We start from the raw sequence: 144,179 nt of genomic DNA, 5'->3' as shown, positions 1-144,179 counted from the left end.
CTAGAAGTGATAGAATAATGGCAAGAACTTCCATGATGGTTCAGAAGAACCATAAAATCATAAAGGAAAAACTGAAGAAGAAAAATAGAGTTTATAAAGAAAAGCAATATATATCTTACACCAAGTCATAGAATAATCTCTGCAAAATATTGAATTCTTTGAAAAAATAGAAGTTTTGGCACTGTAAAATGACAAAATGCCAAAAACTAATTTGGAGCAAATCCATAAGCTCAGGCAATTAAGCTTGAAAATAAAATATACAGAAAAAACTTCGGAATTATAAATCTTCCAGAAAAAGAAACACTGAAATAAAAAGCCTAAATGCCACATTTTAGTAAATAACTTGATAAATTGCCCATAAGAATTGAAAAGAAAGAAGACTTTGGAAATAACATGTAATTTGGGGTCAAAAAATTCTAAGTTCAAATATGTCCTCAGATACTGTGTATCCCTAAGCAAGTTATTTTTATTTCCCTCAATTTTCTTATCTGTGAAATGGGGGTAATAATAGGAAATACCTCACAGGGTTTTTGTAAGGACCGAACAAATTAATACATTTAAAGCACATTGCAGACCTCAAAGTGCTATATAATTGCTATCATTATTAATCGTGGTGATGGTTGCAGTGATATGTAGAACAACAGAAAATCTACCTTTAAAACTCTCACATAAATATTGTTGCTATGTTCAATAAATTAAAATTAAAAAAATAAAATCTTTCAAACAGCTAGAAAGAAATCCTTCATATATAAACCAAAACAATCATGCAAGACTACTCTTCATTCATGAGAAATGAAAGAAAACTTAGAATATTAAGTCTCCAAAGCATTTAAAATGGATTTCTTCCTGAGAATAAGATTCTTTAAAATTGAGTTTAACCACAACTGAAAAAATATGGGCTTTCAGCAAAAGGGACCAATTTGTGTCATTTACTGTGAAAAATTGCAGCAGTCATTCAAAATATAATTCCACAAAGAAAAGAAACTTAAGAAAGGTGAAAAGGTCCACATAACAAAAACAGACTTAGTAGACAAACTGATATTTATACACTTTTAAAACTACAAAAATATATTTTTTAAAAACTCTTACCTCCTTTGATGGGTGTTGAGAGATAAGGAGAAATTATTTAAAATTGAACTTCAAAAGAGGATAACTAGGGGAAAGTTAATTTTAACCTATGATGCAATCTTCCATCATTACTTAAAATTTCTAAGAATTATATTTCATAGATGAAGTCATTCTAAATATACAGGTAGGGAATTGAAGAGTAGGGTGGAAAGATATGGAAATGTACTATTGGTGCATCTATAAAAGGTAGGTAAATGGAGCTGTTGCATTTTCAATTTTTTATCTTGACTAAAGGTCATTGGAAGAGGGAGAGGAGAGGCAGAAGAGAGAGGGAGGAGAGAAAGCAGAGGGAGTGGTATTTCAGAGTAGAAGAGGAATCATAGATTGCTCCAGAAAAGAAGATATCTGATGCTTGATTCTTCTTACTAGCAATAGGAAGCAACTTCCATTGTACCCCATTATTTTCCTAATCAATTAATATTTTCAAGAATGGAGTTCAACCTACAAAGGGAGAAGAAGGGGACAAGTGATTTGAAAGGAGAGTAGAGTAATGAATATCATTGAACTAGTTATGTATGGAGTCAAGATTAAAAAGGGATAAAAGTGAGACCAGAACTGGGGTGATAAACTGGGAAGCCATGGATGGGTAGGGTGAACTAGAAGCCATACTGAGGACAAAGAATTTAGGAGTGGGATAAAGTGAGAAGGAAGAATAAAAGCTTATTGTGTGAGAAGTTAATTTCAGGGTTCTACATCTTGATGTTTGAACTGTGACTGATGGCAGAATGAGGAGTATACATTTCAGACTAAGGCAAAGATTGTGGGAGTTAAGGGGGTTAAAAAACTAGAGTTGAAATATAGCAACATAAATGAGTCCTTCTTAGTGTACAGAAAGCAGGTGGAAAGATCATGAAAGAAGAGGTCTAATAAGAAATGAAGCTTGTTCACAGAAGAATTAACAGAGGAGGTGAAGAGACAGGAGGAATAATTGAAAAGGAGGGGAGAACTTGGAATATATCAGGACTGTTAAGAACTATTTGGAAACACACATCTTTTTTCCATTAAGAATCTGTTATCTTGAACATTGTCATAATAGCTAATGAATAAACTATTCTCTAATGACTCAGAAGGATACAGCTGAGAAGGACAGGTGTGATTTAACTTGGGATGAGTGAGTTGGGAGTGCTAGGTACAGAGGAAGGTAGGGGAGCTCTCACCTAGGCAGTTTTCCAAAATGAATCATAAGAATGCCAATGAGAACAGATACTCACATTTAATTCATGCAGTTCTCAGAGGAAAACTCATGTTCCAAAAACATTCTAACAAAATAGAAAAATGGAAGTTTACCAACTTGAAAATGAAGTTAAAAGTTGGCAAGAAATTCAACAAATTAACCATTCCTAAATTAACACAAAAGAAATTATTTGGAAAATTAAAGGATGAAACCAAAAATGACTATTAAACTGAAACAAAGACCTATTTTTTGGAAAGCCTAGAAAAATTGTTAAACCACTCCTTTATTTGATAAAAAAAGAGAAAAAATGTAAATAATCAAAATATAAAACATAAAAGAAACACACCCTAAACTTTTGTTTAGAAAATAATCAAAAATGATATTTAATTATGTGCCAAAAACTGAAAATTTCAAGAAAATTTATATATACACATACATACACATAATTTTGCCAAAAGATAAAGTCACAAAATTAATAAAGCAATAACAAAATCCAGGAAGAGAAAATAGTGACAGTAATCCCATTTAAAATAACTGGAAAATACTTAAAATATTGAGGAATTATTATTTTTTTATTAAAGTATTTTATTTACAAAACATATGCATGGGTAATTTTTCAACATTGACCCTTGCAAAACTTTCTGTTCCAAATTTTTCCCTCCTTCTCCCCACCTCTCCCCTAGATGGTAGGTAGTCCAATACATATTAAAAATATTAAAAAATTTATCTATAAATATTTATACAGTCATCTTCCTAGACCTAGATGGTAATAGTGGGCAACCTAGTTTCATTCCTGATCTTATTGGAAATGATTCTAGTTTATCCCCATTATATATGATGCTTGTGAATGGTTTTAAATATATACTATTGTCTCTTTTAAGGAAAAGCCCATTTATTTCTATACTCTCAAATGTTTTTAATAGGAATGGATTTGGATTTTATCAAATGCTTTTTGATGGCCACCTCCTTCAGTCTATCCCTTTCCTCTAATTCTTCTGTTTTTCCTTCTAATAGTCTTTCCCTATCTTTTCCATCTTTCCGTCCTACTTCCCTATAATGTGAGATGAGTTTCTTTATGATATTAATTATGTCTGATATTTTTTCTTAGAGCCAAATCTGATGAGAGTAAGATTCACACAATGCTCATCCCCCTCCCTTTTCCATCAGTTATAATACATCTTCTTTGCCACTTTGTGAGATGCAATTTCCTCTATTTTACCTCCTTTTCCCTTTACTTCCAGTATAAATTCTCTAGTTTCTTTTTCATATTATCATCATAAATCAAATTATACCTACATTCTCTAAGTATACCCATAACAGATATATAGTTCTCAAGAGTTTTTTTCCTTTTTACCTTGTTATGCTTCTCTTGAGTTCTGTGTTTGGAGCTTAAATTGTTTGTTCAATTCTGGTCTTTCCATTAGAAATAGATGAAATTCACCTATATCATTGAATGTCCATCTTCTTCTCTGAAAAATAATGCTCATTTTAGCTGAATAGCTTATTCTTGGCTAAAATCCTAGTTCCTTTGCTTTTCGGAAGGAATATCAGATTCCAGGCCCTTCAATCCTTTAGAGTGGAATCTGCTAGGTCCTGGCTAATCCTAATTGTGGCTCCTTGGTATTTAAATTGTTTCTTTCTGGCTGCTTGTGATATCTTTTCCTTGGTTCTGAAATTCAGTGATGATATTCCATGGGGATTTAATTTTGGGATCTTTTTCAGGAGGTGATTGGTGGATTCTTTTAATGTGTATTTTACCTTCTAATTCTAAAATGTCAGGGACATTTTCCTTTATGATTTCCTTCAAGATAATATCTAGGTTCTTTTTTTTTCCATCATGTCTTTCAGGAAGCCCAATAATCCTTAAATTGTCTCTCCTAGATCTCTCTTCCAAATCAGTTATTTTCCGTAGGAGATATTTCACAAATTTCCTCTATTTTTTCATTTTTTTTTTGTTTTTGTTTGACTGATTATTGAAGTCTTATTGAGTCATTCACTTTCATTTGTTCAATTCTAATTTTTAATGTATTATTTTCTTCAGTTACCTTTTTAAGCTCCTTTTGTAATTGGCCAATTCATTTCTTTTTGTTCATTGCATTCTTTTTCCATTCCTTCTTGCAATAATCTCATTTCATTTCCCTATTTTTCTTCTAACAATCTTTTAAGATCCTTTATGCAATCTTTGAAAAAATTCTTGTGAAATGGGGACCAGCTTATGTCTTTCTTTGGGGCTTCTTCTGGAGTTCTTTTGCCTTTAGGAACCTCAGGATTTGAGATTTATTCTTCTCTCTCTCCATAAAAGCTGTCTATGATGAGAGTTCTTTTTTGTTTTTATTCACTTTTAAAGCTTGAGGCCTGTTCTATGCAAAGGAGCAACAGCTGCTTTAATGTGCCTTGGGGCAATTCTGCTGATTGATTTCCAGTGCTGGGTAATTGTGGCTAGGTTCAGCATTCTTCTGGGGCTAAGTAGTTTACAATTTTACAAAAGGCAAATCTGCCAAACCACCTGCTTGCAACCAGGATAGAGTGGCCTAAGAGGCTCAGAGAAGATTTCCAGGTGCAAGTATACTACAATGCTTTGGCTCTCTGCTCCAGCTTCTTGCCCAGGTCTCCCTATGCTGTGGTCTAGGTCTGGCTGACTGGACCCCTGCCAGATTGAAACAGAACTGTTCTGAAATTCTTCCAAGGTATCTTTTTCTAGAAATGAGTTGTACTCCAAGTATTTGTGGATTTTTTGACTTTAAAATCAGTTTAGAGGCTTAATCTGCAGTTGGTTTGAGAGAAGGTTAAAGAAGGTTACAGAAAGTCTCTCTCTGCGCCATCTTGGCTCTGGCCTGGAAGTCTGAGGAATTATTTCATGAAGAAAGCTAGGAATAAATATGAATGAAATAGACTTGGCAAAAATAAGGAGAGGGGCCCTAAAATTGAAGATGTATTCAGTGTTCTTGGTTAGGTCATGTCAATATAATGATAACTAACATTTATGTAGTACTCTAAAGTTTGCAAAATGTTTTACCAATATTATCTCATTTGATCCTTTTTACAATCCTGATAGATAGGTCTTATTATAACCTGATTTTACAAATTAAGATACTGACCTAGATATAGATTAAGCAATTGATTATGTGGGGTCAAAGCTAGTAAGTATTTAAAACCACATTTGAACTTAAGGTTTCCTGTCTCCAGAATAAAAGTTTTATTCACTGTACTAAAAAGCTGCTATTATTTAATATACATTAAAATACTACACACATTAATCTAGTGTTAAACTAATCAAATGACTAAGATGTTAACTTTACAGAACTAAAAGAATGTAATAAAATTAATTCAAAACAATAAAAGATTAAGGATTTTAAAGACATTTATTAGAGAAGAAAAGAAGGAAGGAAACCAAGCATTATCAGATCTCAAAATAAATTATAAATGAGTAATTTTCCAAATAATTTATCTGACTTTAATTTTTTTCATATTTAAAAGTTAATGATTTGACTGAAAATTCCTAGCACTAAAATTCTATAAATTCAGAAGACTTAATTTAGTCTTTTTGTCCCTTCAGATCTTCAGCATAGCATAAATCTGAATGGTGTGATAGAGCCAACATTCCATTTTGGGAATCTGCTTCTCTCTGAGGACATCTGAGATGGTGTAATATTTATGTGCAGAATTGTACCTTAATGGAGATGAAATTTGGTCTAACAGACTGTCTTGTGTATACACACACACACACACACACACACACTCAGGGCTCTTAAATAAACAATATTGGATCTTGATCTCTATCTGTAAAGCAGTCAACTTCTTTCTGTGGAATCAACATTTCTCTATAAGCAGGTACATTCTTCATGGAGATGCCTGGAGTCCCAGCTTGATCCTCAGCAAATATTTTAAATGTTTTCTCCCTTATTGTGATACCTTCTTTCATAAAAGCCACAATCTAATGGAGAAAAGAGGAAAATGGGATTCAATGAGACAAAAACTTGAAATTAAGTCATAATTGACAATATTAACCACTTCTTTTTCACTCAGTTATTACAGTGATCTTCTTAAAGTCCAGTGGTTCTCTAACACCTCCTGAATGGAATAGAAAATACTTTGAAGGGCATTCATCCTCTACTCACATCCTAGCATTCCTATCTGCTTAAGCTTTATTTCCCTCTACAAACTTTGTGATCTAGTAACACTAGCTTCCTTATCTTCCCTTGCTCAAGGCTCCACATCCTGTCTATCAGCATTTAGCCTAGCTGCTCCCCATGCCTAGATTGCTCTCATTTCTTGTCTCTACTTCTTGGTTCCCTAGACTTCTTCCAAATCCTAGATCAAATCCCACCTAATATTTCCAAATATTCCTTGATGATATTGCCTGTTCTCTCTTGATTATCCAAAATAAATTTTATCTCATTTACACATAGCTGTTTGTATGTTGTTTCCTCTATTCACTCTAACTTTCTTGGAAGCAGACAATTTTTTTAAAAAATTATTTTATTTTTAATTTACAAAATGAACCAATCACTTCCATAACATAGTGCAATAAAAATGATTGTACATGAAATTGCAATTTCTACTATGAACATCATGCCATTTCTTTCTATAATGCCACAAAATTATCATATAAATGTCTTTTTTCTTCCCCCCTTTCATTTTAGAAATAGCTTCCATTTGACTCAAGTAGGAATATATATATATTAAGATATGTAATATTATAACATATTATTCTATGAATATTTATATTTTTCAGTTCTTTCTCAAGATGCAGGTAGCAGCTTTCTTAATACATCCTTTGTAGTTAATTTGAAATTTAAAATAGTCAACTTAACTTATTCATTCAAAAGCATTTTTAAAACAATATTGCTATTACTATATACAGTCTTCTCTTCCCCTTATTTCACTCTTCATTATTCTGAGCAAATGTTTCTGTGTTTTTCTAAGATCATTGCACTCATCATTTCTTATAGCCCAGGAATATTTCATTGCAATCACATAACACAAAATGTTCAACCATTCCCAAATTCATGGGCATCTCTGCAATTTCCTGTTCTTTGTCATCACAAAAAGAGCTGCTATAAACATTTTAGAACACATAGATCTATTCATCTTTGGAAACAGACCTAGTAATAGTAGTACTGATCAACGGGTATAGGTACAATAGGTATAACTCTTTAAGCATAATTCCAGATTGTTTTCTGAAATTACTGGATCCTTTTACAATTCTACCAATAATGAATCAATATTCCAGATTTTCCACATTTGCATGTGATATATAGGAATGCTGATGATTTATATGGATTTACTTTATATCCTGTTATTTTGTTCAACTAACTTTTTAGTTAAGTCTTTGGGAATTTCTGAGTATATCATTATGTCATCTGCAAAAGAGATTGTTTTATTACTTCATTCCCTATTCTGATTCCTTCTGTTTTATTCTTATCTTATTATTATTGCTAGGGTTTCCAATACAATAGTCAATAACATTGGTGACCATGAGTATCCTTGTTTCCTGCCTGATCTTATTGGGAAAGCTTCTAGTTTATCCACATTACAAATAATGCTTATTGATTAATAAAAATGGATAAGCCCTTTAGGAGCCGAGTTTTGCCCTAAGTGAAGGGTAGAAATGTCCAGTGTGACTCTACTTAGTTAACAGCAGGCTCCAGACTAGCTCTGGCAGAAAGCAGGATTGCCTCAAGAAATTTTTCCTCAACATTTATCTCACTTACAGCCTCAAGAAACTGTCATCTCACTGAGTGAGTAGAAACAAGGGAACATGATACATGGCAACAACAAGATTATATTTTGATCAATTCTGATGGCCGTGGCTCTTTTCAACAGCAGGGTGATTCAGGCCAGTTCCAATGGTCTTATGATGGAGAGAAACATCTGCACCCAAAGAGAGGACCATGGGAACTGAGTGTGGATCACAATATAGTATTTTTACTTTTTTTGTTGTTGTTTACTTTCTCATTTTTTCCTTTTTGATCTGATTCTTCTTGTGCAGCAAGATAATTGTGGAAATGTGTATAGAAGAATTTCACATGTTTAACATATATTGGATTACTTGCCATCTAGGGGAAGGGGTGGAAAGAAGGGAGGGGAAATTTTTGGAACACAAGGTTTTTCAAGAGTGAATGTTGAAAATTATCTCTGCATATGTTTTGAAAATTAAAAAAATAACATTAAAATATAAAACAAAATTTATTTAATGTTAAAAACAAACTTTTTTCATGACATTATATCTCACATCTCAGGAATGTTCACCTCATGAACTTTAAAAGTTTTTATCTAAGGAAAAACAAATGGCTAAGTGGGAGAGTATAAAGGACAGGAACTTTGGAGAAATATACTTAAGGATCAGTATGAGTGATTTAAATAAGGTGTTAACTCAGTGGAATTGATAAGACAGTGGTTATCTAGTTTAGCATGTGAGTTCTCTAGTTTAGTATGATTGCCCTAGTGACATAATGATTGATTTATACTCAGTATACAGTAATGATGTAAGTGTAATAGAGCATATGAACTGAGACAAAATCAGCCAGAGATGGACTCAGAGAAGACAGAGAACTGGAGGCTGGAGCTCAAGCTATCGGACAGAGAGAGATATTTCGTATTCATCAGCCTTATGGTGGCTCTCCTGCTTCCTGCACTTTAACAAAGAAGACTTGACCAGCCTGTATTTCTCCACGAAGGCCAAGGTCCATTCGAAGGCCTCCAGAAAGGTAGCCCGGGCCCCAGGCAAGGAGACAGGCTGTGAAGGAGACAATAAAGACTTTTGGATTTTATCCCTGGCTATTCTTGTGGTGATTACTCAGCTGAAATGATGGCTGTTTCCAAGACCTCCAGAAAGCTAATCAGAACATTACAGGGGAGGACTGAAGAACCTTCACAATAATTTTTCTAGGAACCAGACCCTAGCAGTGCTGACCAGCCACAATTTTTTGCCTTTCTAAGTATCTTTAGTGCTTACCACCATCCCTGGTTCATAGCAGGTGCTTAAATTATTTCGAGTAATTAATTGTCTGAAGAGGAAACTCAGGGGAACAAATGGAAAGTTGGCCTTGAAATCCAAAAAAAAAAATACTGTTTTCAAATCTGACTTCTGACACAACTGGTTGTGTAATGGTGAGCAAGTCATTTAACCATTTAGTGCCCTAGGTCCTTCTCAAGATTTTAAGATACAAAATAGATGTGAATACGCAATGGTATGGGGAATTTTCAAAGTAGAACTTCACTATCCTGATAAAATTTTAAGTCTAGTTTAAAAAAAATTCTTTCTTTTTGGTCCATGCTCTATATTTAATTTCTGTTTCTTGGTAAAAACTCATCATGTAATACTGAAAAAAAACATGCTTTTACAACCAGACTTACTCCTGAAACTTTGAAATCCATTTCCCTATTTAGACAAGCTGAGTCTTCAAACTCCTCTCCCTTACAAAACTTCTCTTCATTTTGTCCTGGTAATTAATCTCAAACACGAAATATTTTATGTTTTGGGCTAAAATTTTAATATGGAAGTTTTATCCTAAACAAAGGCAACTGAAGTAAGCTCTTTCTTTTCAGGCTTGAAAAATGAGCTGTACCTTTTTCTGGCATTGGATGATTCTGCATGTGGTCTGGGCGGTAGGTGCCTCTGACTGTCTTGATTTATAATTGCCATGATAACATTGATTTGGCTGTCATTTCAGTTGTGGGAAACTTGGCTAGCATGTTAAAAGGTTCTTTCTGACTCATGATTAAGAAAACATTTTAAAATTAAAGAATCTAGATAAAAACAGGAGATAGAAATCTCACCAACACTTTAAATCATTCTTTTCTGCACTTTGAAGCAAGCTTACAGCAATTCAATATCACTTTCTTTCTCCCTTACCCCTATCACCACCCACATCCATAGTCATAAATCCTATGTGATATTTAGATCTACCAAAAGATAAGTATGACTCCATCAGAAACTGTCATTGACAGAGCAAGGAAAGAAAAGAATTAAGCCCCTGGCTAGGATACTGAGGACAGCAAGTTGTGGGGAGAAAAGACATAGGAGATAACTCAGCAGCTCTTCTGGATTTTACTGGATTATTTATGGATATCATATGACTAAATTTTGGCATCTTTTATTATATTAGAATGCATATAATTATGTTCATGTATAGGTAAAGTCTTGATCTAAATGATTTCTAAGTTCTCTTGCAGTTCTTCAGTTCTACTTTTATAGTATTCCCCCTCTCCCAACTGCTTAGCCTTTATTAACAGTTATTTCTATTAAGCCATTGTTTGGACAGCTCCTGTGATTCTTCTCACAATTTTTTCCACAGTTTTTTCACCTTTTCTTTTTGGTACCTTGATGGTAATTGATCTTTTTTTGGAGATCAAGGTAATTTCTGATCGACACTATTTGTATAATTAGTGATTTTCATTTTGGATATGGCAAAACTTAGGCACCCCCAAATGCCTACCAAATGAATGAATAATATTTCAACTAAGTGTTTTTCCAAGTACAACTTTTTATAATTCATTTTACAAGTACTTGTAATAATAATTATTAACATTAGGGTTTTTTTTTTTTATTTTGAGTTCCAAGTCCTCACCTGCTTCTCCTTGAGAGGGCAAGAAAATTGGTATTGATTACATATGTACAGTTATGGAAAATATATTTCCAAATGACCACGTTCCAAAAGAAAACACAGATGAAAAAGAGAAAAAGAATAATTTCACAAAGTATGTTTTAATTTTCCATCTTCCTCCATCAGTTCTTTCTCTGTAAGTGGATGGGATTTTTCATCACGGATCCTTCAGAATTGTCTTGGATCATTGTATTACAGAGAATAGCAAAGTCATTAACAGTTGATCATTGACTAATATTTCTGTTTCTGTGTGATCAATGTTCTCCTAGTTCTTCATACTTCACTTTGCATCAGTTCATGTATGATATTTTGGTTTTTCTAAAATCAAACTGCTTATCATTTTTTCTTTATGAATTTTTAAAGTTTGGTGTTTTCCTCATAGTTTCATGTGTAATGGGCTGAAACTGAGCAGATGCTTTGAGGTCCAAGCACTTAAGGCTAATTATCAATTGGACAATACTCTATTTGCATTTGCTTGGAAAATGGCCTGCCCCACCATTCTGTGCAGGCTTGATCTGTTGGTGTATAGGAAGATGAGGAGGTGGGATCAAAGGAGTGGAGTAAGAAAGTCAGAGTGACTCCAGGCAGGATTCGTGTTGCCATCGCTCTCACTTCATATCACCATTCTGTTCATGTCCACAAAAAATAAAGATCAAGGATTTTTGCGAATCCTGATTCCAGCTGATTCTAAAGTATCCACGGTGCTAACACGGTCATCACATACATGTAAACACAATTTTTAAAATTTGTTTTTAAACTTTGAGTTTTATATTATTTTTCTTTCTTGCTCCTCACTGTATCCCTCATTGTGAAGATAAGCAGTTTGATAAAGGTTATGCTTGTGTAGTCATGTAATATTTCCATATCAGTCATGTTGTGAAAGAAAATAGACCAAAGAACCCTAAAGAAAAATTAAGAAAATAAAAAGTATACTTCAATCTTCATTCAGACAATATCACTACTTCCTCTGGGTATGAATGGCATTTTTTCATCATAAATCCCTCATTATATTTTCCTTGGTTTTTCAGCTGGTACTTTTGGAGATGTTGGAAATGTTTTATGAACATGAACACAGGAAATTTATAAAATAGCATATCCTGCCTACAAACCTAGCTACCACGTCTGTTATTTTCATAGGACAGGAACTGGATCTACGACTCTTTTGGCAGAAGGAAGTCCTGGGTGAGGAAATCTGCTCTACAATAAATATTGTCATCCTCTTTGCAATTTACACTGTTAGCAAATTATTTAGAAAACTGAGGGATTAAATTATGAATCCAGGGCCACAAGCCAGTATAAATCAGAAGTGGGTCTCAAGTCAGCAAAAGCTTCTTGATTTTAAGGTTAGCTTTCCATTCCCTATGACACTATTTAGGGGCTTTTCAAACCAAAGTGTGCCTCTAGCTTCCTGTAATCAAGGAGAAACATCTCAGTCTCAGAAGCATGTCAGATGAATTAAATTCAAATAAACTTTTTTAAAAGGAAAGAAATATTTTTTTACAAAGCAAATCAGTATACTAAGCTCAGGAGCAAGGGATAATAATAGCTGTTATCATCGAATCGTTAGTCTATCATAATTCTCTGCTTTCAGATGAATGGAAGCTGTTTACCACATTTTGTCCTTCAGAAACAATTTCTTCCCTTCAAGCATGCCCAATAAGGGCAAAGATTATAAGAATCAGGAAAATATCGGGCATATGAAAGGGGCATTGATTTTCCTTTTCAGTTTTTATACTTTAACCTTGACTTCTAAAAAGTAACCCATGGTTCACATCTGAATTTCTGGGTTTACATGGATTGGGTCCAAATGAGACTTCCTTACTAAAATCTCTCTCATGAAACTATCAAAGAGATCCCATAGGAAAGTCAGATTTTGGTTCATGCATAGATGTTCATAAAAGAGATTCCAGACCTTACTTCTTAAGCAATCATGAGGCAAACAAAGTATTGATTATAGAATAGATTTGTTTTTATTTCCATCACTATCACCCCCAACAGAAAAAAAGAAAAGCAACATTAAAATGACTGACACTAAAACTCATAACTAGCACAGCTTTTTTTTTTTTCTCTCTAAGAGATCCTTTAACTCTTTTGGGAATCTAGATAGTCCTGCCAATTTATCCATTTAACGCCATGACCCAGAAACCACTCTTCTCCACATTCAAGTAGAAAAATACTTACTCTTGTTTGAGGAGGAAGAAATTATTCATTCTGCTAGACTATACATTCCTTGTAGCCTTTTAGGACTGTGTTGAAGTCCCCAATCAAGGACCTCAATTTTAACAGGGTTCCTAAAAAGTCAGGCAACCATTTTCCTGGTAGAAACTTATCAATATATTAAAAAAGAAAATTATGTTAAGCATATATACACACATAAACCCTTCATACTTCAACTGTGTAAAAGTAGTCCTGGGGGGAAAATATGCACAGGAATATTCTGTGTGGAGAAGGACATTGAAGAATCAAACAAACATATCTGGTGTGACATGTTCCACTGAGTTATCATTTAGTTGTATGTGTGTATATGGGTGGGTGTTTATAGAATGGTTTTATTACTAGTTTTCAAAGTTACAAATTGATAAAAAATTACAAATTTACTTTTTAATTCCCCTTAAAATTCAAGGCCTGTGGATTCCTGTGGATTTAGGTAGGGATTAAGGGAGATTATAGAGATTGAGGATTTAGGGGTGAAAGTGACCAAGTTCTCTTTTAGAAGATATGAGTTTCATTGAAAATTTACCTGATGGGGCAGCTTGTTGGTATAGTAGATAGAACCCCAGTCTTGGAGGCAGGAGGACTTGAATTCAAATCCAGTATCAGATGCTTTTTTTTTTAGCAGAGTGACGCTGAACAATTTACTTAACCATAATTGCCTCCTAAATTTGTAATTGAGGTGAATACAAAAGGATCAGGAAAACCCAAAGTTATAGCTTTCTTTCAATGATATTTCAACTCAGAGTTACCAAGACCCAATTTTAGTCTAAAAAGAAATCTTTTTTCTTCAAAGAAAAATTCAGGAGAAGATATTGATTTTCTGTAATAATTCTAATTAATCATTTCTGAGCTATATATCTATTCACTAGATATAGATACATTTTTCAATAAGTCATAAATCACAAAAAATAAGAAACTAGGAAATTTAATATCCTGCACCCCCATCTCCTGACCTATAAAATAAATAAAAAAAAACATAGCTAGACCGCAGAAACTAATAATCTAAAGTCCTGCTTCACTTCCTCTTTTTCTTAGCTTTCTTTCCAAACTATGAACCTCCTTCCTTTTCAATTAATGCTGCATTGCAGCCAAGTTTCTCCTTTGGTTGGCTTTTATCTTTATGAAAGATTTTCCAGTTATCAAATCATTGTCATTTCTAAGGAAGACAATAAGCAATTTCTGAGCAATCTGATTTGCTTAAAGAAAAAATAAATCTATTTAACATCTACTGGTCATCCTGCCATTTAGGGGAGGGGGTGGGGGGGGTAAGAGGTGAAAAATTAGAACAAGAGGTTTGGCAATTGTTAATGCTGTAAAGTTACCCATGTATATATCCTGTAAATAAAAGGCTATTAAATAAAAAAAAAAAAAAAGAAAAAATAAATCTGCCTCAATGTAATGGGATATTGGACTGGGTGGTAATGTTCCCCCAAATGGCATAGTTGGAAATTATGGATCTCAGAGGCAAATTTATCTTCAGTTGATCCTCTGAAGGAACTGAATTCAAGGTCTACTGAAGTTTTAAGAGTATAGAAAAAGGGGAACATTTTATAAAATCACAGAATTTCAGAATTATGAAAGCCTTCAGACCATCTTATCTAACCTGTAGGAAACCAAGAATTCTTTCTGTCACATCTCTGAAAAGTGTCCAATTGACTTCTGTGTGTGGACCATCTCCAGAAAATGGAAATATCACTTTGGAGTGGCTTATTGTCACGGAGAATTTCTTTCCTTGAACCTTAAATTGGTTTCCTTGTAACCTCTACTAATTGAACTTGCTCTTGCTCTCATCAGCCAAGCAAAATAAGGCTAAAACCTTTCTTATATGAGTCTTTCTAATATTTAGAGATAGCAGTCAAGTCTCCTAGGTTCTAGGGTTTTTTTTTTCTCTAGGTTTAATTTTTTCTCCAGAAAACTCTTCAGATTTCCTTCAACTATCTGACCAAGTTGGACTTTTCTCTGTTCCCTATATACACTGATTCATTTCCCATTTATGTTCCTTTTCACCATCTGCTCCCCATGCTTGAAATAATACTCCTTCTGTCCTCACCTTTTAATCATACTTTCTATTTCTTCCTTTAAGATGCAGCTTAAGCACCATTTTGCATGTGATAGAAGGATTCCTGATATTCCCAATTAATAAAACTCTTCCTCTCTAACTATTTGTATTACCATCTATTTATTTTGTTCTTACTTTATTATGTTTCACATTTGTTCTTTTTTCAGTGTCTCTGTCTTTATATCCCTATTTCTATTTCTCTGTTTCTCCATAGTACATAGATATAAATATATAAATATTTGCAGTAATTATTTGTGGCATTAGAATGGGCATTTTTTGCCTTTTTGATATTAGAATAGTGTCTTAAATGGGTGCTTAAAATGCTTGTTGATCGATGATTGATTTTTATGCAATATGACCTCTAGGACCATTTCCATCCTGGTTGGATGACGAATGCTCTTCATCTTATTGATTTCCTTCTTAGATAATGGTATTTAGAACCAAACACATTGTTTCCGTGGGTCTGGGCGGGACAAGAATATGATGGGGCTACCCCATCTTCTTGGCCATCATACTTGACTTTTCTTGATACAGTATTTGCTTTTCTTTGGCTCTCCTATCTTACTGCTGATTCTGCCTATTGACCTTCTGGTTTATGAAAGGTTATCTATTCATTTTTCAGAGAAATTGCTGTTTCTATGTTTGTACCATTTTGTATTTGCAAAGTTGTTTTTTTAATCTTTTCTTTATTATTATTATTATTTTTAATTATAACTTTTTATTGACAGAACCCATGCCTTGGTTATTTTTTACAACATTATCCCTTGCACTCACTTCTGTTCCGACTTTTCCCCTCTCTCCCTCCACCTCCTCCCCCAGATGGCAAGCAGTCCTATACATGTTAAATAGGTCACAGTATATCCTAGATACAATATATGTGTGCAGAACCTAACAGTTCTCTTGTTGCACAGGAAGAATTGGATTCAGAAGGTAAAAATAACCCGGGAAGAAAAACAAAAATGCAAACAGTTTACACTCATTTCCCAGTGTTCTTTCTTTGGGTGTAGCTGCTTTTGTCCATCCTTGATCAATTGAAACTGAATTAGATCTCTTGTTGAAGAAATCCACTTCCATCAGAATACAGTATCTTTGTTGAAGTATATAATGATCTCCTGGTTCTGCTCATTTCACCCAGCAACAGTTCATGTAAGTCTCTCCAAGCCTCTCTGCATTCATCCTGCTGGTCGTTTCTTACATAGCAATAATATTCCAAAACATTCATATACCACAATTTACCCAACCATTCTCCAATTGATGGGCATCCATTCATTTTCCAGTTTCTAGCCACTACAAATAGGGCTGCTACAAACATTTTGGCACATACAGATCCCTTTCCTTTCTTTAGTATCTCTTTGGGGTATAAGCCCAAGTAGTAGCACTGCTGGATCAAAGGGCATGCAAGGCAAAGTTGATTTTTTAACCCAAATGTAGTACTTCATATTTAACCTTATTAAGTTTGTTTTTAATTATTTCATGCAAACTAGAGACACACTTGTGATTTATCTTCAGTAAGATTAGTCACTGATAATTAGCTGGTTTAATGGGCTCAAGTTCTCTAGGTCAATAAATGATATTCTGGTAATCTTGAATGATGTTTTATAAATATTGCTTATGGCGTTTAAGGATTTTGTATTATGACAGCTCTATTTAGATGGCTCTTTATTATTTCCAAACACTTTATTCACCATAGTCCTGTGAGAAAGGTCATAGAGTACACATATCATTGTCTCTATCTTATTGATAAAGAAACCGAGTCTTAAGGAAGTTAATTCCTCAGTGTGACACTGAGTAAATGACAGAAGGGGAATTTAAGCCCATTTTTTTTCTGATCCCAAATGTCCAGTATTTTCATACTCCTTGAGGCAATGGTTACTTCACTTTTCTCCTTGTATCCTTATTTCCCAGTACACAAACATACTTTAAAAGTGCTTATTTATCAATTAACTTATTGAGAAGATTGTATTAATACTGAAGTGCCCATATAATGAAACCCAGAATCCAATGTTAGAGTTAGGTGGGAATTTGGCAGAGTGAGTTCAGCTCAGAGAGAGGAGAACCAGACTTCAAGTCCTTCAAGTTCAAGCCATTTAACTGCTTGCTGTTACCCACAAGCAACTCTAAGTGTTGAAGATACTTATCTAAATTGGTAGAGGTTTCTTACTGGAACCTCTTCCCGCCACTAATGAAAACACAGCATCATTAATTTTTTAACATAGAGCTAAGAGTGACATTAGTTATTGTCTAGTCCAACTTTCTTATTTTTATGAGATAACCAAGGCCCAGAGAAATCAAGCCATTTGTCTAAGTTGTATAGCAAGTTAATGACAGAGCTAGAACTATCTAGCCCCAAGTACTTCTGCCTTCAGATTCCTAAACTTGGGCCCCAGTAGACTGACTTGATGTGAGGCAGCTCATCCCCTGCTATGGAAGCAACAGTAGAAAGTCACTTTTCTTCCTACTGGGGTCCTAAAGCTTAATGACTCTTCAGTGTAGTGTAATAACTAATGCCTTGTGCTCTTCAAAATAAAAGTACCATACAAATTTATAGGAATTTCCTTGGCTGTAACTCTCCATATAGACACAAATAAAACAAAATGGGATATTTCTAATTCTAGAGAAGTAAGGTAGTGCAGTGAATAAAGAAGTCAGGAATATCTGAATTTAAATCAGGCATATATATATATATATATATATATATATATATATATATATATACACACACACACACACACACTAGCTGTGTGACCCTGGGCAAGTCACTTAACCCTGTGTGCTTCAGTTTTCTCATGTTTAAAATGATTTGGAGAAGGATAAGACAAATCATTCCAATGTCTTTGCAAAGAAAACCCTGAATGGTGGTCATAAGGAACTGGACATGACTGAGAACAACTGGACAAAAACAATAAATTTTTAAGTCTAACAGTTTGGCATGGGGTAGAAAGATCTGAGGCTTAATGACCAAGATTTGAAGCACGGCTCTGCTTTTTATTGCCACAGGGTACCATGGAAATGAGTGTGGAATTGTAGCTAGAAAACTTTCTTGGAATCTCAGGTCTGCAATTTGATCCCTGGGTGATCTGGGCAAATCATTTACTTTTGGGGCACTAGGTTCCTTGTCTGTACAAGGAGATGGTTGTACTAGTTGACATTATAGAGACATTTCTCCCTCCTTTCCTCATTCCTTCTTTTCCTCCTTCTCTTCCCTCCATCCCTCTTTTCCTCCCTTCCTTCCCTTTCTTTCTCTCTTCTTTCCTCCCTTCCTCCCACCCTCTTTTCCTTCTCTTCTTCCCTCCCTTCCTTTCTTCATTTCTTTCCCTCTCTTCTTTCTTCCCTCCCTCCCCTTCCCTCTCTCTGTCCTTCCCTCCTTCCCTCTCTCTTCTTCTTTTCTCTCTCTCTCTCTCTCTCTCTCTCTCTCTCTCTCTCTCTCTCTCTCTCCCTCCCCCCAGTTACATATCTCAGAATATGAGTTTATCTACAAAATGAGGATAATAATAATGCTTGTGCTGTCCACTTCCACCCACAAAATTATTATCTTATCTATGAAAATCATGCATTGCTGCCCTACAAGTGAATATTCCAAACCTTTTAAAATAGTTGAGTCAGTGGCTCCCTGTTGACATGGCCCCATTGACCGTTTGCCTGCTCTAGTCTTTACTGAGCAGTGGAATGATTCCTCCTGACACCTGAAGCCAAAGGCAGAATCATCCTGTTCTCAGTGACTATAGGCAATTTTCTGCACCCTGTCAGTCAAGTCTGTGCTCCAACCTCTGTTGACCTCATTCACCATCACCCAGAAATCATGCATCCTAAATGACTGCAGCTCTCAGCCTGAGCTGAAATCCTTGAAAGGCAATATAGTAAATAGCTGACAAAGCTAGGTAAGTCACCTTCCCTGTATTTCTATCAACCTGCCATTCGTAGTCTGAATTCAGGACCCTCCAAGAATCTGTTCTCATTGAGAAGATTGATGTCGGGTATGAGAGCCTTTAGCCATTGGAGTAATGCAAGTGATGGGATAGCAATCACAAAATAGGCTGGATGATCTGAAAAGTTGTAGGAATGACTTGGGTGACTTGGAGGAGGAGCCCTCCCATTGAGGAGAAGCCATGGGATTACTTTTGTCTTGAATTATCTATTTCATTTTTTTTATTAAGGATCTAAATTTAGTTAAAGGAGCTTTTATGTTTTCAAATACATGTTCATAGGTCCTTAGAGCTAGAAGGAGATTTAGAAACAATCTAGTGCAAACCTTGCAGTTAAGTAATAATGAACCCAAAGTCTAGAGAAATGGCATGGCTCCCACAGTTCCTCATTCAGTTTTAGTAATAGAAATCCCAATTTTTCTTGCTCTAACCCAATATTCTTTCCATAGGTTGGGTTTCTTGGAAACTTGAGCAAGTGGGGAATTTGAACTGATCTGCTTTAAACTGCTATTCCTCACAGATTTCACCCCATTTCTTCTCCCTGTATGTTTGTATTAATTGTACCCCCTGCTTTCAATGCATCTTTTAAAAAAAAATTACTACTAATTTTATTCAAGATTCATCCTAAGTGTCACTTTTTGAATGAAACATCTCTTGGTTCTATTCCCTCAGTTGTAAGTGCCCCCCAAAATGTTACTTTTGTATGGAATGTAACCCTCTTTGAAGGCAGAGACTATGTCACTTTTTTCTCTATCCCCACTCAAGTATATAGTAGGTTTTTAATAAATTATTTTCAACTGATTAATTGATAAAAGTCCTAAGACCATAGATCAGAGAATCACTTATGAAGTGATAGAAGGGACCTTAGAGCCCAATGAGTTCAACACCCTCATTTCACAGATGAGGAAACTGAGGCAAAGGTGTTGCTCAGGATCATACAACTTTTAAATGACTAAGGCAGGATTTGAACATTTCTTCTGGACTCCAAGTCCAGCATCCTTTGCCTTATGTTATACTGCCTCTTAAAAATGAATAAATCCAAGTCTAAATATTATACTGACAACTCATATTAAAAGGTTAATAACTAAAAGACATAACAATAATAATGAAATCTGATTGTAGGTTAAGGTGGATGCTCTAGGGATTGCAAGACAGCATCTATCTTTGCATTTTTGTTGTTTTTGTCCAATTCATGGTCAAAGAAGTATAACGAGTGATTCTGGACTCCAGGTTTTCAGGGACAATGAACATTCCTTTAAAAACTAAAAGGAGGCCTTCACTATTGAAACCAAAAATAAAATAAAATTTGAGAAGGATTTCAATTAGTATCAGGAGGTTAGAGTTTGAAAAATCATCACACAGAGGAAAAAGGGGAAAAGGAGCACTACTTGGAGCTAAGAAACAAATAGCTTTTTTCTATAGGGAGAAACTAGCTGTGTTAAATAGGAAACTGGAGCATTTCTCTCTAAGGAATAATAAAGTATTCTCACATAAGCCATCAGGTAATGAATATAATACCAGCTCATGAAGAGGAGAATAAGGGTGACACCCTCTTCAGGAGAAGAGAGCATGCATTTGTTAACCTGGTGACAACAGAGAGGGCCATTGTCTTCTGAGACAATGTGTGTCACACATTAATGTGATAATAATTAGAATATATATGGGGTTTTGAGGTTTTATTTTTTTTTTATTTTTTTTTGGTTTTGAGGTTTTCAAAACACTTGACCTACATTATCTTGCTTTATTCTCACATCATCCTTGCCAGGTAGATGCTATTATTATCACCACTTTACATAGAAGGAAATTGAGGCAGAAGTTGTGATTTTCCCAGGGCCATACAACTTAATAAGTGTCTGAGGCAGAGTTTGGACTAAAGTCCTCTTGATTTCTAATCCAGTACTCTATTCATTATTTATTGTATCACCTAGATATTACTATCCTCCCCAAATGAGTCAAAATATAACCACTACCATAGCTGGTTAGTCACATATGCCATTGCCATAAGGAGTGTAGAAAGCATAGCCAAATATTGCAAAAGCTTAGGCAGGAAACTAATTACCGTAGGGACAAAGGTGATTTTTTTTTTTTATCGTTGCTACTAATGTAAGAGCGAACAGTTAGCTAAAAAGATAAAGTCTAAGAACTGGGTTCGGATGTTCGGACTACAGCTTAAGATAAAGGAATGATGGGCTCCTGGCCAGGGATGAAGCCTGCCTATGAAAGAGCTAGTGAGAATAGATTTTCCTTGTGACAAAGAAGCTTTAAACTGAAAAAGATGAAAGGCTGGCAGAAAGGTACCTATATATGCACCAAAACTGTTATCACAGAAAGAAGCTACAATGTAAGAAAAATAATGAGACATTCAGAACTAGATAATGGAGCAGATAGAATGCTGGACCTTGACTTGGACTTTTATTTTCTGTGTGACTCTGGCCAAGTCACTTAACAACTGTCTCAGTTTCCCCAACTGTAAAATGGGATTTTGAAAGCACCTATCACCCCAGGATTGTTGTGAAGACCAAATGAAATAATATTTGAAAAGCAGTTCACATAGTGCCTAGCACATAGTAGATTCTTAATAAAAGCTCATTTCCCTCCTTCATTTATGGGAGGTAAAATCCAAGAAATAGACCAGTAGTCAAAACCATGAGCTCAGGTGTCTAAATTGATTACAGCTCACACACAGACTGCCTCAAAACTTGTAAAACATCTCATATATTGATTTTTGTAACAATTCAGTGAAAAGGTGCTATTATTAACTCCTGAGAAAACTGAGGCTTAAAAGAATTAAATGATTTGGTTAGGGACACACAGTATCAAAAGCAAGATTCCAGCCCAGATCTTTCTGACTTGAGTTCAATTCTCTATTCTCGAACCCATTCTACTACATGTAAATACCCCCATTTTTAACTATAAAGAAGGTAAAATAGTAGTCCTAACTTAAGGAGGTAAATATGTCCTCATAGATACCATTAGGATTTGATGAGATGAGAACCAAGACTGAAAGATGGCTTTGAATGGAAGCAAAGTGGTGCAGACACATACTAACTATGTGATCCTGGGCGAGACACTTAACCTTGTTTGCCTCAGTTTCTTCCTGTGTAAAATGAGCTGAGGAAGGAAAAGGTAAAATACCCCAAGATCTTTGCCAAGAAAACTGAAAATGGAGTCCTGGAGTTTCTATCCAAAAATTACATGATGGAGGAACAGCAACTTAACTATATTTAAAATAATAGAATAGATAAAGGGGTAGTGGGGCTCTTTATTGCTCCTCCTCATTGGAGCCTTGTGATGGAGATTGGCTCACAATTTGTCAGGTTAAGATACCATTCAGTGTTCAGGGAGGGCATTAGATTGGATGGCCTCTGAACAGTTTTTCTCTATCTGAATTTTAACAGTTCTATTTCTATTTAACATAAAATTTATAGAAAAGAGATCTTGATAGTATTTGAAGGGAAATTTGTGGTCATTTCATCCACCCCTTTCATTTTCCAGATAAGGAAATAAAGGCCTTAGATTTTCATACATTTTTACAAATCTTACTACTTAAGAAGTAAGTGACAGGGCCAGGGTTTGAATCTGGGCCTGATTACCCAGGATTATTGATTTAATTGCTGATCATTGTGTTCTGCTGAATAGCAGAGTCCCTCAAAACAACATTCTCTTTAAGTGGTTGCCTTTAATCTCTACATTCATAGCTTCTAGACCTAGAGCTAGAGACACAAGAATTTCAAAGTTCACCTAACCCAACTCCCGGATTTTGGAATTAAGAAAGTTGAGGTTCAGGAAAGCCGTGATTGGCCCAAGGTCATACATGAGTGGCAAATATTAAAAGTGGTATTTGAATGCAAATTATTAGACTTCACAAACAATATTTGCTCTGCTATACCATGTTGCCTTATTAGGGTAGAATGGAAATCACTGGTGTTTATTAATTTTTGGAATAAACTGAGGTTATACAGTAGCTTTATATTATTTCTCATTATTGGTGGGAAGAGGAATGTGTTAAGATGGGATTTCTCATTTGACTGTCTGGGATGGATAGGGAAATGCCCCTCTCACTTCATTCAGGCAGTCCCTGGATTTTGAGAGAGAAATCTAAATCTCAGTTAGCTGTAGTGTGGTGAGGAAGAAGATGAGAAAAGACTCTGATAATTATATAAAATACCTTTAAGAGTCTAAAAGAGAACTAGGGGAAATCCAGAGTGTCATGTGGGCTGTTGATCCCAACAAAGGTGCCCTAAAAACATTCTGGGCCAACCAAGACCTGCATAGGGAGAAAAAGGTCCCGTAATCACCTCGATTCTGAATTCAGCAAAGCAAAAACCTTTTATAGCTGGCTGGTAAGACTTCTGAAGGAGTGAAAGAACAAGTAAACTACTCACATAAAGAGTTTCTAGGGGCATTGAGTTAAAAGGTAAATCAAGAGGCATAATTTTGAGAGTAGTAACTCTATAGGGGAATCTAAAGCCTATTACTTGGTCAAAGCAGCAAAAGAGCTGTCAAGATGTTTTAAATACCACACAAGAAAAAGAGAAGTGAAAAATAGTTATAGCTGTACTGTGTGGTAGCAAAGAACTAGAAACAAAGTAGATGCCTAGGGATTGTGGAATGGCTAAGCAAACTATGGAATATCAATCCAATGCAATAATAGACAGCTATAAGCAAAGATGCATGGGAGGACATCTGAACTGAAGCAAAGTGAAATCAGAACAACCAGGAAAAGAATATACAATAGCAATGGAAAGAACAAAAACAAGGAAATCGAATGTGGTTTAAATATAATGACTAGGGAAATATAGCATTGGAAAGAAACTCTGATTTTGGAAGAGAAAGGGGAGAGGATAAGATGAATAAATAGTATTTTGGAAACTGTGAATATGAACTTTGATAAACTTCAAGAGATAGGGGAGGAGAGAAGGATGTGGTGTGAAATGGTTCAATGGAGTTGTGAAGATCAGACCACAATTAAGCAACAACAGCAAAAGTTTGACTCAGAAGAAGGTACTGGAAAGTATACAACCCTCCATATTTTTCTTTTTTAAATTGTTTTCTTTATTTTTCTGGTTACACATGTACATTGATTTTTTTTTACAATACACATTTCTTTATGAATTGTGTTGGGAGAGAAAATAAGAAAAAGAAAAAAAACACAAGAGGAAAAAGAAAAAAGTGAACCAGTATTTGTTGATTTATATTCATTCATCATAGTTCTCTCTCTGGATGCATATGATGTTTTCTATCCAAAGTTTTTTGAGATGGCCTTGGATCACTGAACCCCTAAGATGAACTAAGTCATTAGTTGATCATTGCACAATCTTACTATTACTGTATACACTGTATTTACTGGTTCTGCTTGTTTCATTCAGCATCAGTTCATGTAAATCTTTCCAGGTCTTTCTAAAATCAGTTTGTTCATTATTTTTATAGAACAATAATATCCAATTACTTTTATATACTATAATGTATTCAGCCATTCCCCAATTGATGGGCATTTATTCGCTTTCCAATTCTTTGCCTCCACAAAAAGTGCCACTACAAACATTTGTGCACATGTGGGTTCTTTTCCCTTCTTTATGATTTCCTTAGGATACAGACTCAGTGTAGCACGATTGGGTCAAAGAATATGCAGTTTTATAGCCCTTTGGATATAGTTCGAAACTGCTTTTCAAAATGGCTGAATCATTTCACAACTCCACTAACAATGCACTAGTGTCCCAGTTTTCCCACATACCCTCTAATATTTATCATTAACTTTTCCTGCTATCTTAGCCAATCTTAAAGGTATGAGATGGTATTTCAGGGTTGTTTTAGTTTGGATTTTGCTAATGAATAATGATTTAGAGCATCTTTTCATATGACTACAGATGGTTTTAATTTCATCATCTGAAAATTGTCTGTTTATATTCTTTGACCATTTAACAATTGAGGAATGACTTGTATTTTTATACATTTGACAATGTTTTGTATATATTTTAAAAGAAAAAGTTTTATCAGAAACACTTCCTGTAAAAATTTCACCCTCCATATTTTTAAGATATAGGGGATAGTGGGTGTGGACTCTGTTGATGTGCTTGTTAGTTTTGCTAACATTTTTGGGGTTTCTTTCTGTTTTATTTTCTCTCTGTGTCTCATCTTTCTGTGTGTGTCTCTCTGAATCTGTCCTTCTCTGTGTGTCTCTATCTCTCTGTGTGCCTCTGTCTCTGTTTCTCTTTATCGCTATTTCTGACAAATATTATCTGGGTGACAAATTATTTAAATTCTCAGTGATCCCTGAATTATAACTAATTCTCTTTTCAACTAATATTTATAAGGTAATTAATGACAAATGATTTGCCCATTTTCATCAGTTGAGAAAGTTTCTACATTGAGAATTTTCTGTACTAATAAATTTGCCTATTTAATGCTTCACATTAAACATATATAAATACATTGTATTATCATAAAAAGAGAACCTTTAATAAGATAAAACGAAAGCAATCTGTAAACTAGGATAGCTATTAAATGTAAGTGGCTCTTCATTTTGGCTTTATTCAATAAAGATTTTGAAGCACCTTCTATGTATGATACAGTGTACTAGTCTATGGAGACACAAGGTCAAAAAGCAAACCGTCCCTCTTCTTAAAGGACTTATTTGGAAAAATGTCAATAGTTAATAATTTATTCCTTGTTGTTATTCAGTTGTGACTACATTTGGGATTTTTTTTGGCAAGAATATGCTAATGGTTTTCCATTTTCTTCTCCAGTTTATTTTATAGATGAGAAATTCAGTAAAACCAGATTAAGTAACTTGCCCAGAGTCACACAGCTATAAGTATATGAGGACAGATTTGAACCTAAGAAGAGGTCTTCCTTATTTCTAGACCAGTGTTATATCTCCTACATAACTTACTTGACCTAGTTTATTACTAGATGAATAAAAATGAAAAAAAGGAAAATCAACCTAGAATTCTCTTCCTTACACAACTTAGTAACAAGTGATTCAAGTAGTTGTTGAAGTGATTCAGTGCATTCAAGAAAACTATTGCATGCAATTATATATTTATACCTCTAGCTCTATATCTATGTATCTTTCTGAATGGATCAAATGGATAGATATTCTATTCCCCTGCTTAAAACTCATCTTCTTCTATGGTCCTGATGCCCTGTTTTTTGCATTTCCCTTGCCTGCTGTCTTTCTTGGTAGCAATTCTTCTGTTACTGACATAGGACTCAAGAGAAAATGCAGAGGTGACCTTCTAGCTGATTGTGATTCTGGCATGAAGTATAGAGAACATGGGCTTTGGACTGCAAAGGTCTAGGTTCCAAATCTGATATCAATATTTATTATTTATAAATACAATTTATTATTATATAATAGTTATTATATGAATATTTATTATTATTATATGGTTATGATGATTATCATAATCATACTATTATATGATATTTATTATCTTGGGTAAGCTGTCTAACTTTTGTAAGTCTTCTTTTCCTTATCAATAAAAGGAGGACTTTTGATTTGATGATTGTTGTGGCACTGAACAGGGACCTAGCTCCTACATACAATCTTTTCTAATCCTGGCAATTATGAATATTTTCTCTCTACTGAAATGATTCTGTGTTTGTTGTATTTCCCTAGTAAAATATAAGTTTTTCAAATGTAGGGATGTGGGTTTTTGTAAAGTGGTGTTTGATATAGAACAAGTACCTGAATAATTCTTGTAAACTGACTGAAGTGAATTCACTCTCTACTTCTGTACATCTAGAAATCCTAGTATAAACTCTTTTATATAAATCTCTGGCCAGAGAACTACCTTACTTTTGTTGCCAATATTTCAGCATCATAAAATGTTAGAGATGGAAATTTCTAGTTTCAAGATCACCTAAAACTCATTATCTCAAGGGCCATCCTTCTTGCACAATGCTGCTCTGAATTTAGACTTGGATAAAAGATACTATATTTCATGGAAAAAAAAAAGAGAGAGATCCTGGTAGGGTAAGTGACCCACTGATTTTCACACAGGAAATTATTGTCATCTCTGATCACAGCCCTATTCCTGCCTTTCTCTGGATTTTAACATCACGCCTCTACTACTCACTCTACTGCTGTCTTGTCCTGGAACTTCCTACAGCATATGGGCCTTCCTCTCCCTGAAACATCCTACCGCCCAGACTACTCACTCTGGAATATCACTCTGCAAAGCCTGCCTAAATTCTCCTGTGGGTGAATTCTTCCCAGAGTCGCCATTTTATGAAGTGGTTAAAGTCCTCTTGCCTTCATTTCTCTCCTAGTCCCATTCCCGACTTTCCTATGTCACCCTGCCTCACCTTTTAGCTCCCTTTTGTACATTGTCTTCCAACAGGAAACATAAGGTCCTTGATGTCAGGGACTCTTTGTATTTGCATCCCTAGGACTTTCAGTGAAGTCTTGAATAGTGTGTTGGACAGAGAGAAGATCGTTGGAAGATCGTATTGGACAGAGAGAAACTAAATAATTGATTCCTGAGGCAAGCAGGGAGAAGGCACTGATAGAGATCAGTTTCAGTCGATAGTCCCAGCCTCTGGGGAGGTCATCCAGTCTAAAATTCAAGTTATGTCACACCCCTGAGATCTCCAGCAGTCTCACCTTACCATATCCATGCTCTGTTAGAAATCCCAATCGTTTCTCTGATGCTAAATTTTCCCAATAAAAATAAAATAAATAAATAAAATCTATTTGTGGCCCATCTCATGGCTTCTGCCTTTCTTTGGGTCACTCTGCCTCGTGGTGTTTTTCCCCTTCCCCTTCCTCCATGCCATGTGGTATTTCTCCTAATTCCATTATGCTTCTCAACCTCATTTCTCCTCCTTTCAGCTAACTTACTCTTTAAGGTGCTAATCCCTTTCAAAATCTACCCTGCCAGCTAAGGAGATGCCCTAACTTCATGGGGTGCATCCTTTCTACTGCATAACTGTGAGGTCCACTGAGGAGCTTGCCTTTTATATGCTCTCCCAAATCTATTTCGTATTCACCATTCTCAGGGTCTATTGTATCCCTTCATTTTATCTTTAATGAATTCCCTAAATAAATCTACCTTTTGCCAAAGAGAATGTCCATTGTAAAATCTTTTGGTGCCTACCATCTGGTGTCTACCTGATGTTGGGCTCGAACCACATCAGTTAGCTAGGAGTACAAGTAATACCTGATATGGAGCAAGTGCTAATTAATGCATGTTTTCTCCCTCCCTTTTTCTTAATCCTGAACCTTTCAACTCTATCTCTACTCCCCAGAGGTTCTTTCTCTTTGAACCAAATTATCTCTCATCTGAGATCTTCTTTCCATAGGTTTATAGCTATCATGAAATGTGTTCAAAAAGCCCTTCTTCCCTTTGACTATTGTCTAAAGCCATTTCTTTTACTGTTGACACAACAGTAAGCTGTCAAGATTTTATCAATTCTATCACTATCAAACATTCAGTCCCAAGGGAGATCTGTCAAATTGTGTTAACACTCACAGAGTAACAGAGACAGACAGAAAGATAGAGAGACAGATACAGAGAGAAGGCTCTGTTTGGCTATTTGGGTGAACTATTTTTATTTTATTCTCATTCCTCTTAGTTTACATTTAATGGAGTCCAAGTAGAAACTGCCCTAGGAAAAGTTGTTATTCTAATGTAACTATTTTATGTCTTAATGCTCAGCAGATTATTGGAAAAGACATAAAATGAATATTTTAGTGACTGAATCAATGTTTTAGGTGTAAGCACAACCTCTGAAAGGATCACTTAAAGCTTCTTTGGGACCATTCCAGATAGGGTGATAGAGAGAACACATACCCCATCTTGTCCTCATATGGTTTGGGTTTCTTCAGCTGGACTTGTATATTTTAGCAGGTTTTTTTCATTCCATGCACATGGAGAATATGGGTATTCTCTATAGCAACATCTATTAAAATATTCTTCTAAAATCACTGTGGGTCAGTGTTTTGTCCTGGTAAACATAGGCAACAGTGTTGTCAGTTCCAGTATAACTTATTGTTGAATTTTAAGAATATTTTGCAATCGGTGCTTACAGCACAGGGATTAGACATCATTTCATTTATGAAGGACAGCATGCTTCTGGTGTATACTTATGACCTCCCCTTATTAAATTTCATATTAACACAGCTCCTGGTGAGCAAACACACAAAGGTTACTTCTGGACAAAATAAAAAAAAAGCATCAAACAAAATAACATAAAGTTATGCTCCCAAGTATAGAGTATGAAACTATATATATATTTTTTCAATTGCCATTTGTAAAGATTGTGTGCTTAAATTTTTAATAAAGTAGTGCCAGTGTCATCCATTCCCTGCAACCTGAATTTTGTTACTGGTCAAAGTTGCCTTCAGTTTCAGTCAAGCCATCAGTATGCACAATGTTCTTTCCTAGCCTTTCTTCGTTGTTCATCATTTAATTCTAGTCTTCTCACATTTCTTTGAATTCTTCATATTTATCTTTCACATTTCTCAAGGTACATATTCATGTATTATATTAATTAATGATATTAATAAGCTATAATTTTTCAGGCATTCTTTAATTGATGGACAAGTGGTTTGTTTCTAGTCTTTTCCAATTAAAACAGTAGTTGTGTATATTTTTGTACAGCTAGATTTTCCTTCCCCCACATATAGCTTTGTAAAGAATAAAAATCTAGTAGTGAAAATGATGGATCAAAGGGTATATGCAATTATATAATTTTCATTATATAATTCTATATTGCTTTCCAAACATTTGAATCAATTCCCAGCTCTACTGGCACTGAATTAATATGTTTTTCCTCTGCTATTTCAAGACACCATTTTAATAACTTGTTGATTTTGCAATTAGTCAACAGATTTGCAAATTTTGTGTTCAGCCTACATGACAACAATTAAACTAATGGATTCCTCAGTAAGGCTGTATATGCAATCATTTTGATAGGTGAGCTTTCACCTCATCTTGGTTAGAAGTAGGCCACTTCCCAGACATCTCCAAACCATGACACTTACACTCTGGATCGCTTTGCCCTCCTGTCAGAAAAATAACTTTAGTAGCTACCATGAGTAGGGACTGGGAAGGGGAATGACTGGAGGAAATGAAACTAATCAGGAGGTGACAGAAATAGTCTAGGAGAGAGCATGGAGGGCTGAACTAAATTTTGTGACTTTGTGAATGGAAATATACAGAGGTGGGGAATGCTTTGGAATTAGAATTCATATGACTGGACAATATGATAGAAGGCAAAGTAATTTGGGAACAGAATTTGGGAATCAGTGGTACCTTTTCTTTCCTTCATCCACAGAATTGGCTTCCTCTTTTCTAAGTCTTTGGTGATGATCAAAGCATTCAGGCTTGACCCGCAGCATTAATGACAAAAAGAAGGAAGGTTTTATGGAGGCCATTGTTTTCTCAGATCCCCTTTGGTTCAATTTTTATGGGAGCCTCTGGACCCTATTGACTTGGAGAGGAGATTAGAAGACAGATAACTTTTTAAATTAAGGCCTTAATGACCTCTCCTGTTGGCTACATATAGGACAAATATCAGTTTTTTACTTCATTTTCACTCTTCCAATCTCCTCTCCATTCCTCTTCCTGTTCTCTACTATCAAGACTTCTGCAAAGCTCTCATCAGACCACTTGGTGGCTGGTGATATGTTCTGATGTGGCACTCCAGTTACTGTTCCGGGACCCAGGACTCCTGGATTCTTGATTGGTGAGAACTTTTTGCATCCATCTCAGAACCAGGCTCATCATGCTCCTCTATAACCATGTTCATGTCATGCTGCTGGCACTCCTCCTCTACCCACAATTTCCACCTTTATCTCTGAAAACAGTACTCAAATTAACAGTACAATTTCCGGAAAGAACAAATTGTTCTGCGATTCCACTCACCAACCCTGTGACTCCCAAGACAAAAATTCCCTTCCAGGATATCTGCTCCCTATGAAATTGTCTGTATTGTGTTCTCCCATTAGAACCATAAACTTCTTGAGGTATAGAATATTTCGAGGTATTTTTGTATTTGTATCCCTGGAATTTATCAAAGTCTGATCCATAATAAGCACTTAATAAATGATTATTTTTATTCCCTTAGTAAGGAACAATTTCTAAAAGGAGCATATTGGAAATAGAATATATGGGAGGGATGCAAGAATGCCAAATCCCAAGGAACATAATTAAGAATGGAGGCTAAACACAGTCTATTAAGAAGAAACATGAGAAAGGTAACACAATCAAGACAAGGCAAACAATGGGGGACCCAAATAGTTAGTTGTTGGAGACTAGACTCATGCAGTACCATGAGTCACAGTGATTACGAATTAGGACCAAGATGATTATCCACAAAAGTCCATTGAATAAAGGACTCATGAGGTGGTCTTGTAACATAGAGAAGAGGTCATATACCAGTAAAGACTAAAATTGTCTTTATTAAAAACCTTCACTGGCTCCTATTTATCTGGCTGAAGGAGGCCAACTTTTGAAAATGATTTCCCAGGCTGATGTGATTCTATCCTAACTTTTTAATGAGTTGCTCATGACAAATGTCAGTCAGGTCTGAGCCCTATGACTTTATAATTTCAGAAAATGAAATGGAATTGGATAAATGGATTGATTCTCACATTTTGCATGTACCAGTTCATTTGGAGCACTCCTATTAAGCATAGAGAACTAGAGAACAAATATCAGCTTAACATAAAGATCTTTATGTAACCAAGTCATGTCAGAAACTTCAACAATGACAAAATAGGCTAGGCTTGCAGCGGTTCCATGGAGACTCAGGAAAAAAGCTACTTAGGATCAAATTGTTTTGGTTTAATGTATTTATGCAGGAAGAAAAAGATGCTAATAATGTGAGTTAAAAATAAAAGGCAGCCAAGAAATGGAAAATAATCTATTAAATTTAAAAGTAAGGTAAAGAAGAAATTAGAAAAAAATAAAAGAATATTTAAAATTTGATAACCTTAGTTCCTTATTGTAAAAACCATGGGATAAAGAAAAGGTAGTTCTTGAAATCAAATTTATAGCACTGAGTGACAATTGTATTAATAAGAAAGAAAAGGAGAAATAAGAGAATAAAATCAGCTACAGTACCAAAGGAACAAAAGAAGAGAGAGAGAGATTCTTAAGGAAAACAGATCCAGAGACAAAATAAAGTCAAAAGGCATGAGAAGATAGAATCAAATTAACACTAGAATATTTTTCATGTGTATATCAATGATTTATGCTTCTTTTGTTGTTTAAAATATATCTATTTCTAATCTTTGGTCACTTAACCCTTGATGAATATATAATATATTCTTATAATTTGGATGGGCATACAAAATTTAAAATATGCTGAAAATTTATGAAATTTCTTATAGATTTTAAATGTCAGGCTTATCAGAAATATTTCTCAAAATATATAGTTTTATTTTTTAATTTGGGGATAAAATGATTTTCATTAGAAAAAGTTCATTAATTTAAAAATCAAATTTATCCAGTATGTTCTATAATTTATTCTATTAATGCCTAAGAATTTTCCACTTCTTCACCACTATAATGATATAATCACCTATTCATATTCATTATTATCTAGTATTTTGTGCTTTTAAAATTGAGTTCATGTATGATGCTATTCAAACATTCAAAGAAAACATCCATTATTTTAATTAAACAGGCTATCAATCAGGACTTGTTAAGTAGTTACTATGTTCCAGGGATACTTGTTATTCATAAACAAGAAAATGGAAAGCTACAAAATATTTTTTATGGTATTGATTTTAGATCTTAGGAAAGTCAACATTTCAAGAAAAGAACATTATAAATCAATTGCCATTCTGAATATAGTTACAAAAGTTCTAAATAAAATATTAATGAATATAGTGAATACACACATTTTAAAATTAATAATCATGGTCATGAAAAAAATTATCAGCTATATAAGCCTAGGAATTTGTTAGTGCCCTATATAATCCTATAGGAATATCATTACAAGATGGGGAAGTTATATTTTTTTAAAAATATTATTTTATTTCCCCCAATTACATGTCAAAATGTTTAGCATTCATTTTTACAGGATTTTGAGTTCCAAATTTTTCTCTCTCCCTGCTTCCCTTTCCTTCTTATGAAGATGGTAGGCAATTTGATAATTTATACAGGTACTATCATGTAAAATATATTACTATATTAATCACAGTTATGAAAGAAGAAACAGATAAAAAGGAAAAGAAAAAAACACAAGAAAGGATAAAGTGAGTGGAAAAAAATTCACTTCAGTCTGCATTCTGAATTCATCAATTCTTTATTTAATTATGGATATCATTTTCCAGTGTTACTTCTTTATTCTTGTCTTGGGTCATTGTTTTTCTGAAAAGAGCTCAGTCAGTCATAGTTGACCTTTACACAATATTGCTGATATGGTATACAATGTTTTTCTGGTGCTTCTCATTTTACTTTGTATCAGTTTGTCCAAGTCTTTATAGTGTTTTTTTTGAAATTTGCCTGTTCATCATTTTATTGCATTATAGTATTTCATTATATTCATATATTGCAGCTTGTTTAGTCATTCTCCAATTCCCAATATTTTTACACCACAAAAACAGCTATGAATATGTTTGCATATATAGGTCCTTTTTTTCCTTTTTTAAATGATTTCTTTGGAATATCAACCTTGGAGTGGTATTGCTGGCTCAAAGAATATGTATAGTTAAGTTGCCCATTAGGCATAGTTCCCAATTATTCTCCAAAATGGTTGGATCAGTTCACCACTCTTTCATTAGTGTCTGAGTTTTACCCCATCCTCTCCAACATTTATCACTTTCCCTTTTTGTCATATTGCCCAATCTGATCAGTGATATTTCAGAATAGTTTTAATTTGCATTTCTTTAATCAAAAGTGTTTGGGAATGTAGAGGGTCACAGACAGGAGGGAAAGTCTGGGTAAGGTATAAGACCTTTCAGCCCAGAGGGAACCTGCAAACAATGTCTGGTTCGGCTCCCCATCTCCCCTCAGGGCTCTTGGCCTTCCTGAGAAGTCAGGGGACAGTGACAATCTGTGTTGTGACTGAAGCAGAATGATATCAGGTGGCAAACCACGTATAATAGCAAGTTTTTTATGTGGTCCCACGTGCACATGCCCAATGTTTTTGTTACTTAAGGATTATGAGGGTACAAAAAGGGGAAAGTCCTTGAAATAAACAGACTCCAATTTTCCACCATCCTCAGGACCCCGCCTCATCACTTTTCCACTAGGATGGTATATTTTAATCACCCCGGCATATGGCCTCTAGAAAGCACTGGAGCATTTTGTCATCCCAACTTGGGGAGTCTAGAAAGCAGGATATTTAATCACCCCCTTGTGGTTATTCTAGAAAGCAATGTTACATTTTGTCACCCTCACTTGGGGGCTCTATAAAGCAGGGCTGAGTATTTTATTCACCCCAGTGTGGGAACTCTAGAAATCAGGACACAACATTGGAACACTTCATCATATGCCATAAATGGCTTTGATTTCTTTATCTGAAAACTGCCTCGTTGTATCCTTTGACCATTTATCACTTGATGAATGGCTTATATTCTTATAAATTTGGCTCTCTTTTCTATATATTTGAAAAATGAAGCCGTTAACAGAGATACCTGCATAGATTGTTTTCCTGCTTTCTGTTTTCCTTCTAATCTTAGTTGTATTAGTTATGTTTGTATTAAAGCTTTTAAATTTAATATAATCAAAATTATCTATTTGCTCTCTATCTCTAGTTTTCTCATGAATTCTTCCCTTTCCCATAAATCTCACAAATGGATTATCTCTTGCTCTTCTAATTTGCTTATGGTGTCACACTTTACCTCAGTATATGTTGTGAAATGATAGTCTAGACTTAGCTTGTATCCTATTTTTTTCTAGTTTTCAAGTAGTTTTTGTCAAATAGTGATTTCTTTTCCCAAAAGCTGAAGTCTTTTGGTTTATTAAACTCTAGGTTACTATGGTAATTTCCTACTGTGTCTTGTGTAGCAAATATATTATACTCATTCACTAGTCTATTCCTTAACTAGTATCAAATAATTTTGAAGATTACAGCTTTATGATACAGTTTGAAATCTGGTACCGCTAGGCTACCTTCCATTACATTTTTTCCATTAATTGTTTTATATTCTTGGTCTTTTGCTCTTTCAGATGAATTTTGTTACTATTTTTTCTAGCTCTATCAGATAATTTTGGTGTAGTTTAATTGGTATGACATTAAGCAAGTAGATTAGATATGGCAGAATTGTCATTTTTATTATTTGGATCTGTGTACCATGAGCAGTTGGTATTTTTACAGTTGCTTAGATCTGGCTTTATTTGTTTGAAATTTTTTTTTTTTTTGGTAATTATGTTCATATATTTCCTGGATTTCTCTTGGCAGATAAATTCCTAAATAGTTTAAAGAAAATGGGATTTTTCTTTCTATCTCATGCTGCTGGGCTTTCTTAGTCGTATAAAGAAATGCTGATGATTTATGTGGTTTATCTTATATCCTGAAACTTTGCTGAAATTGTTGATTATTCAAATAATTTTTAGTTGATGTTCTGGACTTCTCTAAATATATCACCAGCAAGAGTGAGAACTGTGTTTCCTCATTACCTATTCTAATTCCTTCTATTTCTTTTTCTTCTCTTATTTTTTTAGTTGCATGCCCAATTCTTTGGTCTCTTCTTTTTCCATTTTTGATGTAAAAATATAGAGAAATGAATTTTACCTTAAATACTGCTTTGGCTGCAATACCAAATGGTACATTGTCTCATTGCTGTCATTTTCATTGATGACATTATTGGTTGTTTTTATGATTTTGTCTTTGACCCATTTGTTCTTAGAATTAGATTAATTATATTATTATATTATAACATATTATATACTTTTATATATTATGCAATATAATATAATATATTGCAATATATAATTTATTATGTAATTCTATACTTAGAATTGAATTATATTTGATTTGGAGATTTCCATGCCCTATTACATGGTCTATTTTTGTATATGTGCCCTTTGTTGCTGAGGAAAGGTATATTCCTTTCCATCCCCTTCAGTTTTCTCTAAACGTCTCTCATATATAACTTTTCTAATATTATATTTACCACCTTAGTTTCTTTCTTGTTAAGTTTTTTGTTTGATTTATGGAGTTCTGAGAGGGAATAATTGAGGTCTCCTACTATTATAATTTTGCTGTCTATTTTTTCCTATAATATTTGACTTCCTTTTTAATTATTAAAGTTTTTTTATTTTCAAAACATATGCATGGATAATCTTCAACTTTCACCCTTGCAAAATCTTGTGTTCCAAACTTTTTTTTTCCTTCCTTGAACCCATCCTCTTCCCTCAGACAGCAAGTAATCCAATATATGTTAAATATGTGCAATTCTTCTGCACACATTCCCACAATTATCATATGATAATTATCACAATTATCATATGATAATAATGATAACGAGAAAAATTAGATCAAAAAGGAAAAAAATTGAAAAAGAAAACAAAATGCAAGCAAATAACAACAAAAAGAGTGAAAATGATCCACATTTAATTCCCACAATCTTCTCTCTGGGTGAAGATAGGTCTCTTCATCACAAGACCATTGGAACTGGCTGAATCATCTCCTTATTAAAAAGAGTCACATCCATCATAATTGATTATAGTATAATCTTGCTGATGCCATGTACAATGATCTCCTGGTTTTGCTCTCTTCACTTATCATCACTTCGTGTAAGTCTCACCAGGCCTCTAAAATCATCCTGTTGATTGCTTCTTATAGAACAATAATATATACCATAACTTATTCAGCTATTCTCCAACTGATGGGCATCCACTCAGTTTCCAGTTTCTTGCCACTACAATAAGGGCTGCCACAAACCTTTATGCACATGTGGTTGATTTCTATAAGAATGTGGATGCTATGCCAGTTGATGCTTGTATGTTTAGTAATTATATGGTTTCATTTCTATGATACCATTTTAACAAGCTGTAGTTTCCTTCTTCATCTCTTTTAATTAGGTGTTTGTTTTGCTTTCTCTTTTTCTGAGATCAAGATTGTTATCCCTGATTTTTTAAAATTTCATCTGCAGCAAAATAAATTCTGCTGCAGACCATTACCTTTATTCTCTGTATGCGTCTCTGCCTCAGGTATGTTTCTTATAAACAAAATATTGTAGGATTCTGTTTTTTGATCCACTCTGCCATCCACTTCCATTTTATGGGAGAGTTAATCCCATTCACATTGCTTATGATTGCTACTTGTGTATTTCCCTCTATTCTATTCTTATTCCTGGTTGTCCAATTTCTTCTTTCAGTCTTTCCTTCTTCATCAGTGTTTTGCTTCAGTCTGCTCCATCCCCTGATCTGCCCTCCATTTTGTCAGTCTCTTCCTCCCCTCTTTACTTAGTCTCCTTCCCTCATACTTCTCTGTTGGATTAGGTATTTCTATATTCAACTAATTGGATAAATTATTATTTCTTTCAGTAAATATTCATCAGAATAAGGTAAAGTGATGCTCATCACTCACACTCCCATCTTTCCTTCCACTATAATAAGTCTTTTGCACCTCACAATGTGAAATAATTTATATAATTCTATATCTTCCTTCCTTATACATCCAATATATTATTTTATCTCCTCCCTTAATTCTGTAATGTCATTCCCTCACATTCATCTTATAACCATGCCCTCTGTGTATGTATATTCCTTCTAGTTGTATTCTCAGTGATACAATTTTTAAGAATTACAAGTCATCTTCTTCTGTACAATTGTAATTTACTTAGTTCTATTAAACCCATTATGCTTTTTTTTCTTTTTAACTATTTATGCTTTTTAGGTCTTGATATTGAAGATAAAATTTATGGTTTAATTTTGGTTTTGTCCTTATGGAAGCTTGAAATATTTCTGTTTTATTGAATGATCATTTTCCCCTTGATGTATTATGCTTAATTTTGCCAGCTAAGTGCTTCTTGGTCATAGTTCTACCTCCTTTAGCTTCTGGAATATTGTGTTCTATGATCGTTGATCCTTTAATGTTGCAGCTGCAAACTCCTGTGTAATCCTGATTATGACTCCCTGGTATTTTCATAGTTTCCTTCTGGATACTTGTAATTTTTCCTTTGTTCTAATAGTTCTGGAATTTAGCTACTATGCTCCTTGGAATTTTTATTTTGGGATTTCTTTTCTGGGATCAGTGGATTCTTTCAAATTTTATTTTGCTTTCTATTAAAGGACATCAGGGCAGCTTTCCTTCATAATTTCTCAAAAGATGCTGTCCAGGCATTCCTTATGATTATGATTTTCAGATTCTCCAATGATTCTGATATTGTCTCTCCTGGATCTATTTTCCATGTCAGGTGATTTTCTCATGAGGTATTTTAAATTTCCCCCATTTTCCCCATTCTTTTGAATTTGTTTGATGAATTCTTGATGTTCCATAAAGTCATTAATTTCCATTTGCCCAATTCTTACTTTTAAGGTATTGTTTTCCCAAATTAGCATTTATATTTTCTTTTACCTTTCACCAATTATACTCTTTCATGATTTTTTTCTTCGATGGATTTTCTATCTCCTTTTTCATTTGGCCAATTCTACTCCCATAGGTGTTTTGATGTTATTGTCCTAGCCTGAGTTGGTGTCTTACTTTTCCCTTTCATCACAATAACTTTGTATGAGCAGATTCTTTTTCTTCTGTTTTGTTTTTTGTTCATTTTGGGGGAGAAACATTAAGGAAGGATTTTTTTTCTAGCTTTTAAATTTGTGCTCTGATGAATGGAATTCTGTCTCAAGTATTCCTTCATATCCTGGGATTTTGCCCAGTATTTCATTTATGTTATCTTGGCCCATGGGAGACTCTGGTGCTGAATTGATAGGGTATGAGGTGGAGTGCCTTGTGCTGCTGAAGGCTATAGAAGTTTACCTGGTACTGTGCTTGGGTTCTAGTGATAAGGATTGATATGTACTGAGACCTGGTGGGATGTTTCTGCAATTTTCCAGAGCTACATTGAAGCAAATATTGATCTGGTACTTGGAGAATACTTGCCTGCCCCGGGGCAACACTGACACATGTAGTAGTTTCAGCCCAAATCCCCTCGTCATGTTAAGGCACATGGGGGGTTATATTATTTGCATTTGCCCACTCCACCACACTGGCACTCAGAATCTCCTGCTGGTTTGCTGAGCTAGGGATTGATGTTGGCTAGCTCAGAAGTTTTCCTATCTTGCACTGTTCCTTCCTCTTACTTACCCAAATGAGATAAGCTCCTCCTGCTGATCCTCCAAGTTTCCTGGCTAAAAGACAGTTTTTCCCAATCTCCTTGTTAGTTCCACCACTCACAACCTGTCTTGTGATGCTATTTTATGATTGTCCAGAGGTTACTGTGGGAGAACTACAACTATTCACTACTTGGTACACCATCATTTATGCTTACTACAATCCTGGAATGCAATAAAAAGTTTTTTTGTATAATACCAAAATAGATAGATAGTTAAATATAATTATATCAAATGAAATTTTTTTCCTCAGTTATTAAAAGCATCTACTTGAAATTGATAACCAATGTTGTATTGCAGTGGAGAAATATTAGAATATGCTTCACAAAGAACAGACACAAAACTAGGATGTCCATTTGTAGCACTCTGTATTTCATATATTCAATTTAACATTGAATATATATATATATATATATATACACACATATGTATATATTTTTGGAAATTGTAAATCCATCAAGTTCAGTAAGAAGAAAATATTAAATGGATTAATGCTGAAAATTAAATCAATATTATATAGATACAATCCTGATATGATTATTTAGAGACAATAATCCATATGATAATGAATAGAAAATCCAATTATTTCAGCACAAAAATCATTTGAGCAAATAATGATGAGCAAAATCTTAACATGAAATATAAAGTTATTTACATTTATATTCTATTCCTGGTTTCTGTGGGAGAAGATTGCACAAGGAAAAAGGAGAACTTTTTCCTTGAAAATTTTGGTATGTTTAGCGGTAGGTTGATGGATAATGGCAGAGATTGAATTTGGGGAGAAAAAAATTGGAATGATTTGTGAGAAAAATGAAGAAGATCGTTTGTTGAAAGAAAGCTGGAGCATAATTCCATCTTAAGGAAGACACAGGTTGCCTTCTCTCTCTAAAGCCAACATGTGTTGTATTCAGAACAAGACCATGCAGAAGGCAATCACTATTCCTACCTGGGCAATGATTTCCACACCAAGAAGCATCTGTGCAAGGAGAGCACCATCATCCCCAGCAGGAAGTTGTGCAACAAGATGGTGGGATATGTTACACATCTGATAAAGCAGATTCAAAGAGACCCTGACAGAGATATCTCTGTCAAATTGAAAAAAGAAAGAGAAAGAAGGGATAACTATATTCCTAAGATCTCTGCTTTGGGTCAGGCGATCAATCATTAAAGTGGATCCTGATACCAAAGAAATCTTGAAATTCTTGAACTTTATCAATTTGTCCAAACTGAAGTTACCAGGTTCACAGATGGGATGAATTTCAAGGGACCAAAATGAGCTGTTTAATATTTACTTTTGCATTCTTTACAATGAACTTGGAATGGAAAAGGAAGACAAAGATTTTGAATAGGGAACTAAAGCGGATTCAAGGGTTGGGGGAAAAAGAAGATTGCAGAAAAGGCAAGATACCATAAAATTGTTAAATAAAGTCATGTGTTTAATACTTGAAAAAAATAACTGCTAAAATGATCAGTCAATAAACATTTTAAGCCCCTATTATATACCAGAAACTGTGAGAAGTTAGTAAGAAAAAGTATAAGGAGTTGGGCTTGGTTGTATATGGTTAACAGGTGATAAAATAAGGTAAAAATCTCAATTTTTGAGGTATATTGATATTGAAGGTAAATTAAAACATCCATAAGTGCATAAAAAACAAGATGGAGAACCTCAATCAGTATGGGTAACAGGAATTTTTTTCAGATAACAAAAGAGGTTTTTATTTCTATCACAATCAAGTGACATCTATTTGTGCTGGTTCTTGAATTTACTCCAGATTATCTGGGACAATGGAGTGCTCCAAATAAAGAAAATAAAAGGGAAAAAAAGACTTTAATGGGAGGAGAGGGTCATGTGAAGTCGAAGAGAGGAAATTTGACCTTTTCCAGGAGTTTGGAAAATGAGAGGATGTCTTATAAAATAAGAAAGAATGGAATTTGGAACAAAAAGTCAAACTGAAAGCTCTTCCTGAAGAAGAAATAGTTGAATTATCCAAGAAGGACGCAGATGGTTTAGTCTTTAAAAAATGATAGAATATCATCACCATGATCTAGTTGGTAGTCAGAAAAAGAAAAGAAGGTTGGTGACTCCCTATTCAGAAATAGTGAAGGAGGTATTGGTTGACCTTATAATAATTGAAGAGTCTATTGTCTTTCCGAGTTACATATCCAAAATCTAAAAGAAACCTTTCCCTTCCCCAAGACTTGTCCAGAGTGGCTCTTTTCAGCAGTAAGGTGATTCAAGCCATTTCCAATGGTCTTGTGATGAAGAGAGTCACACACATCCAGAGAGGGCTGTGGGCACTGAGTATGGATCACAGTGTAGTATTTTTAGTTTTCTGTTGTTTGCTTGCATTTTGTTTTCTTTCTCTTTTTTTTTTCCTTTTTTGATCTGATTTTTCTGGTGCAACTTGATAAATGTGGAAATATGTTTAGAAGCACTGCACATATTTAACATATATTTGATTACTTGTCATCTGGGGAGGAAGAAAAAAATTCCAAATATAAACTTTTTCAAGGGTGAATGTTGACAACTATCTATGCAAATGTTTTGAAAATAAATAAAAAGCTTTATATAAAAAGTTAAAAAAGACTTGTCCAAAGGCACAAGTATGACCAGTTCCAAGTGATTCACATTAACACAAATACTCCTACCAGAAGCAACTAAAAACTATGGAATCCAGATGGTGCTTTATTCATGCCTTCTTATTACAGACAAGGAAACAGAAAGGAAATAAAAATTTGAGCAGTAAAGAGCTAACTCAAATGATATCTGACAATGGGATATGACCATTAAAGCTAGCCCCTTGACTCTGCCTGTTAAAACAATAATTTGTCAAGGTTAAGAGAATAGAAAAATGGCCAGGCAGAGAGACACTGGAGTGTGTGGACATGACAATCTTCCTGCATCTTTGACTTTTTTCAACAAAGATAACAGAAAATCACAAACTCTAAGTGAAATAAACAAAAGCTTATGTTGCTCTCTAGTGAGGAATATTCCTTTGTACACAATTCAATATTTTTCTCAGTGCTGATTGACCAGAGAAGGCATACAGCTTAAGGCACAGGCAATCAATAAATACATCTCCTTCTCTGAGTTTTATTCTCTTTTCTTTGCCCCTTTTGTTCAACTTTTTCTGCTTCTCTTTCCAAAAGTAAGTTTCCCTCCATGGCGCAGTTTCCAACTCTCAGCTCTTTTGTTTCAACTTCTAGTCCCTTCTTGCCAGAAGTTCTTGTGCCTACACAATGCAATTATTTAAAGTTGCTCTTTTGTAATAATGATAATGATTTAGATTATTTAAATTTTGGGCTGATTATGAGAACAGAAAAGTAGAACTAAATATACTGACATGTGTTTCATAAAGCTAAAATGCATGTTTTACACAATTTAGGGGCTACATAATTATGTGCTAATTAAGCTAATTTGGAGTTATTAGAGTTATTTGCCCACAATCACCCAGCTTTATTTGCTACTCAGCGTGTGGTCTGCTGAAGAAGGGAGATTCTGTACACCATAAAATCCAACTTACTAATTATTTCATTCAACAATTTTTTTTCCTACTGCCTTCTAGGCCATCATCATTTTTTTCAGTTAACAAACTCAACTGAACAACTTTTTAAAATAAATAGTAATGATATCAACATGGTATTTGAGAAGAAGGTTATGCTTTGAAAAGTGTCTTAGACTTGGAGTTAGGGAAACTTGGCTTCTGTAGCTACAGGGAAATCACATAATCTATGAGCTTTTGGCAGCTTCCAAGGATGTAATTGTTATCGTACAGATACATCTTCTCTGCATAGTGTCCATTCTACAGTACCTCATGGGAGCAAGATCAGCTAATATTTGTATTCACGATTACTAGTCACCTTATTTATGTAGAGCATTCCACTTGGTTTTCATATCAACTCTAGAAGGTAGGTACCATATACATTATTTCTATTATACAAATGAGGAAACATGCTCAGATTACCTACATTTTGGACTCAATGGCCTATCAAATCTCTTCAGAATTTAGATCTGGTGCCCTAAGACTATTAGTTGTCCATAGTCACACAGCTATTCTCAGAGTCAAAATTCAAATCCAGGTCTTCTTGATGTTGACTTCAAAACACCACCATTACATGAGGCTGTCTTTTTATTTAAAAAGAACAATGCTTCTTTCTTTTACAGATCACTCAGAAAGCCATAGGATATACCCTCTGGATATATTTATTGTGTGTGTAATCTCTGTACATTTCCTTTTATCATAATTATATTTAGCATTTGTATAATACTTTAAAGTTTGAAAAATACAATATTCAAGCATTTATACTCTTTCTGTTATTGTTTGCTTGCATTTTGTTTTCTTCCCATGGTATTTTTACCTTCTTTCTAAATCTGATTTTTCTTGTGCAGCAAGATAACTGTATAAATATGTATACATATATTGTATTTAACATATACTTTCACATATTTAACATGTATGGGGTTACCTGCATCTAGGGGAGGGTGTGGGGGGAAGGAGGGGAAAAGTTGGAATAGAAGTTTTTGCAAGGGTCAATATTGAAAAATTACCCATGCGTATGTTTTGTCAATAAAAAGCTATAATAAAAAAGACAAGTACTATATGCATTATCTCATTTGAGCTTTCCAAAAGCCCTATGCAGTAAGTACTAATATTATTCCCATTTTCAAATGAGAAAACTGAGGTTGGTAGAGGTTAAGTGACTTGGCCAGAGTCACACAGCAAGTAAATGCCTGAGGCAGAATTTGACTTGTCTTCCTGCCTCCATATACTATGCCAAACTTCAAAATCTCTGCAATTCAAGAAATTTCTTCAAAAATTTGTACTTGTCACAGGTCAGACTGAAGAAATTGAAAAATATTGATGTGTTCTGAAAGCAAAGTTTAACAAAAGAGTAATTCCTATATAAATAGACCTCATCCATAGAAACAAATAAAGACTTCAAGCTTCACTTCATTTTTAAAAGCAGTTCATATATTATTGAGACATATTATGTGATAAAGCATCTTAGCAATGACTGATCCATCCAATTCCCACCTTATTATTGTGATCTCAATGACATTTTAGTCTTAGTTTTCTTATTCATTTTTCCTACTTCCTTACTTCCAAACCCTCTTCCTAACTTCACTTTTGTTATTGAAAGCACTGCCATTCTCTTAGTCATCCAGCTCATGGCCTCAGCACAATCCTCAACACATTTTCTCTCATTTTGTGTATTCACTTTCTTGTCAAGATATTATTAACTCTTTGCCCCCCTCTCCTTTTGACACTACCACCACTGCTGCAGGCCCATACATTCATGAGCTATATGACCCATCAATTATTACAAATAGTACAAAGATCAGTCAAGTCATGAAGAATTCCTAGGAATGAATGGGCACAAACAGTTTTATATTCCTCAGAAAACTTGCAAGGACTTCATTCTTCTCTGTGAAGTGTTTCTGGGAGACTCAGTATATTACTGATATTCAGAACAACTGAGTCTATCTGCTACAAAGGAGGAATTCTTATCCCGAAGTACATAGTCATTCAAAATATAGATTAATAGATTGATAGATAGAAGGATGGATGATAAGAGAGAGAGACAGAGAGACAGGGAGAGAGAAAGAGAGTGAAACAGCAAGAGAAAGAGAGAGAGAGAGAGAGAGAGAGAGAAAGAGAGAGAGAGAGAGAGAGAGAGAGAGAGAGAGAGAATTGTATTTCAGCATAACAGATTTCCTGTGTATTTTATCTTATGGACTAAAAACATTTTGAAAAGAGACCCATAGTCTTCAATTGATGGAAAATAAGGTGCATTACATGTAAAACATTTTGAACATCTGTTGTAGTACATTCTGTTTCCTTCCTGCAATGTTTTAAACATTCTTTGGGTTGTTCCTTGCTCCTCTGTAGTCTAGCACAGTACTCAGAAGAGTACTTTGTTGGGGGTGCGTATAGCTATATAACCCCCTTCACCAGTGTGATGGTTCACAAGACCTAATGCCAATGATGTCAGGGTCAGGGATGTCAGGAGGAAATGATATAATAACCAAAAAAATCTTTGCGTTGTATGGCAGACCAGATTCATGGAGGGAGCTGGAGAGGCTTGTAGAGACTGAATAAGGAAAAAAGTTAAGTATCTTGGGGAGAAAGGGACAAAGTCCAAACAAAGAAGAGACAGCAAATGAAGAGACAAAGAGTTGGAGAGAGAAAGAATTGGAGGGAGGGAGAGAAAGAGAGAGAGAGAGAGAGAGAGAGAGAGAGAGAGAGAGAGAGAGAGAAAACTGTGAGCATTTTAAGTCAAAGCCCAGAATTTACTGGTTTGCAGATAGAACACTATATCAATCCAGTATCAAAACCTGGATTGGACTAGGTGGTGAGAGAAAGGAGAGAAAAGAGGAGAAGATGGGCATCTTGCACAGAGGGACATCAGGCAACTAAAAGAATTGCAGGATTCTGACATTAAAAGTTCTCACAGTGGTCATTGGCATAATGTATATACAAACAAGGATTTCTTATCTTTGACTAGGGTGATGGAGAATTCTCTAGCTTCTAAGGCAGCCCATTCTTGTGATAGTTTGCATTTTTAATAAGTGTGCCCTTTGAGCCAATGAAAATTTGTCTATCTGCAGATTCCTATTTAATTCTTCTCTTAGGGACCAATAAGAACAAATTGAATTTCTCTTGCCAATAATTAACCTTGACGTACTCAAAGAAAAACATCCATTCCTCCATAAAGAAGTGTAGGTCAGTCTAGTAAATTGCATTTTATATGGTTTGGAGATATTTTGTGAATTTTAACATCTGAATAGTTAATCTCTATTCATGTCCCCGTGCCAAGTTTGTGATGGAAAACTAAAGTTTTGTCATGGAAAACTCAAGTTTTCTTTCCTTTGATGACTGTAAAATCACAGAAGAAAATCACAGTTAAGAAATATATAGTTGCACTTCTATTTGAATGAAATTTACCTCAAATATACCCAACAAGAGTCCTCTAGTAATTTTACAGAATGGAGTGCTTGGGGCTGGGGAAGGAGATATAATTGGCTTTGTCTCTGACTGTTTTCAGACAGAGGCTGGATGGCCATTTGTTTGTGTCATAGATGGGATTCTTGTTCATTAATGGAGTTACACTATATGACCTCTGAGCTCCTTTACAACCGTGCCATTGTGTGATTCTGTAATTAGCTTATCTATGAGCTCTCTGTCAACGTGAACATCCTGGAATTCTGTAATGTTTTCACATGTTAATACCGATGATCAAGGCCTAAAGATTTATTCAAATTAGCAATTAACTTTCAGAACTGTCGTATAAGCAAAACGGTAATTAACAAATTTGCTGATCTCTCTTTCTTGCTTTGAACACTATTCTTCCCCAGTGATGTGTATATAGTTAAGACTCTTTTACCAGGATAAGAAACCCGATCTAAAAAGGAAAAGTTCACCAATTGCCCTTTTTAAATATTTCAGCACTTTTCATGTATAACAGATTCACTTACTGTTGATAGAAATACCATTTTCCATTTTAAGCTGATGTGAATGTGAATGGGTCATTATCTTTCTTGATAATATATTAAGCATGTAGAATCTGCCCCAGTCCCTGGTGGATGACCTGGCATCTGAAATTCTATAGGATACACAGCACAGGTGAATAACTTAATGGAAATGACCCTTAGAGTTCATTGCTATTTGTCCCTTTTCTTCTTTCTTTGTCACTTGTTATAGCCCAAGGAGCCTACTTGACTGTATGAAGTTCTCTTCCCTTTCCTTATTCTCTTCTTTCTTCTCTTCTCCTTTCCCTTCTCCTATTGGCTTATCCTTTTTTTTCCTTTTTTCCTCCTTTTTCTTCACTCCTCTCTTCTTCTCTCCTCCTCTCTACTTTCTCAATGCCTGTCAGTTTCTTGGATATAACCTTACGTTGACATGAGATGTTGGCCCCTAGGAACAAAAATAAATTTACAAGTGGTCATTTCTAGCAAAACAAGTAATATAATTTGAATCCTATTTTTGAGCACAAAACAACAATGCATTCAAAATAATATAAAACATCATTTTCCCAGTGTCATCATTAAATGCACTTATTCATAACAGTAAATATAGAAGAAATATAAAGCTTTGGCCTTTTGGTACCTAAGTCGTATTAGCTACTTTTAATTGATCTCTTTTTAAACAGACTATACCTTTCTGCCACCTAAATCAGAGTTACAATGAAAACAATTGTTTGATTTCAAACAGAGTTTACCACACTCACATGCTAATGAATATGGCAAGGGACTTTAAAAAATAATAGCTTTTTATTTTCAAAATACACACAAAGATCATTTTCAGCATTCACTCTTTCAAAACCTTGTGTTCCAAAAATTTTCCCTCTCTTCACCCCACCCTCTTCCCCAGAGAGCATATCATCCAATATATGTTAAATATGTGGAGTTCTTCTATACATATTTCCATATTTATCATGCTGCACAAGAAAAATCAGATCAAAAAAGAAAAAATGAAAAAACCCAAACAAACAAAAGAAAAAAAAGATGAAAATACCATGTTGTGATCCATATTCAGTCCCCATAGTCCTCTCTGTGGGTACAGATGGTTCTCTCCATCACAAGCCTATTGGAATTGGCCTGAATTACCTCATTGTTGAAAATAGTCCATTCTATCAGAGTTGATCATCACATAATTTTCTTGTTGCTATGTACAATGTTCTCTTGGTTCTACTCACTTCATTTCATCACTTCATGTAAGTCTATCCTAGCCATTCTGAAATCATGCTACTGATCATTTCTTATAGAACAGTAATATTCTGTGATATTCATGTACTATAACTTAATCAGACATTCCCCAACTGATGGACATCCTTTCAAGTTCCAGTTCCTTGTCACTACAAAAAGGGCTGCTACAAACACTTTTGCACATGTGGGTCCTTTTCTCTTCTCTCCTTTATGATATCTCTCGGATATAGATCCAGTAGAGACTACATGAAAAGGCATGCACAGTTTGATAGTCCTTTGGGAATAATTCCAAATTGCTCTCCAGAATGGTTGGATCAGTTCACAACTTCACCAACAATGTATTAGTGTCTCAGTTTTCCCACGTCCCCTTCAACATTTATCATTGTATTTTCCTGTCATCTTAGTCAACCTAAGAGGGTGTGTAGTGGTACCTCAGAGTTGTCTCGATTTATATGAGCTCCAAGGTGTCAGTCTCTGCTTCACTTATATTTCTCAAAATAGTGATTTAGAGCATTTTTTCATATGAATAGAAATGGCTTTAATCATCTGAAAATTGTCTCCATTTCCTTTGATTCAGTTTGATTCAATTGGAGAATGGCTTGTATTCCTTTTCCCCAGTTTTCTGCTTCTCTTCTAATTTAGTCTATTTTAGTTTTGTTTTTATAAAACTTTTTAATTTATTATAATCAAAATTATCTATCTTGGACTTCACAATGTTCTCTAGTTTTTCTTTGGCCACAAATCCTTTCCTTCTCCACAGATCAGAGAAATAGATTATCACTTGTTTTCCTAATTTGCTTATAGTATAACCCTTTATGTCTAAATCATGAACTCATTTTGATATTATCTTGTATAGAGTATTAAGTGTTGGTCAATGTTTAGTTTCTGGCAAGTGACTTTGAATCTGTTGTTGCAAATATCTATCTATATATAAATATTTGATGAGAGAGAGGAACACTTACCATTTACCCAGATGCCATGTTCTCTGCCTTATTGGAGAAACTTTAGATACTTGCCTAGTATACACATAGCTTTTCACACCCTGGCACCTTCCTAGCTTTCCAGTCTCCTTACACCATTTTGCCTGCCAAGTGCTCCCCAATCCAACACCACTGGCATCCTTGTTGTTTCTTGGACAAAACAACAACTCTCTAAACAAAAATTATAACAGAACCAAGTTTCATTTGCATTATGAATATTTTCTCCACCATTTTCTTAAGTTTAGTTTTCTAAACTATTTCTAAACTAGTTTTCTAAACTGATGATGTTTTCATCAACAACAAATCAAGCCCAGATTTGTAGCATTTGCTTGTTTCCCAGGTATAAATATTTACAATGAAAATTTAACCATTGACTTATGGCACAGCTGTCTGGGACACACTCCTGGCTCCCCATAACCCCCTACATGTTTCTAGTCTACTTACTTTTTATACCTCTCCATGTACTCTGTGATCCAGTGAAGTTGGCTTCCTTACTATTCTGCCCCTATTCCCTCTCCTGACCTTGGACATTTAACAGGCTGTCCCCATGGAAATTTTTTCTTCCTTATCTCTATTTCCTGGCTTTTACAAAAATGAGGCTGTATTCCTAATATGCTCTAGGTTTGGTCCTGATGACATGCTCTTTATCCCCAAGGGAAAATAAAACCTTTATTAATTCATAAGGATGTCTGTTACATTTTGCAAGGAATACAGATGTCAAGAAGAAGAAATTGAATCAAAGATCTAAAGCTGAAAGAAACTTGAGAATCTAGCAAGTCCAACCCTCTCATTTATTTTGTAATGAGCAAACTGAGGCTCATAGAGTTTTGGTGACTTTCCCAGGGTTTCACAAGTAGTAAACATCAGATACAGGATTGAAAGTTGGATATTTGTCACTCTAAAACCAATGTTCTTTCAACTATACCAAAAAGCTCAGAATAACTTCCACTGTATCAGCTTGTTCTTATGGGGTCCCCAAGGAGTCATCAGTGGGAAGGGTATAATGATTGGATGTCAACAGTGTGGTCAAGATATGGGTACAGGTATGATGATGATGTGGCTGATAATTGCAGAGTGTAAGAGGATGCTTGGTTGGGTTAGTTTTGAGTTAAAACTAGTGAATGATGACCAGAGCTGAGAGGATGGGAGGAGGGCAAGTAGGTAATGGCCAACAGAAAGACTCATGCTCATCTACCCAAATAAGTGACAAGTGCCAGGATCATGATTCCATAAGAAAGCTAATAATAGTATTTGTAAATGTGTTGCAGGGGACAATTTATACCAACAGAATGACTCTTCAGAGAGTGGAGAATCTTGGTAGCTATTACTCTTAAGGGAGTATTCCATGAAGTGTTATCAGTCCTCATTAGTGTGACATCTTTAGTTTCTTTGTCTCAAGAGTGCTCTGTGAGAAAAGAGAGTAGGAGTTGTTTAGAGAAACCAGATTCTGGAACTTGTTTCCCATTCCTCCTGTGGCCTGATTCACCTTCTGTGACAAGAAAGTAGAGAGAGAACAATCATCCCTGGACAGACCTGGATGGAACTAAAACTGGATCCCAGAGTCCATACTCTCTAGCTGCAGTTTTTGCCCAGGATGGTGTTATTTTATCCATATTTGCTATCTTCATTGCTGCACTTCATTTCTTGAGATGGCATATCAGTAACCTTTTTATGTGTCCCAGCTCCAGGTTGGGACTTCAAATGGGATTATGTCCCATAAAACTTGATTGATGTAGCTATTAATTTATTGCTGGTATACAAGCTCTTCTATAGTAGATATAAGAAAAGGAACCCATGTTTCCTATGCTCCAATCCATTCAATATGCCTTCTCATATAAGGAAATATAACTGCACAACTCCAGTCCAGTCCTGAACTTATTCTGACCTATAGCCTTCAACAGATAGCAATATCAATGTATAAACCATTGCTAAGGAGAACAAGGGGAGCCAGATGTCCTTACACATATATGTCTCAGATAAACAGACTATAAGACCTGTTGCATATATCAATTATGAGTAGAACAGAGAGGGATAAATAGAGGGGGACATAAATCCCCCTTGTTCAAGGGCTGCATATTTAAAAATATTAATCATTTTATCCGTTTCTGTCTTTAACCTATGACAGAGAACTTCAAGTTCTAATTTTGTGTGTCTGCTCTCCCCCAAAAAATCATATTTGTTAGGTTTATTTTCCACAGTTTACTTTGAGAATGTCAAGATACAATCTATATTTAGGTCTCCATAGAAGTGAATAAGAGGTCTCTAGTTTTTATGCAAACACTAAAGGTAATGATGTATAAAGAGTACAGGAGAGCCTTTATTTCATCGCAAAAATACAAAATGCAGAAAACAGAGCACTCAGAATAATCTATTTAAATGATGCTATTCTCCTTCTTTCTAAAGCTGCTATCTTTACTTCCCCTCACCCAAATTCATGTAATCCTTTAGATGCATAACATTACCCTGTGGTTCATATTTCTCTTAAAAACAATAACAATAATATTGCTAGAGAAGTAAACCTTTAATATTCCAATGAGTACCACCTTCACTTCAAGATTCTATTAGGCTTCTATAATCATGATATTATTATGAGGATTGGGACTCCCCCTGAAAGCAAACAAACTTGGGGCTAGAGAGGCAAATTCCTTCCTATTGGGCATACACTGGACAGAAGCAGAGGATAAAATGCAGATCTTCACTCACAATGCAGGGGCTCAGGTCTTTCTTTCTTCTCCAAAACTGAAATCACAGTCCTGATTCTTTCCTCTTCAAGAGGCTGGGGCTATATTGTAACTTCCTTTTCTCTGTCTAGAAGGATAGACTTCTGAAATCTCCTTAGAAATAAGCTTTTTTTCAGAAAATTTCTCCTTCTCTATGTAAGACGTTGATCAAATGGTTCCATTTTCTCTGAGAACATTATGAGAGACTTCTCCCCACTTAATATTATTGTTAATAAACAAGGAGACTTTTTATATGCAATGAATGTCTCCCTGGGACCAGAAAGTCTTATGTTCTCTAGTCTGGGCTCCAATCTATATGGAAGTTCTGAAAAGGGGCCAAAATAGGTCTCGCAGATCCTTGATATATGCTCTATGCAAAGGGGTAGCTCTGGTCCTTCACAGTTTATGTCAATCAATCCATCTTCAATCTCATTCAAACTTGATCATTCATTCTCTCAGACACAAATAAGTCCCAATGATAGACATATCCATATAGTCCATTAGAAGATAAAATCCTAAAAGTTCAACTCACTGAAAATTCATCAGGTTTACTCAATTTCCTTCATATTTAACTAACCAACTCTTCCTTCTAGGTCCAAAGTTTTCATCTAAGTGGACAACATCATTATTTATGTGTTTATATCTGAGAGAGGGATTCATCCCCAGTGATAGAAAATATTTACAGTGAATGAATCATCAAGGTGGAGCTTATATAAAGATGAGACATTAGTTCTACGAGATCTCAGTATCTTTGTCATTTTATTTTTCAGGGTTCCTTGGAGTGAATAGTCTGAAAGCTGGGATAAATGCTGTCTTACGTGTGGAGAGGCTGTTTCCAGGAAGCATTTGCTCAAAGTTAATGACATTGAAAGAGGCTCTTGTTTGGGCCCTGAAGATGTCATCTCCTGTGAGATAAAAACATCACAAATGATAGCACACTTGAGACTCTGGGCAGTGTTGTTGTCTTCCTAATAGGAATGTGATCAAGTACCCTTACCTTTTGGTACTCTTTAGTCTACTGACACCTCATTGAGAATGATTGACTAGGTCAAGCCAGTAATATAATATATCTGAGCCACAGGCTTCAACTTGTCTTTTCAAAATGAGAGTGTACAAAGTTGAAATAGAAGTCAAGAGCTGAGAGAAACATATAGGGAAGGGACTATGTGAAGAGATTTGAAGACAATCCCGTACATCTTTCTGACCTTTTAGGGTACTGATTACCACATATTTTTAATCATGTGTCTTTTACCCATCAATACATTTTGTGTATATTCCCCTATACATAGGTATATTGATTATAAGCATGTCCCACTTTATGAATAGTTCTGTAATTTACTCAGAATGGGAAGTAAAAGAAATAAAAATGTGCTAATGAGATGAGAGCAATAATTTGTTTATTAGGGGACAGATACTGAAGCTACTGATTTAATTCATATTAATAACTGCCAAGAAAACTTCCTTAGTCAAGGTAGGATGGCACCTTCACTAGGACTTACACTCATGCCTAGAACAGAGGCATCAAACGGGAAGCCCAGAATACTTCTCAGTTTTAAAACAGATTTAAATGTGATTGAGAACTACTTAACAAAATTAATAAAAATATAGTAGATCATAGATAATATTAACATGTAGTTTTCTAAATCAATGTACTGTGGGAAGTTTAGTGGCTCCTGTTTTTATCTGAGTTTAACTCTACCGGCATAGAACCTCAAGGAGTAAATAACTTGTTCATGGTCACAGAGCCAGTGAAGGTCAGAAGCAGGACATTATAAGTCTTCCTGGCTTTGAGTAAGCTTTTCTATGTACTTCAATATATTGCCTCTCAATCTCTTTATTCATGGTACAAAACCCTAATAGATCTCATCAAAATATTATTAGCAATAACATTTTAATGAGTACAATGTGTTTGAATAGGCTTTATTTTGTTAATCTTCTTGTTCTCTAGCAATCCAAAGAATTGATTCTAAATTCAATTTATTTTGTTAATTGGCATTTCTCTATCAAAGTTCAACAACAAACCTCACAAGATACATAGGTTCACATAAAAAAATAAATCATTGGCTGAACTTATTAGATCTTGCTACTCATTTTTCTATCTAATCCACCAATTATGTAAAAGTTTGTTGTTGCCGTTTTTACTGAGTTTCAGGCAATGAATTTTCATGTCCCTGATGTCAATCAATTGTTCTTGTAAGTTAATCACTATATGTGACATTTTAATGATTTTTAACTAATGAGCTCAAAACCTTCTGACACTTTACTTAGAAGATATTTAAAGAGGCTATAAATTGTCTGTAAAACTTAAGTATGAAGATATAAGAAGTTTTTATTTTTTAATGAATGACACAGACATCATTTCTCCAACCTAGAAAGGAAAGAATTAAATCTCCAGAAGGGGATATAAATGTCAAATATTTCAGAGAGGTTAATAAGGATGAGGGCAGAGGAAAGCTAGTACTATTTAACAATTAAGAGATCACTGACAACTTTGGAGATGGGTCATGGAGATGAGGGGAGGTGCAAAAGATAATGTGAAGATTGGGAACTGGGGATGTTTGTAGGATGGTGGTGCTCTTGGGGAAAAACTCAGAAAACAGGTGGCTTGGAGGGAGAGGGGAAGAGAGAGAGAGAGAAGGAGGGATGAAAGAAGGGAAGAAGGAAAGGAGGAAGAGGAAGGGAGGGAGAGAGACAGAGAGACAAAGACAGAGGCAGAGAAAAAAGAGAGAGAGACAGAGAGACTGGGATACAGAGAGTAACAAAGATAGAGAGACACAGAGAGAAACAGTGACACACACACAGAGAGAGAGAGAGAGACAGAGAGAGAGAGAGAGAGAGACAGAGAGACAGAGAGATAGAGAGACAGAAATACAGAGAGAAAAAGGAGAGAGGCAGAGAAAAAAGAGAGACAGAGAGACTGAGATACAGAGAGAGACAAAGACAGAGACACAGAGACAGAGACAGAGACACAGAGACACAGAGAGAATGAAAATTTTTGAAATGTCAATGAGACTGACAATGCAAAGCCCAGTCTAACCATGTTTGCATATTCTATTCTACTCACTCTTTCCAACTGAATAAAAAGGAAAGGTGTGCGTGTGTGTGTGTGTGTGTGTGTGTGTGTGTGTGTGTGTATGGATGTGGGTGTATGTGCGTGGGTGTGTGTGCACACACATGAATGTGTGTCTGCATGTGTATGTTATAGGGAATGGTTTTGCCCACACTGAGGTGTGCCTATGGCAGCCATGAGATTATCCCAGGAGCAGGAAGTGGGGATATTGAGACCTGAGTTGGGGGAGAATGAATGGGATGCAGTTACTCTGGAAACCAGAGAGGAGAGAGTCTATCTGCTCTGGAGGAAGGGGGCCCCATCTTCAGAAGCCAATTGTCTGAAAGCAGATAGTGGGAATATTTAGCTATAACAGGTAAAAAGAATGGTAGATTCATGTCAGAGACAGCCTTATGATTGACCATGAAGGAAAATGAGAGACAGACCTTGTCTTTCCATCCTTTGTCAATTTACCCCAAAGCTCTTGGGACCTTCAGGACTGAGTTCACCACTTTGGACATTACTTTAGGAAACCATGTGACCTTAAATGAGGAGGAAGCTAGTTGGCCAAAAGTGGTGGAGGCAAGAATAATTGTGAAGGTTTGACAATCAGAGGAAGAGGCCTGGTGATAGGTACAATGGCAGAGGTGCAGCTGAGGGGTCCATTAAAAATGGAGAACTTCCAAGGGGCTTCCTGTGCTGAGGAAGAGTTTACACTCCATGCCAACTGGAGAGAAGAGAGATTCCTGTACAATGAATGCATCAGCCACTAACTGAAAAGGAAGCATTTATTGAGCACTGTATAACAGGACCCGTATAAAGCCCTAAATATACAAAAAAAGAGGGAAAAACCTACACTGGCATAAAAGGCCTACCACAAAAGCTTTGGAAGAGGCGCTCCAAGAAGCAAACAAAGCTTTTGAATGACTGCTTGGAATGGAGCCCTGTTTCTTCTCTTGAAAACTTGGGCATCTACAGCCACTGGCCATGGATTTCAAAACAGGAAAAAATATAAATCAGAAAATATTAATTTAATATGAGAACTCATCATCACATTGGTGATTTGCTTTTGAAGCTTCTATTTTGTGGAAGGGTCTAGACCAATTTGCCTTCACTCCATCCCAGGCTCTCTTCTTCATTTATTACCCTTCAAAAACATACTTCAGTCCTTCATCCCTTCCCCCAACTCTTACCCCTAACCCTCGGGGAAACTAGAGGTGTCACATACTATCTCTGGCTGGATTGTTAAACTTTCAGTGGAAACATTTAAACCTTAGAGATCAGCAAACATAACAAATCACAGTTTCATTTAGTGTTTGTTTAGTTTTTTTAATTGATTTGTCAACTTAAGAAAGTCATGGAAAAACATAAATGATACAGATTAAACTTAAAATTTTGCTGAGTGTTTTTGGGAAAATGATCATTACATATTTACCAGCAGGCCACTGTCTCTCCTTCCCTTTTCAGCTGGTTTTGGGTATCATGTTTAAAATAGTGCCTGGTACATAAGTGCTTGATAAGTCTTTCTTTACTCTCTCCCTTCATTCCTTTCTTCCCTTCCTCTTTTATTCCCCTTTTCCCCGTTCTTTCTCTCTTTTTTATTTCCTCCCTTCTTCCCTTTCTCTCTCCCTTCCTTCTTTCTTCCTCCCTTTCTTCTCTTCTTCTTTCCTTTCTTCCTTCTTCCCTCCCTACTTTTCCTACTTTCTTTCTTCTAAATGAAGGAGGATATATGTGTATGATATGTGTATTATATATACATTATACACATACATGTGCATATATAGGCATACACGCATACATATGTATATGGTAGTTATAATACAAAGTAGAAGGAAAATAACCTAAAAAGGGAAAGGACTATTATCTAGAAAGACTTGGAAAGGCAACCTGCAGAAGTGATCCTTGAAAGAAGTCAGCAAATTCAAAGGTGTAGAGGGACAGCATTTTGGGCATGGAGGACAGCCAGGGCAACCAGGAGACAAAAGATGGAGTGCCATGTGATAGGAACAGCAAGTACTTCAGTATAGGTGGGTCATAGAGTGTCTACAAGGCAGGAAAGGGCAGCTTATGTGGTGCAGTGGATAGAAGGCTGTGCCTAGAGTCAGAAAGATTCAACTTCTGAGTTCAAATAATCAAAGTCATTGTTTGCCTCAGTTTTTTCATCAGTAAAATGAACTAGAGAAGCAAATGGCAAACTATTCTAGTATCCTAGCCAAGGAAACACCAAATGGAGTCATGAAGAAACCAAACATGTTCAGGGTAATAAGTTGATCCTAATGAGAAGGGAATAGCCAGTAGTATAAATGTAGTAGTTGACTATTGGGCCTCTCAGCTGGTTGGGAGGAATGTACCAAGTGTAAGGAATCCATTTTCTGCCTCTTTCTTGTTCCCTTCCCCCTTCAAAGTCTGAGGAAACTCTTTAAACCCTTACCATAAAGAATCACAGTATTATTGATTTAAAGTTGGAAGAGACCATAAAAGGACAAGTAGTCTTCCAACTTCTTTTTATAGATAAGGAAACTGAACCACATATTTATTAGCTGAGCCACATATTATTTGGCTTGCCCAAAATGACAGTGACTTGACCCAAACTAGCTTAAGGAAACAGCTTCTTATAGAGTTTGCTTCTTCAAAGCCACTTTATGAGGATTTAGGGCTTTCCCTCTCTAGAAAAAAAATCCCACCAACTCTTCTTTCCCTTTATTAGATCAAGAAGAAAAAAATTTCACATTTCCAGCCAATAAATAAAAGTTATAGAATTAAAGGTAAGGTTAGAGTGCTTGAAACACTACTATTTTCTCTTTTTCACCCTTTATTCTAATTTCCTATTGATATTCAAACTTGCTCCAGTGAACTGATGCCCTGACTTCACAAACAAAGCTGATTGGGAAATGATTTACAATTTAAATCGCCTTAAAAATCTCTTCTTGAAGAAGTGATTTTAACATATAGCTATGAGACTTTTGAAGTGTTTGCAAGCATTTTATTTAAGTTTGCTAGTTTTGAATCATCTTTTCATCAACCTCCCAAAAGACTGTATTTCCAGCCAAGTCACCGATCACTAATATATTTGCTGACTTGGCTTGGTCAGGTTCTTCCCAGAATATTTCTCCTTCTTTCTTTGAGAAAGGTGTTGATACATAAGCTTCCATTCCTTTCATGGTGACTTTTTTTTTTTTTTTTACTTGGCATACATCATATATTCTATCAGTACTGAAGGCTAAGGCTGCCGCAAAATGATGTTTACTGATGCTTCGGGGTAAACAGTGGAACCCTGAGTTGAGAGCTGTCTATGTATCACCATCCATTTGGGCACAAATTCATTATCTCTACTGGTTCATTTTTGTGATAATGTCAGCATTTATAAGCTCCCATTTCTCTAGTTGCAGACCAATACAGTTAGAGTACCAATAGTTTCATGAAGAGCTGTGTTGTGCTAGAAACAAAGCAATGATTGGTTATTACAGAAAAAAAAAGTGAGATGTTATCCATCTTTCATCTTCTAAACTGTTGATCATACACCTCTTGGAGTCAACAGGGACCAAACTGCAGTCTTGGATGTTCTAAGGAATCATGTGACCTATGGAGAGGAAAAAAAACCAAATGGTCCTAATCTCTTTGACAACCATTTAGGGATCCCTTTTGCTTTATTCTCTGGCCAGAGGAGCTGAAGGAGGAGCAGTGGACAGTGGAGGTATTTTGCATTTTTGTTTACTTGCTCACTTCATAATATTAGATCAAGTTTATATAACATTCTAAAGTTGACAAAGAGTTTTACACATATTAAAAACAAGAAGATTGGGAAATGAATAGAAAGTTGGATTTGGAGCCAGGAAGACCTGAGTTCAAATTTTGTGGCAGGCACTTACTATTTGTGTGGCCCTTGACAAATCAATGTCTCTTCCCTTCGAACTCATTTTCCCGTCCAGTCTAGCCCCAGACCTCTCACCAGTGACCTTGCCCAACTAAGAATGACTACTAGCTAATTGGTGAGTCACTGAAGCAGATTGCTAGATCTTGTTGAGCCCCACCCACGTTGCTGTTCACTTCACTTCCAGCTCACTGTCTAGTCTACTCCACCTCCTCACCAGCTGCCTGAGCCTCTTTCCTACTCCCTACTCGCTATCTCTCTTGTAGGTTTTATCTTCTTCTATTAGAACATAGTATCTAAAATGTACATAGCTCTAGGAAGTCTGCAAAATGCTTTAAGTATTCACTCACCTTTTCTTCACAATAATTCTCAGATGTAAGTTTGTAGATGCAAAAACTGAAAAAGAGAGAAGTTAAAGAACTTGCCCAAGGTCACACAGCTTTTGTGTCTCCATCAATCCCTGGTTCCCTTCAACATATAGCTCAAGTTCACTTTCTTCACAAGATCTTTTTCTGTCCTTCCCCCTTCCAACTCCAACTCCAGTATCTCAGAGTGGATTTGAACTAGCTCTTCCTAACTCTCAGTTTTAATTGTTATGGCCATGTTATGTTATTTATATATAATTTTAATTGTTATGGAGAATCACAATTATTTGACAAAGGCTCTGTCTGTTTGTACATATATCTGTCTCCTAGTCTCAGTTTCCTCATTTGTAAAATGGAAATAAGAATAGTTCTACTTCATAAGATTGGTGTGAGTAAAGCATGGAATAAAGGGCTTTGAAGACCTTGAAGTGCTATTATCATCATCATCAATTATTTCATTTGGTCCTTACAACCACTGAGGAAGTAAGTGCTAGATTTCCTTGGTGTAGAAACCTCCTCTACCCATGTACATTAACACCTGCTCTTCAGTGTATCATCATGGAAAATCAAATAGAGGATGCTAAGGGGTCTGATAACTTGCTCAGGATCACAAATCTAGTACCTGACATCGGACTGACCTTTGGGTGAAGATAACCAAGCTGGTCAGCACGATGAACCCAGAATTCATGAGGAGGAGTCATGTGCAGTAAGCCTGGTGAGGCAGAATGGGTCTAATTGGGAAGACCTTGAAATGCCAAGTTCAGGTTTCTATTGTATCCCAGAGCTAAAACATCACCGAGTCTTTCTGGAAGCTCCTTGAGGGCAGGGATTGTTTTATTTGTGCCTTTGTATTCCCAGACCCTAGCATGGTGCTTGGGCACATAGTAAATGCTGACATAATCTGATGGACTAATTCCGTGAGTTCTTGGGAGATTTGGGGCCCACTTGTTTTCTTTATGGGAATAGCATAATTAGTCGGCAAATGAATAGCATCAATGATCATTAGTACGGGGTTTCAGAAAAAGGCCAGGGCATCTTTCACCTTGGGCTCAATGTGATTTTCATATAGAGCAGGTCTGATTATTGTACCTCCTGTTCAATAAACTCCAATGGATCCTTGGAATCCATGGACTTGCTTTGGCATTCAGAGCTCTTTCCATTCAGTACTTTTTGTCCTTTCTCCCATCTTACACCATACTATTCTCCTCCACATACTATGCAGGCCAGTCAGACTGGAATATTTCTGATTTCTCATGTTTTCTATCTCCATTCCTCTCAATTTCTAGCCCTTAATTTTAGAGAATGTTCTCTCTCCCCACCTCTACCTCCATCAATCCCTGTTCCCTTCAACATATAGCTCAAGTTCACTTTCTTCACAAGATCTTTTTCTGTCCTCCCCCTTTCCAACTCCAAATACTTTCCTCTTCCAGATTGCACATCTATTTTCTATCTACATACATTCACACAGTGTTTCCCTTCTTAGAATATGAGTGTCTTGAGGACAGGCACTGATTTATTTTTGTCTTTGTCTCTGCAGTAACTAGAACACAGCAGGCACATGCTAAGTGTGTGATGAGTGATTGACTGCTTCCAATTGGGATGGGTATGCTAAGAGAAGAATTTATATAAAATATAGGATTGGATCTAGGTCTTCAAGGAGAGGAGTCTGAAAGGAATAGAAACCAGGAAGCAAAAAGGAAAAAAACATAAAGCCAAAGTCAACTTTGGAAGGCAAGGAATACACCAGTTTAGTTAAGATCTGAACAGAGAGATGGGGGAGATAAAGAGAACTTGAGAAGCTGCAAATTGGGAGTAGGCCATTTTGGTTTAGAGAAAATGGAGTTAACTACATACATAAATAGATATCAACCAGTTGAAAACATGCCAACAGAGATCAGAAAGTTCAGGACTTAATTTTTTTATTTGAAAACCATGCCTATAGTAGTAGTTGTAGTAGTAGTAGAAGCTGTGAACCACAAGACTATCTTTGACCTTAGTGAGATTTGGGATCAAAATCATAAAATTTCAGAGTTGGTAGGTTCTCAGCCACCATCAAGGCCAACCAGAACTCAAACAAGAACCTCCCCCCCCATTTCCACAAATGATCATTCAGCCTAAAATTTAAGATCTCCAAAATGGGCCACCTACAAACTCTCAAGGCAACCTGGTCTGTCCACTAAGTACAAGACAGAATTCATTTTTAATTTGTTTTCTTTTTCCTGACAGCGAGCCTACATTGGCTTTTTTGTTATTTCCGTGATCTGCCCTCTGGGACCAAGGGATTTACTTGTTTCACTGATGGCCCAAATGAGTCACTGCCTAAAAATATCTGTAGTGAAGAGTTGGTTTCTATATGCTTTTTAAAAAGCCACTTCAAATATCAGAGACTCTCTTTTGTTACAGATTCAACTTTTTAGGCAGTATTAATGCCATTGGAAAATGACAAATTTCCCTGAAAGGTAATTTTTAAAAATTGGCTCTTCAACTCTTTAGAATTGATGTAGTTCTTTAAAAACATCATTGATTTTGCCATAATTTCTTCCCTGACAAGATTCTTCCCTGAGATGCACCAAACTAAGTCATATTGACTCTGGATAAATACTCTGCTTCTCTCTCTCCTCTATCCATCCAGGCAGCCCTGATCCTGTGTTTGTACAAACAAAATAGCAAAAAGGGAAACATGCATAAAGATTATTTTACATTTTCACAAGTCTTTATGGTTATTGCCTAGACTATTTATTGTGGCCATAAACTCTTAAGATTTAAGCAGCAAAATAAGATAAAAATGTTTTTACATTTGGAGTAAGAGATGAGTTCAGTTGTCAGTCTTCTGTCACTCCTTGTACGAGCATGGACAAATTCATTCCTTTTTCTGGGCTGCAGTTTCCTTTTCTTTAAAGAAGTCTGGGGCTCTAAGGCTTCTAAGGTTATCCAGATCTAAATAAATTGTCCTGTTCTTTTTATTTATTAGTGTGTATCAACAACATTCAATCAACAATCCACAAGAGTTTAAGCACCTGCTATGTGCCAGGCACTATCCTAAAAGCTAGAGATGGCTCAATATGTATATATCCAAGTATATACAACATCATCCTAAAGAGATCCATGGTGTTGGAGGTGGGGGTAATTGGGGGGGGGGAACAATCAAATAGCCAGAAAGAATACAACTTTTCTAATTCTCATGCTTGGGTTCATTGATCCAATGAGTCAAGCCATCGGCTATAACTTAAAGGTCCATATTTTCCATTACATTTTAAATTATCAATGCAAATAATAATTACAGGGTGATTACTAGCAGGTTTCTTGAATTTCGGACATTTATGGGAGCCAGGTCTCAGTTTCTTCTAATTCAGAAGGATAGAAAAGACAAACAATAATAAATAAAATCAAAGGGCTGGAGAAGAGAAGAATAAAACAATTGGACATGTATTTGGCAGGACAAATTGATATGTATCTTGAGAGGATATGTAGTTGCATTCATTTTAGATGGTTATCTTTCTAAATAGGTCCAACTTTAAGACTTGGATTCATTAAATTAATCCCACTCCACCTTGTATGTTGATTAGGCATTCAATTTGTTTATTTTTAAATTGACCATAAAATCCTACATTTGTGCTTCTAATCTTTACCAGCTGTTGCATCTTTCCCGTCAAATTCGTGATGCTGCAAGCTGCTTACAACTTATCAAAATGGATTTTCTCTTATTGCTGACATTCAGAGATAATGCTTACCAGGTCCTGGCTAGGTATTTTAAGGAAAATTTATAAAAATTGAACTTTCCTTTGCCAGAATGTCTTCCTCCCTTCCCTTTCCTCCTATACTTTAGTCCTTTTCTCAAGTTAAAAGGCCTCTTCTGAGAGACGAAACTGGGGAGAAGCAACAAGAATTTTACTACCTGGGAATGAATATAAGGGGCTCTTACAGGATTGATAATCTTTCTATAACAGAAACAACTGAGCTTAGCATCAAATTAGCAAAAACAATTTGTTAAAATAGGAAGCTATAAAAGGGAATAATTAGGGTACTTCTCCCATCCCCCCCTTTCCTTTTTCATTCTTTTTCTTCCTTCTGCCCTTTCTCTCTTCTCCTTTTCCTTATTTCTCCTTTCTCTTCTTCCTGATATCCTTCTTTTCCTTTATTTCTTTCTTCTGAGAGAAATGATTATTAAATAACTAAAAGCTAATATTGGGGAGACACAGATTTTTTTTCCTTTTGGAAACCTTATTAGGCCAAATCAGCATTTAAAAGACATTGTTATAATGACATTGTATTAAATTTCTCCTTAATCTTTTTCAGACCCCACCCAGATGGAGAAGCCCATTATACTCTACTCAGGTTTAGATGGTAATAAATTCTCTCATTAGATTACCTAAGACTAGGGGTGCTTTGGAAATAAATGGCATAATCAAGTCCTCAGTCCTCAAATAGAATAGATCCACCTCTTATTATAGTGTTCATTTTCTCTCATTACTTATTAGTTGATCAAAGTCAGTTGTCACCCTAAGGAATAACCACTCTTCCAAGGGCATATGAGCATTGAATGAGTTCGATGAGGGGGAATCTTTGGCATTCAAAAATGTCATTGATCCTTTTTGATAAAATTGATAACATGATTAATAGAATTATTTATTATCCAGAAATTATGTGTCTTGAGCTCTTTGTACATCATACTTTTCTTCCTTTTTCTTTTCCTTCCAATATGTATATAGCACTTATTTGATAAGCACAAAAACCTTCATTCAGTAATCATTCCTTCACAAGAACCAAGTTGTGAGAAGCAAGCACCTGGATAAAAATCCATTGTGGCATGTATCCTCATCCAAGGTCTAAATAATAAGAAAGTTATCGTGTCTGCAGGGAACATATGAACATCACTCTTCGACTCATCCCTATTTTAAGGAGAATTTTTTTACGTCAGTCTCAGGTTTGAGGACAGGGTTGGACAGCAAAGTAAATATATTTTATGAAATGGAAAATCATCTAGAAACAAATGTCAAAATGACATTGCTTTTTTCCACCAAAGGAAAGCAATGTGTTCTTTTACCAGAAAATAATTTTATAGCTGTGAATTTAATATCATGTAGGAAGGAAACATTTTCATCTCAATGTGACCTTTGAGCAATGCTAAAAACAGAAGATTGGCATGTCAATGCTCCCTTGCCTTAGGAGGGTATCAAAGTCTGGCTTAGTCAAGTGTTAGATAACGCCCAAAATTGACATTGCTAAATTCAGAGCATTTGGTATTATCCAAATCAGCAAAGATGAGGTGGAAAACTCCTGAAGCACAGATGTTTTAAAATCAAAGGGCACTCACTCTCTACCTGTTTTCCCCACAATCAGTCCACTGGAGAGTTCAGTTATCACTTAGGAAGGGGCGCTTGCAAGTCTCTGTCTCTGCAGAGACCCTTCTGGAATGCACATAATTAAGGGCAAAATCCTGAGGTGACTCTGAAAGCCAGGGATTTGAGGTTTTTCTTTCTGTTGGGAAGCTGTAGCTCCTTAATGACAGATAAGCAGCCAGAGCCAGAATGTAGTGTTTTAGAGGGACTGAGAGCTTTTCGTGAATTTTAATCACATAATCATTAAATATTGGTGCTGGAAAGAATCTTGACAATTAACTAATGAGTATCAGTACAAAATACAGGTATTGTAAGGATATTAACTGGAGATTGTTGCAAGATGTGATTTTTCTTTGATTTATTTAAACCTGGAAAAGCCACACTGGTCTCATTATATAATTCAACAAATATAAACTGCAAATATTAATAAGATCTCTTGATAGGAAATATATATGTACATAGGCACATATACACATGTCACAGATACTAATGTTTGGATATGCATATATTGTGTTCCTATGTATATGTGTATATACACATTAACTATGAAATTGATTAAGTATTTATTATGTACCAAACAATATTCTAAGCACTGGAAGAGTGTTCTTTTCCCAAATCCACCTTCCACACTGATATACGAAAAGCACAGTTCTGTGCTTATTAGTGCTCACCTTCTTATAAGAAAAAAAATCCTTTATTTCACATTTAAAGCCCTTGATAATATGGCTCTGACCTATATTTCCTGATTGATTTCATATTTCACTCTGCAATTCTATGTACATTTGCAATTCCCCAGTCAAGACAGTCCATCTTTTACTTGCATGTTTTGCACAGCCTAGACCCCATACCTCAAACTCCTTGCCAAGCTCTAAGAAGGTAAAGGGGGAAAATGAAAATAAAATCTATTCTCTAGAAGTTTACATTCCAATAGAAGAGATAATAGAAACTTATTTGAGCATATGTGAAATAAAGAGGATAAATACAACTGTATAGAAGTTATTTGCAAAAAGAAAAAAAATAAAAAGCAAAGATAAGCCAGAATACATGAGTAAAGATGAAGGCATGGCATCATACAAAACAATTGAAAAGGAAATAAAATGTGAAATGTGAAAGGAGGAGGAATGATGCAGGGTCTATAATTAGTTGGAATCTTTTTTTTAATCTTAAAGTTGAATTCAAATTGTGGTAATCAGGCTGAAGTTGTAACATGGGAATAATCTAAGGGAGTTGTCAGCTTGCACAGCTTGGCAATTGCTTTTTCAATAGGCATTTTCAGTCTGACATCCATTTGTGTGAGATGGATGAGTGCCCATGCAATAATAAGGTCATGGCATTGCCTCATGATAACTGTCCATGGTACTGAAGCTGATCCATGAATCATAATAGGGCAATAGTCTAGTGTGCGGCACGTGGTAGAACCATTTGACTCAGACCATTGTACAGTTCACACTGAAGGAGATAGATGACCCATCTTCATTAGCTTTTGCCTCCAAAAGGGTGGACATAGTCTAGGGTAAAATACTGAGATGACATTGGAAGCTAGAAATGCAGAATTTCTGAGTTATCTGCAATCCCCACACAAAGTGGGAAAATTTCTTTAGGATGTCCTAGGGAAGTATCTTTCTCATTAGAAATTGTCATCATTCTGAGGTTAAGAATAAGGGATTTTGGCTGGGTACGGGCCAGTCAGAGAATAATAGGCAGGAACATAACTGGAATATTTTTGTCCATGAGCAAGTAAATGAAGATTGAGGTTTCAAAGGACAGAGCTTATTCTTCCTAGCTCTAGAATCAGCCTAATTTTTTAAAGTGGGGAAGGTAATTGGTAGATTCTTCTCACTCCATCAGTTCAAACATATCTTTCCCTCATGGGTGATAGACATGTACATGAGTACTTTGTTAAGAACACAGTTGTCAATTTCTGATTAGTTTCCAATGAATGGACATGCCCTACAAGATAATTGACTGGCACGCAAAACAGCTGCTTCTTCATAGTAACTTTCCTTTACAGAGTCGAACAAAACCTAAATTCAGTTTCTTGAGGTTTTTCTTAACCCCTAAAAGGCAAAATAAACCAAAATGATCTCAGTAATATTGTGAGTGGTTTGGAGAAATATTTTTTTCTCTTGCCATGCAAAAAAATCAGAATGTCTTCGCATATACTTACTCTGTGATGAGGACTTGGATGTTGCTATGACAACAGCAACCCTCTCATCATGACCCAGAATTTACAACTGGCCTGTGTTACCATTAGGTTTCTTTTGGGAACATGCCCTTCAGAGCATCAATTTGAATATAGTCCTTCTAATATTAAAAATTGGGATCTTAGAGGTCATGTCATCTAGTCTAATCTTCTCATTTTACAAATGAAGAGTATAAATACTACAGAATTTAAGAGACTTGCCTGAGGTCATGAAGTTAATTAATGACAGAACCAAAAGGACAAGAACTAATGACTCCTTATTCACTGTCAAATATGATTTTTAATCCCCCCCATGCTAACCTACTTGACAACACACTTTACCAATAGTTGACAAACCTGAAATGCCTTCAGTTTTTTCCTGGGAAGAAAAGAGATAATTTGATCAATGTAGATTGTTGGGGAAGGAGAGGCATGGGAATAATCTTATGGCGTATTTAGGATCAAAGGATCACCAACAAAAATTATCTGCAAGCTGAATGAATGAAACATGCCATAGCCATGGAGCAGGGCAGGAGAAGGGGTAAATGATGTGACTTTTGTCAATTTTGCTACAGTTGTGAATTACTTAAGCAACATAAGTCCAAGGGAAGGAGGTTGCTTATACAGCTTCTATAAATAACCCCAGAGCGTTATTTATATTATGTGTAATATAGAATGAACTACTGGAGTTCATTAATATGTTCCTGCATCTATCCATGTACTACATTGTGTAGTCTGTGATAGTGAAGTGAATATTGTTCTATATCCAACACTCATATTTTATGGTGAGTGACTGCATGGAGACACACATAACTGGAGGAAGCCTAGAAACACGATACATCATGAGAATATTTAGAGGCATTCCTGAGATATTATAGAAGACAGCATTGATCCAAACAAGGAGATAACACATTAGACTTGACTCCTAAATATGGGGCCTCTTTGTGTAAGTCTGCTTCTTGGAACTTTAATCCTTCCAGGTATTTACTCAAGTTGAAGTACTTAAGCTTCCTGATCTTTGTAAATTGGTAAGGATCCTGATATATTTGTTCCTTCCTATAAGAAATCTTCCTTTCCTATTAGAATATATAGGACATAAGGAAATTATATAAGGGAGGTAAACTTGGCAACATGTTTTATTGCCATCTGTTGGAACTTTTGAAGAATTAGGACCTTTATCTCAAAAAAAAAAAAAAAAAAACAACTAGAAACTATAGATCAACTGCTAAGAACTTACATCACTCTTTTTATATAAAGCTTTTTATTTTCAAAACATGTGCATTGATAATTTTCAACATTCACCCTTGCAAAACCTTGTGTTCCAATTTTTTCTCTCCCCCCTCCAGATGGCAAGTAATCCTGTATATGTTAAACATGTTTAATTCTTCTATATATATTTCCACATTTATCATACTATACAAGAAAAATCAGATCATAAAGAAAAAAATGAGAAAGAAAACAAAATTCAAGCAAACAATAAAAATGAAAATACTATGTTATGATCCATGTTCAGTTCCCATAGTCCTCTTTTTCAGCGCAGATGGCTCTATCACAAATCCATTGGAATTGGCCTGAATCACCTTACAGTTGAAAGGAGCCAAGTCTGTCTGAATTGATCATCACATAATCTTGTTGTTGCTTTGTACAATGTTCTGTTGGTTCTACTCACTTCACTTAACATCAGTTTATGCAAGTCTCTCCAGGTCTTTCTGAAAGCATCCTGGCACATCGAAAGCCATACCCCAAATATTGAGCATCCACTCTGCTTCCAGTTCCTTGCCACTACCCAAAGGGCTGCCACAAACATTTTTGCACACATGGGTACTTTTTCCTTTTTTATGATTTCTTTGGGATATAGGCCCAGTAGAGAAACTGCTGGATCAGAGTGTGCACAGTTTGTATATACAAACTGTTATATCACTTTGTTTGACTTGTTTTTCTTTTCTATTAGGAAAACACTTCTCAACTTGTAAGTGTCTGAGCTCAGATTTGAATTCATGATGAGTCTTCTTGACTTCAGGCCTGACACTGTCCATTGCTCTATCTAACTGACCTTTAATCTTTAATAGAGCTGATTAATAAAAACAATACTGAGTGATTCAGTTCATTCACATTGACAGGCTGTTAGCATCATCTGCAGCTTATTAATTGCAGCTGGGATAGGGAAAGCACAGCAATTCAATGAAATTTGGAAGATGATCCCTACACCCAGCTTTCTTTTCAAAACCAACTTGGGACCATGACATCACAAAAAGTCAAAATTGCTGCTAGAAAGCAGTCAGTCTGTATCTGAATAAGAATTTCCTCTGTAAAGCCCCTAAGAAATGGTCATGCAGCCTTTGATGCAAGATACTCCTACCAGGAAGGAAAACCCCATTCTACTTCTGTTCACTAATTATTAACATATCATTCCTGCCATGAAGTCTAAATTTACTTGTTCTTATTCACAATGTTTCTGGTTCTAACTCTAAAACAATCCAGGACAAGAATACTTTCCCCTTCTCCAGGAGAACCCATCAAATCCTTGGAGAAAGTTATCAACCTGAACTGCCCTTTCACTTCACCTAAGGAAATCTTTTCCAAGATAAATATTCCCAATGCCTTTTATTGATCATCATATGACCTGTTCTCAAGGAAGTTAGATGGATAGCATTGGGAGTAGAGCACTGAGCTTGGAATTAGAAAAAGCTGAGTTCAGACTGTGCCTCAGATACTTATTAATTGTGTTTCCTTAGATGAATCATTTAATATCTCTTTACCTGTAAAACTGGGGTTTGGACTCAATGACTTCTGCAATATCCCATCCAATTCTAAATTCATGATCTTTCATTCTTTCTAATAACTACTTTGCTTCGCCTCCAGCTTATGAATGTCTTTATTAAAATGTGGTGATGAGACCTGAATATCACATGGTCAATGATAAAAGGGTTACCATTTCTCTTACCTCTTTAAAGTAATTTGAGTTTGTTTTATTTGGCCATTCTTGACTGATTGAATTTGCTGCCCCAACTACTATCCCTAAAAGCTAAAGAGACCTCTGACCCTACTTGGAGGCAGCTTTATTTGGAGCATTGTTCATATTTTCCCTGGCAATATAGATTATTGTGAACCTACTTCTTTTCTCTTTCTGGTGTGGAAGTTTTGCAAGACCATAAACTTAGGATGTCTTAATTGCACCATTCCTTCCACTAGGAACTCATGCTAACTATTTGCTTATATTCCACTCCTCTCTCTGCCCCCCGATTCACCCAGAATTTTTGAATGTCCATACCTGCCCCCCTTCTTTCTGCTCCTTCTCTTCTGAATTTTTGTAGTAAAACATCTGTTTTTCCTTTTTGGGTCCAAGATTTCAAGAACAAAATCTGGTTTGGAAATTTTTGCTAATGTTATCATGACTCTCAATTCATTTGTGATGGCAATGACAAAAACTCAGGTTCTATTTGTGGGAATGGTGAAAAGATGGACCTGTTGGGTTCATCTTAAAGCAGATTTTTGTAAATTAAGTGAATTCCAATCTGGGACTATATGGATGGGGGTAGGGCATTAGCCCTAGCCCAAAGGCTACTAACTAGGAAATGGAATATATATAATGGAAATGAAATATGTTATAATAAAAATAAAATATATTTTATGTTTTGGTCAGAGATCCAAGTCTGATACCAAATAACTCTTTCTTAACTAGAAAATACAGTGTCCCCTCTCCTGACACTCTGTAACTGGCTCTTGTACTAGCAAATAAAGGTCTATTGCCTGAGGAAAGGACAGGTTTTTCTCAGCTTGGGGTACTAACAAACAACAGTCTGCTATCTGGGAGAGGGAAAGACACTAACTAAACTGAGCCCTCTGATACAGATGCACAGTGCCCAGCTGACAAGTCCTGGAAGATTTTGGAATACCAATATTGAAGAATTGGAAAACTGCTGTGGCAGGAAGAATGGAGGCAAGAAATGAGGTGGGGTATACCAGAGATCCCCTTCCATTCCCTCTCACAAACTCCTCCCCTATTATATTCTGTCTCTGTTTCTGTCTTTGACTCTGTCTTTCTCACATTTAGTCTCTCTGTCTCTGTTTTTTTTTTTTTTTCATTCTCATTGCCTCTATTTCTTTGTCTATCAGTCTATCTCTTTCTATTGGGTTCTCTTCCTAACTATCTGATGCAACTATCTGATCCTTCTCAGTTGCCTTTGCTTTCACATCAAACATGCCCTTTAACCATGGGTGATCCACAGGGTTCTGTGCTGGACTCTTTTGTCTTCTCCCTGTATATGACTTCACTTAATGATCTCAGAAGTTTCCATGAAAATAATTACTATCTCTATAATGATGTGTCTCACATCCTATCCTGCCCCAATAGCTCTGTTGACTCCAGTCATCTCCAACTGCTTTTCAGACATCCCAAACTGGATGTCTAGTGACACCTTAAACTCGACATGTCCAAAATGAAACTCATTTTCTTTCCCCTAAACCTTCCCTCCCACTCTCTGCCTATTACTGGATAAGGCAACTATATCCTCCCAGTCCCTCAGGCTTTTAATCTAAGGACCTTTCTATACTCTTCACTCTCTCACCCCATTCCACAGCCAACCTATTCTGTCATTTTCTTTTACGTAACATCTCTGACATGTGTACCCTTCTATCCTCTGACACTTCCACCACTCTAGAACATCCTGAACTGAACTGTTATAATAGTTACACCCGAGCTATTGCAACAGCCCATTGGAAGATCTGCCTATCTCAAATCTCGCTCTACTCCTACCCATTCTCCACTCAGCCACAAAAGAGAATTTTCCTAAAGTGTAGATCTGATCATGTTAAGCTCCCATTTAATAAAAGCCTCCAGTGACTCCCTCTCACCTCTGGGATCAAATACAAAATCCTCTGCTTGGGGTATTCAAAACCCTTCTTAAGCTAAGCCATCCCCACAGGGTCACTGGCCACCTTCTTGTTCCTCAAAGAAAACACTTCATCTTCAGCTCCAGACATGTTCTCTGGCTGTCTCCCATGCCTGAAATGCCCTCTCTCTTTCATCTCCTCATATTGGCTTCTCCAGCTTCCTTCAAGTTCCAGCTAAAATTCCATCTTCTCTAAGAATCCTTTCACAATCTATCTTATGTCTGATATTTTCCTTCTATGAATTATTTCCTATTTATCTTGTTTGTAGTTTGTTTACTGCCTCCCCTATTATATTTCAAGTTCCTTTTGGGTAATGACTATGTCTTTTGACCTTTTTCTTGGTCCCAATACTTAGCACACTGCCTGGCACATAATAGGTGTTTAATAAATGTTAATGACTGTCTTTTGCTGTCTCTCTTTCTCTGTCTAAGCCTATCTCTTGTGTCCCTGCCTCTGTCTCCAATTCCTTTCTCTGTCCATCTATCTCTTTCTTCTTCTCTTCTCTTCATTTCTCTTTTCTTCTCTTTTCTCTCTACCTCTACACCCCTCTGTGTCTGTGTCTCTCTCTGTGTGTGTCTCTGTTTCTCTGTGTCTCTGTCTCTCTTTTCCTCCCTCTTTCTCCCCTCTCATTTTCAGTCTATTTATATCTGCCCATGTCTCTCTACACTTAAAAATCTCCCTTTCAGTCTGAATATCTCTGCACATTATCATCCTATATTTCTCCTTTTCCTTGTCAATAAATTCTTAAGAAAATCTGTCATCATTTCCTCCCCTTTCAGTTTCTTCTAAATCATCTGCAGTAACTTCTGACATTTTCAGCTGAAACTGCTCTCTCCAAAGTCACAAATAATCTCTTTTTCATTTAATTTTTTCAGTCAATAACCATTTATTTTTCTTTCTTCTCCTTACTTTTCTCCACTTGACAAGAAGGTGGGGATGGGAAGAGTTATCACAAATATGGATAGTAAGGAAAACAGTACTAAATGTAGTGGAGAATTCAAAGAAGATAGGGATTGAATAAAATCTATTCTATTAGACAATTAAGAAAGCACTGAATGTAAGAACTCCAATACTCTCTCAATTGCCAAACTGAATGATCTTTGTTCAATATCAATTCTCCTTAACCTCTCTACAACAACTGGTTCATTTGATGATCCTCTCTTCCCATATAGTCTCTCCTTCCTAGGTTTTCAGAATAATATTCTTCTTGAGTCTCCTGTCTCCCTGAATATATCCTTTGTCTCCTTTCCAAGATCTTCCTCCATTCTCTACCTATCTGTTCCCCTAGGCTCTTTCCTCAGTCCTAGTCTTCTTTTCCTGTGTAATATTTCAGTTAATGATCTCATTAATTATTACAAAGGTTCAATGCTTATCTTTATGTAGATTATTCTTAGAATTATATACCTCTATCTAATTTATCTTCTCAGATAGTCTCCTATTTAACCACCTCTTAGACAACACCAACTGCATATAATATCAGTTCAAGCATTTTAAATTCAATATATTCAAACACAATTCATTTACTCCCCACACACACATTTGAGTGCATATTTTGCACTCAAATACTCATGGATGTATGTGATCTCATGGATTTGATGTTCTCTCCATTCAAATAAAATGCATCCTATGCATGCCTTTCCAGCCTCTGAGACACTTGTCCATGTCTTTTCTTGATTTTGTCACTAGGGGTCCACACACCACCTTGCTCAAGACATTCCTTGCTTTCCCCCACATCACAATGATTCCACTGGAGTACTCTATTGTATATGAACAGCCTATCTTTTCTTTATGTCATATGTTTCTTGGATGACTTCTTCCATTCCTGTTCATATTTCCTTTTTATGCTCACATGCACTATAAGCCTTCACATCATCCTCTGGACAATGTTCATTTTTTCATAACTTTTTATTGATATTTTTGGTTTCTTATATCACCGTAATTATTTTAAGTATCCTCCCCATTATCTCCATATGAAAAATACTATATTTAGAGAGAAAAAATCAGTATTGTTTATTGATATATTGAAAATATCTAAAAACATGTGTCATCTGTAAAACTGATTAAGCCCATCCCAAAGAGATAATAAAGAAGGGAAAAGGACCTGTATGTGCCAAAATGTTTGTGGCAGCCCTGTTCGTAGTGGCTAGAAACTGGAAAATGAATGGATGCCCATCAATTGGAGAATGGTTGGTAAATTGTGTTATGTGAATGTTATGGAATATTATAGTTCTGTAAGAAATGACCAGCAGGATGAATACAGAGAGATTTGGAGAGACTTATATGAACTGATGTTGCATGAAATGAGCAGAACCAAGAGATCATTATATACTTCAATAACAATACCATATGAGGATGTATTCGATGGAAGTGAATTTCTTCGATAAAGAGAAGATCTAACTCAGTTTCAATTGATCAGGGATGGACAGAAGAAGCTACACCCAAAGAAAGAACACTGGGAAATGAATGTAAACTGTTTGCATTTTTGTTTTTCTTCTCAGATTATTTATACCTTTTGAATCCAACTCTTCCTGTACAACAAGAGAACTGTTCAGTTCTGCACACATTTATTGTATCTAGGAAATCCTGTGACGTATTTGATATGTATAGGACTGCTTGGCATCTGGGAGAGGGGGTGGAAGGAGAGAGAGGAAAAATCAGAACAGAAGTGAGTGCAAGAGATAATGTTGTAAAAAATTACCCAGGCATGGGTTCTGTCAATAAAAAGTTATAATTATTTTTAAAAAACTGATTGAGCCCTCATATCCCCAGAGAAGTATGTTGGGGCATGTCTTCTCATATTTTTCAATTGATTTGTTTTTGAAATTTATATTTTTGTTACATTTATTTTATTTTATTTTTTATTGTGTCATTCTTTTAATTCATATTTTTATAGTTTTTGTGTATGCCATTTTCTAGGAGTTGCTTATTTACAATGTAGCAGTTCATAAAGATCTTTCCCGGCTTCTCTGTATTCATCATATAATTTCTTATAACAGTAATATTTTATTACACTCATGAATCAGAATTTGTTTAGCCATTCCCCAAATGATAGGTATCTACTTTGTTTCCAGTTCTTTTCCATCCTAAAAAAAAGTATTTCTATAGATATTTAGAGTACAAAGGGACTTTCTTCTTATGAACTTCCTTGGGCATATTAACTCAGTAATGAAATATCTGGATCAAAGGTTATGGGCATTTTAGTCATTTTGAAAATTCCAAACAGCTTTCCAAGATGGTTTTACCACTTCACAGCTCCACTAAAAATATATTAGTATGCTTATCCTTCTATCATTTCTCCAATATTGACATTGTCATTTTTGCCAATTTGCTGGGTGTGAGGTAAAACTTCAGAGTTGTTTTGATTTTGTATTTCTCTTATTATTAGTTATTTGGAGCATTTTTCATGTAGCTGTGAATATTTTCCAGTTCTTTAAAAAACTGTTCATATCTTATCATTCATCTATTGGGAAATAACTATTAGTAATCTATGTATGATTACATATATACACACATATCACTTATCTGCCCTGTATCTTGGATACCAAATCCTGATCAGAGAAATTGAATACAAAGAGTATTTTTCCCAATGAGACATTTGCCTTCTTATCCAAAATACATTTATATCATTCATGCAGAAGTCTTTCAGTTTAAAGTTATCAGAGTTATCTGTATAATCTTTTATAACTGCTTCTGTATTGGTTAAGAATATACCTACTCATAGCTGTGAGAAGTACATTTTTTTCTCTTCTAAATTCTTTTCTAGTATATCTTTTAATATTAAAGTCTAATATCAATTTAGAGTATACTGTGGAATATGGTGCAAAGTGGTGATCTAAATCTAATTTCTTTGCAATTTTCCTACCAGTTTTTAGAAGAATTTTTTCATAGTTAATTTATGTTCTCCTGTGAAAACCATTCTCCACTATACAAAATACTGGATTATTGATTCTATAGTCTAGTATGTTCCACAGCTCTCTTTCTCTATTCTTTACCAATACCCAAAGGTTTTGATGACTGTTTTTTATCTTTTAGTTTGAGGACTGAAAGTACTCATACTCTTTGGATGCTTACTTCTTTTCATTATTTCTCTTAATATTCTAGATTTTTTTATCTTTCCAAATTAATTTTATTTTTATTTTATCAAGCTCTGAAAACTATCCTTTTGGTAATTTTGTAGATATAGTATTTTAAGTTGAGAGTAATTTGCAAAGTATTGTCATTGTTATATATTGGTATAATCTAGCCATGAGCATCCAATATATCTGCAGCTATTTGATCTTTTTCTTTATTTTTCTTTAAGTAAGTGTTTCATAATTGTCTTTATGAAAGTTTTTGGTGAGCTTTTGGAGGTGGTTCCCCAGATAATTTATTCATTTTGTGAAATTTAAATTCCTTTATATTATTGTTGCTTGTATTTTGTTATTATTAAATAGAAATGCTGTTGAATTTTGAGGATTTCATTTTGTAGTCTATAACAATGAAAATCTTACCTCATATCTATGCTAATTGTCCAAGATTTTTTAAGTAAACTATCAGCAAACAGGGATTTTATTTCCTGTGTACCTATATTTATTCCTTTAATTAATTTTACTTATTGCTGTTGCTAGCAATTCCAGAACTGTCAAATGATATGTGTATCCTTGTTACACTCCTCTATTTATTGGAGTAAATTCTAATGTATCCCCATTACATATGATATCTATTTTTTTTGGCTTAGAAAGATTTTTATAATATTAAACAGTATATCAAAATATTAAAAGGATTTCTCAGTGTTGATACTTTGTATCATGTAATTTAGAATTTTACAATGTTCTCCTGGTCTGCTCATCAGTGCATATAAGACTTTCCAGGTTTTTCTGAAATCTGTGTGCTTATCATTTCTTGTAACACAATAGAATTACATTACATTACATTCATATATCACAGCTTGTCCAATCATTCCTCAGTTGATTAGCATACTCTTCATTGCCAATTTTTTGCTACCATAAAAAGATTTACTATATTTTTTTTGTATTTGTGGGTTCTTTCCCTTGTATTTATGATCTCTTTGGGATACAAACCTAGGACTGGCATTGTTGGATCCAAGGACATGAATGGTTTTATAACCCTTTGGGCAAAGTTCTAGATTGCTTTTCCGAATGCTTGCATCAGTTCACAGTTCCACCAATGATACTTTGGTGTTCCAATTTTCCCACATCTCCTCCAACATTTATATTTTTCCCTTTTCATCATATTATCTAATCTGATAGCCATTCTGAGCTGTTTGACTTTGCATTTCTCTAATCAAATGTGATTTAGAAAATTTTTATATGACATAGTTTTAGTTTCTTTATCTGAAAACAGCCTGTTTATATCTTTTGATCATTTATCAATTGGGGAATGACTTTTATTAATACAAATTTGACTCAGATGTCTTTATATTTGAGTAATGAGGCTTTATGAGGAAGACTATCTATAAAAAATTATTTCCCATCTTTCTCCTTCACTTCTAATCTTAACTGCATTGACTAAGTTAAGGAAATTTCTTCTACCAATGCAGGTCAAAACCATCTCTGTGATTTATAGTCAAAGGAGTTCATCATATAATAATAACATAATAATAGAAAAAAGAATGGGAAGAATATTATCAACTCCCATTTGGGTTTATGGCGAGGATGGAAAAAATCTATGCAAGGTAAATTTATTATGTATATCATATATCTAAATACACTTTGAAAGTATATTTGTACACACTTCCTTTCATAATTTTAAATGATTCTTTTTGAAAATTTATTTATTTAATATTTTCCCCAGTTATATTTAAAACAATTTTTTTACATTTGTTTTTAAAACTTTTGAGTTCCAGATACTGTCCCTTATTCCAACCCCCAATTAAGAAACCACATGTAAAGTTATGCAAAACATTTCCATAAAATTCATACTGTGAAAGAAAAGATACCCTAATAAAGAAAAACCTCATGAATAAAACAAAGTAAAAAAAGAAGAGAAAAGAGAGAATGAGAGCGAGTGAGAGAGAGACACAGAGAGAGAGAGAGAAAGAGAGAGAGAGAGAAAGAGAGAGAGACAGAGAGAGGAAAAAGAAAGACAGAGAGAGAGGCAGAGAGACAGAGAGAGAGAATGTTTCAATCTATATTCAGACATAATCAGTTTCTTCTCTGGGTATGGATAGGATTTTTCTTTATAAGTCCTTCAGAGTAGTCATGGATCTTTGTACTGATAAGAATAGCAAAGCCATTTACAACTTGTCATCCCAGAGCATTTCTATTACTTTGTACACAGTGCATTTCATTTTATTTAAATTCATAGAGGACTTTTCAGGTTTTTTTCTGAGAGCATCTGCTCATCATTTCCCATAAACCAATAATATTCCATCACAATCATATACCATACGTTATTCAGCCATTCTCCAATTGATGAGTCTCCCTTCAACTTTCAATTTTTGCCGTCAGAAGAGAGCTGCTATAAATATTTTTTGTTCATATAGGTCATCTTGCTTTTAAAAAAAATCCCTTTTGGTATTTATGGCTAGTAGTGATATTGTTAGGTCAGAGGATATGAATGAATTTATAGCTCTGTGGGTATAGATTATATCTTTTGATTATTTATCTATTGGGACATGGCTTTTATTTTTTTAAAAATTTGACTCAGACCCCTCTATGTTTGAGAAATGAGACCTTGCTTCAAAATTCTTTTTACAATTACTATTGCCAACTCTCTTCTTCCCTCCATTTATTCTATTCTTTCCTTTCATCCAGTTCATTCTCAAAAGTGTTTTGCTATTGACCACTCCTTCCTCCAATATGCCCTCCCTTTTATCACCCTTCCCCTTCTTTTATCCCATTCTCCACCTATTTTCCTGCAAAGAAAGATTGATTTCTGGATCCATTATGCATGTATATGTTATTTCCTCTTTGAACCAATTCTGATGAGAGTAAGGTTCACTCATTTCCCCTCTCCTCCTACCTTCCCCTACACTATAGAAACTTTTTCTTGCCTCTTTTTATGGCATATAATTGACACTTTTCCTTTTCTCTTTTTCTTTGTACATTCTTTTCTCACCCTTTAATTTCATCATTTAAAAAAGAAATTATCCCTTCATATTCAGCTCACACCTGTGCCTTCTGTCTATATATGCTCCTTCTAACTGCCATAATAATGAGACAGTTCTAATGAGTTACAAGTATCATGCTCTCATGTAGGAATGTAAACAGATAAACCTTATTAAGTCCCTTACGCTATCACTTTCCTGATTGCCTCCTTATGTTTCCCCTGAGTCTTGTATTTGAAAATCTAATTTTCCATTCAGCTCTGGTCTTTTCATCATGAATGCTTAAAAATCCTCTATTTCACTAAATATCTACCTTATCCCATGAAGGATTATTTTCAGTTTGGCTGAGTGGATGATTCTTGGTTGTAATTCTAGCTTCATTGCTCTCTGGAATATCGTATTCCAAGTCCTCTGGTCTTTTAATGTAGAAGATGCTAAATCTTGTGTTATCATGACTGTGACTCCACTATACTCGAACTGTTTCTTTCTGGATGTTTGCAATATTTTCTCCTTGACTAGGGAGTTCTGGAATTTGGGTATAATATTACTGGAATTTTCATTTTGGAATGTCTTTCAGGAAGAGATCGGTGGATCTATTCTTTTTTTTCTTTTTAGTAAGTTTATTTTTAATATACATTGCTCTGTAAATTATGTTGGGAGAGAAAAAAATCGGAACAAAAGGGAAAAACTATGGAAAAGATTTTAAAAAACAGAAAAAAAGTGGTGAACATAGCATTTATTGATTTACATTCATTCTCCTTAGTTATTTTTTTTGGATGAAGATAGTATTTTCTGTCCAAAGTCTATTGGGATTATTTTGCATCACTGAAAAACTGAGAAGAATCAAGTATTTCATTATTGATCCTTATACATTCTTGCTGTTATTATGTACAATGTATTCCTGGTTCTTCTTGTTTCATTTGGTATCAGTTCATGCAAATCATTCCAGGCCTTTCTAAAATTGTTTATCATTTTTATGGAACAATAATATACCATTATCTTCGTATACCACAACTTGTTCAGCCATTACCCAATTGATGGGCATCCAATCCTTTTCCAATTCTTTGCTACCACAAAAAGAGCTGCAATAAACATTTTTGCACATGTGGATACGTTTCCCTCCTTTAAAATTTCCTTGGGATACAGACCCAGTAATAGCATTGCTGGATCTAAGGGTATGCACATATAAATCCTTTGGGCATAGTTCCAGATTGCTCTACAGAATGGTTGGATCATTTCACATCTCACCAGCACTGCATTCGTGTCCCAGTTTTCCCACATCCCCTCCAACATTTATCATTATCTTTTCCTGTCATCCAACCCAATCTGAGAGGTGTGAGGCGGTACCTCAGAGTTGTTTTATTTTGAATTTTTCTAATCAATAGTGATGTAGAGAATTTTCATATAGCTATAGAACACTTTATTTTCTTCATCTGGAAATTGTTCATATCCTGTGAACTATTTGTCAGTTGGGGAATGGCTTGTATTCTTAAAAATTTGGGAGAGTTCTATGTATATTTTAGAAATGAGACCTTTATCAGAAATATTAGCTGTAAAGATTTTTTTCCTAGTTTTTACTTCCCTTTTAATTTTATTTCTGTTGTTTTTGTTTGTGCACAACTTTTTTTTTTAACTTAATGTAACTAAAGTTGTTCCCTTTTGACTTTCATGATGTTCTCTAATTCTTCTTTATCATTTTTATATCCCTTCTCAAAATCTGATAGGTAAATTATCCCTTAGTCTCCTAATTTCTTTATGGTATCCTCCTTTATGCCCAAATAATATACCCATTTTGGCCTTATTTTTGATATGGACTATGAGATATGAAGAGTTTCTGACATATTATTTTCCAGTTTTCCCAAAAAATTTTTTGTCAAATAATGACTTCTTATTCCCGAAGCTAGAGTCTGGGAGTTTAGAAGTTTAGGAAATACTAGATTGCTATAGGCTTTATTCCACTGATCCATCACCCTATTTCTTAGCCAGTATCAAATGGTTTTGATTACTGCTGCTTTGTAATATAGTTTTAGGTTTAGCAGTTTGTTTGGTAAGGCACTGAACAAGTAGACCAAATTTGTCTTTGTATTATATTAGCTCAGCCTCACCATAAACAACTGATATTTTTTTCCAGTTGTTTAAATATAACTTTGTATGAGAAGTGTTTTGTAATTGTGTTCATATAGTTTTGGGGTTTGTCTTGGCAGATAGACCTGCAAATATTTTATTTTCTCTACATTAATTTAATTTAATTTTAATTTATTCTAATTTTTTTGCTGAGGCAATTGGGGTTAAGTGACTTACCCAAGATCACACAGCCAGGAAGTGTTAAGTATCTGAGACCAGATTTGAACTCAGGTCCTCCTGACTTCAGGGCTGGTACTCAATCCACTACACTAAGTAGCTTCCCCATCTACCTTAATTTTAAATGAAATTTCTGTTTGTATCTCTTGCTGATAGGTTTTGTCAATAATATATAGAAATGCTGATGATTTATGTGGATCTATTTTATGCCCTGCAACTTTGCTAAAACTTTGATTGTTCCATTAGGTTTTGGGGTGATTTTTTTAGGATTCTCTAAGTATACCATTATATTACCTGCAAGAAGTGATAATTTCCTCATTTCCTATTTGAATTCCTTTAATTTCTTTTTCTTTTCTTGTTGCTGAAGCCAACATTTCTAGTACTATGTTGAATAGTGGTGATAATGAGCATCTTTGTTTCACCCCAATCTTATTGAGAATGCATCTAGCTTCTTTCTATTACAAATAACTCTTGCTGTAGGTTTTAGATAGATATTGTTTATTATTTTAAGGAAAGCTTCCTTTCATCCATATGCACTCTACTTTGGTTAATAGGAATGGGTGCTGTATTTTGTAAAAAAGCTTTTTCTGCCTTTATTGTCAATTATGGTAATAGGTTTCCTGATATTGACTTAACCCTGTACTCCTGACATAAATCCCACTTGGTCATAGTGTATTATGCTGCTGATAAATTGCTGTAATCTCTTTGCTAATATTTTATCTAACTTTTTTGCATCACTATTCATTAGGGAGATTGGTCTATAATTTTCTTTCTTTGTTTTGGCCCTTCCTGTTTAAGGTTCAGTGCCATATTTGTGTGATAGAAGAAATTTGAAAGTGTTTCTTCTTTACCTATTTTCCCAAATAGTTTATATAGTATTGGAATCAATTGTTCTTTAAGTGTTTGGTACAATTCACTTGTGAATCCATCTAGCCCTATAGATTTTTTGTTAGAAAGTGCATTAATGACTTGTTCAATTTCTTTTTCTAAAATGGGATAATTGTAAGTATTTTGTTTCCTCTTCTGTTAACCTAGGCAATTTATATTTTTGTAAATATATATCCATTTTGATTAAATTGCCATACTTGCTGCCATAGAGTTGGGCAAAATAACTCCTAATCATTGCTTTAATTTCTTTTTCATTGGCATTAAATTCACCCCTATCATTTTTGATGCTTTGTGATTTGTTTTTTTTTTTCCTTTTTTCTGATCAAATTAACTAAAGGTTTATCTATTTTGTTAGTTTTTTTTCATAAAAACAATTCTGAGTTTTGTTTATTAGTTCAATAGGTTTTTTTGGTTTCTATTTTATTAATCTCTCCTTTGAATTCCAAAATTTCTAATTTGGTATTTAATTGGAGGGTTTTAATTTGTTCTTTTTCTAGATTTTTTAGTTGTTTGCCTAATTCATTGATCTCCTCCTTCTTTATGTTATTTATATAGCTATTTAGAGATATGAAATTTCTCCCAAGAACTGCTTTGGCTGAATTCCATAAGTTTTTTTTTTATTATTATAGCTTTTTATTTACAAGATATATGAATGGGTAATTTTTCATCATTGACAATTGCAAAACCTTTTGTTCCAATTTTTCCCCTCCTTCCCCACATGCCCTCCCCAAGATGGCAGTTAGATCAATACATGTTAAATATGTTAAAGTATATATTAAATACAATATATGTATACAAGTCCATACAGTTATTTTGCTGCACAGGAAAAATCAGACTTTGAAATAATGTACAATTAACCTGTGAAGGAAATCTAATATAGAGGCAGACAAACATAGAGAGATTGGGAATTCTATGTAGTGGTTCACACTCATTTCCCAGAGTTCTTTCACTGAGTGTAGCTGGTTCTGTTCATTACTGCACTATTGGAACTGATTTGGTTCATCTCATTGTTAAAGAGAGCCATGTTCATTAGAATTGATCATCCTATAGTATTGTTGTTGAAGTATATAATGATCTCTTTGTCCTGCTCATTTCACTCAGCATCAGTTTATGTAAGTCTCTCTAGGCCTTTCTGAAAACATCCTGCTGGTTCTTTCTTTCTTACAGAACAATAATATTCCATAACATTCATATACCACAATTTATTCAGCCATTCTCCAACTGATGGGTACCTCCTCAGTTTCCATTTTCTGGTCACTACAAAGAGGGCTGCCACAAACATTCTTGCACATACAAGTCCTTTTTCCCTTCTTTAAGATCTCTTTGGGATATAAGTCCAGTAGTAACGCTGCTGGATCAAAGGGTATGCCCAGTTTGATAACTTTTTGAATATAGTTCCAAATTGCTCTCCAGAATGGCTAGATGTTGAATCCCATAAGTTTTTTTATGATGTCTCATTGTTGTCATTTTCTTGGATGAAATTATAGATTGTTTCTGTGATTTATTATTTGATCCACTCATTCTTGAGAATCAGATTATTTAATTTCCAATTGGTTTTTATTTTATCTTTGCCTGGTCCTTTACTGAATGTAATTTTTATTGCATTGTTGTCAGAAAAGGAAGCATTCACTATTTCTTCCTTTTTGCATTTGATTGTGAGGTTTTTGTAAAGGTGCCATGTACTGCTGAGAAAAAGGTGTATTCTTTTCTGTCCCTATTCAATTTCTTCCAGGGGTCTATCATATCTAGGTTTTCTAGGATCCTATTAACCTCCCTACTTTTTTCTTGTTTGTTTTTTGGTTAGATTTGTCTGATTCTGAAGAGAGAAAGATTGATGTCCCCCACAAGAATAGTTTTACTGTCTATTTCTTCCTATTACTGGCTTAAAATCTTCTCTAAGAACTTGCCTGCTTTACCACTTGGGGCATCTACATTTATTATCTTTACTACTTCATTATTTAAAGTATCCTTTATCAAAATATACTTTCCTTTCTTATCTCTTTTAATAAGACCTATTTTTACTTTTGCTTTATTTGAGACTGGATTTGCTTCCCCTACTTTTTTTTACTTTAGTTGAAGCATAATAAATTCTGTTTCAGCTTTTTACCTTTACTCTGTATGTGTCTCTCTGTGTCAAATGTGTTTCTTCTAAATAACATTGAAGGATTCTGTTTTTTAATCCACTCTGCTATTTGCTTCCATTTTATGGGAGAGTTCATCCCATTCACATTAACAGTTATGACTACCAGCTCTGTATTTTACTCCATCCAACTTTCTCTTCATGTATATACTTTTGTTTTCTCTTTCCATTCTGTCCTTAGTCCTGGATTTTTTTTACCTACCCCACCCACAAGCTAATCTCCTCTCACCCCACCCCATTGTCTTAGTGTTTTTAACTCAGTCTGCCCACTACCTTATCTCCTATCAACCTTTCCCCATTCTTTTACCTTTTTCTGGGGTTTCTGCCCTTCCTTCTATCCTGTTCCTCCCTTTTCTTTCCCTCTTTCTGCTCCTACTTCTTTATAGGGCTAGATAAACTTCTATACCCAACTGAATGATCAAATTATTTCCTCTTAAAGCCAAAACTGATGAGATTAAACTTCAGACAATGCTCATCCTCTACCCTTCTTTTCCTCAATTCTAATAAGTCTTTTGTACTTCTTCATGTGAATTAATTTTCCCATTGTACCTCCTCTTTCCTCTTTCTCTCATTAAGACCTTTTCTCACCTCCTCCTGTCTTTTTCTTTGATGTCATCACATTAGGGACCATTTGTGAATGGTCCCTTTTGTCACCTCTCCTCTTTCTTTAATCTTCTTCCTTTCTTTTTTTCCCTATTGAGTAAGTTACATTTCTATAAACAACCGTGTGTGTGTGTGTGTGTGTGTGTGTGTGTGTGTGTGTAAGTGTGTATATGCACAGGCATCCTCTTTGAACTAGGTATGATGAAAATGAGGTTTAAGTGTTACCTGCCTTCCTCCATTTTTGCCTCCACTGTAATAGTTCTTTCTTGCACGTCTCTTTTATATGAGAATATGCCTCCCTCCAGTGCTTCTTCCTTTCTCCATGTCTTAATTTTCTGGGGGAGATTTGTCCAACGTAATATGCTCACATCACATCCTCTGTCTATGTAAACTCCTTTTAAGTACTCTAATAATGATTAAGTTCTTTTTAAAAAGGTAAAAAGATTATACTTTTATCCACATTCAGTATCCATAGTTCTCTTTCTGAATACAGATGGCTCTTTCAAACACAAATGTATTGGAATTGCCTTAAATTATCTTATTGTTGAAAAGAACCAAGTCCTTCCGGTTGGTCATCACATAATCTTGTTATGTGTGCAATCTTCTCTTTGTATTACTCACTTCACTTAGCATTATGTTTACATAAGTTTTTCCAGGCTTTTCTGAAATCAGCCTGCTCATCATTTATTATAGAATAATAATATTCCATTATATTCATATATCATCATTTAATCAGCCATTCCCCAACTGACGGACATCTACACCATTTCTGGTTTCTTGCCACTACAAAAGGGTTACTACAAACAGTTTTGCACATATGGGTCCTTTTCCATTTTTTACTGTCTCTTTGGGATACAGGAACAGTAGAGACACTACTGGATCAAAGGGTATGCACAGTTTTTTTAGCCCTTTGTGAATAGTCCCAAATTGCTCAATGATAAAGTTCTTAAGAGTTACATAGGATAGTTTGCCTCTCACATCTGTAGAGGAGGAAGGAATTTGTGATCAAAGAAGAACTGGAGATCATTGTTGATCACAAAATAGATGATTTTGATTATATTAAATTAAAAAGGTTTTGTGCAAACAAAATTAATGCAGACAAGAACAGAAGGGAAGCAACAAACTGGGAAAACATTTTTACATTCAAAGGTTCTGATAAAGGCCTCATTTCTAAAACATACATAGAATTGATTCAAATTTATAAGAATTCAACCCATTGTCCAATTGATAGTCAAAGTATATGAAGAGACAATTTTCAGATGAAGAAATTGAATCGATTACTAGTCATATGAAAAGGTTATCTAAATCATTATTGAGCTGAGAAATGCAAATTAAGATAACTCTGAAATAACACTACACACCTTTCAGATTGGCTAAGATGACAGGAAAAGATAATAATGAATGTTGGAGGGGAGGTGGGAAAACTGGGACACTGATACGTTGTTGGTGGAACTGTGAATTGATCCAACCATTCTGAAGAGCAATTTGGAATTATGTTTAAAGCATTATCAAACTGTATGTCCCCTCTGACCCAGCAGTGTTTTACTGGGCTTATATCCCAAAGAGATTTTAAAGGGGGGAAAAGGACCCACATGTGTAAAAATGTTTGTGGCAGCCCTCTTTGTAGTGGCTAGAAACTAGAAACTAAATGGATAACCATCAATTGGAAAATGGCTGTATAAGTTAATGTATGAATATTATGGAATGTTATTGTTCTGTTAAGAAACAACCAGAAGGATGAATACAGAGAGGCTTGGAGAGACTTACAGGAACTGATGATAAGTGAAATGAGCAGAATCAGGAGATCATTATACATGGCAATAATAAGATTATATGATGATCAATTCTGATGGGCATGGCTCTCTTCCCCAGTGAAATGATCCAGATCAGTTCCAATTGTTTAGTGATGAAGAGAGCTATCTACACCCAGAGAGGGAACTGTGGGAACTGAGTTTGGCTCACAGTATAGCATTTTCACTCTTTTTGTTGTTGCTTGCTTGCATTTTATTTTGTTTCTCTTTTTTTTCTGATTCGATTAGATTTTTCCTGTGTGGCAAGATAATTGTATAAATAAGTATGCATATATTGGATATATTTTTTACCATGTTTAACATATATTGGACTACTTGCCATCTAGGGAAGGAGGTGGGGGATGAAGGTGGAAATTGGACAAGGTTTTGCAAGGGCTAATGTTGAATAATTGCCCATAAGTATGTTTTTTTAATTATAGCTTTTTATTTACAAGATATATGCATGGGTAATTTTTCAGCATTGACAATTGCAAAACCTTTTGTTCCAATTTCCCCCCTCTTTCCTCCCACTCCCTACCCCAGATGGCAGGTAGATCAATACATGTTAAATATGTTAAAGTATATGTTAAATACAATATATGTATACATGTTCATATAGTTATTTTGCTGTAAAGAAGAGGCGGACTTTGAAATAATGTACAATTAACCTGTGAAGGAAATAAAAAATGCAGGCAGAAAAAAATAGAGGGATTGGGAATGCTATGTAGTGGTTCACACTCATTTCCCAGAGTTCTTTCACTGGGTATAGCTGGTTCTATTCATTACTGCACTATTGGAACTGATTTGGTTCACCTCATTGTTGAAGAGGGCCATGTCCATCAGAATTGATCATCATATAGTATTGTTATTGAAGTATATAATGACCTGGTCCTGCTCATTTCACTCAGTATCAATTCATGTAAGTCTCTCCAGGCCCCTCAGAAATCATCCTATTGGTCATTTCTTACAGAGAATAATATTCCATAAAATTCATATACCCCAATTTATTCAGCCATTCTCCAAATGATGGGCATCCACTCAGTTTCCAGTTTCTGGCCACTACAAAGAGGGCTGCCACAAACATTTTTGTACATACAGGTCCCTTTCCCTTCTTTAAGATCTCTTTGGGATATAAGCCCAGTAGTAACACTGCTGGATAAAAGGGTATGCACAGTTCCATGCATATGTTTTGAAAAATAAAAAGTTTTAATAAATGGAAAAAAAGAATTTTGAATTCTGTCAAGGAACAAAACATGTACAAGCACATAAAAGATAAATACAAAACAACATATCAATTGGGAAGTGGCAGATTGCACAACATGCAAATCAAGAAAGACTTCATGCAAAAATATTATTTTGGCAGAGATTTGATGGATAATAATCCTATGAGATTGGCATTATAAATTTTATTATCCTTATTTTATTCACAAAACTCCTGGACTCATATTAACAGCTCTTATGTGTTGTATATATTCATTTTGCATTTTATTTCCCTTATTAAGTCATATAGGAAACAATATCTTATTGTATCTACTTTTGCAACAAACTCAGTGCTCTACACTCAGTGAACAATAAACATTTGCTAAATTGTAAACAGAACCATGGTCACACAAGAAGTCTCAGAGCTGAGATTTAACCTATTCACTTTATGAGCAAGGAGATTGAGACCTAAACAGAGTACTCATTCAAAGTCACCTGGAAATGTTTTTGTGGCAGAGTGGAAATGAGACTATTCATTACCTTCTTTCCATTTTAGTTGAAAACTCTTCTCCTTTATTTTACCCACCTATCTCAACTTTGTCCTCTCTTCTTCAAATATTTATAACAGTTCAACAAGATCAGAAATTTATTTATATGCTTCAAATGGCATAGTGTCATTTCCAAAAGAACAATTAATAATCAAATTATGGGGAGAAACATTAAACTATAATAGTTGGACTCCTCAAAATGCCCTTTTAAAACCTAGACAAATCTAATACTGAGATAAAAAGAAAGGCGCTATTTATTAGAATAGAATTTGATAAAATATATGATATCTGTAATTATTTCTGAATAGGGATAGAAAGAATAGGGATTTATTTCTTGAATTTGCATTTTTTTGCAAAAAAAAGAAATGTTTCTTGATAAAGCATAAAAATCCAATAAATAAATGAAGAGTATGAATAGTACTCTTGATCACCATACATTAAAAAGTATAATCAATAAAAGGAATTGTAAAAATTCAAAATTTAATAAGAAATTATTTGTCAAGAATATATGGAATCAAAACTTACACTTGGGCATTACTGATAGCACAATAAAACCTATAGAACTAGACTTATTAGGAAATTAACACTTATTTAAAGAGGTAAGCAATGTAATATAGGTGTCTACTAACTATTTATGGAAAGGTTGGGAGGACTGAAGGTTAAGAAGAAAGAAATTTAGATAAGAAATATGTCATAGCTCTAAATAATGGCTTTGAATATTCACAAAAATAACCAAATTCATCCTCAAAGGATTTATTAGATTAGGCTATCAAAATATTCTATGAAGATAATAAAGTAATCTCAAGATAAAAATAGTATCAGAAAAAGGCAGAGTAACCTCTGAAAGTCATTTCAAACTTTATTATTACCAGATTTGACACTGGACACATAGGGGTGATACAAAGCACTGCTAAAAAGTACCAAGTCTCCTTAGGATGAATACATAGACATGTATCCTTTCTCCTCCAATTGTTTCCCAAGTCATCTGCCCTTAGCTTTGCACTGACTGCTGGCCATGGTGCTGACCACTTTTTTGATAGTTGAAAAAACACCAATGTTACATATAGAAAAGAACAGTGAAACCAAAAAAAAAAAAAAAAAAAAGGGAAAACAGTCCACAGAATCTCAGTAGAATGAAAGTTGTCAAAATCAAATTGAGGACATCTATATTGATTATAAGAATTCATTTTTTAAAAAAAATCTAACCCCTGTACCTATACCCACATACAATACCAAATAAATCACTGGTTATATCTATACTATATTACCAAAGGATCATTCATAAATTCTCACCAGTATTTATCCAAGGGCACTAAAATTTCTTTCTCAAATAATAACTCACAGCAACTTTGAAGGATTCACCTACAAATATCTTTTATAAAGGTGAAATAAATGAATTAGTATGTGTTTCCCTCAAACCTCCTTAATTTAGAGCCCTTTGGCCCTCCTCTGTGTCAAGTGGTCATTTCTCTCCTTTTCTGATCTTCTTAACTATTAAAGTCTGTTCTCAGAAAAGGATCTAATATCAGCCATTTACATTTAAGGCCATGTAGCATAATGAAAAGCAAGCCAGCCTTGAAGTCAAGACCTGAATTACATTTCTGATTGTGAACACATGGCTGTGTTCTCTTGGGTGAATCATTTAATCCTTCAATGCTTCAGACTAAACTAGGAGTAAAACTTCCAAAGAAATATAAGCAGATGGGGGTTTCTCACTGGGAATTCCTACACCAGTGAAATCACATATGAGTGTGTGTGTGTGTGTGTGTGTGTGTGTGTGGAGAGAGAGAGACAGACAGAGAGATATAAAGACATAGAGACAGAAAGACAGAGAGAGAGTGAGATAGAGAAGAGGGGGGAGAGAAGGAAAGTGGAGGGTAGCAGGAAAAGAAGGAAATGTGCTGTTATTTCCTCTCCCTTAAGAATATTTATATTTCATTATTATATACATTTATTTATAATAATAAAGGCCATAGTTGCATCTCAATGTGCTGCTTACCATCACTATAGATAATTAAGCCTATTTTGAGTTGTTATGGTTGCTGTCTAGGATGTTGTTCATTTTCCCAGAGCTTGATACAACCAGCACTATGTCATTATAAGCAGGAGTCTTGTGATCTGGAAGTTCTAATCATCTGTAGGGAATTGCAGCTCAATGTGGATTTCTCTGTAACTATGATAAATACCTTTGGTAAACACCTGGTTCCAGTTGCTGTGTCTTGCCTCATGTTAATCATGGTATTATCATATAGATTTAATGCTGGAAGGAACCCAAGAAGTCATCCAACTCTATCATTTTACAAATGAGGAAATGGAAGCATACTGGTTAGACAGGTACCACTCAACTAAGGTCACAATGGTGCTAATCATGTGAATTTATATCTTTTTCCTGGAATCATAATTTTTCCTGGGCTTATTTATCTTAGGCATGACTATTTCTCCAATAAAGGAATTATATATTTTGATTCTATCCTGATCTCATATTCTAAAGGAAAAATTTTATTTGTGGCTCTAGTCTAAGGGTCCTCTCCAAAAAGAGGAGCAGTTCTTTTTAGTGGCAAGGAATGAAAAACTGAGTGACTGCTCATCAGGTAGGGAAAGACTGGATAAGTTATGGTGTATTAATTTAGTGGACTATTTTTGTTCTATAAGAAATGATGAGCAGGCAGATTTCAGAAAATACTTCAAAGACTTACATGAACTGATACTGAGTGAATTGGTCAGAATCAAGAAAATATATATACAACCACACAAGATGATGTGATGATCAACTGTGGTGGACTTGACTTTTTTCAACAATGTGGTCATTGAAGGTAATTCCAATAGATTCTGGATGGAAAATGTCATCTGCATCCAAAGAGAGAACTATAGATACTAAATGTAGAATGAAAAATACTTTTTCATCTTTTGGTTGGTTTGTTTACTTTTTCATGTTTTTTCCCCTTTTGGTCTGATTTTCTTGACAACATTCAAATATGGAAATGTTTTAAATGATCGCACATATTTAACGGGTCAGATTGCTTTCTGTTTGGGGGAGGAGGGAAGTAAGAGAGGGAGAGAGCAAAATTTGCAGTATAAAGCTTTACAAAATGAATGTTGAAAACTCTCTTTAGGTATATTTGGAAAAATTAAATACTATTGAGAAAAAAGTGAGTTCTTGTCCCCACAGCTTTGGGTTTATCAAACACTAGATTATAAATTGATCATTTACTACTATGAACTGTGTACTGACTCTATCTCATTAATCCACCATTCTATTCTTTATCTAGTATCAGATTGTTTTCACAATTTCTACTTTGTAATATAGTTTGAGATCTGATAGGATTAGGCCACCTTCTTTCATATTTTTTTCCATTAATTTCCTTTTACCCTACTCTTTTTTGAACTCTTTCCATCTAGCTGCTGACTTATCTTTATGACTGAAGGCTCTTCAAACTCTAAATTTAAAAAATGAATTTATCCTTGTCTCTGGTAAACCTTCTCCTTTCAATATATTTACTTTGGTTGAGTTCCCAATATTCTTTGGATTTACCAGGTTTTCAAAATGATTCATGCTCAGCTTTTTCTTTTCACTATTCTCCCCTCAAATATGCTATAAGAACCTACTCCCTGGCTCAATGGATACAGTCAATTGCAAGACTCTATCATTTCTTTGCAATGGTTACTGCCCAATTCTATCTGCTTGCAAGGCCACCAAACTAGAATGCTAACTGGTGATTTACTTTCAGTGTCTTTCTTTTGCAACCATTGCCAAAGTAAGTTTTCAGAGTCACAATGCCAATTATGTTATATCTTTATTTGAGAACTTGCAGTACTCTACCATATATTCTAGGATAAAAGACAAACTAGTCAGCAAGACCTTTACAGTAATGGCTTACACATCCTGACTTCTGTAATATACATTTTAACATCTTTATACATATTACTTCTTATTTTAAACTTGAAAATAAAAATTTTTATCATAGTTTTTAACCAAAAAAAATAGGTCAAGGAGACCTTGAATCTATAATTCATTTAGTGTTGTCTCTTTTCAAATTGACAATAAAATGCAATATCATGTCAAAGAAAGCCTTGTAAGAGTCGTGTGTGATTAAGTACATATAAAGGAAGGGAATTTGGAACCTTTGCCACTTACCAGCCCTCTGACAAAGCATTCATTGTCTCTCTTGACCTTCTAGAATTGAGTCAAATGATGACTACATTGCAGTAAAATCCGATATTAGACAGCTATTGATTTTTAAAATTAAATAGGAAATTGGAAGGATGTAGTGTTGTCTTAGACAACAATTGTCCTCTAAGCACTATATGTACTAGATTTCTCACAGTGAGAATGCTGTTGGGCATCAGTTTCTACACTAGGATTTCTAGATCAAATGAGTCTATATAGAATACATATCTACACACATATATAGATATATACACATACATACATATATATAATGTGTTTGCATACACACAAATATATGCTTCTACACTGGGATGTGTGTATTGTATATAGTATATTCCATATGTTTATATGTAGCATACATACCATATCATATGTATACTATATATATTACTCTACATTATACATGTATATATTACATACATAATATATATACATATGATCTACATCAACATATATGTGTGTGTATTTTGATCTAGAAACCCTGTTATATATTATAATATGATTTAATATAAGTTAAATAATGATATATACACATATATGTGTGTATATGTATGTGTGTGTGTATATAGAGATCTTAAAACACCATATAAATACTAGCATCTTTTTTGTTGTTTTTGTTGTTAACCTGGAATTCAAAAGATCCTACAATGATGTAGACAGATTTTTAGAGAGAATCTGTGAACCTGAATGTAAAAAAAAGTCATAAAAACAAATGTTGAAGAACATTTCTGTAGCTACCATATACCTGATTTCCTACCTGCTAGATAGAATCAGTCATTTTCATCTCTCACATGGAAATAATAAATACTACAAGGGGATGAATTTAAATTTTCTTATCTCTATCATGAATATAAGATAAGATTTCTTATACTAATCAGGGAACATGGGAGATAAAAGAACTTTTCAATGATGATAGCTCTCCTGGGTTTGTTAGTTTCATAACCAATAGATTGTGTGTGGAAGTTGGAGTCAGGAAGACCTAAGTTCATACATATAGTGTTTTGTTAACTTTAAACTACTTCCTAAATGTTAGCTCTGACAGTGGATTTTGCAGCAAGGATAATAAGTCAAATAATTCAAGTATGATCTAAGGTCGTTGTTTCCCAATTAAAGCATTTAAGTAGGTTGTATTTCACTAAAATAGAGTTAGTAAAATACAAAAGATGTATCCGAATGTTGGTCATTATGGGGATTTTTCCATAGATTCAGACATGTTTCAGTGAGTGGTCTTTGTCAAAGTTCTTTGGCCAAATTTCTTGTTATAGATCTCTAAATTGAGTTAGACTAGTCATTTGCCAACAGATATTCAAATATTTATATATTGGTAAGGATGGTCAGTGTTTGTCATGTGCTCACATGCTCTCTAATTTTCAATGAAATAGGAAAATGGCATTTGAAATTTTAAATATGAAAGCTGAATTAGAATCAAATGTTTACAAGTAATCAAAATATTTAGTAGAGCAAAGCTAATAATGAATGTCAAGTTAGGAAAAAAGATAATACATTATATTTTATTGTATCTGCTTCAAAATACTTAGGTTGTTTGAACAAATTATAGATTTCATTAAAAACACAGCTCTAAAAGCCATTACTGAGAAGGATAAAAGATTATGAACTTCATTATCTTAGCTAATCATAAAAAACATGAAGAGGAAGAAGAACCTAGTGAAAATCAATTCATCCTTAGAGCACTATTTAGAGCAGAAATGGATAGCAGATGTGAAATCAAACAGTTCTGATGTTTTTATATAAAAAGTAATCCTCTTGTTAATTGCAAAAAGTAATACCACCACATTTGTTCTACACTACTGCAAAATGAAGGTTATAATACCTGTAGTACTTATCTCACAGACTAGTCTCATGTTTTCAAACTTTTCCTGAATATAATCCACTGTAATACATTGGGGCAGGCAGACCACCTGATGCAGTCCTGATCACATCATTCCTCTATTCTCAAACCTCCAGTCTCTCCCATCCCATTAAATTGTTATATTAAGGATCTATGACTTCATTAGTGGGAACTCACTCCAGCTATAAAGAGTGATCAGAATTCTACAATTGATTATTATCTTAGAAAGCTGTCTCAAGATGAGATATTTTTAAATAATAACATGTAATAGGCCAGAACTCTGGAGAAATATACTTGAGGCAAGGATTCTTACAATAAGGTGTTAACTCAGTGGAATTGGGAAGACTATGGTTATCTAGTTTAGCATGCTGATTAATAGTTCTCTAGTTCAGTATGATTGATTTAATATTACAATAAATAATGGTTCCCTAGTGATATAATAATTGACTTATACTCAGTATGATGAATGGATTTAATTGTAATAGAGTATTTAAGAGGTCACAGTCAGACTTAAAGGAGGATTTGAAGACAGAGACCCTCATGGTGGCTGGCCTGCCCTTCTTCACTTCTCCACTGAGACCAAGGCCTGTCTGAAAGTCCCCCAGAAAGCTAGCCCAGCCCCAGGTGAAGGAGACAGACTTTTAAGGAGATAATAAAGACTTTGGACTTTATTCCTGACTATTCTCATGGTGATTATTCTGCGTGAACTAAGGCTGGTCCCAAAACCTCCATAAAGCTAGCCCGGACCTTACAGTAATATAGTAAATGTTAGGGATGGGATTTGAATCCAGGTCCTCCTGACTCCAAGACTAGCATTTTATCCACAGCTCTATACCTTTCTTTAATTTCATATTACTTCCCTAATAAAGTAGAAACTCTTGATCTTCTCATTCCAGATGAACACAAAACTGGACTTGCATTCAAATCTTGCCTCTAAAAATCTACCCTTGTATTATTAATACAAGCAAATATCCCAGTTTTGTGTTTAGAAAAGTGTTATGAAAAGCTTAGAATCCCTTTAAAACAGTGGATTTTTAGAATGTTTTACCCTGATTTGTGACTAAATAATTGCTTATCATGTATGTTAGATTGGGAATTCTTTCATGTATGAACCACACTAAATGGATGTTGAAGTCCTTTCTGACTCTCCAAAAAAAGGAGACTCTTTTTAGTAGATAGAACACCAGCCCTGTGTCAGGAGGACCTGAATTTAAATCCATTCTTAGACAATACTTTCCAGCTGTGTGACACTGAACGAATCACTTGACTCCAGTTGACACACACACACACACACACACACACACACACACAAAATTCTTTTAACTACACAAGAGGAATTTTCTTTAGTAATCTATTTCTAATATGGGTAGATAGTTGTTCCCTAAATTAGAATCTTAAAGAATTGCTTAGGGAAACCAAGCAACACCTTCTTTTAGTGGCTTATCCATAATCTCATGGCCAGCATGTGCCAACAGCAGGACTTCAATCCAAGTCTTTCTGATTATACCAATGACTCTTTGGTCTATATTTCATTTCCTCTATCATGCTATTATTGTGTATTCCAAATTCAAGTCAAAGTATCCTGCTTTCTATTCTTTCTTCTCATTTCTCTCTATTTTTATTCTTGACAGTGCTTATACATCATGCTTGAAGTGGTATGGGATAAACACATATACTAGTTGTTTATTATTATTAATATTAAACAAAACATAGTCATTGATTATTATAAAATCATACATTCTTCTGTCTATATCTGAAAGGGCTATTAAAGAGCAGAAAGGGAAATTAAGTTTCTTTCCCATGATCTCACAGTATCTGAAGCAAAATCTGAATCTAAATGTTCCTGCCTCTAAGTCCAGTATCACTTCTATTCTGCTCTGTTATCTCACATAAAAGCTTTCAGGCCATTGGCTCTTTTTTGAAATGTAATTTGAAAAAGGCTTAGTCATATCAATTGTGTTCTTGCCGCAGGACTTTGCTATATGATCCTGCAAATTCTAGGATAATAGAAGGCTAGAGCTTGAAAGAAGCTACCAGGGAAAAACTAAAACCAAGAGTATTTAAGTCACTTGCTTAGGGAACACCTTAAATAATCTGGATTATACTTCTGATTTGAGCCTTCATTATACTAATCAGTCTGAAGAATGTCAGAATATAAAGCAGAATCTGGCAAGCAGCTAAGGAGCTAGTAGCTTTGCTGGTGACTGACCAGAAGTCAGATTGGTGTGTTTTGCAAGGTTCTCTGGGATGAGGGAGTGCTTGCTAAGAAGACAGATTTCCCCCTTTTGAGCATTGCTTTCTCAGACTGGGATCATGGCACCCAATCTCCCACTGGAGATGGAATTGTCAAAAGGGAAGGATATTTTCTAGGGATCCAATTTATGCCTAAGCAAAGGCTTATGATAAACCAGAGACATTGGGAAAAAACAAGTGTTTTAATAAATTCAAATGCCAAGAGTAATATATAATAACAATGGAAACCAATTCAATATTTCAATTTTATTGACAAATAATAGGGAAGAGTGAGAGAAAGGGGAAAGGACAATGTGGAGAAGGAAGGAAACCCCATGCATGTGAATATTGCTATAGAATAAAACTCATATAGAAGTAGTGTTGAATTGGGAAGCACAAGGACATTCAAGTGGTAGGAAGGCCTGGTCCCTCAGGAGCAGCATAATCCTTGGGAGAAGGAATGGTCTCCTGAAAAAAAGGAGATACATTCCAGAGTACTCTGCTAGGCGTTTTTACTTAAGATTACCTTATCTTTCTGGCCACTAGGACCTGACCAATTTTATGTCAAGTTTTGGGTACATGGGTGATTTTGACTTACACAAATGAAAAGGGTAAGACAAACTGGTGGTTGACAAGATATTATTTTTGGACACACAGCTGTTCTAATCCTAAAATATCATGATCCGTATTTTTCCATGGACTAAACAATGGTTTTCCATGTATAGATGCTATGCACTAAAGTCTTCCTTAAAGAGAAACTGACATGGTGGTCAAGACTATTCAGCTTTATTTTACAACCATGTGAGAATTATCTTTCTGAAGTGAGCTGCTGGAGGAAGATGGAAGTTAATTCTCTTTCTTTTCCATTTCATAGTCATTGGAATCTTAACCTTTATATTTTATTTAGCCAAATGAATTTAGAAGAACTTAGAGTAAGTCTCTGAGCACAATTCTCATTTAATTTATTTAATTTTCCTTCCTTCCCATTTCTGACATAAATGAAGCCTGAAAAGACTATTTGAGGAAATCTTCATACAAAAGACATAGGTAGGCAAAGAATTGGAGAAACCAATTATTTTTCTTTTCATAAATGTCAAAATGGAAAGTACAATATAAGCGCTGAAATCAGAATTTTCAAGCTGAAAGGGATCTTAGAGAAAATCTAATCCAACTCCCACATTTTACAGTGAAAGGAGCAGAGGCCCAGGAGATGAAGAACCTTTGATAGGGAGCATAGCCAAGGGAAAAGATTATTGAAAAGCTGAGATCATAGACTCTGATCTCTTATTTATTCGTTGTGTGACCTGGAGCAAAATCAATTAATTTCTTCTTATTCAGTTTCTCTCTATAAAAATAGGTGATGAATGATATATGTACTATTGTTTTGCAAGGTTATAGTGAAGAAAGCACTTTGAAAGTTATGAAGTATCAGATAAATGTAAACTTGGTACTCTTATGAATAAGCAAAATTGATAAGCTACTCCCATAGAGTTTAGAGGCACTGAAAGGTATGGTAGAGCCAATGATTTATCAGCTGACTCGTTGATCATGAGTCATTACTTTGAATAGCTGCTGTTTAAAATATGAACTTGTTATCTGGAAGAGGTAACATGTTGACATGCTGTCACCATTTGTAAAATATGAGCATCACAGACCTGGGCAGCTGGGTGGTACAGTGAATAGAGCACAGGGCCTGAAATCAAGAAGAATTGAATTCAAATCTGGCCTCAGATAATTACTAGCCATAGGATTCTGGTCAAGTTATTTAAAGCTATATTGTCTCTGTTTCCATATCTATAAAATGAGGGTGATAAGAGCATCTCATTTCCAGGTTTATTGTGAGGGTTAAATGAGATAATAATTGTAAAATGCTTAGCACAATGCCTGGTACATAGTAAGCATGAAAGAAATAGTAACTATTATTACTATTATTTATTATTATCTCCAAGTGCCCAAGGAGACTTCTAATACATTTGTGGGATCTGAAATGGCTAGCTTCTAGTTTTATAGGTTCAAGCAGAAGAATGGATGGGTAGAATATATCATAGCCTTCGGGATCAAAAAACAAGATTTCTTTGGGAACACAAACAGATCAGTTTTTAGGAAGGTTCATCAGACAGATTTGCAATTAATCTGGACATCTGTGAGTTTATTAATATTATTATTCTACTAAATGTTGTAGATACCAACCCATCCACATTGACCTTGGAGAATGACTGTGAGGATGCAATGAGATAATATATTTAAATTGTCACGTACATAAGCTGCTGTCATTATAATTCTCCACTTGGTCCTTTCTTTCAGCCATGTCTTTGCTCATCTGGTCATTTTCTGTCCTGCTAGAGCTGGCCATGATTACTAATTTCCAACATCAATCAACCTCGGCTCCTTCTTTCCCCATAGAAAGAAAGAGCCTGAACCAGTTCTTTACAGCAGTTATTCATCAGAGACAATATTATGGATGGGTCAGCAAAGGCACTGGACTAGGAGGCAGTATACCTGGATTTCAATCCTAACTTTGTCACTGAATTTGAGAAAATTGCATAAAATCTTGGCACTTCAGTTCAAGCTTCTCATGTGTTAAAGGACTTTCTTTTACAATGTTTTGTATCTCTAGTGTTTAGCACAGTACTTGGCACATAGTAGGTGTTCAACAATTATATTGAGCAATTGAGTGTGTGAGATAATTGCTAAGGTCGGTTCTAGCTCTAAAATCTGTGTGCGTGTGTGTGGGAGCGTATGTGATACAGCAATGTTCCTAGTTCAATACCTTCCATAGCTTTCTCTTTTCTTTCTTCCTGCCACTTCTTATTTCTTTTCTTCCTCTTTTCTGCATTTCTTCCCTTATCCTATTAGTATTTTTCCATTTTCTCTCTGTTTTCTCCCTCTTTATTTCTCCATCAATTTAATAGAATTTATTGCATATATTATATATATATATATATATAGTATAAATATAAATAAAGTAAAAAACAGTCATTAGCCTCAAAAGGCTCCCTTTTTAATGGAAAGACACCATGAAATCAACAAAATGCCTAAAAGTTATATATAGTATAAATGGGAAATAATCTCAGAAAGAATGGATGGGGAGTTAGGGCACTATGAAAGGCTTCTTACAAAAAGTAGAATTTGAGCTGATTCTTGAAGAGACATGAAGACAGGAGGCAGAGGTAGGAAAGGAGAATAACCCTGGCTTCAGGGACAGCCAATGAAAGGGCATCCATCTGGGAAGGAGTTCTGTGTGTGCTGGAATAGAGTCAAGTGAAATAGAATAAGAGAGCTATAGATAGAAAGATATGAGTGGAAGAATGTTAGTCCTTGGGAAAGAATCTATCTAGGATGAGCCACTATTTTCACCATTGCCCTCATCAACTCTATTTCATCCTACACATACCCCAAAATGTCTGCTTGCATGCTGACATGTCTATGTAAATAATATACATTTGTGTTGGTCTATTCTTAAGAACATGTTGCAAAGTTTTATGTGAGCATAGTGCAGTTCAGGCAAAGCAATCTGGGGTTAAAATCCATCTCTGAAACTTACTACCTGTGTAACTTGGGGCAAGTCATAATTTAATCTGTCTGTGCCTTGGTTTCTTAAACTGTGAAATTAGGAGATTAGACTAGATGGATTTTGAGGCCCTTTATGGGTCTAAATCTAATTCTATGATCCTATCATGCTGGTATTAAATAAGTCAAGAAGTCCAGCATCTCCTTTTTTCCTGTTGCAATAACTTCCATTTTTTTAAGATGACAATGATGGGTGTCGGGCATTGAAGCACTAAAAAACAAGTACATTCTGATTATCCTGAAAGCAGAGTGCTGTAACAGATGATTTTTTGATACCCTTTCTAGCTTCATGGCTACAGGGTATTAATGACAGCATCTGACAGCATTGAGAGCCCATGGCAGCACAGTAAGCCATGGCAGGAGACTAGTTAGAGAGGAGTACAGTCTCTGATCATTCAGATGAAACAAAGGATTTGACCTAGTAAGAGCATGAAATGGGCTGTTCACACTGCACAACTTGGCTAGCAGCAGGAAGATAGGTTGACCTGGGGCCAAGATAGAGGGAAGAGATTTCCCTGTTCTTGGTAGTTGGTATATCAAGATAAAAGGTGGCACAGACATGAGCTTTTCAGTTTAATAAATGGATAAAATATGTACACAAAGGAATAGAGTCAATAGGAAGCCATTGGAGTTTATTGGAAAAGGGAGTGAAATAGTCAAACAGATACTTCAGAAGAAAAGCTTGAACAGGTCTGTGAGAAATATATTGTAAAGGAAGATATTTGAGTCATTGCAAGTTAAAAGCTGTTTTGTTTTTTAAATCTATCATAAGTGACTTCTGGATTATATGATAAACAAAAAGGAGGACCAGACATTGCTCAAACTTTTCCAAAATAAAAATTATCCATTGGAAATTAAGAATCCATTATTTAGGATACCAGAAATTCAAAAGAAAGTTTAAAAAATCATGAACTGATTCTACCCTGAGTATGTAGGAATCCTCCCTCATACCCCACATACTTTTCCAACACTGATTCCTGCAAAACTTTGCATTACAATTTCTCCCTTTCCCTCCCTCCTCTAGATGGCAAGTAATCCAATATATATTAAACATGGTAAAATATGTTAAATCCAAAATAGACGTACATATTTATACAATTATCTTGCCACACAAGAAAAATCAGATCAAAAAGAAAAAAAGTGAGAAAAATAAAATGCACAAACACAACAAAAAGAGTGAGAATACTATGTTGTGATCCACACTCAGTTCCCACAATTCTCTCTCTGGGTGCAGATGGCTCTCTTCATCACAAGATCATTAGTACTGGCTTGAATCATCTCATTGTTGAAGAGGGCCAGTGTTATGGGCCAGAACTCTGAGACCCCAAGAAAGCTGAATAGGAGAACATTACAAGGCACTTCCATCAGAATTGATCATCATATAATATTGATGTTGCCATGTATAATGATCTCCTAATTCTTCTCATTTCACTCAGCATCAATTCCTGTAAGTCTCTCCAGGCCTCTCTGAAATCATCCTGCTGATCATTTCTTACAGAGCAATCATATTCCATCACATTCATATACCATAATTCATTCAGCCATTCTCCAATTGATGGGCATCCACTCAGTTTCCAGTTTCTTGTCACTACGAAAAGGACTGTCACAAACATTTTTGTATATGTGGACCCCTTTCCCTCCTTTATGATCTCTTTGGGATATAAGTCCAGTAGAAACACTGCTGGATCAAATGGTATGCACATTTTGATAGCCCTTTGGGCATAGTTCCAAATTGCTCCTCAGAATGGTTGAATTCTACCAACAATATGTCAGTGTCCCAGTTTTCCCACATCCCCTCCAACATTCATCATTTTCTTTTCCTGTCATCTTAGTCAATCTGAGAGGTATGTAGTAGTACTTCAGAGTTATCTTAATGTGCATTTTTCTAATCAGTAGTGATTTAGAGCACCTTTTATATATGACTAGAAATGGTTTCAATTTCTTTATCTGATAATTGTCTGTTCGTATCCTTTGAGAATTTGGAGAATGGCTTGAGTTTTTATAAATTTGAGTCAATTCTCTATATATTTTAGAAATGAAGCCTTTATCAGAACTCTTGAATATAAAATGTTTTCCCAATTTATTGCTTCCCTTCTGAACTTTTCTGCATTATTTTTGTTTGTACAAAAACTTTTCAACTTAATATAATCAAAATTATCTATTTTGTGTTCAATAATTAACTCCAGTTTTTCTTTGGTCACAAATTCCTTCCTTCTTGACAGATTTGATAGGTAAACTATTTTTTGCTCTAATTTACTTATAATAATACTCTTCATATCTAAATCATGAACCCATTTCGACTTTATCTTGATATATGATATTGGTTTAATGCCTAGTTTCTGCCATACTAGTTTCCAATTTTCCAAGCATTTTTGTCAAATAGTGAGTTATTTTCCCAAAAGCTCAATAATAAAGGAATCTGAAAAGTTTAGAAAAGGAAAATCAGACCTGAAAAGATCATTTGCTTCTCAAATGTGACAGACAAAAGAAAAAATGACCAAGAAATAGTAACAATAGAGTGACAGCAGAGAGGTGAATAAGTAACAAATAAGCAAGAAAGTTGAAGAAAGGACCTCACTGTCTGGTATCTTATCCTGCCAGGTGATCTTCAGAATCTTCCGAAGAAAATCCAGTTTCCTGACATGGTGCTTGTATACTTCCTAGGTTTCACAGGCATACAATAATGAGGTCAGAACAACGACTCTGTATACCTGCAGTTTGATAGTCAATTTAAAACTCTCTTCTCCCAGATTTTTCCTTGGAGGCTCTCAAACACTGAGCTAGCTCTGGCAATGTATGTGTCAAGCTCATTATCAGTGTGTACATCCCTGGAAATTATATTGCAAGGTAAAAACACTCATTGACATCATTGAAAACTTCATTTGCTGTGACCAATGGTTCTAAATGTGAATGGTGTGGTGCTGGTTGTGTTTTCTTGGTGTTAATTGTTAGGTCAAAATTAGCAAAGCAGAAAAGTACTTTAAAAGACCATTTGTCCTGCCTTGGAAAGGAGAGAGCTGAATACTCTGGGTCCATCTAGCACTTGAAAGAGTTGGAAAGCATGGAACCCTGAAAAAGATTTTGAAGCAAATGGGGGAAAAGGTAACCTGGATGATAGAGATCAGGGTGGACTGCATAATCAAGGACTTGATGAAATTTTTGGCATGGGATAGCATCTCTTCCCTGGGCTTTGTTCTGCAAGCAAGGCATAATTAAAAAGGAGAATCCTCAGGACCAGATTCACAAAGTGCTAGCAGAAACTCCAAAGAGGAGAGAACACACAATGAATAACTTGGAAGTTATAATTCATGAAGAATGTAGAGAAATAGGAAAAGAATATAAATTTATAGGAGCCCAGAACTAGAAAATAAGGGTATGAAGTATTCAGAAAAAGAAGATGAATAATGAAGAGAATGAGAGAAGTTCTCTATGGAACGAAGCTCAAAAATGAAATTTGAAAAATTAATCAACAGGACTAGTTGAAAAGAAGAAAAGAAAAGGAGAATCCACCCAATTTAAAAGCTGGAAAGGAGGGGAAAATTAAATACTCAGATAACACCAAGAGAGAAAAAGGAATTTATGAGCAAAATCCAGAGAAGGCAAGCACCTACCCCCGAATCCCAGTGAAAGCCAGCAATAAGACCTAGAGTTCCAGCACAAACAAACTTGGAAGGGGGCAGGACCAAAGCCCAACTCTTACATAAAAATACCAAGTCACAAAAAGTCAGGGAAAATGAGCAAAAAAAACAAAACTAAACTAAAAAGAGCTGAACTATAGAGAGTTAATCTGGTGACAGAGAGGATCAAAACATAAACTTAGAAAAAGATAATATTGTCAAAATGGCTGCATATGAATCATCCAAGAAAAATGTAATTTGATCTTAGGCCCAAAATAAATTCATGAAAAAGCTTAAAAGGGATCTTTTTTAAAAAAGCAAATAAAAGCAGTAAAAGAAAAATTGGAGAAAGGAATGAGTAATGCAACAGAATCATGAAAAAAAAGTCAATAGCATGAGAAAAGATATACAATATTTACTTAGGAAAATAAATACCTAAAAAATATAACTGGAATGGAAAAGGAAGTAGAAAAACTCATTGGAGAAAATGATTCCTTAAAGATTAAAATTGAACAAGTGGAAAATAATGACCATGTGAGACATCAAGATATGATAAATTAATTTTTTTAAAATTTAAAAATCAAAGAAGATGTGAAGAAAAATCAACTAACCAGGAGAGATAATACAAGAATTATTGTACTATTTTGGGGGAGGGGGCAAATTTATATAACATCTTTCAGCATATCATGAAACTATTCTGCTATATTAAAACTAAAGGGCAAAATAAAATGTGCCTATATTTCCAAAAGCTTTTAGCATAAATTAACTTGGTTTGTCATTTTTCAGTCTTGTTATTTTCTCCCCAGAAAACCAGCTTTAATTTTTATTGAACATTTTTACCATATTTTTTTCTTTCAAGTTTGCTTATTATGCCCTACTCTTTTAATATCTCCTCTTTAGGTCTTAATTTAAGTTTATTTGTTGGCTTCATAAACATTTACAGATTAATATCGAATTCAGCAATTATTTTTTTCTATTTTTTGATGACTCTTTTTAATAATATATTTTCCCCCATGAGAATTACTTTGTGTCCCAGAAAATCTGATGTGTTATTTCATCAGGCTTATTCTCATTTGCATAATTATTGTTTCTATGGTCTGTTTTTTTGACATTTACTATTTTAGACTTAATTTTTAAATCTGTATTTGACTTTCTCTTTTCTTTGACTCCCTGAACTGATTATTATTTCTATTTCATAAAGGTCTGAACAAGATGTGTTTACCATTTCTTCCTTTTTACATAGCAATATACCTCTTCCCTAAAGTAAGGCCAAGTTGCTTTTAGCAGTTTCATTTAGATGATGCCATAAATATTTTATGTCTGTTTTTCTAAGAATTTGTTTAGTTCTATATTTTCTCTTTTGCTTATTTTTCTTTTAAATATATCCAATACACACACACACACACACACACACACAGAGAGAGACAGAGACAGAGAGAAAGGGAGAGACAGAGAGACAGAGAGAGATTCCCAGACACTCTTATATTGTCATGTTAATAATTTTAGTTACTTTTTCCTTTGTTAATTTAAATAGTAAGACATTTGGAATATATCGATTTAATATCAATATTAGTTTGTTGTCAACGTTTCTTTTCCTCATTTGTGGTATTTCCTTGTTTCTCTCTGGGAAAAAAGAAAAAAATAAACAAACAAATAAATTCTACACTTTCCATCTGCAGCTCTGTTTGACTCCAACTCCAAAGAACAAGCAGTGCTTCCAAAGACAAGCTGTTCACCTGAAATCTCATCACTATGTTGCTAATTGAGCTTTGGATATTCAATACCTTCCCAACTCCCTCAGATTAGTCTTCCCTCTTATTGGAGGACTGGAGGATAGAACACTAAATTCCTCCTAAATTCTTCCTTTCCAGGGGACTGTATCTGGTCTTTCCAGCCTAATTCTTCACTTTTTATCTTGCATCTCTGCTTAATCTGAATGCCCATAAAAGACCATGTTGTATCTGTCAGTCAGTTCCCACATTCACTTTCAAGCTTTCTTCTAGGTGTGTTCCCCTTTAGATTGTAAGCTCCTTAAAGGAAGAATTCCCAGGGATTAGCACAATGCCTGGCACATAATAGGTGTTTAATAAATGTTTATTGTATTTTTATATCTTGTTTTGTCTTTTGTCTTATTTTAATTCATATCATATTACTCCCTTCACTCACCTCCCTGATCATTTTTTCCTCATTTCCCATGAAACATCTTATCTGAGAACACACCTTCACATTCTCCTGAGTTTCAGCTGAGAAGAACAGCTAACATTTACATAGAACTTGTTATGTGCCAAATATGGTGCTTTAAGTGTTTTATAATTATTATTTCAATTTGATTTTCACAATAACTCTGAAAAATAGGTACTATTATCATCCTCACTTATATAAGGCAGAAGTGAAATGGCTTACTCAAGGTCACAAGATATTAAGTGTCTGGGGCCAGATTTGTATTCATTCTTTTGATTCTGGGTCTGGCTCTTTATCCATCGTGCCATATAACTTCCTCACTATATCATCACTTGTCTCTATGTACTCTAATTCCGCTTCTCCTGAGGCAAGATGCTGCTCATACAGTACAATATTCTATTTCTAGAGAATATGTCCTTACAGATTGTACCCATCACAAAGTTCCCTTTTTCAACATTATAAACACCTGTCTCTCTCCATCCCCAATTTGGGCATTTTTTCAGGGACCCTTTCCTACCACTAAATGGCCATTTCTCTCATTCTTTCCATCTATTTCAATCTCTTCCTTTGCTACTATGTTCATTCTCTTCTTCCTTAGGTAATATAAGAGTCCTTTTCCTTTCATTATTGAGCATTGATTGATTAGGGCAAATCACACATTCCCTTCTATGTTCTTTTTGCCCTCTCTCATTTTATGTGCCATCCAATTTTGCAACTGAGTCCTACAAAAGCCCCAAAGATGGGATATTTTGAGACTTGGTTCTTATTGTTTCAGACCTATATCTCTAACATCACTTTTTCCTTTTATTTTCCAAGTTTACTGTTATCTCTTATATATTTAGAAATAAAGCTCTTTATGGCTCCTCTTGGTTTTTCCTTCTTTTTTTCCCTGGGCTAATTATTTCACTACCTATACCTTTCTAGTTATGTTTCTTGTGTTTCTATTATCTGGAATGTTTATAAAGCAAATATTCCACTCTGGTTTTCTTTGTAGGAATGTTTCAAACACCTCTTTGTTATTAAATGTCATAATAAGTGGTTTTCCAGGTGTGTCAGCGTGGGTTGCTTTGATCTCTTTTTTCCTTTGGAACACATTCTATTCTCTACTGTGACTTCTACTGGATGCAGAACAACCTTGTATTATTAAAATTTCTTTCCCTTTATATTTTAAGGCCTTTCTCCTGGATACTCACAGAATTTTTTTTTGCTTGTCATTGGAATAATTAAATTTAAGACTTGAAATGTTCAGCATATCTGGTAATGAGGTAAGAAGTGGATGCTTTTGATTGGCTCTTAGTTTTCGGTATATAGACAGTCTGGGCAGTTTATTTTTTACTTCTTTTCTTCCTAATTGTCCTTCACCATTAAGTATTTGCATTCTTAATCAGTTATAGTTCCTTTTTTTTTCTTTGATGAGCTTTGGCACTGTGATTCAAGGTTTTCAATTCTGCTAATTATTTCTGCATTCAGACTATGCATTCAGGTTTTCCCATTCTCCCTATTCAGGGACATCTTCTTATGAGTCTGTGATATTTTAATAACCCATAGAGTCCTATACCTCATAGGATATTCTTTTTCCTTCATCTGGGAATACCTATTCACAGATCTTTGAACTTGTTTAGGTAATCTGGAGGGAACTTTTTATTTTTATCTTCCTTGTTGATTTATCCTTTTATCCTCAATTTTATTAACTGATATTTCTTTTTTTTCTGAGATCTTTAGCAACTTTAGTCTTTCCTCTTCATATTTTCTCCTTTATATTTCTTCCCTTCTGATTCCTGATTAGTGATTCTCCTGATTCTCCAATAGTGATTTCCATGGAGGCTGGACTTCAGTTTTATCCGATGGTGGAATTCAGTTTTCAGTGGCCCCAATCTCTGCCCCAAATGATTTCTAGGAGTAAATAATTGGTTTAAGATGGATGGCAGTCATCTTTCTTTCAGGCTTCCTGAATGTCTCCCACAACCCCTCTCCCAACAGAGGTATTCTGCCCCAGTTCTCATTGTTCTTCACTTCTCTAGTTGAGCACTGTTTCAATGCAGCATGCTACCATATTACTGTCCCAAGCAGAGTAAGCTTCCTGATTTCTCATACTATTCCCTCCTTGAAGGGTATGGGAGTCAGGAGTGAATTCTGTTGCAAGTCTATTCATTGGGTTGTGGATCCAGAGCTCGGTAGCCAGTGATGGAAGGAATGCTGAGAGAGTTTGTTAAGGATTATATCAGCATTTGCCTTCACTGTTAGTTCAACAACACAATGAATTGTGTTATTGCTTGAATTCATGTTTTCTTAGTTCTTAGTCAATTCTCCTGAAAGTGATTTATCTCTTGAACATAATTTCTATTTTGGAAAGATTGTGAGGATTGGAGAAAATTGGAAAAGTGTCTTATCGGCCAGAGCTGATTTAGACATTCTCGGTCTCCTTGTCTCCTTGGTACTTAGCACAATGCCTGGTGTGTGACTTTTTTTTTTCTGAGGCAACAAGAGTTAAGTGACTCGCCCATGGTCACGCAGCCAAGATGTGTTAAGAGTCTGAGGTCTTCCTGATTTCACAGCTGGTGCTCCATCCACTGAACCACTTAGTTGCCCCCGATATGTGACATTTAACAGGTACTTAATAAATGTTGGCTGACTGGCCTCTCATCCCATGGTTAAAAACAATCCAGGAAGGTATTAGCAGGAACCATTCCATGGGCTTTACTTCTGCCTCTTCTTTAAGGTTTTTTTTTCCTCTCAAGAATCTGCATTTGGAGTAACAGTACTTACAGGGAAATGTTTTTCCCTCTCAACACAATAATAGAAGGTTCAGTAAAAGGTGGTAGGAAGGAAGATAGCAGCACTGAATGTGGGTGGGAATAATAATAATAATGTTGTGCCTCTATAAATTGCTGCTGTTAATGGCTTGGATCTATTATTGGGCAGATTTCCTTGGTCTCATGCTATCTTGGGGATAGAGGATACAAACAAAGAGGATGCTAGAGTTAGAATCAAAACAGATCACTAGCCTTCATGATCTTTCAACCATAACCACACCTGTAAATGTTTATCCCTGGAGCATGCACCACTGTGCATTGAGCAAGTGGCACAAAGTCTACCCCCAACTGAGGAGCACATGGGGGAGCAGGTTATTCCAACCCTTCCATTGATATCTTACCACTTTGATTAATTATTCTTGCTAACCAGGGCCAAGTGCTGAGGGTTGTTTTTGTTTTTTAACATTCCTGAAGGACTTGTAAATTTGACATCTTCTTAATTTGGTTCCTTAAATTGGACATAACCCATTTGCCCTGTCTGAATCATAGCTTTATTTTCAGCAAGAAAATAGACAGGAGTTGTCATTTACAAGTGATGCTGTTTTATTCTTGAGAATACAACTTTTGATGGCATCTCTGGTGCCTTCCTGGAGATTTTGCAATTGTTTTTTCCAAGGTTATGTTGATAAATAGCACACACTCAGTGTGACGCTCCGTTCTCCCTGTCACCATTCTAAACACGGGGGACCAGTCTTTTCAAATAATGTCTTTTCTTGTTACAGAAGCCATGACTCCAGAGAAGGAAATCTAATGCATAAACACAAGGACCAGAGTTGGGCCAAGTGGTGGGGACATAAAAAAATCAAAGCAGTGAATGGCCAGTGCCAGATATCTGCAATGATTAGTTACACAGGGAAGCTACAAAATCCAAAAGACAACGTGATGCACTCAGGGAAGGAATGGCGTTTGATGGGTTTGTTTATTTATTCAGTTAATATAAATTGATCAAAATGTTATGAAGCAAAGATGAAAGAAAAACAGCATCTGCATTGACCAGTGTCTGCAGCATGATTTGTCTAATTTTAGCATATAGGCATAATAAGGATGGAATGATCAGAGCTTTGTCCTAGAGTGTGAAATTGGAAGAGACATTTTCTTATGACCATCCAGCCTGTTTAAACTTCAGGATTTTCTTTTGATGTGTACCTTATGACACAACCCTATTCCCATATTCAGTCCTGGGATGCTTCCCCGTGAAGTTGCTTGCCACAGAATATTTCTCCCATAATCTTATCTTTTCCCCCAAACCCCAAGCAACTGTCAGGGCAGAAAGATGGATTTGATGTCATGAAGCTTTGAATTCTAATATTTCCATGGACACTAGTGGAATAACTCTGGAAAAGGCACATAATTCCTGTATCTCAGGTTTTTCATATCTAAAATAAGGAAGGGGATAAATTCAATGGTTTCCAACATGTGTTTTACCTCTAAATCCATGAAACCAAACTGAAGTATGAGAGGTCCTTCCTTCTCTTAGCATGACTACAGTCATGATCATTTTCTCCCCTGTTGACCCCAACTTGACTTTCTTTAATACATTGTCCACCAATTATTATTTTTCTCTAATTGAAAGAATTTCTAATTTCAGAATTATTTTAATATTCAAGAGCTGGTGATGATTCCTATAAAACCTATCTGCTAATCCCAAAGCAGCGGCTCCTCGACATTTCAACATAATCAGAGCCCTCTCAGGGAGGCAAAAGGTCCTGAGAGACAAAAGTTACCTCATTTTCTCCCACCTTTCAGAGCAAATGAAGATGAAAAAAATCTTACCCAAATGAAAAGGATAATCGAGTCTGCATTGGATGAGACATAACAATTTAGTAATATAGTGATTTCCCCCTTACTGGAGGCATTTGAGTAGAAATTTGGTAGCAACTTGTCAGAGAAGTCTTTGAGGCAATGCCTATGCAAAAGAAGTGCAAGACAAGAAAATAATAGCAAACAACTCACAGTCCTCTGATATTTTACCATTTATAAAGCACTTTACTTTCAACTACTTTATCAAGTAGATAAAACAACACCATTTACAGATCGCAGAATCAGAATCAAAATATTTGGGGGTTGCAATCTCCCTAGTAGGTGAGAAAACATGTCCCCCTATCTTTGCAGAAACAAGGAATTATGGGTGTGAAACATTGCTTATATTATGAGATCCAGTAGATAGATTTTATTTTATTGAACTGCTTGTTTTGCTCCCTTATTCTCTGTTAGAGAGGCTGGCTATCTAGGTATCTGGGAATGGATTAAAGGTTATATAAAAACAGAAATATAAAAACAAATAAAAATAAAATTGGTAGAAGGCATCTCAGCAATAATCCAATCCCATTCATACCTGAAAAAGAATCTCCCTTTCAATTTCTCATTAGAATGCATGCTCCATGATAACAGGCATTTGTTCTGCCTTTCTTTACGTCTCCAGAGCTTTAGGTGCTTAAAAATGCTTGTTTACTCATTTACTCTCTAATAAATGCCTCTAGACATTGCTTGAAGACAAGCCCTCTATTTCCCAAAGCAACTCATTCCACATCTGGGCAGCATCTTATAATCGGAAAATTTTCCTTGACATCAGAGTCTTTCCAGAAGTCGAGCCTAAACTTGCCTCTCTCAAACTTTTATCCCTTGCTCTAAGTTCAATCCTCTGGGACTAAGCAGAACATGTCTTATCTCTCCTTCGTATAGCAGCCTTTCAAATATTTGAAGACAGCCCTTATTTGCCCCTGAATTTTCCATTTTTTTTGGTTAAAAGTCACATTTCTTCCACCAATCCTTGTATTTTATGAATTCAAAATCTTTTATTTAAATCACTCCCTCTCCTTTTCAGAATGATCTCCAGTTTTCCAAAATCCTTTCTAAAATATGGTTATAAGAATGGAGCAACATATATAGAAACTGAAGTTACATGATAATGCAAATTAATATTCTCCAATTCACAGTTCATGATTCTCACTGGAACATTCTTTCTATTGCACCATAACTCCTTTTTTTTCCCCATCTCAAAGTGAATGATTCCATGACCCCATGATATAAAGCCCCCCTCTTAGCAAATTGAATGAAACATTGAGTCTGGAGCTCCCCCTAGTGGATAAATTACTCCCCCCTCCTTTCATGACAGCCTTTACAAATCAAAGTATTGGATGTCATCAACCTGGAAAGGATGTGCACTCTTTAGATCAGGAGAAAACCAGTCAGCCCAAAAGGGAGAGAGGGAAAGACTAGAGGCAAGCAGACAGACTTTGGAAACACACCATTTTAGGGCTTCTCAATCTGCTGCTAACCAGCCATATGTCTTCTGGTCAGTCACTTCCCCATTTAAAGTCTCAGATTACTCAAGATAAAATGATGAGCTAGATGTCTAAGGTCTCTGTCAGCTCAAAAGTCATTAGAACTATGTCACGATGAACAAAGAAAACAAGAGGGAACCAAAGTAAATCCATTGTAGTCAGTGGATATAAATTTTCAACTACAAGGTAGGAATAATGCAATACCCAAACTAATGTCATGAGGAAATACAGTGATGAAAACATGTTTGAAGAGTCTCAAATATTTTAAAGACTTTATTTTATTAGAGACATGCTCGAGGTAACTGTGGTAAGCCTGAAACTGATGTCATGTATTTTGTATATACTTACATATATATATTATATATATGTATGTATATATGTATGTATATATATATATATATATATATATATAAAATAGCTTCACGGATAGAATGTAAGCTTATTGAGAACAGAGACTGTTTCATCTTTTGCTTTGGATTGCAGAACTCCCAAAGCAAACATGTACTAGGCATCTAATAAATATTTGCTAATTGTCTGAGGGATTCATGAAGATATATGTCCTTCCCCAGGATTATTCAGTAGCCTAATGGGCTTCATCTCATCATTTTGTCATTGACTACACAACCTCCTGACACTTTCAGTCTCTCACTTTGGCCCCTGCCCACTCAAAGCATTTTAATTACCTATCTTCCTACCTGATAAGCCAGATTGGACATTCCATTCCATTCCTGTTTTCTGCCTTTAAAAAGAAATCCTACTTGAGTGATTGATGTGTGTGTGGATGTGTCTGTGCATGTGTATGTGCATATTCATTATATATATATAAATTCACTAACTCTGAAAAATGTATAGAATATGTATATTAAACATATTCTCAAGTATATGTGTTTCACATATATAAAACACATACCCATACACACACCATTTATCAATGCCTCCCCCTTAGAATGTTCCCTTATTATAATAATTAAGGATTACAAATTGAGTTAAGCAATGAGCTAAGCAAAACAAATCAATACATTGAGCATATCCAATAATGTGTACTTCATTCTGCACCTGAGTCCACCTCTTCTCTATCAAGTGAAAGGAGCGTTACTGTCAGTGCTCTCAATTTGGTCACTGAATTGGTCAGAGTTCTTATAGCTTAACATACATTTCTCCTCTTTATGTGTCTGTGGCCATTATTCAAAATAAATTATCCTTTTCGCTCTTCCTACTTTTTTTCCTTATCGTTGCTGCTTTAGCCTTCACAAAATGTGTAGCCCCTCTCTACCTATTCATCTACTAAATCTCAGCTCTAAAAGCACTTTTTTAAGGAAACCCTCCTTGGTCTTCCATTTCCACACACATTCTGTGTCTGACAGGTCTAACATCCTACTTTGTATGAGAATTGCAGGGGTGTATATCTCTCCTATCCTCAATTATATTGCAATCTCTTGGCAAATTTTGACACTCTGCATCTCTGACTCTCATCACTCAGTGTGAACACTTTACACCCCAATATTGAGGCATAGTCCCTGCTCTCAAAGAGTTTAATGACTATTATCCATGGAAATGGTCACTAAACTGGTGTGGAATCTAACAGCTGTACAGTCATCTAGCTCACATTTCTCCATATTGTCTTTGTTAAACGCTTCATTGAAATCTAAAAATACTCAGTCTATTTCACCCCCACTAATTTTCAGCATGACTTATTCTATGAAAGCATCAAGTAGGATAATCTTCTATGATCTGTCCTTGAAGCTGTACTGGCTTTCAAAAATTGCTTTCCTCTTTCAAACTACTTTCAAATCATCCTTACGATAAGGCGTTCTAGACCTTTGTCAGGCACCTTGGCCAATAATTTATTCTTGCCTCTGCCATCTGGAATCCTTGGCTTCTTTCAAAGGTTGGCTCTCTCCAAATTAAAATGTAAGCTCTTTGAGGACAGAAATGATTTTACTACAATATTTCTGCAGGAAAAACCTAACCTATCTCTTACAAAAGTCTTGCAAAATATTAATCAAAGGGATCCTACCTATTCTTTATCAGAGTTCTTTGAAATCTTATTTATCAAAGTATAGGGTGCATTTCAAATACTACTCAGTTTCTCTCTTTCCCTCTCCAACACACACTTTCATGGGAATCATCACTTAGCCCTAAAAGTTCTGCCATTTTTACTGCAGCAACTTGCTCTTCCTTGTTGGACAAAATTAGATGCATATTAACAGTTCCCTTTACTGTTTTCTTCACCTTTTAAATGGTGAAATTATCATTGAGGCGAGTAATGAACTTATTGACTGCTTTGCTTTTGGCAGAAAGAGAGCTAGGGAAGATGTCTGAGTAATCAAAGCATCCCTCACTGGAATACCGTATCTCTTTCCAAGTTTTTGATTCATTTATTGAACCTCATCTCATTCCGTCTCCTCTCCAGGTGGAGAGCAAGCTCATAAGATTGGAGGAAATGGAGCAGAAACAGCATGTGGTTGTTGAAGAGCAGCTTATGGAAAGTAACATATAGAAGCTGTATAGTATCCAGGGCTTTCAAGAAATAATATACTATGAGAATCAATCATCAATAAAACCAACAGGGCCCCATGGCAGATGTTTCTCCAGAGCAGCAAAAGGGCTGGAGAGGAGAAGATTGACAGAGAGGTAGCCAAATCAGAGGTAAAGAGATTTGAATGAGAGCTGTGATTGGATGAGTAAAAAGGAGTCAACAGATGGAAGATGGCTATTGAGAGGATTGGCTAAACAACTTGACAACTTCTGGGATCTTGAGTGTCAGGGAAAGGGAAGAAGAAATTGAAGTTTTGATTTGGGTGACTGGAAGAATGGTAGTAAAATCAAACGATATAGTAAATTAGGGAAGGGGAAATTTTGTAGTGGGAATATAATTCTATGGATATATAGGATCATAAATTAGAATTGAAAGGGACCTTGGAAGTCATCTAGTTTAAACCCCTCATTTTTACAGGTGAGAAAACTGTTGTTTATAAAAGCTATATGTCTTGTTCAAATTATATAGTTATTGACAATAGAACCCAGATCTTCTGATGACATGAATAGAGCTTTTTTTTTTTTTTTTTTTACTCAGTCCCACACTTAATTTAGCCCTTCAGATGCTTAATCTCAAAATTTCCATCACACGAAGTCTCTGGAAGAACCCCTAATGTATTTGGAATTCTTACAAAACCTCAAATTCAAAAGATACAGGAAATACCCACCACTCTGGTGGCATCTGAAGAAGTAATTAGTTTTTTGTCCAGATTTATGCTTTTCTCAAAGTCAAGGGTCACAATAGCTTCACCAATATGAAATTCCTTGACAGGTAAGTATGGGTTGGTCTTTAAGACGGTAATGTCTGTTTCTATTGTAGAAGAGATTTCCCTGGTTGGGAGGAAGATTAGCTTTATACAATAGAGCAATATTTTATCTATAGCTGACTTGGAAATCATCTGAAGGCCTTTGTCTCAATCTTTGATAGCCACGATCTGCTCATAGACAGACTTCTCTGCCACTCTGTAACTATAGATATTGCCTGGGCTTCTACCAGTAGAGCTCAACCTTTCACCCCCTAATCATATACTACACCATGATGAAGTGTCCAAGCCAAAGTTGTCATCATACCAGGTGAGAAGGGAGCCACCTCAAGCTAAAGCAGTAGTCCGGCTGAGGAAATGAAAAAATGGAGAGAATGTCAAGAAAGAATATAGTGAATCTGAAGAGAATTACAATAAAAAAAGAATTTAAGCCCCCAAAATCTCAAAATGGGAGTAGTTTTGGCCAAATAAGACTCTGAGAATGAATCTGAGGGAGAGGAAAAGGGTAAGAAGGAAGATGATAATGATCATGATGACTCTGAAGAAGCAGCTATCTGTCAAAGAAAGCTGTTTCTATGAAAGCTACCCCAGAAAAGCTAGGAAAACCGATTTATGAGAAAAGGAGAAGGAGCAAAGTAAAGAGGAAGAGGAGGAAGAGGAAGTGACTGTCAAAGAAGCCCCTTGGAAATGAAATGGGAAATAGAAAACTCCTTAAGTCAAGAAACAAACAAATCAGAAGCTGAGACATCTACAAATTTCATTCTTTTTTTTTTTTTTACTGGAACCTGAACTTCAACTGAACTGCTTCTGAGCTAAAACTGGTATCATAAACTTTTTTTTGTTTAAAAGGGCCTTACATCCAAATTATATCACCAGAAAATTGGCTTATGTTGAATCTAAATCAGCTTTAAAGCTTTCTGGCTCCAGTCATTGGCCTTGAACTGAAACTTTAAAAGGCAAAATTTTTGTAAACAAAAAGCCTGTGATTTAAGAATGCTCTTCATCAGTAATCTGCATTATAAAGTAACTCAGGAGGAACCCAAAAAAGTGTTTGAAAATTCTAATAAGATTATTCTTGTCTACATCAAGGATGGGACACCCAAAGGAACTGAACATGTTGAACTTAACATAGGAGCAGATGTGGACATGGATTTGGAAGAGAAACAGAGAGCCAAGATTGATGGTTAAACACTCATTCTAGATAACAGAGGCAAAAAAAAAAAATGAAAAGCAAAGGAATTTGAGAGGAGGAAAAATAAATCCTAGAGCAGAACTAATAATAAGCCCACAGATTCCATTGCATTGGTGCTGAATAATCTCCCCTGCAGTACTCCTGAAGGAAGAAGCATTTGAGAAGACAAGGTCAATCAGCTCATTCCAAAACAACCAAGGCCATCCTAATGATTACGTGTGCAGTGAATTTTTCTCTGTGGAAGATGCAAAAGAAACTTTGAAGTTGTAAAAATATGGAAATAGAAGGCAAAGCGATCAGGTTGATGTTAAGGGGACAGATAACAACTAATGCAGCACCAAGACATGCCTAAAAACTGTTCATCAAAGGTTGGTCTGAAGCCCTAACAAAAGAAACATTGTCATAATAGGAGAGTCACAGACTAAGAGATAGGGTCATGGAAAAGGTTCAGTTTTGTGGACTTCAACTTAGAAGAAAATGCTAAAGCTATTAAAAAAAAAAAAAAAGGCCAGAGGAAATGAGGAGACTGATGAAAATTAACTCTGGATTTGACCAAGCCCAGTGACTTTGGAGGCCATGATGGTGGTCATCGTAGTAGTGATCAAACAGGCTTTGGTTTGGTGATCAGGGAGGTAGTACGGAAGGAGAGAGGGCTTTATGTCAGAGACTAAGGAAATTTGAGAAGTTGGGTTGGTTTCCAAGATCAAAAAGGGGAAAGGAGACAAACCACAAAGAAAAATTGAATAGTTCAAAGAAAGCTTGAATCGTTTCTCCTCCATTCTCTTTTCTTCTGCTATTTAAATGGTCTCTGGAGTTTTATCCTGTCATCTAATTATTGAAAAGGTCTTCTGAGGATATTCCAAGACAAACATGCAGTCCAGAGGACTGGAAAAACCTGCATGACATTTCAAGGGAGGATATTTTTAGTTTTGCCTAGATGGATGTTTCATATAAACTTTTTGCAGAGGCAGGTATTAGATTGGGAGTTACCCTTTTTTGTTTATGAATTGTTTTGAGTTTATAATGTTTTATCCCATGGGCAAAATCATTTTTTCCTACAACTATCTGTAGTGATTTTATTTCATTTTATCCACTTTTTTTTTTGGCTGTAAAAAAGACAAATGTTTTTCTCATAATTCATGCTTTAGCAATATATCCTAGGGCATTTAAAGGGCCTAAGCTGAAGGGAATGTAAAAGAAAAGGAGGAAGGGAGGAATGGAGAAAGGGAGGAAGGAAAGGAGGAAGGAAGGAAGGAAATAGGGAGGAAGGAAGAGAGAGAAGAGAGAGGGAATGGAAGGGAGGGAAGGAAGAAGGGGCAGATGGAGGGTGAGGGGGAGAGAGGCAGGAAGAAAAGGAGAGAGGGAGGAAGAAAGGAATGAAGGAAGGAAAGAAGGAAGAAAGGAAGGAAGGAAAGAAGGAAGGAAGGAAGGAAGGAAGGAAGGAAGGAAGGAAGGAAGGAAGGAAGGAAGGAAGGAAAGAAGGAAGGAAGGGAGGAAGGGAGGGAGGGAGGGAAAAGGGAATGGAAGGGAGGGAATGGAAGGAGGGACAGATGGAGGGAGAGAGGGAGAGAGGCAGGAAGAGAAGGAGAGAGGGAACAAGAAAGGAAGAAAGAAAGGAATGAAAGAAGGAAGGAAGGAAGGAATTACACCCAGAAAGTAGCTTTATGTTTGTACTCCTCCAAATCAATTTCTGCCCCAAAGCCAAGGATTCCTTCAAGATTCTTAAATCCAAAGAAGAATTTACAATTCATCTTTGCATTCCAGAGGTTCACTGAACAATTAAAGATGAATGAACTAGGTATGTCCGTTTTTACTACTCTTTTCACAGGATGACTCTGGGATCTAAATCCCATGAAGTCACTCTATCCATCACTGTGCCCATAGATGAAAACTACATTAAAATTTGTTACCTTCTCAAATAAGGTGTATTTGAAAGAATTAAGGAAAAGGCTGGCTCCTTCCAAAAAGTAGCTCTGGTCTCTGTTTTTCAGGTCATATATTAATTGCTTCCATCTCTGTAGAGAAACAACTGTGAATTGGGACTCACCAGATTTGACTGGTGTCATGAAATCTAACTAAACATCCACAGTTTCTCCAATCAGCAAATTAATATGTATTTGCATGATACAAAGAGACGGAGAAAATGCAGATCTGACTGACCTGCTACTTAGTGTGCAAGTGCATACTGAAGTAGCTGGGCTTCATTTCTTCAGTTTTATGGATGCCTTTCTCCTGCTAGAACTCTCTCATCTCTACTCATATGGATATAAATTATCGTCCTCGGACGATATAAACATCTTGAGAGCAAGAATGGTTTCATTGCTATTATTTTATCCCCAGGGTTGCACAGTACCTAAAACTCACTTAAAGATACTTTGTGTAGTTTCTTGGGTGACTGTAACCATGAAAAAAGAGTTCAGTGAAACAATCTGTGCAGCTAGAAGGCACAGTGAACAAAGCACTGGGTTTGAATTCGGGAAGACTCATCTTCAAGAGTTCAAACCTGGCCTCAGACACTTCCTAGCTGTGTGACTCTGAGCAAGTCGCTTAGCCCTGCTTGCCTCAGCTCTTCATCTGTCAAATGAGTTGGAGAAGGAAATAGCAAACCTCCCAAGAATCTTTGCAAGAAAACCCCAAATGGCTGAAATGTCTGAACAACAACAAAACAAGCTATAAAAGTAGAATGATGTGACTCAGAGTCAGGTGACATTAGTTCCATCCTGCCTCCTCATATATTCTAGCTAGGTGAGTCACTAAACCCCAGAGAGAATCTAGACTTAAAGCCTTCCTTAGCTTGACCTCAGGCAATCATTTACTCTCTAGAGGCCTTAGTTGTCTCCTTGGTAAAATGGAGTAGTTGGGCTACATGGCTTCTGGTTTCCCTTTCGTTGTAAATCTATAATCCTATGACCTTAGTATATTTGAACTCTCTGGTGTATTTGTTCTGGGATGAAATGCTGGATAAAAGGATATGAATGATTTAATTGCTTGCTTATTTTTTTATTAACTATGAGAAGGTTTTTAGAAAGATTGTATATTTATTTTTTTACATGTAAAATGCTTTCTTTTAAACTTACATATAAAATGGGGGGGGGAATTTGTCATGTGTACAGCAGAACATAGGAAAGGATTCAAAATATAAAGAAACAAAGCCTATATAATATATATTACACATTGTATTCAGAGCTGTCCATCTTTGAAAGATTGTATATTTAGAAAGGAAAGGTTGGAAAAGGAATAGAAAAATAAACACCTGTAAGGAGAGCAAAGCATGTAGGGAAAAACAGAAATAAATTATTTCTCTTCTCTTCACTCTCTCTTCTTTCTGTTCTCCTTTCTTCCCCATGGTCTGTCTCTCAGGACAGGTCCTCAATGTCCTGCTCCCATTCTCTTGGTGTTATCCCACAGAGAATCTGGCCAGTGGACCTAACTTAGCCTAGACTATGGCTCTAAACTGTTTCAAGCTGTTACCCAATCAACAAGCGCCTACTATGTGTCAAGCATAATGCCAGGAGCTGATACAAATGCAATAAATGAAACAGAGGCAGAACTAACAATCAAAAATTCACTTAGGAATTAAATAATTGAATGTAGGGATACATTGAACAAAGACCAGGAGAGAATTCTAGGAGAAAACCTAGCATCGTGGGTTTAGAAAGTCATTTAAAAGGTTGTTACTTTACTGGGAGTGTAGGAGAAGTTTGGTTTTAGTAAATTATTATTTTAACTGATTATCCTTTGCTAAATTCATGTTAAGCTCAGTTGTTTCTTTCAACTAAAGAAGTATAAGCTCTGTCAGCACCCTGAGGCACATCCCTGACTGCCCTTCTTTAGTTACACCTCTGCTGCTAATTGAAATAGATGGACAGTCTCAGCAAAACTTAAAAATTTCTCTGCATAGGTTGCCTATTTCTGACTAAACTCCTTACCCCAAGGCTATGTCTATAGGTGCAGTTAATTTCAGTGTGGGCCAGAATGGTAAAATTGCCTTAACTTTCAGGATTTTGCCCAATCATCTGTGTGTGTAAATGATGTGTGTATGTATATTTGTATGTGTATATATGGGGAGCTGGGGGAAATGTGAGGGAGGGAAACCTGTACATTTTGTACTTTTTGAGAAAGGGAAGTGGTAGGTTGTAAAATGGAAAGAATCTGTGGCCTGTTGTTCCCCCAAATTTTGCTCTGGTAGCTCAGGAATTAGCTTTTTTTGCCTTGTGTATATGGCTTGTACTATCATAGCTTTAGAACCCGGAAGAGATTCAGAGACAATCTAGCATAATTCACTTATTTTAATTATTCGGAGACTAGACTAGGGCGCCCAAAAGTGAAGTGCCTTATACTGAGACACGCAGCCAGTATGTGTCAAGGGTAGGACTTGAACCCAGATCTTCTCTACTTGAGATTATTCCTCTACAATAGCTGCATACAGCAGGGCTCTGTGATTGGTACCCACCTCTCTCATGTGATTGGAAGGATACCAAATATCCTAAGCCAAAAACATTTCTATTAATACTTTTCCCCCAAATCAACATTATAATGCCTGAAATTCAACCAATAAATTAATAGGCATTTATTAAAGGTCTATTATAATGTCAAACAGAACTCTTCAGATTTAAGGCCTTAGGGACCTATTGTCCAGCCAACTCTTTGTGATCTCCTTGGGAGTTTTCTTGGCAAAGATACTGGATAATTTGTAATTTCTTTCTCCAGAATATTTTACAGATGAGGAAACTAAGGCAAATAGATTTAAGTGACTTATCCAGAATCATACAGCTTATAAGTGTATAAGCCTATATTTGAATTCAGATCTTCCTGACTTCTGGCCCAAAACTCTATCCATTATGTCACCTAACTGCCTCTCCTTATGGGCCTATTACAATACAAAATGCTACACAAGAGGAAAAGTACATGATCATGTTGATGTCCATTCCTTAACTTTAAAAATAAAAGTGTTAGATTAGATGGCATTCAATATGGCTTCTAGCTGTAAAACTATATTAATAGCTAGCATTTATTTTTTTAATAATAACTTTTTATTGGCAGAACCCATGCCAGGGTAATTTTTTAAAAAATTATCCCTTGCACTCACTTCTGTTCCGATTTTTCCCCTCCCTCCCTCCACCTAGATGGCAAGCAATCCTATACATGTTAAATAGGTCGCAGTATATCCTAGATACAATCTATGTGTGCAGAACTGAACAGTTCTCTTGTTGCACAGGAAAAATTGGATTCAGAAGGAAGAAATAACCCGAGAAGAAAAACAAAAATGCAAACAGTTTACATTCATTTCCCAGTGTTCCTTCTCTGGGTGTAGCTGCTTCTGTCCATCACTGATCAATTGAAACTGAGTTAGATCTTCTCTTTGTCAAAGAAATCCACTTCCATCAGAATGCATCCTCATACAGTATCGTTGTTGAAGTATATAAGATCTAATAGCTCGCATTTATAAAAACTCCTTTTAGCAGAATTGTTTTATTTTATTCTCACAATAAACCTGAGCTCTATTATTATTCAGATTTTCCAAATAAGGAATCAGCCAATTAACTATTAATTAGTTAGTTAGTGTCTATTATTTTTTTTTTGTTTGTTTGTTTTTTAATAGCCTTTTATTTACAGGATATATACATGGGTAACTTTACAGCATTAACAATTGCCAAACCTCTTGTTCCAATTTTTCACCTCTTACCCCCCCACCCCCTCCCCTAGATGGCAGGATGACCAGTAGATGTTAAATATATTAAAATATAAATTAGATACACAATAAGTATACCTGACCAAAACGTTATTTTGCTGTACAAAAAGAATCAGACTCTGAAATATTGTACAATTAGCTTGTGAAGGAAATCAAAAATGCAGGTGTGCATAAATATAGGGATTGGGAATTCAATGTAATGGTTTTTAGTCATCTCCCAGAGTTCTTTTTCTGGGCATAGTGTCTATTATTGACCTGCTACAGTGTTAAGCACTAGGGATACAAATTTAAAAAATGAATAAATCCTTACCTTCAAGGAGCTTACATTTGAATAGAGAAGATATGTATTTGTACATGTGTGTATATTGTTTCACATATATATATATATATATATATATATACTTTTACTTATGTAAACATATATGCATATGTCATATACATGAATGGAAACAGTAATATTGCTTCTCTAATAGGATGTAATGCAAGTCAAATAATATAAAGTGCTTCACAAATATGTGTACACACACTATGCATGTAACTATAGACAAAGTAATTAAGCTAGTCTTGGAGAGAGAGCTAGCAGTTGGAGGATGAAGAACATGACATTTAAGCTTTGTTTTAAAGAAAGAGAGAGATTCTTCAAATTGACCAAAATGACAAAAAAAAATGATGAATGTTGGAGGGGATGTGGGAAAACTGGGACACTAATACATTGTTGGTGGAGTTGTGAACTGATTCAACCATTCTGGGGAGCAATGTGGAACTGTGCCCAAAAGGCTATGACATTTTGCATGTCCTTTAATCCAGCACTATCTCTACTGGGCCTGTATCCCAAAGAGATCATTTAAAAAATGTAGCAAAATGTATACTGGCAAGGAACTGGAAACTGAGTGGATGCCCATCAGTGGGGGAATGACTGAATAAGTGATGGTATGTGAATGTTATGGAATGATATATAAATGATATATAAAAATGATGAGAACAATGATTTCAGAGATGCTGGAGAGACTTAACATGAATGAAGTAAATATTACCAGAACACTGTACTCAGCAACAGGAATTCTGATGGATGCGGCTCTTTTTAGTGGTGAGGTGATTCAGGCCAGTTCCAATGGTCTTATGATGGAGAGAGCCATCTGCATCCAGAGAGAGGACTGTGGGAACTGAGTGTGGATCACAGAGTATTTTCACTTTCATCATTGTTGTTTGCTTGTGTTTTGCTTTCTTTCTCATTTTTTTTTCCTTTTTGATCTGATTTTTCTTGTGCCGCATGTTAATTGTGGAAATATATACAGAAAAATTGCACATGTTTAAACTATATTGGATTATTTGCCATCTAGAAGAGGGAATGGGAGAAAGGGAAGAAGAAAATAATTTGGAACACAAGGTTTTGCTGGGGTAAATTTTGAAAATTATCCCTGCATATGATTCTCTCTGTGTGTCTCTGTCTCTGTATCTATTCCTCTCTGTGTGTCTTTGTCTCTGTCTCTGTCAGTGTGTGTTTCTCTCTGTGTCCGTCTGTCTCTCTCTCTCCCCCTCTCTCTCTCAACAGGTTCCCCCATGCTGGAAGTTGTGAAAATGTCATTAAAAACTCACTCCCCCCCACACACACAAATTATTCCTTTAAATGATTACTGTATTAATGATAGGAAACCTGCTGCCTTATAGATGTATCTAGTTAAATAGGGCTGTGAAATTAGAGGGGAAATTGCACTAAGTAAGACCCTCTAGCCTGCATATGTGGAGCAATTCCATAAAATTCTTCATAAACTGATTTTTCATCACGCTGAGCTTTTTTTCTCTTTTCCTTCTCCTGACTCCCCAAAGAGCAATTAGTGTAGCAGAGTTCTAAATATTTGCATCCAAATTGCTGGTATATTCCTGCCCCATTGCAACCCATTACTGTCAAATGGTCCCTCATGACAAAGGAGATGAGTACATGGATTATAGAGGGTTAGTTGCTTCCATCCATCTTCTATCTTGTCCCCTATACACATGCACATAATATGACATTTGAACTCCTTCTTCTTCCCCTAACAAGATTCCCAATAAATGGTCATCAGAGTTCCACAGCAAAGAACCCTCTCCTGCCTCAATTGCAATAGCTGCTACTGTTGCTGTATTTTTATATGATTAAATACAAGCTACATTCTTCCCCCCCACCGTCTCTGTCTCTCTCTGTATCTGTCTGTCTCTGTGTCTCTTTCTCCCCCCATCATCATCATCATCATCATCATCTTCTTCTTCTTCTTCTTCTTCTTCTTCTTCTTCTTCTTCTTCTTCTTCTTCTTCTTCTTCTTCTTCTCTCTCTCTCTCTTTCTTTCCCTCTCTTCCTCTCTCTCTCTCTCTCTGTCTCTCTCTCCCTTTCTCTCTCTGTGTCTCTCTATCTCACTGCCCCACTTTCTCTCTCTTTCTCTTTCTGTCTTTCTGTCTCTGTCTCTGTCTCTGTCTGTCTCTTCTCTCTCTTTCCCTTCTCTCTCCCTTTCTCTCTCTGTGTGTTTATCTCACTGTCGCTCTTTATCTGTGTCTCTCTTTTTTTCTTTCTTTGTCTCTCTCTGTCTTTCTGTCTGTCTGTCTCTCTCTCTCTTTCATACACACACACACACACACACACACACACACATGCCACCTTTTCACTTCGGTCCATACCTATGATTAAACAGCATGAAGAAGTCCCAGTTTGGAAACTTCCTTTGCAGATGCAAATGTTGATATGATTGTATCATAAAAGGTGAAAGATTGAGTGTCTAAATGACCTTCTTTTGAAAACCCCTCTCACAATATAATTACTTGCATTATTCTGGGCCAATCACTTTTCATTTCTTGATACCCAGACAAATCTTTAAGATCATGAATCTTACATCAATAAAGAAATGAAAAAGCATCCCTTTAATGCTTCACAATCATTGCAGTAAATGCTACAGACAAAAGTACAACCTTGCCCTCAAAGAGCTTACATTCTAAAAGGATATACAATACCTAGAGGGGAGTGCTGACCAGGGAAAGGTGACCGGGCTTAAGAAGTTACGGGAATGATGAGAGGAACTGAAGGGAAGTAAGTTGTCATATGCAACCTAGTAGTGATCATCATTATACTGATATTACTATCTGCATTAATAAAGAACTTTAATGTTTTAGAGCATTTTATAAGTATTATCTCATTCTATCCTGACAAGAACCCTGGGAGGTAAGTGTTGTTATTTTTCCACTTTACAGATTAGGAAACTGAGACAGAGAATGATTAAGTAACTTCCTCAGAGTCAAATAGAGATTAAACTTGGGGATTACTGACTCCAAGTCCAGTGTTGTATTCATTGAACCATCTAGCTAACTAGATAGAATGGACAACATAATATATTTCACCAAACAGGAGAACATGGAGGAGGGGGAGGAGGCAGCATGTGAGTTTGAGAGCCAAAAGGGTTAAATCTTCCAATAAATGTCTCTGAAATGCATGGTCAAGGGAAACCTAGCTGGTGAAGAGTTCACCAGGAGTCAAAAAATCAAACTTACTTCTAATAGTGGATTGTGTGAGGTGCTCATCGAGCAGGTCAGTCAGGTCCTATGAATGAGGGATGGATGTAGAAATTAATTCTAAATAGGATGCCTGATGATCTGACTCAGTGTAAGGTACATCTAGGCTGGGCACTCATTATGCTGACAAAATCATCGGCCCAAAATAATACAGCCAACATATTAAAAAACCATGACCCAAAAAATGATTTAGTTTGCAAAATCTGCCAAATTGTATACCTTGTAAACCGCCAGTTGCCTTATTTATAAAATGAAGGGGGTTGGATTAGATGGACTCTGAGATTTGTTCTACCTCTAAATCCCCTACCCTAACATGCCCTTGAAATGTTTCAGTCTCCATTCCTCATAAAGAAAAATATGTTCAGTGATTCGTTGGGAGCCTTAAGGGTATAGTTTAAAATTATTTAAACCAAATTAGCATTTGGCTTAAAGGGGAAACAGCCCTTGCATTTTAGGATGTTCTAGAATAATAAACTTATATAGGTTTGGAAAATTAATTCAGAAGACCTACTATGTCCTAGATCTATCTTCACATACAGTGGTAAAGAAATGTCTATTTTAATATAATCAGTCTTTTAGATTATGAAAAATATCTACACCGTAGCAGAATAGAGAACTCATTTGTTGAAAATAATAACCATAAGGAACTTGGTATAGCAGGGCAGAATGGCTACATGAATACCCCCTGATTGAAGAATGGGAAATGGCATTATTAAGATAATGGAAAATGTCCCATTTTCAACTTTGTGAGGAACTTTGAAAGGGATGAATATGAAAGACTATTGACTTTGGAATCAGGAAGATCCAAGTTCAAATCTTCCACCAAATCTTGACTTGTTGTTTGTCCCTGGATAAGCATTTTCACATCTCTTTATAGATGCATGTGAGGGCACTGGACTTGCTGGTCTCTACCATTCCCTTGAGCTCGAACTCCAAGTTATTATGAGAAGAGAGAATTTTCTAGTGAAGGAAAGGAGTTCCTTCCATCAGGAAGAAAGTCACATTGACAGGCTAACAATGTCAATTAGGAAGCAGTGTTGAGGAAACATTCAAAGCAAACAGGGATCCAACGATTCTGCCAAGCATGGGACCCTCTCTGAATGTTAATGGGAGATTACTATCTAGAACAATAAAAGAGTTCATTTTCAATTTTATTTGCAAAGAGACATTAAGAATAAAAGCCCTGCTTATCAGCGAGGGGTGATAGAAGTTGAAAATCTGTTATGAAACCAAGGAAATGGATTTTTGATTTTCATTTTTTGTAGTTGAATTGTGACCTTTTTTTTCAATCAGGATAATCACTCAGTGAGTACCCAGCCTAGAATTTGGTCTGGAGCCTGAGTGACAGGCTTTGGGGCATAAGAGAAAGCAGAGATCTGGTTTTGTTTTCATTTGAATACAAAAGAGGTGAAAACCCTTCTCTCTTTATTTTTAGGTACTGGCTTTCATAATGCAGCACTTCTGGAAATAGAACAGCTGAAATAATTTATTTTTCTTTGTTTGCAGCATCATGCAAGCCGAGGTCAATCTCTGCCAGGCTCTGCAAAGCTGGAGAGCCAGAGAGGGCAATCTGAGATGTGCTGAGCTGCCCACTGAAATGCACTCCACTTCTAAGTATGGAGCAGCTCATCACCATTCAGCTCATAATGAAGTGATGAGTTTTTTGGTCTGCCAAGGAATGAAACGAAAGAGCAATTCTTCTAACTGACTCTTGCTCAGCCTGTGCAATGTCCTTCCCCGGCCTAAGAAATGGTGATGGGGTAGTGCAAGTCAGAGGGCACTAGGAAACACTCAGGATTTTGAACCACATGCTGTAGAAATACTTATTTAACAGTAGATGCTCTAAATATGAGATTCAGGAAAGTACATTAGAAAGAACCTCTACTACTTAATACCTCAAGTAAATCATTTCTCCTCAATTTCCTCCATCTGTAAAATGCTGAGTTTGGACTGAGTAGAATTTTATTTCCTTTTTTACTTTAAAGAAATGATCCTTTCTGAATATTAGTCATTGGTACGCAGGACAAAGTTGAAGGGGGGAGGTCAGAGAGCAAAGAAATAATATTAATATTGACAGGTATGATTTCATTTATATAGGGAACTCTCAGATAAGGAAACTAGTTCTAGCAATATAGGTTTGTACTTTCACCAAAACTTATAATTTTGAAGAGTTACCTAAAAGTCTAAGGGGTGACCTGCCCAGGATCACACAGCCAGGATGTGTAAGAGGTAGGATTAAGTCTTTTTGGCCAACTCTTTTGTACATCACACTGTGTCCCTACAAAAGTAGAAACAGTGGTATACATTTTGATAACTTGAATAAAACATGAATTTAGTTCTGAGTCTTGAGAAGAGGGTGATCTGTTTCTTATTCAAAATTATCAATAAAATAATTGAAAAAGTCAGAAAATGCACATTTGCATTCTGCTTCTAATTCAGTCAAATGGCAAATGGGATGCTCCAGGTTGAGGGTAACTGAGGAGTCTCGAATCCATTGGTGAATTAGAGGGGCACCAAACTTCAATTGAAGACTTTCCTCCAGTAGAATAGGCACATGAGAACAATTTACTCCAGTTAACATGAAGGTGTTGGGGATCATTTAGAATTTGGTCAATCATTAAATGTGTTAAGATCATCCACTGCATTCTGGACTTTTGTCTTGACTTTTTGTCTTGCCGCTGGGCTGAAAACTTTGTACAACTATGCTTCATTTAAATCCAATTCATGAACAAGTCAAGACATCACTTATAATGTCAAGGTTTCTCTTTGAAGGCAAAGGGCAAACAATATTATATTTTTGGCATTGTACTAAGCTCCCGAACTACCAAAAAAGGGCCAAAAAACCCATGACTTCAGCCCCCAAGGAATTCATCCTCTACTGGAACAGATAAATGTGGAAATAACTAGATGAGTATATGGCTCTGGGCAACCACAGCTGTGGAAATACCATACATGCTGGGATTATGGTCCCAATCCCCATTTACACTTGAAGGTTGGATCCCATCCAACCCACAAACCTCCTTTTACAAATGAAGGAAATTGAGGCATCGATTGGGAATTTACCCAAGATAATAAGTAGCAGAAGTTTTTTTCCATTTCACTATTATGAATCTAAATTAAAATAGCTGGTGTGTTAATCTGTATTTATACAGTTCTGAGGATTCCTTAGTGCCTCCTGACCCACATCACTTGAACATTATCACTCAGATCACGGACAGGCATTGTACAGACAAAGGGTCTTTCAAAAGAAGTGTCTCATTCATTTCATCATCAGGTCTAAGAATTAATTACATTGTCACCAGTCGAGTGGTGAAGGACCTCTCCATAATTGGAGGCAGAATTTTTTCAGTCAACAGAATTGACATATCTCTGAGATTATCCTTCCATGCTCTCCAGAGCAGGGATTGGGCTTCACTGACCCTGCTATTTCCAAAATGTGTGACTTTGAGAATATCACTTCCCTTCTAGTCCTCAATTTCCTCAGTTTTCAAAATCTCCATGGACCTTCAGACTCCATGATTTTAGGGTTATGTAATTTTCAGGACAAATATGGACTGTCTTATTAAGAGTAACTGGAAGAAATTATGAAAAAGGAAAATTAAAGTCAATTATTAGAAATGGAAAACAAGATCTATCGGTCTACAGAGTTTTCTCCCAAAGGAAGCAATGAAAACCTACGGCTTAAGAGACTTACCAACAGATCTGGCCCCATTCCAGGACATGCACTGTCAGAATCCTAACAAGGGATTTGGATGGCTAGGTAAGAAAGGAGGGAGGAAAAGATAACCAAATGATTCTCTCCTTTCCTGACTATTCATCATTCTATAATACGGCTTTAAAATCCCAGAAATATAACATTCTTTATGTCCTCATAAAGGATAAAAAGAAACACAATGATGGAAAAGTGGGTTTGCAAAGCATTCACTCCAGGCGATAAAAGAGCAAAGAATCCTCTTCTTCCCAACCGTGAGCAGCTTGAACGCATCAAGGCGGTTTGCTTTTTCCGAAAGAATAGTCAGGATGTTAAGTTAATGAAACCCAGAACTACATAATATGTCAACAGAGCGATAAGCCTGAGTGACAAAGTAATCAAATACAGGGAGAACATTTTGGGGAGCAAAGTGGTAACAGCTGAAAGCAAGCAGGAGATAAATGGTACAGGATCCAGTGAGCCTGGAGACCCAAGTGAGAAAAAAAAAGCAGCAGGAACGGAGCATGCTCTTACATCCTCTCCAAGTCCAGGGGAAGGAGGAAAATTATCTTGACAGTGTTACAAAGGCACTGAGGCAGGAAAATAAAACTTGAGAGACTCCAGCACATTTGAAGGTATGGAAATGTTCTGGGTCACAGAAGTAAAATACGGAGAAAGCTAATTAGTCGGAACAGGGTGGGAGCTGAAGATTCCCACAAGACAATTTTTCCTACCCCTCCTCTCCTTATTTCAAAATTCAGCTGGAAAACTGTCTGATGACCCCAAGAGAGCCCACATGTGGTAGAGGAGGATGACTTGAGCTGATTCCAAGTCAGGGATAGGGAAGAGAATGCAGAGTGAATATCCAAAAACACAGATTGCAGCGTAGACAGTTGTGAAATAAAGCAGAGGACCGAAGGCCCCTGACTGTAAGAAAACATGTTCCTATTATTACAAACCTCTGTGCAATAGAAAGGAGGCAACAGCAGGGCTGTACTATAACCGAGGAGAGTTTCAGTTTAAACAAACATTGAGGTGGTTGAATTTTTAAACAGGGAAGTGACACATATGTACCTCCCACTGTGGGTGTAGATCAGACCCCTTCTACGTTCCTTATGTTTCATGTTGGCTGGCTAGGGAACCTGAGGGTATTTCTGCTTGTAAAATGGTCTTTGCTGTAATGATTAAATATCTTTCCCAAAGGCAAGGGGCAAGATGTAAGGAAAAATTATCTATGATTTATAAAATACAGTGGGATATCTGAGTGAATGGAAATAAATGTGCAAAAAATTACTTTTTATAAGTCAGTAGAGTTTTCTACTAGGCTCTCCAAAAGTAGAGAGAGACCAACAGTGAGATGGAACTCAAAATGATGTGTGTGCCTTCTGCTATTCACAGTGGAGTTTTTTAAAGGGCTATATATTGTAATTGAGATGTTTTGGTCAAGGTATTGGGGGAAGAATGGGGATGATAGATGATCTAGAAAGATGGATGAACCAGACAACAAATATGCCTTGATTACAAAACACATCCATTTTAAAAGAGCTTATATGGGCCATAGAAGAATGTTTATATAAATGCGTGTGTGTGTGTGTGTGTGTGAGAGAGAGAGAGAAAGAGAAAGAGAGAGAGAGAGAGAGAGAGAGAGAGAGAGAGAGAGAGAGAGAGAGAGAGAAAGAGAAAGAAAGTAGGAGAGGGAGAGAGGCAGAGGGAGAGATACTTGGACCTTGCTATCATGGAACCTTAGAGGTAACATAGTCCAATAGATTCATTTTAGAATTTTTTTAAAAAAAGTATTGCCCTCTCCTAGTGTAGAATTCAATAAATATGGAAACTTTTGGGGGGAATTGACTCTATCTTGGACTTCATCCAAGAGAATACTGGTGACTGAAGTGCCCAATAGAATTTGTTTCAATTTGGCCTTACCATAGAAAGGGACCCCAAGGAAATATTCCAGCAAGACTCTTAAGATACATGCGGTGTTTTGTTCCATTCACTTCTGCTAGGATGATTAAAGAAGCATGTTGTCATAAACAACAGTAGATATACATGAGTAGTGGAGAACTATTCACTCTATTACATACAAATACCAGTTTTACTGTTCTGTGGGTATGGCAGAAAATCACAGAATCTGAGAGTTGGAAGGGACCTTCAATAGTATCTATTTCAACAGATCAATAAGAGTTAGTATTAGCATAGTTTTCAGATAGGCAAAGCCTTTTACATGTTATATTATATCAGATGATATTATATATATATATATTTATTATGTGTAAATATACATATTCTTTTTCTGTATATTGTCTCTTTGCATTAGAATAGGAGCTCCTTCAAAAGACAGACTGTTGTTAGTTTTTGTTCCTTGTAGGCCCAGAATTAAGCACAATTCCTAGAACATCATAAGAGCTTATGATTGACTGACTGACTGATCCTCCCAATATTATGGTGAGGTATGTGCTGTTAATATCCCCATTTTACGTATAAGGGAACTGAGGATCAAAGCAGTTAAGTGATCCTTTGCTAGGATTTCCCAATTAGTAAAATATCCAAGGTGAGATTCCAATCACGTCTTTCTGACTCCAAGTCCAGGGTCCTAGCTACTATTTCAAGCTGTCTCTTTCCATTTCCCATCTATGACTTCTCAGATATCCCTGCTTAGAAGCTGTCTAGGAAAGAGAAATCCACAGCTTCCCAAGGCAACACTCTCCATTTTGGGACAATTATCTTTCTCAGTTTTGGCTCATCTGCAAATATGATGAACATAATACAGATAACTTTATTCAAGATGAGACAAGTGGCATCCAGCACAGAGCCAAACACATCCCAAACAAACCATCCCATCATGTTGACTAGTATAGTGTCAAAGAGAAAAACTGTCCCATATCTGTCCCATTAAAGTTGCTCTAACTCTACCCCTAAATGCCTTTGACCCGACTTTAACCTTAAATTCTGCCATGAGTCCAAATTCTCTAACTTGACTGAGGAGAAGGGAAAAATTTAAAAGGAGAAAGACAAGGATTTTCAGAATCCTGCAGAGAAAAGACATGAGATCACCAAATAATAATACATGTGGCAATCCGTTATATTTTAATATTCATATTCTACTGAATACCACATGACTATATAATTTCAGATGTGGAAGCTGGCTGATTACATTAAACCATGGCTCTATTCAAATGTCATTTCATTCCAAGATTTTTTTTTCCATTTTCCACTTGTTACTTTTTATAAAATTTATTATTCATTTATTTTTAACATTCTCTTTTTAAAATTTGTGTTCCAAATTTTTCTTCACTCCTCCCCTACCCACTGGAAAGGCAAACAATGTGATATCAATTATACATGTTAAATCATTAGCTACATTGCAAAAAAAAATCAATAAAAATGAAGTAAGTGAAAAATTACACTTCAATTTACACTCAGAGTCCATCCTTTCCCTCTGTGGAGGTGGATAGCATTTTTTTCATCATGAGTTCTTTGGAATTGTCTTGGATCATTGTCTTGATAAGAGTAGCCAAGTCTTTCATGGTTGATCATTAAATTATTGTTGTTACCGTGCACAACCACATCCTAGTTTTTCACACTTCACTTTGAATCTATGTAGATCGGGTTTTTTTTCCCTGATAACATTCTGTGTGAATGATAGTTCATTACAATATATGACACAGTTTGTTCAGTTATTTTTCGCTTAACGAGTAACTCCACAAAATTCCAATTCCTTGCCATCACAGAAAGAGCTACTATAAATATTTTTGTGCATATGGATTCTTTTCCATTTTTTTTTTTTGATCTCTTTGGGATAATAGACCTACTGGTAATATTACTGGGCCAAAGAATATACACAATTTTATAGCCCGTTGGCTATGTTTCCAAATTGTTTTCCAGAGTGGTTGGATCAGTTCACAGCTGTACTAACAATGTATCAGTGTACCTATTTTCCATCATCCCCTCCAGCCTTTGTTATTTCTGACAGGTCTGAGGTAATACATCAGAATTGTTTTAATTTGCATTTCTCAAATCAATAGTCATTTAGAGCATTTTTTTCATGTCAATACAGGTAGCTTTGATTCCTTCTGAAAAATATCTGTTCATATCCTTAAAATAGGCAAAATGAAAATAAAACTATCACTCTTTATAAATGATTTGATGGTATAATTAGAGTTCAACAGCATCAACTAAAAACTATTTGAAATAATTAACTTCTGCAAAGTTGCAGAATATAAAATAAATCCAAATAATCAGAATTTTATGAAATTCTGAAAATTATGAAATTTTCAAGAGATAGAAAGAAAAATTCAATTTAAAATAACTGCAGACAATATAAAAACTTACAAGTCTTTCTTCCATGACAAACTGAGAACTACAAAAACACTTGCAAAATCATTTTCACTCAAATAAAGTCAGATCTAAACAGCTGAGAAATATTAATTTCTCATGAACAGGTTGAACCAATATGATTTTAAAAAACAACAACTTGATCTCAATTAATTTACTTATTTAGTGCCATATCAATGAAACTACTAAATTTTTTAGAAACCAAACTATTTTATAGGACTAGAAAAACAATAACAAAATTCAATGGAAGAACAAAACATAAAAAATTTCAAGAGAGTTAATGAAACAATATGAAGGAAGGTGGACTGGAAGATCTCAAGCTATATTACATAGTGGTAATCATCAAAACCATCTGCTGCTGATTAGAAATAGATTGGAATTAATGGAAGAGATTAGGTACAGAAGATATGTTAATAAATGACCCCATAGTAATCTAGTATTTGATAAATATGAAGATCCAAGCTTTGGGGAAAAGAACTTATTATATGACAAAAAAATCACTGCTAAAAGTAGACAGCAGTTTGGCAGAAACTAGGTATAGACTAACAAATGCAACCATATACCAAAATAAGGACAAAATAGGTACATAGTTCAGAAATAGGGAATGATATCATAAGCAGATTAGGAGAGCTTGAAATAGTTTACTTGTAAGATCTATAAATAAGGGAAGAATTTGTGACCAAACAAGAAATAAAAAGCATTATAAAATATAAAACATATAATTAATTTCATTAAATTAAAAATATTTTGCACAAACAGAATCAATGCTAAAATTAGAAGGAAAGCAGAAAATGGGGGGGTGCTGAATGTTTCTTTGATAATGGCCTCATTTCTTAAATATCTAGAGAGATGAGTGAAATTTATGAGAATATGACTCATTCCCCCATTGGCAAATGGTCAAAGGATATTAACAGGCAGCTTTCAGAAGGAAAAATCAAAGCTATCTATAGTCATGTGAAAAAAAAATGCTCTAAATCACTGTTGATTAGAGAAATTCAAGTTAAAACAATTCTGAGGAACCACCTCACACTTATCGAATTGAGTGATATGACAGAAAAAGAAAACAACACATGTAGGGTAGGATGTGCAAAAATTGAGGTGTCGATGCACTTTTAGTGGAGATCTTAAATGATCCAACTATTTGAAAAGCAATTGAGAACTATGCCCAAAGGACTACAGGACTATGTCTACCTTTTGACCCTACAATCTCATTACTAATTCTGTATCCCAAAGAGATAAAAAAAAATTGTAGAAAGTCACATATATTTGGTTAAATGTGTGTGTGTGTGTGTGTGTGTGGTGGAGGGAAAGAATTAGAATTTGAGAGGATGCTCATCATTTGGGCAATGGCTGAACAAGTTGTGCCATATGGTTGGGATGCAATACTATCATGTTAAAAAGAAATGATCAGAGGAATGATTTCAGAAAAACCTGGAAAGACTTATATGAACTGATTCAAAGTGAACTGAGTAGATCCAGGACATCACTGGACCGAGTAATAGCAATATTTCCAATGATCAGCTCTGAAAGACTGCTATTCTCAGTAATATAATCATATAGGTCAATTATGAAGAAATTTTGAAGGAAAAGGCTAGTCACTTCCAAGAAAGAACTGATGGGAGTCTAAACTCAAATTGAAGTACACTTTTTTTTAAACTTGATTTTTATCTTTTTGGTCTGTGTTCTTTTTTGAAATATATTTTGCATGACTGCATATATAATAATCGATATCAAATCTATATCTTGCTTTTTTCAAGTAGGAAGGAGAGGGAGGGAAAGGGAGAGAATTTAGAATTCAAAAATTATTTTAAAAAATACTTTCAAATGTCCTTAAATGTAATTTAGAAATCATAAAATAAAAAAATTCTGTTAAAAAAAGAAATGAGGCCTTTATTATAGAAACCTGCCATAAATCTGTTTGATATTACTTCATTGTTTATGCTACTTTTTAGCAACATATAGTTTCCTTAATTATCTTTTTAATTAGGTCTGTTTTTACTTTTACTTTGATCAGATTGTTATTCTTGCTTTATTTTTAAACTTCAGTTGAAGCTGGAGATTCTGCCCCAGTACTTTATTTTATTTTATTTTAAAAGCTTATTGATATTCCAAAGCAGTTGGAATGCAGTCTATCTCAAATTCCAACTGTTAGCTGCTTTATAGACAATTTCCTTATAAGGGGAAAACAATTCTGATTTGTAGACTTCTCAATGGGGAGGTGGGATTAGTGTTACCTCAGTTGTTCCCCATTCCAGCATCATAGAGAGATGGAATTAGAGCTAAAGAGATGGGAACAGCCCTCAGATGGTGAGAGAAGCTCTCAGAAGATGGGAACAGTCTATAAGAGATGAAAATAGTCCTAAGCAGACTTCCCCTTCTCCTGTAAACTGGCTGAGTACAGTATCCAACGGATGATCAAGGTTAAGACATAGGAGTTAATTCAGACTAATACTGGCTGACTACTCTTTCTCTCTCTCTCTCTTTCTCTTTCTCTCTCTCTCTCTTTCTCTTTCTCTCTCTCTCTCTCTCTCTCTCTCTCTCTCTCTCTCTCTCTCTCTCTCTCTCTCTCTCACACACACACACACACACACACACACACACACACACACACACACACACACACACACTCCTTTGGTACTTACCATCCTCAAGGAGTTAGGGATGTTCAAGCAGAAAGAGCATCTCTGTTGTGATGACTTGCAGAGCCCTTTTCAGAGTTATTCATTGACTTTTGGTGCCTACCTTTCATCCAATTCTCACCTGTGGCTTCAAGAAGCTGGCTTGCAGTGGTCACAGCCCAGAAAACATATCAGCATATGGGCTAAACCAGGCTGAGAGTAACTTATAGGCCCCATACCCATTTGTGAAATGGAGGTGTCTACCCCAAGCATATGAAGACTTCCCCATTTCCCCATCCTGCTTTAATCTCTTCCCTTCTTACTTCCCTGAAAGGTAAGATGTATATTATTCCTTGAGTCAATACTATTGAGAGACTCAAGTATGCTCAATGCTTACCCTCCCATTTCCCTCTCCACTGTACTACATCTTTAGAGCCTCTTCATGTAAAATAGTTTGTGCCTTCCCTCCTCCTCCTCCCCAAGTCAACAAGTGAAAACACGTGCAAACTCTCTCTACATATCTTTGTGGTGTTTTTTTAATGGTTGCCTGGAGATGATTATGGGAGAGTCACAATGATTCCTTCCTTACTCCACCATCTTGACTCCTGGAAGTATCTGAAGCATTGTTTTAAAGTTCTTCAAGAGGAATGCTGGGAGAATTTGGTTGCATTACTACCCCTAGCCTGTCTTCTTGGCTTCACCTCAAATCCCAAGATTTAAAAGACTTTACAAACAAAACGAAGAGTAAATTAGATTTGTTGGGAGGCCCATGTTTTATTTTAGACTGCAGGTGCCCCTCCTGATAGGAACCTCACTATGCAAAAAACTTAATAGCACTCCAACAAAGCCTTCCTAGACACAGTGTTTAATTGTTCTTTGCTGTGAGGAAGAATTAGCTCTATATAATTTAAACCAAGGAATTTATATATTTTAAAATCTCTACCTTTATATCACAGTCTTGAAAGGGTCATTTACTAAATAGAATCTAAATATTCATATAAGGTGGGTGTTATTGCACTTCTAAACTAGTTTGTATTAGAAAAGGGAAGTGGAGAATGGAGCCAATCACCATAGGAACAAGAAATATGTCTGTGTTAACTGCCAAGAGAATCATCTCCATTCTTCCTTTGCTTTGTTAGTTCAGCAAAGAGTATACTTAAGAACTCCTTAGTCACCAGAAGTATCTACCCAATTATCTCCTCAAAAGCAAAAGGCTTGTCAGAAAGCACTAAGATAGGATGGTTTAGCCTATGGTTTGTATAGACCATCCATAACTAAGACAGACTCGTCAATCTTTCGAGGCTCATGAATTCTTCCAGGCTCATGAAATCCTAGCCTAAAAATAGGGAGTAAGCTAGAGCTCAACATAAAAGATCTCAACAACAACAAAAAACTATAAATCCTTTTCTTAAGACTGTGGTAACCTAGAGTGAAGTGATTGGAGCTTTTTCCCAGATACCGAAATTAAAGAGATTGCAAAAATTTAATCTAACACTTCTTTAGAAGTGTAAAAGGAACCAAGTTAAAGAATTTTAGATCAGTATGTGGTTTTGTGCAGGGTTCCTTCCCTAAGATACTGGAAAGGGAGTAAGAAAGGGGAGTTTTGGGGTCTTGTGGCTAGAAGATCCACAGAGACCAATATATTTCTTTCCTTCATTTTCATACAGAAATCCTTAATGAGCTTGGGGACATTTATTTAACTTCTCTTAATACAGACCCATAATTTGATTTTAAACACCTCACATTTTATACTGCCAAAGTTAGGTAGCCTGCTAGCAATGATTGAATGAATAAATGAAAAGTATTTTTCTATATACCGGGTATTGTGCTATGTTCTGAGAACATAATTACAAAAATCAAGATAATCCTTGCTCTCAAGGATCCCATATTTTAATAGATGAAAATAATAAAAAGAATAAGAGGCACAACAGTGAGGGAAATGTGTTTTCCTTTGGGAAATCACAAAAAATGATGAATTTGGCCCTAGACCAGGGGATGGGGAACTTTTTTTTCAAGGGTCATTTGGATATTTATAACATCATTGTAAGTCATACAAAATTATCAACTTATAGAACTCAAACTGTTGGAAGTTGTTGTACCTAGCTTTCAGCTCATTGTTGACTTAGCAAATGATTTTGTGGGCCTTATAGGGCCTGGAGCCAGACACACCCTACTCCTTCCCTAGGATAACTGACTGACATGTCTTTTTATAATTGATAATGTTGATTTCATCATCGATCTATAAAGAGTCAATTTTTTGTGCTGAGTCAGTCTGGAAAAATATGTTTTTAAATCCTGCCTAATATCTGGCAGGTATCCTACCTAAGATGGGGTAGTGCACGCTCATGATCCCATCTTATTTGAAATGTGGGCCAATCTAAATGAAAATAGTCTCAGAGAAAGAAAAATAACAATAACGAGAAGTTCTAGATGCTTTGTATTGTTTTGTCCACAATAGCTCTGAGAGGTAGATACTATTTTAATCCCCATCTTACAGATGGGGAAACTGAAGCAAACAGAGATTCTATGACTTGTCTGGGGTCATACAGCTTAAAAAGTGTCTGAAGATGGATTTGATCAAAGCTTCCAGGCCTAGTGATCTAACCATTTTACCACCTAGATATAAACTGTTCCATATTTCATGGCCCCAAGTAACTCTAAACACGAAGACTTATCAGGATTGTTCTATCTGTCTTAGTGGGGATATTTTCACATCTGTGTGGTCATTGGTCCACTTAAAAATTGAAGAATAATACTAGTGTCACTGCTGGGTTTATATCCCAAAGAGATCATAAAAGAGGGGAAAGGACCTTCATGTGCAAAAATGTTTGTAGCAGCCCTTTTTGTTGTAGAAAGAAACTGGAAACTGGAAACTGATGGATGCCCATCAGTTGGGGAATGGCTGGGTAAGTTATGGTATATGAATATAATGAAATATTATTGTTCTATAATGATTTCAGAGAGGCCTGGAGAGACTGACATGAACTGATGTTGAGTTGAGTAGAACTAAGATATTGTATATAGTAACAGGTTTATATGATGATCAGTTGTGATGGACTTGGCTCTTCTCAACAATGTGGGGTTCAAGGCAATTCCAATAAATTTGGAATGGAAATCGCCATCAGCATCCAGAAAACTATGGTGACTGAATATGGATTGAATCATAATATTTAAATGTTTTTGTTTTTTTCTTTCTCATGTTTTTTTTTTCCTTTTTGGGTTAGATTTTTCTTGCATAACATGACAAATGAGGAAATATGTTTCAAACAATTGTATATATTTAACCTATTTCAAATTGCTTACTGTCTTGGGGAAAGGGAAATTAAGAGAGGAACAGAGAAAAATTTGGAACAAAAAAGTCTTTCAAAAGTGAATGTTGAAAATTCCTTTGCATGTATTTGTAAAAAATAAAATACTATTGATTTTTTAAAAGAACAAAAAACAAAAATTAAGGATTAGCAACAACAACATTTTTCACTCCAAAAGTTCCCCTCATTGATGAAATCACCAGTCTGGACCAAAACCAAAACCCCAAGTCAGTGAGGATATTATTTTCTGGAGTGGCTATCTTCATACCACCATCCTTCAAATGTATTCCTATATTATTCTTCATATTTAGTACATCCATTAGTTCCTGTGACATTTTAATAGTCCATTCAATTCCTATTCCCTAAAGTAAGCAGCTATTCTCTAATCATTGGACACAAATTTCTTGTAGGATTTTTTTCCCCTTTTGGCTCTTGCAAATAGTGCAGCTCAGAATATTTTCACACAGTTAGGTCTCTTTTCCTATCAAAGAGCTCCTCGAGGCATAAGCCACATAGCACGATCACTTGTTCAAAGGGTACAGACATTTTTATGGCTCTTATTATAAGATTTCAAATTGCTTTCTAAAAAGATTGAAGCAATTCATCGTTCCTCTGGCACTGAGCAAGAGAGCATGCCTGTTTTTGCACAGTCATTCCAAAATTAAATTATATCCATTTAATAATAATAATAATTGATACTTATATAGTGCCTTCAGGATGGCAAAGTACTTTATATATACTATCAGATTTTATTCTCATAACAATTTGATGAGTCTGGCTCAATGGGGATGATTTTCCTGGGTTTTCAGATGAAAAAAAGAAATCTAAAGAAGCTCATGATCACAGAATAATAGGAATTGGTGATGAAATTGAAGTTCAAGTTTCTTTTGACATAAGCGGTTATGATAATACTCTTGACTTCTTTCCTGTCTCTCATTACAGCTAGCATCTATATAGCACTTTAAAGTTACAAAGCACTTTGTATGTTATTTAGTTTTCATAACAACACTATGAAGTGTATGCTATTAATAACTTCATTTTACAAATGGGGAAACTGAGGATAAGAACACTAAGCAATTTTCCTAGGGGCACATAATTTGTAAGTGTATGAAATAGGATTTGAACTCAGCAATTCCTGATTCCAAGTCCAGAACTTCCATTACTATGACACCTAGATAGATATAAAGTACATAATAAAACAGAAGATCTAAATTTGTATTATGTAATTGTTAGAGTAGCCATAGTTTGTTTCTTCTTCAGAGAACTAACTATTCATACTCTTTCCTCATTTATCTATTATCCATACTCCTGTAAATTGCTTTTGTAGAGCATTTGAAGAGTTACAAAGCACTTTTCACATGCAATCTCATTTAATCCTCCCAACAATGCTCTGAGGGAGATGCTATTATTATTCTTCCCATTTTTACATATGAGATACTGAAGCTAAATGACTTGGCCAGAGATATACAGCTAGTATGTATCTAAGGCAAGATTAAAATCACTTCTCCCTGATTCCAAGCCCAGTGAATCTCAGTATCATCACAATAAAAGCACTTCCTTATAAATTTGCATAAATTTCTTATCAATTATGGTGATCACACTTTTCTTAGATATGTTTATTATAATCATTTTCCTTTTCATTTCTTCATTCTTATTCTTTTTTGTTGAGTCAAAGACTTTCATTTTTCTTATATCGAGTGAGATAATAATTGTGGAGTGGTTAACACAGTACCTGGCTCATAGTAAATACTATATAAATGTAAATATAAATATTAGTTGTTGTCATATAATTGAATTAACATGTCCGTTGCAAACTTCAAAGTGATACATACTAGTTATTATTATTATTGTTAGTGTCTTAGAATTCCTTAAATGATTGCTATTTAGTATTCTTCATCATGAAAGAGATAAAACTGCATTTTAATTTAATTTTTAGCAAATTAAATTAAAATACATGTATTTTAAAAATATTTGGAATGCTTACTCATTTTTGCTTTATTGTGTTGGATGGAATGAGAGATGAGTCTGGTCCCATTTTTTGTCAAATTTTATCCAATTATCTCCCCAAATTTAATTGAAAAATGAATCTTTGTCATACTTTAAATCCTGATGAACAATGATGTGTGGGGGCTTTATAGCCAGAATTGATACATTTCTAGCATCTCCTCCAATTCTTCTCTGAAGAAAGCAGGAGGTTAGAGCCGCAAGTTAGCCATCATTCTGCTTTCGTCTGAGAGTTATAACTGGAGTTATTTCTATTAGCATTCTTAAATATTTTCATCTTCTAGGGGATCATCTTTTAAGCCAAAAGATATAATTTTCAGGTTCCTTAAGCCTTTGTTTCCTTCGGTGACCAAAAGAGAGGTTCACATCAGTCATCTTCTCTCTTGAAGCTGAAAGTTAGAAGAGCATGAAGAGCATGAAGAAATTAGATATCTTTCTTCTTTCCCACTTCTGGACCACTCTGCCCATATAGGCATATAGGCATTGATCTCCACTAAAAAAATAATCTCCATTTATTAACCCTTTGAGACCTAGCTTATACTGAGTTTAGTAAACACTATATATTTGGTTATAAGTCATCATTATTTAAAATATTCCACTGGTCTGTTTCTGTGGGGTTTTTTGTTGTTATATAGAAGAACTCAGATAGGAATAGAATTGGCATGATGTCTTAGTTTACTGTCAGAATTTTCACAAGGGAACTGAGTCCTGTCAAGAAGTTTTGGTGTGTATGAAACACACTAACAAAAAAAATGATGAAAAATCATCTACTATCAAATGGCAGAAATATTAGATAAGTAACCACTCTAAAATGCTTTCAGAGTAGATGCCCTTCAGTTGGGAAATAGCTGAGTAAGTTATGGTATTTTAATGTAATGAAATATTATTGTTCTGTAAGAAATGATCAGCAGGATGATTTCAGAGAAGCTGGAGAGACTTACAGGAACTGATGCTACGTAAAGTGAGTAGAACCAAGAGAATATTGTACACAGCAACAATATTATATGTTGATCAATTCTGATGGACGTGGCTCTCTTCAACACTGAGGTGATTCAAGCCATTTCCAACAGTCTTGTGATAGAGAGAGCCATCTGCACCCAAAGAGAGGGTTGTGGAGTCTGAAGGTGAATCACAATTCAGCATTTTTACCTTTTTTCTTGTTGTTTACTTGCTTTTTTCCCTCATTTTTGCCCTTTTGATGTGAAATTTTTTTGTGTAGCATGATAAATGTGGAAATATGTATAAAACTGCACATATTTTACATAAAAATAAATTAACAAATATTTTTTTAAAAAATAAAATGGTTTCAGAAAAGTCAGGGTCCTTACAAGGCTGGGTGCTGCACTATCTGCCTTTTATCTATAGGGAAGTATGGGAAATTTCCTGGTGAGCAAGAAAAAGCATTGATTATCCTCCAATTGATAAATGGTCAAAGGATATGAATAGGCAAATATCAGATGAAGAAATTAAATCTATTCTAGTCACATGAAAAAATGCTCTAAATCGCTATTAATTAGAGAAATACAAATTAAGATAACTCTGGAGTAATATTCCATACCTCTCAGATTGACTATGATGACAGGAAAAAATAATGATAAATGTTGGAGGGGATATGGGAAAACTGAGACACTTATTTATGTATGTATTTATTGTATTTTGTATGCATAATAATACATTGCACATGTATGCATAATACATACATTGCATATGCATGCATAATAAATACATACTTTATGTATGTATTTATTTAATACATTATTGGTAGAATTGTAAAATGATCTAACTATTATGGAGAGCAATTTGGAACCATGACCAAAGGGCTATCAAACTGTGCACACCCTTTTAATCCAGTAGTGTTTCTACTGGCCTTGTATCTCAAAGAGATCACAAAGGAGGGAAAGGGACCCACATGTGTAAAAATGTTTGTGGCAGCCCTTTGTGTAGTGACTAGAAACTGGAAACTGGAACTAGATGCCCATTAATTGGAGAATGGCTGAATAAATTATGGTATATGAATGTTATGGAATATTATTGTTCTGTAAGAAATGACCAGCAGGATAAATACAGAGAGACTTGGAGAGACTTACAGGAATTGATGATGAATGAAATGAGCAGAACCAGGAGATCATCATACATGGCAACAAGATTATGTAATGATTAACTCTGGTGGATGTGGCTCTTTTCAACAATGAGGTGATTAAGACCAATTCCAATAGATTTGTGATGGAGAGAGCCCTCTGCATCCAGGGAGAGGATTGTGGGAACTGAGTGTGGATCACAACAGCATTTTCACCCTCTTTGTTGTTGTTCTTTCTCATTTTCCCGCTTTTGATCTGATTTTTCTGATGCAGCACGATAAATGGGGAAATATGTTTAGCAGAATTGCACATGTTTAACATATATTGGATTCCTAGCTGTCTAGGGGAGGGAAAAGATGGGAAAGAAGAAAAATTTGGAATGGATGATTTTGCAAGGGCAAATGTTAAAAACTCTCTTTACGTGTATTTTGAAAAATAAAAAAAATTATTATAAAAGTCATTGAGGGAGTTAGCCGAAATTATGCTCAAGAATGATGTATCCACTTCTTACTCTTACAGCTTGCAAATGTCTCTGATGGATAGAATCTGGATAGTACTGTACGTAAAAAATCATTCATCTATTAGTAGCCTCAGGAAAGGCAGGAAAGTCAATATTTATAATTGTTCGAACCGTTTTAATTCAATAAATGTTTATTAAACACCTGCTGTGTGCCAGGCACTATGACAGACAGTGGTTACACAAAGAGTAAAACAAAAGTGTCCTCTGCCTACAAGGAGTT

General features: G+C 35.4%; 1 long non-coding RNA gene across 1 annotated transcript; it reads right to left on the bottom strand.

The window, feature by feature from the left end:
- Positions 1–57,970: 57,970 nt before the first annotated feature.
- Positions 57,971–136,607, bottom strand: LOC116421606. The gene is made up of 2 exons (XR_004232062.1): positions 136,074–136,607; positions 57,971–58,383 (listed from the first exon to the last, which is right to left on the bottom strand). It is a non-coding gene; the product is annotated as an uncharacterized LOC116421606 (long non-coding RNA).
- Positions 136,608–144,179: the final 7,572 nt, after the last annotated feature.

This window comes from Sarcophilus harrisii, chromosome 1 (genome assembly GCF_902635505.1).
Source record: "Sarcophilus harrisii chromosome 1, mSarHar1.11, whole genome shotgun sequence".
NCBI classification, from domain to species: domain Eukaryota; kingdom Metazoa; phylum Chordata; class Mammalia; order Dasyuromorphia; family Dasyuridae; genus Sarcophilus; species Sarcophilus harrisii.
The sequence above is the reverse complement of the archived record's forward strand: the minus strand, read 5'-3'. Positions and strand labels throughout refer to the sequence as shown.